Source organism: Cajanus cajan, chromosome 4, assembly GCF_000230855.2.
Source record: "Cajanus cajan strain Asha chromosome 4, NIPB_CcT2T_4, whole genome shotgun sequence".
NCBI classification, from domain to species: domain Eukaryota; kingdom Viridiplantae; phylum Streptophyta; class Magnoliopsida; order Fabales; family Fabaceae; genus Cajanus; species Cajanus cajan.
Window position 1 is genome coordinate 64,350,117 of NC_138520.1, and position 144,179 is coordinate 64,494,295.

The following is a 144,179-nucleotide window of genomic DNA, read 5'->3' on the forward strand; positions in this document are numbered from 1 at the left end:
GGGGTTTTACTGTGCTGAAATTATATTAAATTACTAATTCTATTAATTATTTTATTAATGTTCTTGTTATATTATATTATAAGAATTGATGATCGAGATATGAATTGCTTGAGGGATTTGTAAACCCTTATTTTGTTAGACTTATCTGTTGAGTATGTGATATGAAATTGTGTATGTTATATGGAATTGTGATATGAGATTAGATGTGGTATGGAAATGATTAAGAATATGATTGCGATGTGTTTCCTCACACTAATGACTAGGTATGGCACGGCCCCTGGGTAAGTGGTGCTACAGGGAGGGCGTGACCCTAGCATGGTGTGGGATGAGTAAGACAGTTAACACACACCACTTATGTCGATTATGGCAGCCCTGGCATAGGGTTAATTGCAAGAGACTGTATGGATTGTAATTTGATTGTGGTTCCTCACACTAAAGGATCAAGGATGATACGAACCCTGGTAGTTGATGTTTCAGGGACGAGCGTACTCCCGGATGATCAGGGATGATACGAACCCTGGGTAGGTGATGCTTCAGGGACGAGCGTACTCCTTAATGACTAGGGATGGCACGGCCCCTGGGTAAGTGATGCTACAGGGAGGGCGTGACCCTGGTTTGGTGTGGGAGGCAATTAACCTGTATCACTTGTGTCAGATGTGGCGAGGTCTTGGCATAGTGTTAATTGTAAGATTGACATGAATTATGAATATGGAAATGATGTTGTAAATTGTATAATTGGTGTGAATTATGATGGATTGAGATATGTATGTGAAATGAGATATGTTAAATGTGAATTGAGATATGAAGACGATGAATGATTGATATATATATATATATATATATATATATATATATATAGTTTATTAAATAATGAATTATGATGAGATTATATTGTGAGGTGCTTGTATGTACTTTGCATATAGATATTTTCTTTTCTCACCGTATAAACTGTGGATATTTTAGGTGAAGAAGATCCGGCTACGAGTGGCATCTAGAATGTCAACAGTTAAATTATGGGAATGCTCTGATAATGTGACATCGGGGCAGAGGATTTCTAGGACAGAATATTTATATGGATTTGGTATTGTAATAAATGTGTTTAAAATTGTAAACTCTTAAATTTTACCTTTAAAGTTTTATTTTTCAGTCATTTTCTTATATTGAAGAAAGAACAGTTTCGAAGTTTTATGTGAACCCTTTTACGAACCCTTTGAAAGTTTATTCTTCTTAATTGAATTATATTATATATGTGTTGGGGTAGTAAGGGTGTCACATCCCTAGCTAGGTCCCTCAAAAAGTTTTAATTATAACAAATAAATATTAAGTGTTTCATTAAAGTTATATAATTTTTCATGTAATGGAATGATCTTATCAAAGTTTCAAAGACTTCAGGATTCGCAAGGCAACACAAAAAGTCAATTGCCTACACTCTTAAAAAATGTGCTCAGACAAAAAAGTGAGAAACAAGTTTGTATTCCCTAATACAAAATCTAACATGCTTTTTGCAAGAAGATATTGAATACAAGAAAGGAGAATAAGCATAATGTTTTATCATATCAAAATGACTAATTGTTAAAAAAAATGTAGTATTAAATGCCCCAATGACCACTTAGTGTTCAACAAAGATAGATGAAGAAAACAAGTTTATCAAGTTTTAACGGCTGATTGACCAATTTAGGGTAGTTTTTAAAACTAATTACGTAAATGGGGTTGTTTTGAAACTATTTACACCTTTGGGGCAGTTTACTACAGTGTCGCTATAGCTCATAGCGACACTAATGCCACGTGTAATTTTTTTTTTGGTAACTTGTTGAGAATTCCGTTGAAGTACTTTTATTTATAATTATAGATTAGATTACTTCCCTCAACGGACTCAAACACGGCAAGTGTACCGGCCGTACAAGTAGTAAAAATATCGTATCCACAGGGATTAGAAGGTAAACTAAGCATTCATTGGCTACTTGTGACTTGAGAACAATCCCAATAAATATGAATATGAATTTAAGAACAAAACTACTGGAATTGTTAAAACACAAATAAATGAATTAGAAATGAAATGGGGTGAGAAATGGTAAAATGGACACTTGAAGTTGTGGGGGTTTGATTTCACCAAACAAACACTAGTGAATCCTATGTCTCTTGTTACATCCATTGTTCAGTCAACCATAAATTTACTCAGACCTAATTCCTTAGAGAAAGAGCCTAGGTGCAAAATATTGAATATCAATCCCTTGAGTACTCAATACCTCCACCCGCATTACCGGTTAGGGTTTTAAGACTACTAATGGGTCAAGCCCTATCCCTAGGTACAATTCCCACTAGGTATATGTTCATAACTAGTTTCAAGGATATTTTCCAATACTCAATGAAACCTTAAATCATGCAAAGGGTGATCAAGCCAAAGCAAGCATTAAGCATAGAATCATACACAACAAGGAATGAAACAAAACATATATAACATTAAACACAAAGGGATTACAATAGAGTTTGTTGGTTACATCAAAACCCCAATACAATGGATAGAACCTCTCAAAACAAAGAGGGGAAAACTAAAATAGAGATGGAAGAGGAAAGGAAGAACCGAAGGAATGATCCACCGTGGGAGGCTTCCGAAGCCTGAGAATCCCTCCTGCAGAGCTCCTGGAGGCGCCCCTGGGCGAATTAGGGAGAAAACCCTCGAAATTTTCCTTTTATGCAGCCCGAGGAGACAGATTAGGGTTATTGCGCCCGGCGCGTTACACTTCGCGCCCGGCGCGGGCTTCCCCTGATGCTCAATGTGCTCGCGGCCTTGAATTGCGCCCGGCGCAATTCTAAATTGCGCCCGGCGCGAGGTTTCCAAAGGCTGAGAGTACTCTATTTTATGCCCGCCCGGCGAGATTAATACGGCGCCTGGCGCGGTTGCCTGCTCTGCTCCTTAATTCTTTTGTTTTCCACTCCTTTAACCCTTTTTTTCCTCAATTCTCTACTTGAATACCTGCATATACAAAAGAAACCAAAATGAGAACAATTATATGCAATGATACAAAGAATGGAAGAATTTGATCATTAAATCTTGTATAAGTCTCATCCAAAAAGAGGTAAAATTGAGACTTAACAACTCCCCCAAACTTAGAACCTTGCTTGTCCTCAAGCAAAAGGTAATTAATCAAGCAGATAACAAGCAATGCATGTGTGTCAAATTCCTTATTCTTGGTTCACTTACAATTTCATTTCACAAGCATGAACCTTAAACGAATTTTCAGCCACAATTATTGCAATGGAACATGACAAGGTGCAAACAAAGGTTTCAAAAGAGATCAAAGAACTGTGAAAAGCTAATGACTATCTATGAATGCATCCTCACTAGGAAAGTGTTTCTCTCATATGCGCACTAGTGTATAGGGGTGAGTGTTTCTCTCATATCTACTACTCACGCCACAGGATTCAACTTTGCTCTTCGTTTCCAAATGAAACCAATGGTAATACATATGCAGGCACTTATCACAAGGGCTTTATTAGGGCAATTTAAGGTAATTAGGGTCAAGCATAGCGGTTTCATGGTTTTTCAAAGAATAAGGGTGCTATAGCTTAAGAGAGTACTTGAAATTTCTTCAATAATTTCTTTCTCCATACCCCAATGTATCATTTTAGCACAGGCCCTCAACCAATTCCAGCCATTAGCCTTTATATGATGCATCTGTACACTTTTGCATCTTATTTCATTTTTTTTTTTTTTTTTTATTTTTTTTTATTTTTTTTTTATTTTTTTTTTATTTTTTTTTTTATTATTATTTTTTTTTTTTTTTTTACTGACCACATACTTCTTCTTTCTCAAATTTCTTCATTCTTCAACTCCCCCAAACTTATTTGATGTCATCAATATACTCTCTTAACCAAAACAAGGATTTAAGGTTAATTTTTCAAAGTTGGGATAAGTGGAAGGTTGAGTGTTTAAGCTTAGGAAGATATGGGTCAAAAGAAAAATAAATATGGCTTTTTGGCTTAGATGGTTATCAAAATATAGAAATGCCTTGATCATGTAAATACACTACACTAGCAAACCACCCGGGAAACTCAAGCAAAGTCTATCATGCAACATAAGTGTAGTTTCTCTCATCAGTATTTAGGCTCAGACCTCACTCGGTTGGCATCCACAGATTATCACACTCAGCTCAGTCTATGATCAACATTGAAACCCGTATGCAACTAATCATGAACTAAAGCTCTAATATGACTTGAAAATGTCTAAAGTACACACACCATAAACATTAAGCAAACCTCAATCCAAAATTGATCACATACAAAACAAGTATTCAACAAGATTAAAAACCATGCTCTAGCAGGATATTCAAAAAGATGTACCAACCAGAGTAATCCAAAAACAATTAAAATACTGAAAATAACAACAGAAAAATAAATTGCAAACAGAGGTGAACTAAGGTGAGCTTCATCTATTTCCATCAAATTTGGTCATCTTCCTCAGTAAGTGCTCAACCGCATCTGCATCAACAGCTCCACTCCCCCACATTTAGAAGCCTGGTCCTCAGGCCAACCAGTATATGCCTGCAAGTCCTAGTAACCCGAAGTTGTGAAAGAGTATAATCATGAAGAACATGGTGAGCATAGTATACAATGATGACCATACAATTATATCAAAAATGAAGAACAACCTTAGACCAAAATTAACCACAAAGAAACATGCTTGAAAACAGAGAAATATAGGTTCAGGAGAGTGCTCGCGCCGAGCGCAGCACAAACTTGCGCCGGGCGCCATATCAGTAAAAGGCCAACGAGGTTCAAATTCTGATACCGCGCCGGGCGCAGCACAAACTCGCGCTGGGCGTGGTACTCTGAAATGGTTACATTTTGCCTAAATTTGCTTTGAAGGGAGCCTTGTAACCAACCAGAACCAGAATTACCTCATATCTCACACTCCAAACAAAGTATAGCCTATATTTACTCATTTCAAACATGATTCACACACTTAACAAATAACACAAACAATACATAACACAAACAACATATAACACAAAACATATTTACATATAAACAAACAAGTCACAAATAGCTATAAATACTCAATTTGCCATTCTAATCCCCGGCAACGGCGCCAAAAACTTGTTGAGAATTCCGTTGAAGTACTTTTATTTATAATTATAGATTAGATTACTTCCCTCAACGGACTCAAACACGGCAAGTGTACCGGCCGTACAAGTAGTAAAAATATCGTATCCACAGGGATTAGAAGGTAAACTAAGCATTCATTGGCTACTTGTGACTTGAGAACAATCCCAATAAATATGAATATGAATTTAAGAACAAAACTACTGGAATTGTTAAAACACAAATAAATGAATTAGAAATGAAATGGGGTGAGAAATGGTAAAATGGACACTTGAAGTTGTGGGGGTTTGATTTCACCAAACAAACACTAGTGAATCCTATGTCTCTTGTTACATCCATTGTTCAGTCAACCATAAATTTACTCAGACCTAATTCCTTAGAGAAAGAGCCTAGGTGCAAAATATTGAATATCAATCCCTTGAGTACTCAATACCTCCACCCGCATTACCGGTTAGGGTTTTAAGACTACTAATGGGTCAAGCCCTATCCCTAGGTACAATTCCCACTAGGTATATGTTCATAACTAGTTTCAAGGATATTTTCCAATACTCAATGAAACCTTAAATCATGCAAAGGGTGATCAAGCCAAAGCAAGCATTAAGCATAGAATCATACACAACAAGGAATGAAACAAAACATATATAACATTAAACACAAAGGGATTACAATAGAGTTTGTTGGTTACATCAAAACCCCAATACAATGGATAGAACCTCTCAAAACAAAGAGGGGAAAACTAAAATAGAGATGGAAGAGGAAAGGAAGAACCGAAGGAATGATCCACCGTGGGAGGCTTCCGAAGCCTGAGAATCCCTCCTGCAGAGCTCCTGGAGGCGCCCCTGGGCGAATTAGGGAGAAAACCCTCGAAATTTTCCTTTTATGCAGCCCGAGGAGACAGATTAGGGTTATTGCGCCCGGCGCGTTACACTTCGCGCCCGGCGCGGGCTTCCCCTGATGCTCAATGTGCTCGCGGCCTTGAATTGCGCCCGGCGCAATTCTAAATTGCGCCCGGCGCGAGGTTTCCAAAGGCTGAGAGTACTCTATTTTATGCCCGCCCGGCGAGATTAATACGGCGCCTGGCGCGGTTGCCTGCTCTGCTCCTTAATTCTTTTGTTTTCCACTCCTTTAACCCTTTTTTTCCTCAATTCTCTACTTGAATACCTGCATATACAAAAGAAACCAAAATGAGAACAATTATATGCAATGATACAAAGAATGGAAGAATTTGATCATTAAATCTTGTATAAGTCTCATCCAAAAAGAGGTAAAATTGAGACTTAACATAACTACAAACGGCTTAAATTTAGCTAGTAGAAGTCGCTACAGGCTGCAGCGATTTTACTGATGTCGCTATAGGCTCCTTCCACATTTTAAAAATACAATTTTCTTTTATATAATATAAATTTTGTTATTAAAAAATGTATTTTAAAAATGTTAAAAAAGCGTAGAAGAAATAAAAAATAATTAAAAAATAATTTTTTGTAAGAAATAATGGGTAAAATATATATATTGAGAAAAAAAATTAAAAAAAATAAGGTCGCTATGGCCCATAGCAACACAAAGTCGCTATGGCCCATAGCGACTCTAGTGAAGGATAAATATTAAAAAAAATCTAGAAAATATTAATAAAAAAAAAGATACATATTAAAAGGAAAAAAATAGTGAAGGAAAAAAATCTGAAAAAAAACGTAGAAAAAAGAAACGAGTATATGTTTTATCTTTGAAAGACCCAACTTTTTTTCTACCTTTTGTTTTTGTGACTAGAAGTCAGTTAGTGAAAATTTCATACATGAAACCTTATTTTACATTTGCAATTAGATGTTACCTTTTCCTACAAAAGGCTTTGTCTTGGTTCCATTTTAACGTTTTCCAATGCTAGATAGTATTTACTTTCGATTTTGAAAAGCACAATTCAAATTAAGCATTGTGAACTGGCGCGAAAAGACAAACGTAGCCAAAAATATCCCAGGCAGTGTCGCTATGGCCTAGATCTCCTTTTTTAAAAAAATTTTTCTTCATATTTATTTTACAATTTTTTCTTGGATAAATTAATCTTACAATTTGTTATTTTTTCTTCTGTGTCTTTTTAACATTTTTTTCCTTCAATTTATTTTATCATTTATTTTATATATATTTTGTTTTTCGTTTTAAGTATTTTAATAACGTTTTTTTTAAATTATTTACTTAATTTGTTTTTTCCGTATTTTAATTTATATTATCAATTTAATATAAATCTATATTTATATAAAAATATTTTCTGTTATTTATTTATTTTATATATATTTTGTTTTTCGTTTTAAGTATTTTAATATTTATGAAAGTGGCGCTATGGCCTATAGCGCCACTGTGTCGCTATAGGCCATAGTGCCACTAATTTTAACTCTTTTTTTTAAATTATTTACTTAATTTGTTTTTTTCACATTTTAATTTATATTAAGAATGTAATAAATTTATATTTTTTTTGTTATCTTCTTTCTAATTTCTTTATTATATATATATATTTATTATTATTTTTATGTATTTTTAATTTTTAAAATAGTGGCGCTATGGCCTATATAGCGACACGATGTCGCTATAGGCCATAGCGCCACTTTTACAAATTCATTTTTTTAAAAAAAATTATATTAAAAATGTAATGTTGTAGGCTATATCGACTTCATTGAAGCCGTTTTGTATCGCTATAGACTATAGCGACATTATAAATATTGCTTTCATGGCTTTCCTAGAATTCAAAAATTCCACGTGTCACAGGTGTCGCTATGGGCCATAGCGACACCGTTAAAAACTACCCCAAAGGTGTACATAGTTTAAAAACAACCCCATTTACGTAAATAACTTTGCAAAGTGCCTCAAATTGGTCAATCAGCCAGTTTTAACAATTACTTTTGAAGAAAGCCTATAAATAAGATAGAACTTTCAAAAAAAAAAATAGATACAATGCTAGCTAATATCAAGTTATTCAAAGCGAAAGGAACTTTATGTATAAAGTCAGTTCAAGTTTTCATCTTGTAAAGAAACATGTAAAAGAATGTTTGTTCTTAATCCTTTAACTTCATTGCAAAAAATACTTGGATGTTTGTTCAAAAAGATAAGTGAAATAATACTTGAATAGAGCTTGAAAAGACTTATTGAATTAATACTAATAGTAACTTTGATAATTTATTATAGAACTTATTAATGTATCAAAAACTAATGGCAATTTCTTGATTGACACAAATCAATATAAAATTACTTATAGTCAATTTCTTTATTACTCATCTTAATTGACTAAAATTGTATTTTAAGATTATAAATTATTTATAATTGTACTATCCGCGTGCAAGCACTGAGCTCGAACTCGGTGCTAAGCCCCGCATGATATCGGATGAGCACTACAAGACATCGGCCAAAACAAAGGCCCACAACCAACCTCAAGCCCAGATAAACCCTAATTCACACTAAGGTACGTGCACTACATATACGAGACCCATAAACCACAAAGACTAACTTTAGCATCGGAGTCTCTTTTGCAGGTATCACCCCACTTCGGAACAGCCGACGTATGCAGCAAAAAAGGCTCACCAATCTTGCCTAGCAGATCCTCCCCCTTGACTGATCTCTGGTAAGAACATTTGGCGCCCACCGTAGGGCCGATCAAGAAATCTCTTATCGGCCACGCTTATGGTTTTCACTCGAAGCCATAGTAGACGACCAACAGACGAACAAGATCACGCAGCAAGAATGGAAGGAGAAGCGACATTGAGACGGTTGATCGAGCAGGTCGATCAAATGCGACAACAACACACCGCCGACCTGGAGAACATGCGCGCCCGGCAAGAAGCTGACCTAGCGGCGCTACGAGCTAAGAATGAGCGCATCCATGCCCAGCTTCCTCAGTGCATCCCAGATCAGCACCCTCAACCAAGCAACCAAAATGAGGAAGAAGGGCACTCAGTTTCCTAGCCACCGACTGTGCCTAGGGCGGTGACCCATAGGTCTACCGTACATCGGTCACATGTACCGACATATAGATCAGACCATGAAGTCAGCAATGCACCAGCCCAAGCTTCAGGACATAGGGCGAACATTCGTCGTTACCCTTTTTTTGACGGCATCATGGAGAGGCCTCTCCCTTTTGGATGGAAGCCCCACAACATCGACCGCTATGATGGCACCACCGCCCAGATGAGCACGTCGATCTATACATCACTTAGGTGAACTTATACACTAATGACAATGCTATTCTGTGTAGGGTTTTCCAACCTCGCTCAAGGGATCGGCACTCGCCTGGTATACTCAATTGCCAGCAGGATCGGTTGATAGCTTCGACACTCTGGTGCGGCGATTCACGGTGTAGTACGCAACGAGTCGACCACATCACATCACGTCCACCGCCTTGGCCAGTCTCAAACAGGGCGACGACGAACCACTAAGGAAATTCATGGAGCACTTTGCCAGCATCTCTATCAAAATCCGTAACCTAAACCCTGAGGTCACCCTACATGCCATGCTCATGGCTCTCAAGCCAAGCCCTTTCGTTGACAACCTTTGTCGACGACCTTCCCTGGACATGGACAAACTCCATGCCCGAGCTGCCGGTACATTCAGATGGAAGAGCACACCACGTTCCGTGACCAAGTTCGTGGAAAACCACAGGGGAAGCAAGACCATGGCCACAAAGATAAGGTCAGAGTTACCAATGATAGCCAATTCAAGAAGGCTAGGCCGAACAAGGGCGGGAAGTACGACTTCTACACTCCCTTGATCGCACCCCACGTACACATACTGGAGGAGGCTAGTAATACCGACCTGATTACTCTGCCAACACCAGGGCACAACCCTAGTAGCGCGGACAAATCTAAGCATTATCGGTATCACAGAAACTACGATCACACAACCGAAGAATGTCGCACACTCAGGGACTGCATCGAGGAACTCATCCAAGGAGGGCACCTCGGACAATACGTCCAACGGCAACAATCTCACAAAGGGGAATACCATGGACGAGGACGAGGATGAGGCCGAGGCTCCGGCACTCGGGCAGATCAACCCTTCAGGTCTCAGCAAAACATCGGCGGAGCAGTGGAGGGCGAGAAAAGCATGATAAAGGAATGACTCCCTTGCGTGGAGTCATCAATACAATTGTAGGTGGCTTCACAGGGAGAGGCTTCAATAGCTCGGTGCGTAAAAGACACTTACGGAGCATCAACAACATCCACACTGATACCTCGACCCGACACCGCAACACGCCACCCATCACCTTCACGGATGATGACTACACTGGCATTTGCCCAAACCAAGACGACCCCATGGTCATCGCAGTGGAGGTAGCTAACTAGGAGGTCCACAAGACGTTGATTGACCAAGGAAGCTCAGCTGACGTCTTATACTGGCTGACATTCCTAAGGTTAGACATCCCCCATTCCCTCATTCAACCTCACACAGAACCCCTAGTCAGTTTTGCAGGAGAACGAGTCCACACTCGGGGATACATAGAGCTGCTAACAACCTTTGGGACACCTCCCAACTCAAAAAGAACCATGGTCAAATACCTCATCGTCGATGCCAATACATCATACAACATTATCATAGGAAGACCGACCTTAAACCAACTCAGAGCTATGGTGTCTACCCCACATCTAACGATGAAGTTCCCGGGGTGTAATAGCCAGATAATTTCGGTCAAGGCGAACCAAAGAACAGCTCGGCAATGCTATGCTGAAAGTTTAAAGGAATCATTCCCAGTAGAGGAGCAACGCCGAGATGACTCCCCTACTATCGCTCACATCGTCATTGACCTGGACTCGAGGTCGGAATCCCATGAAAACTGACCGAGTCTAATTGACGAGCTTGCTGATCTACAAATCGGAAAACTCCCTGGCCAATGCACCAAGATAAGCCAACATTTGAGCACGGAGTTGCGGCAACAACTTGTAGCTGAAATCTCCAAAAATGCCGACCTCTTTGAATGGTCCAGCACCGACATGCCAGGTATAGACCCTAATCTTATCTGTCACAGATTGGCAATCCGCAAAGAGGCAAAATCGGTGGCTCAGAGGAAACGAAAGGTCGGCGGTGAGAGACAAGAAGCCATCATAGCTGAAACACAAAAGCTAATAAAAGTAGGGTTCATCCGAGAAGTCCAATACACCACGTGGCTAGCCAATGTGGTGCTTGTTAAAAAAAACTCAGGGAAGTGGCGTATGTGCATTGACTACACTGACCTGAACAAGACTTGGCCTAAAGATGCCTACCCCCTACCAAGCATTGACAGGTTGGTTGATGGAGCATCCGGTCATGCCCTCCTTAGCTTTCTAGATGCTTACTCTAGATACAATTAGATCATGATGTACCCACCGGACGAAGTGCACACGTCGTTCATCACCGACCACACTAACTTCTGCTACCGTGTGATGCCTTTTGGCCTCAAAAATGCAGGAGCTACTTATCAAAGGCTGATGAACAAAGTCTTCCACCAGCAGATCGGACGGAACAAGGAAGTCTACGTAGACGACATGGTTGTGAAGACCACATTGGCCGACGCCCACATTGCTGACCTAGCCGAAGTATTTAACCAAATACAGAAGCACAACATGCACTTAAACCCTGAAAAGTGCATCTTCGGAGTCCAGGGAGGCAAGTTCCTCGGTTTCATAATCACCCATAGGGGTATTGAAGCCAACCCGGAAAAGTGCAAGGCCATCATACAAATGCATAGTCCCCACAATGTCAAGGATTTCTAACGCTTGGTAGGAAGGTTAGTCTCTCTTTCTCGTTTCATCCCTAGGTTGGCAGAGAAAGCAGGACCTATCTTCACCCTACTTCGCAAGCCAAAAAATTTTGAGTGGACTGACCAATGTGAAGAAGTCTTCAAAAGCTTCAAAACTTTCCTCGACACCCCACCAGTCCTATAGAGGCCGGATCATCACTCCGACCTCCTCTTGTACTTGGCAGTCGGTGAAAGTGCAATCAGCGCGATGATGGTGCAAGAGCGCAACAAGAACCAAACTCCTATATACTACATCAGCTGAGTTCTTCAAGACACAGAGAAAAGATACCAAACAATTGAGAAGTTGGCCTTAGCATTGGTCACCTCGGCCTAACGTCTCCGGCCCTATTTCCAAAGCCACCAAATTATCGTCAAAACGGACTACCCAATCAAGCAAATATTGAGAAATCCAGAACTCGCAGGGCAGATGATTACGTGGTCCGTAGAGCTATCCGAGTTCGACATCCGATATGAAAGTCGAGGCCCCTTGAAGGCCCAATACCTAGAAGATTTTGTGGCCAAACTCACCCCAACCTTGGCAGAAGAAAAGTAGGTATGGACTTTATATGTTGATGGATCTTCCAACACTAAAGGTGGTGGTGCAGGTATCATTTTGGAGGGACCCAAAAATGTCACCATATAACAGTCTCTTAAATTCGGATTCAGAGTCACTAATAACCAAGCAGAGTATGAAGCACTACTAGCAGGACTGAGGTTGGCTCACGACCTCGGAGCACAAAGGGTGAGTTGCAACAATGACTCAAAACTCATGGTAGAACAGCTCAGTGGGACATACCAGACCAAGGACACCCTACTGCAAAGGTACTTTCATGCAACATCCCAGCGGATCTCATCCTTTGATGAGTTCACCATACACCATGTGCCCCGAGAGTAGAATGTCAGAGTCGACCTCCTGTCCAAGCTCGCCAGCACAAAGCGTCCCGAGCAACATTAGACCATCATCCAAAAGTCCCTCAATTCTCCCAGTCTAGACGATAAAGTCGTCAATACCAACGATACTGAAGGCCAAGGATGGATGACAGGTATATGGAGCTACTTAAAGGAGGGAACTCTACCTGACGACAAAGACGAAGCCCGGAAGATAAGGGTAAGGTCATCCAAATTTGTCATCATCGGGGACGAACTATTCAAACGCAGCATCTCGACCCCTTGTTAAAATGCCTAACAAAGTCCCAAGCCACCTACGTCATCAAGGAGACCCATCGAGGAATATGCGGTATGCATTCTGGGGCACGCTCGATGGCAACCAGAGTGCTCCGAGCTGGATACTACTGGCACACGCTGAAGTTAGACTGCCAAGATTATGTACAAAGATGCAAAGAATGTCAGCAGTTCGATAACACACATTGGCAACCACCCGAAGTCCTCCACAAAATGATGTCCCCATGGCCCTTTGACTAGTGGGGAATGGACATCCTCGGACCGTTTCCCCCGCGAAAGGTCAACTCAAATTCCTCCTTGTGGCAGTCGACTACTTCACGAAGTGGATTGAGGCCTGACCACTTGCAAAAATCACCGCCGAGAACGTGCAAAAGTTCACCTGGAAGAACATCATTTGCAAGTTCGGTATCCCACACTCCTTCATCATCGATAACGGCAGGCAGTTCATCGCACAGAGCTTTGAGAGCTTCCTCCGAGAGCTCGGCATCAAGCACTTCCCCACCTCAGTGGAACATCCCCAAACCAACGGCCAACCCGAAGCTACAAACAAGGTCATTCTTCGGGAACTCAAAAAGCGACTAGGAAGTGCCAAAGGACAGTGGGTTGACGAGCTCCCCAGCATTCTCTGGGCATATCATTGCACCCCCCAATCCACGACACAAGAAACTTCTTACAGGCTAACCTACGGGGTCAACGCCATGATCCTAGTCGAGGTCAGCAAGACATCTCATCGGCGTCATACTTTCAACAATGAGCAAAACACTCAGAAAATGGCAGTCAACCTCGACCTAATAGACGAACTCTGAGAAGAAGCTCGAATCAAAGAAGAAGCCTGCAAACTCCGTGCCTCTAGATGCTACAATACTAAGGTCTGACCTCGCTCTTTTCGAGTCAAAGACCTGGTATGGAGACTACAATGAGAGGCAAGAAGAGACCCATCAGAAGGAAAACTTGTGTCTAACTGGGACGGTCCATTTCGAGTTGCTGATAGCTTGGATAATGGAACATACCGAATAGAAGAACTCAGTGGCAAAGCCATTCCAAGAACTTGGAATGCCACTCACCTCAAATTTTACTTCAGCTGAATTGTACAAATGGGGTGTTGCACTCTTTTCCCAACCCAATCTTTTGTCCCAAAAAATAGAAAAATGGGTTTTGGCTAAGAGGGTTTTTAACGAGGCACACCCACAGCATCAATTAAAATGACTCACTTTACTCATATTTCCTCAATTTTACTTTGTTGTACATTTACATTAAGCCAAGGTCGAATTCGAACCTTGGCACGATTTACATTAAGCCAAGGTCGAATTTGAACTTTGGTACGATTTATATTAAGCCAAGGTAGAATTCGAACCTTGGCACGATTTATATTAAGCCAAGGTCGAATTCGAACCTTGGCACAATTTATATTAAGCCAAGGTCAAATGCGAACCTTGGCACGAATTCTGTTAAGCCAAGGTCGAATTTGAACCTTCGCACAATTTATATTAAGCCAAGGTCAAATTTGAACCTTGGCACGAATTGTATCAAGCTAAGTTCGAATTCGAACCTTGGCACGAATCATGTCAAGCCAAGGTCGATTTCGAACCTTGGCACGATCTATGTCAAGCCAAGGTCGAATTTGAACCTTGGCATGAATCATGTCAAGCCAAGGTCGATTTCGAACCTTGGCACAATCTATGTCAAGCCAAGGTCGAATTCGAACCTTGGCACAATTCATTTTAAATCAAGGTCACATTGGACCTTTGCGCAAATTATGTTAAAGGTCAAGTCTGAACCTTAAGGTCGAGTTCGAACCTCAGAAAAAATAAAGGTCAAGTTCGAACCTTAAGGCCAACTTTGAGCCTTAAAAAACTTAAAGGCCAAGCCTTAACACCAAGTTCAAACCCCAAAAAAGCAAAAAAGGTCAGGTATGAACCATGACCAAAAATCCAAGGTCACCCCTAGTCGAATTCATTCGAGCGCAAAATCAAAAATAAAAACTCAAACGACAATGAGAAAAGCAACATATATACATAGCAAATTCATCCACGAAGGACATGAGTTCAGCACAAAAAGTAAGCAAAATAAACTAAGTTATTACATATGCTAGCTTAAGTGGCAGTATTCTCGCTCGAGCTCTCCGGAAGGTCATCTTCATTCACCAACTAACCACCTCGCACATCTTTGTCAACGTGCATCATGGAGAAGTCCACCCCGGGAGCAATTAATCGAGCTTGGCGAGCCGCCTTAGCAAATCCCCTCTTATGCTCCACCAAAATGGCCCACTCAGTCTAGACGAGCCTCTTCTCCAAGCTTGTCTTCTCCGCAGCTATCGTATCGAGGTCAGCTTTCAAGGAGCCAATCTCCTCCTCCCTGCCAACTAAGAGCACCTCGTCGCAAATACGCCTCTCGGTAGCCTCCTTCAAGTCGGCCCTCAATGCTGCGTTCTCCTCCACAAGGTTAGAACCCAGCCCCGCGAAGTCTCCGCCTCGGCCTTGCAAACCTTGGCAACCTCGCAAGTTGCCGACTTGGGCAGCGTACGCCTCATTGGCCTTCAAAGCGACTTCCAAAGACTTCTGAGTCTTGGCAAAGTCTCTCTTCAGGGCCTGAAGCTCGACCTCACCTTTCTTCGCTCTTTCAAGCTCGCCCTGCAACTTCGGCCACTTGCGCCTCCAATGGTCCACTATGGAAATGGACCTCTACATGAAGACCTCCGCCGAATCTAGGCCTTCAACCAACCCAACCTTCTCTATCATTGCCTTATCAACAACGAAGGTCGGATCCTCCTTAAAAAATGTCTCTGCCATCGTGCCCAAACTCTACAACAATGTCATGTGGCGACACACTTACGTGGTCTAACCTTGACATCGGACGACTAACATCGAAGCGTTGCATGATGCACTTCAACCTTGGAACACCTGGAGGCGGAGGAGGAGGAGGATGAGGGGGTGCAGAAGTGGAAGAAGCCGATGTAGGCACCTCGGAGCTCAGCACACAACGCAAAAAGGAAACATCATAAGGTAAAGACACAAACCTGTTTCTCAGGAGCGACCTCTTCCACGGGCACCCTCGACGACCCCTCGGGCGGAGGACTCCTGGCTAGATCGATTGGGTCGGCGTCGACGGCCCTCGAAGTCACCTCTTCAAGAAAGGGAGGGGTCGAGGTCTCGCCGACCCTCTTCTCCCCCTTTTTCCTTTTACGGCGAGTCTCTAACGGAGCAACCTCCTTCTCGCCGGGCTCGGGCACCTCGAGCTCCTCCGTGTTGGAACGTGCCTTTAACTCGCGCCATTTTCTCTTCCCCATCAGACCTGCAAACACAAAGAGCCCAACACATAAGAAGGTGAACAAAGATAGTGAATCTAATAACTAAAAATGACGAGGTACTCACTCTCCAAATCCTTCTCCTTATTCGCCAAGTTAGCAAGCGAGAGGATGAGCTTGTTGTCCAAGGGGCGAGGAATTGCGACCAAGTTGGTGATGGTAGCGTTATCAGAATCTGGCAGTTGAAGGCTACTCGACCCATTAAATTTGACCAGATTCTGCTGCTAGAAGAAGGGAAACCTCAGCTCCCCTCCGAAGTGGAAGACTTCGTTGACCCGCGGGTCAGCCTCAACAGGTCGAACTAGGAAGAACTCCTTCTTGAAGTTCTTGTACGACTGGGAATAAAGCTAGAACAATCCCCCAGCCTTACTTCCATTGAAGGACACCCATCCCAAGGGAGGCTCGCCCAGTTTAAGTTGGTAAAAGTGTAGGAAAACGGGCAACGACATGCTTATCCCCAGGACCGAGCATAGAACTTGAAAAGCCCTCAAAAAACCCTAACTATTGGGGTGCAGTTGGCAGGGAGCCACATTGACAAATTTAAGAAAGGCACACTCGAACTCGGTGAACAATAAACACTCACTGAGATCCCTAAAGAAACATTGATACATATAGAAGAAAGGGGTATTGGGAGTACCCCCCACGTACACACGCTCACCGGGTTGGCAAGGTTCAACCCAGATAAGCTTGGAAATGGCCAGTTTACAAATTCTCAGCGATTTCCACATCGCATTCACATCGAGAAAAGACCTGAACCCGCTCTCGAACTCTCCAACATCCCCTCTAACCCACTCGTACCCAGGGACAGAGATGACAGGATGCGAATCCTTAGGGTTATTACCCCCCTCTTCTTCTTAGGATCACCATCGGTGGCGACCGCCTTCACCTTGCCCTTCCCCTTGGCCTGCCCAGCGGTGGCCTTAGCAGGAATCGAACCTTGACCACCCTCACCAGCCATTACTCTCAGCGACACTAACCAAAGAGGAAGAGGGAAACGACGGCGACACTAACAGAAAGAGAACAGGGAAATGGTGAAGGAGAAGCACCTAGTACTCCTTGAACAATAACAAAATGGCGATGGCGATTACCAAGAATGGTGACAGAATAGGGAACAGAGAGGAAAAGGCGTAGAGGAAACACACAGTGTAGAGAAGAAGCCAAAGGAGGAAGGTGAAAGTGGGCGAAGGAGAGAGGGGAAAAGTGTTTTAAAAAATGAAAACGGAAGTGACAAGAGGGCAGAAAACGACAAAATGGACAATGCATTAAATGAGGCCCATAATGACGGGTACATCCCATCATTGTAAACCTTCACCCCCCATTACACGCCGCCCATGCGTTTCGGGAAACGAGACAACGCTTCGTAACACGTGGCGCTTTGCCCAAGGGGCGGAAATGAAAGGTCACAACCCCCCATATACTCGCCAATTAACTCTTCGACCCGAGGTCTTTAAAGCTCGGGGGGCTAGTGTACTATCCGCGCACAAGCACCGAGCACGAACTTGGCGCTAAGCCCCGCATGACATCAGATGACCGCTACAAGACATCGACCAAAACAAAGGCCCACTATCTGAACGGGCCACAACCGACCTCAGGCCCAGATAAATCCTAATTCACACTAAGGTACGTGCACTACATATACGAGACCCATACACCCACAAAGACTAAATTTAGCGTCAGAGTCGCTTTTGCAGGTACCACGCCCACTTTGGAACAGCTGACATACCCAGCAAAGAAGGCTCACCAATCTTGCCTAGCAGATCGTCCCCCTTGACCGATCTCCGATAAGAACAATAATATTTTTAAATATTTATAGATTTGACAATTGTTTGTTTTTCCAAACATTTTCAAACACCCTTTTGTGTAATTTATTAGTCAAACAAAAAATCTTTCAAAATGATTTGTGAAAATTCTATGAAACACAGATTAACCTCCCTTTTTCGTGTTTTCCTGTATTATAGGCATTTTTCATTGAAAATTGCATAACATTTATTTTATTATTTGAGCTTTTTGCGGAGAAAAGATGAGCATAAGAAAAGGATAGTAGTATATGGATACAAAAAAAGGGATTTACATTTGTAGAGAACAAAATTAAGCACCAAGAGCACTCAACATCAAGATAGAGTCAAATGGTCATAAAAGGGACATTAGGCTCAAATCAAAGTTATGTCTCACACCAAGAAGGAACCCATTTTCGAAGAAGGGTGTCTAGTGCTACACAACATTATGCCTGCCACTAATACCCGACGATGAAGGACTTGGTACTGGTTGTAGCACAAACTAACGTCTAAACCAAGGCATTAGTTGTGTCACGAAAAGTTGGCAATGGGCAACATATTGACCTATGCATTGTGTTCTAGTTTCCCTTATTTTGAAAATGAATGCGAGTACATTGTCTCAAGTCTGTCCAAACAATCCAAATTTATTTCAAGAATTTGCATTGTTGGGACATTTTTGGACTCATCCAAAATCAAAAAAGGGGAAGAACTTGAAGATTCATCAGATCTTAAAGAATTTAGGTTCAATTCTTAAATATCCAAGGCTTTTTCTCTATATTTGTGTTCTTTTTGTTCTATACTTAACAATTAATTGCATGAGTTTCTAAGTCCCTTTTGGGTTATATTAAGTAAACCTTGATTTTGAATTTATTGTAATTAATTTATATTATAAATCCTTTTCTTATTTTGTGAATTTAGTTATTGAATTTATACTTAATTTTTTTTAATGATTAACACTCATGAAGTATCCTTTTCTCATCGTTAGTGCGGTGTCTTGGATCTTCACAAGAGGGTGGAAGTATTGTTTACTCCTTTGCTCCTATGAATTTTCCAACATTTTATCTCTTCAAGGAAAGGAATCAGTTTGTAGATAAATTCATTAGTTTTGGTTTAGGATATAAGATTGATTTCATATGATGGGTTACCATGTGTTAAGTTAAAACAATTTCAGATCTCTTATGTTTTATAAGTTATAATGATAATAAAAACTATATTTTTTAGTAAGAAAATGGGCGGTAAAAGTCATTGATTCATACTAAGTAAGACAAAGTAAAGTTTATAAGATGAAGCTAATCAGATGAAGCATACAAACTGCCTTTAACGATCATTATTTATTGTGACTAATGAGTTTAAATGTTTAAATGAATGTTTTATGCCTTAATAGATCAAAATTTGTTGTCTTGGAACTCACATTCTATTAAAAGTGTATAAAAACATAAAGGTAGCAGAACAAAGAACAAAGATCCTGAATTTCACAAAAAAGACGTTGAAAAAGGACTACATTCTTGTCTGCATGCTGACTTTGCTTCCTATTGTTCCCTCTTTGCTACTCTACTTTGATAAGTAGCTTGATTTATCAAAGATAAGGAGTATGTTTAGGTGAAAGACATTAATTGAAGCATTTAATGCATTAACGGATACTTCCTCTCTCTAAAGATTAGAGGAATGAGTAAGACAAAGTAATTTTATGAATCAGATTCAAGAAGTTGTAACGATCTTTTTCAAATCTACTATATAGAAGCTCTAGAACGCAAGAAGAAGATGAAGTACATATAGAGAATAGAAGTGTAAATATAGAAAAATAATTTGTACTCATTTCTTAGAAAATCTTCTTCAAGAGCCTTCTTGTACTAAAACAATTTGTTATAATCACGTCTAAAAGAGACGACAACTACAACCTTGTAATACCTTTTATAATCTTATAAGATAAAGCCTAGAAATACTTGTCTGTAAAAAAATACTTGAGTTTGAGCTTGGAGAAGCTTGTCTATAAAAGAATACTTGGACTTGAGCCTAAAGAGGTTTGTCTTTAAAAAAATATTTGGGTAGTGATTTAAAGAGGTCGGCCAAAGAACACTTGTTTGAGCCAGAAATGACTTGATAAAAGAATACTTTTAACTTTGCTGAAAGTTAGTAAAACTTAATATAGTTAAATTAAAAAATGGACATAATCTCGATGGTTGAGGTGAACTATAGTATAAAAATACTGTTTATTGATTATTTTTACTAACCCTTCGTTTGTTGCATATATTACTTTAAGTACTTGAAAACATGCAAATTTTTATATACACTATTCAACTCTCCCTCCACCTTCTGATGTCTATCTTTTCTCCATACCATGCATGTCTCTTTTCATTAGGGAAGAGTTTTTTTCGTAATTGTCATGATTCACCTTCATTTTTCTTTTAGAGTTGGTAGATGGTTTTCAGAATAGTCCTCTCATGTTCTATTTATTTTCTTTCTTTTATATACATTTATGTATGACACAAATGATTAATAAGTTTTGAGATGTCAACATAGTTGGAATGACATGGTTCTATAATGATGTATTGCATGCCTAATATTTACTTAAAAAAATCAATAACACAATTCCTGAATCTAGAAATAGAATAGATTGTATACATTCGTGTGAATTTTCTAAGCATAATGCTTGTTGCTAATTTTGTCTACCTATAAGATTAGCTTTCATAATTATGAATAAAGAGTTTATTTCTAAAAAAATAAATTAGAGAAATTAAATATTAATCACATAATTAGGAGTTTAGAAGGGAAAGTGATTACCTTAAATAAAGAATAAAAAGGATTTTAATAGTTAGGCGCTTTAATTGATTGGATTTTCTTAAATATTTGACTGCGTTCTTCCTTTTAATTAAACCAAAAACCTAAAAATTCTTAATTTCCCTATTATTTTTTCATTTTTATGTATAAAAAAATGTAATTAATTGGTTACATAATTGTTAAACTACAATCCTAACAAATCATTAAGGTTAGCCTAGTGGTTGGGTGGGGAGGGGTTGGAGTAATTAGAAGTATATGAAGACTTAAGTTCAATTCTCATTACGACTATCTTATAATTTTTTTTATCTTTAAAAAAAAAAAAAAAAAAAAAAGACTACAATCCTAATAGCATGGTACATTTGACACGATCATGACAAGTTTTGGTATTATTTCCATAGAATGTGTTTCTAATGCGTCTAACAATAACCCTGATTAATTGATTATTTTCTACTCTTTTTGTTCAATCTTTTTACTCTATATATACCCCTACTTTTTGTAGCTTTGATTTATTTTATTTATTTATTGGTAATTAAATATAAAAAGAAAAAGAAAACAAGAACTAACTAGTAAAACCTAACTCCTTAAGAAAGGGAAGCCAATAGAATCAGCCATATAATGAGGGTACCAGTGTAACTACATCCCATAAGGAGGCAAAGTTGAAAGAATTGCTTTTGCGAGAGTCATCCGACCCGCCTTGTTTAATAAACAACTTTTCCAACTCGTAAGTTTGGCTTGCACCTGTTCAATCAACTGTGCAAAATCCACATGTGTAGATATCTCATTCTTAACGCGCTCGAAGACCCCTTTAGACACAAAGAAACGAGACTTAGCCAGGCTAACCTTCATGCCAGAGATTGCATAGAAATCCTTCAACACCCATGCAACCAAACGTGATTGATCAACATCATCCTTCAGGAATAGAAGCACTTCATCTGCAAATTTGATATTTGAGTACCCTTTGGCAAGAGACAAACAGGCTTTCATTTACCTTCCTGAATAGCATCCTGGATCATGAACCCCAATCGTTCCATGCAAAGGAGGAACAAATTCGAAGAGAGGGGGTCCCCCTAATGGAGACCTCGAGCAGGTTGAAAACTCTTCATTTTATTTCCATTCCATAATAAAAAACAATTTAGCTCCCATCACTCCATGCATAATCAAAGAGATAATCACCTTAGGGAATCCAAACAACCTGAGGGAAAGTGCTCGGAAATTCCATTCAATTTTGTCATAAGCCTTTTCTAATTCAAGTTTGAGAACTAGATCCCCATACTTACTCTGATTACGGCTCATAAAATGGATGTTGGTACCTCTCCCCAAAATGAAGCTACTTTGCGACGGACCGATAAGACAATCCAAGTAGGGTCTTAGATGATTCACAGGGAATTTGGATATCAATTTATTCAGTATATTACACAAAGGCTGAAAATCCTTAAACGTATGTTGGCTATCCCTCTTCAGTATGAGCACCAGCAATGTATCAGTCACTTGAGCATCAAACAACCTAGATTGAAAAGCATTAACAATTAAACTCCACACTCCACCCCTTACCTCATCCCTAAACATATTGAAAAAGATAGGTTGGAAACTGTCAGGATCCGACATCTTGTAAGACTTCATACTCATTAAAGCCCAAGCCACTTCCTCTTTCGAAATCGATTTACATAACTCCAATTGTTTTGAATGCGTCAAATTGATCATTGAGCCAAAAAAGTTTGAATATATGCCCCTTCCTTGGTACAAAAAAAGGATTTGAAATATTGAATTGCTTCCTCTTGAAAAACCTTTTCATCAGTACACCAAACACCAGAGGGAAGAACAAGCCCATGTATGTGGTTGCGCTTTCTCCTAATGATCGTTTGTGCATGAAAGAAATGAGTGTTTCGACTCCCCAAAGAATCCACTTCTCCCTAGATTTTTTAAACTAGAAAGTTTGATGAAAACCTTAAGGAGAAATTAGATTGATGTAGTTTCTCTTTCAAGCTTTTTCTTAGACCTTTGGTTTCTTGACATTTCTTAAGTTTCAATGTGTTCTCCAATGGAGTTGAAGAACTTGTGATTCATCTTCAATGGTGAAAAACTTTCTTCAAGTGATACCACTTCTTTAAGAGATAAATGACTTCAAAACTCTCCACACTCTATGAAAAAAGATAAGAGAATTAGAAGTAAATCAAAGAGAAATTTAAGCTTTTGAAAGAGAGGAAATGAGAGAATATAACTTGTCGATCTTCACAAATGATTCAAAAGTGAGGTTTACATATAAAGAAACAAATATATATATATATATATATATATATATATATATATATATGTATATATATATATATGTATATATATATATATATAGATATGTAAAATTTGACCTATGTCCACTAAAGGCTCATTTGCTAGTTTTACCTACACAACTACTATTTTCCCCCCATTACTAAAACCAAAAATATAAAAATCTATGACCTTTAATATAAGGTCAAATAAAGTAAAAGTCTCCAAGAAATATATCCTTACCCTAAAATCCTAAAGGCATGACCTATAAAGAAAAATAAAAGTGTCTTAGAAATACAAAGGTAAAAATAAGTCAATACATATATCTACTTTGTACAAGGGAAAGAAACTCAAACTATACAAGATATATACAATAGAAACTATGAGACTAAGTAGAAGAAACATACTCAATATTCATATAAAGCATAGGTCTAAGAAACACCTCCTCTCTAGAAACCTCCTTAAGCCTCCTAACCATGAACCTAATTAAAATTCCAATGGCCTTCAAGTGTAAGCTTCCTATTCAACAGAAGTTCACACTACAAGTTATATAAAAAAGCTAGGTCAACATTCTCCAAAACCTTTTGAATACCACAAAGGCAAGCTTCAAGCTCACATTTCCACCAAAAAATAATCCCAAAAACCTCCTTATTAAGAGCAGCAAAATCTTACAATAGATGTTGTAAAGCAAAAACCATATTCCCTTCGCCATGCGTGATGAACAACATTAGTATAGTCATCATGCATGCACCAAGCTACCTAAAACCTGAAAGGACGATCCTTGCAACCACAAAGAGTATGTTTACAATGTAGTAATAAAAGGTTGCAAGTCGAATGCTTGCAAACCAAATTCTCAACCATGGCCTCGAGAAAAGCTAACCGCCAGGCCTAATCACACACAACCTAATCAAGTCAACACGATATTAACAAGCCGCCTATACCCTCTTTTTGCCACGTAAACATGCTATCGAAAAATTTCAGATCAATTAAAAAACATTCATGAAGCATTTTAGCAAAAGCATACACCTTAAGTTGGGAGAACACTCCCCTTTATTCTAAAAAGGACGAAGATATCATTAAAGTCCCCAATCAAAGACTAGGGAAAATAAAATTGCCCACAATGCTCCTTCAAGTAGCTCCAAGGTTCGCCACACAACAAAATTCGGGCTTGCATAAATGGTTGAGCACAACCAAGAGCAATTACAACAAGAGATGTTAATAGTAATGCACTGAGGCATGGATTCAACACACCCAAAAAAGAAGCATGAGCCCTTCTCTGCAAGTACCCAGATTCCACCAAAGTGGCCATAAGTTTCCTCCACAACCACCAGTAGATATCCATGTTTATGTCAAAACATATACGCACTTTTTGAAGGAGTATGAGTCTCATAGAGGAAAATAAGGGTTGGATGGAGTTGCAACACAATGTCCCTCATATGACAATGGCTCCATTTATTTGCAAAGTCATGAACATTCCAAGAAAGAATTAAATAGTCTTCAAAATCAGTCATCCCAACCATATTAGAATACAACATTCTCGAGGCCACCAATCCTTACTCCTTTAAGCACGCTTAGTTTCCATTTCATCATCCTCATCGCTAGCATAATCGCACCAAGGGAACCCAACGTACTAGTGCCTTCTCCAAAAGGATCAAAATGTTCAGGATGGTTGGAGCATGCAAGTATGAAATCAGCAGAACTCAAGCCACCACAACCAATACCTCTTGTCACCGCCAACCGCTTAGTATAAGAGCATGTAAAAACTTGCATGGGAGCGTCCGCATCCGTATCAGGTGGGTCTACATGCCCTTTTTTTGTCCATAGGGACTAAAGAAGACCCTAAAGTCAAGTCTTCGCCATGTTTCAAGGCAAAACTAGAGGGAACAAAAGTATGCTCCCCTTCACGAGACTCTTAATGCGGGGGTTTAGGTTTTTTCACATGAACCACATTCAGTTTAACAGGTGTCCCCATGGGTGTATGTTTTGCATCCATTGATGATTTGTGAATCGCCTCCTCCCCACGATTTGCACTATGCAATACGTGAAAGTTATTGCTCCCCAACAATGTAGTAGAATTTACATGGACCCCTACCTTTCATACATGCTCATAATTTTTTATTTTTAGAAACAGGAATCCAATCATTATAAAGATGATTCTCTTCCACGATATCTATTATATTTGTCATAGACATTTCCTACAAATCTCTCAAGGAACTAGGATTAGGGTTAACATGTTGCCCCTCTTGTGCTGTTTCCAACGACCCAACCCCTAACAACAGCCTCCAAAAATCGCAATAGACATAAACAGACACTTGGCCACTATGTGTTCCTAAAGCTCACACTTCTTGCAAATTAGATGAAGACCCATATATTCAACCCTAAAGCAATGTTCATGAAACCATACCCGCCCCATCACTGGGTCATTCAAATTTATCGCCACATAAATGTGCAAACTAACCCTGAGAGGCGTCAACAATCCTAATACCAACCCAAATCAACTTTCCCACTATCGCAGCTAAAGCCATAAGGATATTCTCATCATAATACTTCAATCGTACCTACACCAGAGTGCTTTCAATCTTAACCTTAGAGGCAACAAAATCTAGCACCCACAGGTGAACTGTCAAATAGTAATCAAACACCATCCAAGGACCCCCAGATGACACCAACTCATTATCTTGAGGAAGGTCAAATTTTATCATGTAAAACTCAAAGCCAACATCTACCATGTCAAAGTCTTCCGTCAAACGCTAGAGCACCCTCAACATATCCCTTAACGTGAAAAAACTCAAGAATTTTTCCCACAACTTCACAATAATAGCATATTTCCAAGGAGCACGAAGATCTTGGAGCACTGAGTCATCCATGAGGCACTTAAGTTGCAACCTATCTCCATCTTCCAACTCACTAAAAACTTCTTGAGAGTAAGCAGATCAACCTTCACTCAATGTTGAATTGTCGATTTTCCTAAAACCTTATACCGAAAAGAAACCCTTCTCTTTTCCCTTCCATCTGGCAGTTCTGGAGGTGGAGGAAAAAGTGGAAGAGCACCAGAGGACAAATGACCATCAATATCCATTATCGAAAAAATTTGAATATTTTGTCCAATGTTCCTTCTTTTTTTATTAAAAGAACCTTTTTTTTAATTCCGAGATCAAGGAAGACCATGAGGATTAACCAAAAAGAAGGCAAACAGAATGGATTCTAACCAACGGCTGAACTAATATGAAAAGAAAGGATTAATCCTTAATTTATACTTCTACAAAATTAGTTTTTAACAGTTTTACTTACCATTAATCTCTCAAAAATTTAAATTATCACTATATTAATCTTCTAAAAATTCAATCACCGAATTTTTCCCTAAAAATTTGTATCAAATTATTCGTCAACAGTTTTACATTTTATGTTTTTCAGGTTCCTCGTACTATTTTCCCGCATTATATATTATATATAAAAGACAAATCTCTTTATGTATCTCATAAATTTAAATCTCAACGATTTCATTCAACCCCCAACAAAGCCAGGTCTAATCAAGTATCTAGAAATTGTTAGCATACAAAAGTGCAAAAGATTTTCTTGTGTTTTCAAAAGCTATTTTAAAAAATTATAAAATAAATAAATTAATTAACCCAACATAGAATGAGTATAATTTTCATAAATGCTTTGGGTTACGTATATTTGTAATCCCCGAACTTATTTTAGTGTATTCCACCCATCTATTTATTAAATTATGCAAATTTAAACTCTGTATTCTAACACTTAAACTCTCTCAATTCTTCACCAAAATCTTCACAAAAAAAATATGATAATTGAACGACAAAAGTCCTAACAAATTAAACTAATTAGATTTTTTTAAAATAACTTAAATCAAAACCCACTTATTCGAAACATCAAATTCCAACCCCAAGCGTGTGGTTCAGCAGTAGGGGTTGATCCACGCTTAAGCAAGGTCAGGGGTTCGAATCCTGCCTTGTGTATGCAGCCGCGTTAAATCTTAGGACCAGCTATCCCACCCTTTGAGGTGCCTCTAACATAGAGGGGAGATTAGTCACTGCTGTCGGCGGTAGATACTCCAGAGACGAACAAAAAAAAACATCAAATTCCACCCAAAATAAAAATATCATAAAATTTCCTCTTCAAACCCTAATTTTAATCACCTCGGGGAAATCCTTCAAATTTATTAAATTTTCTTCAAATATTTTACTACTAAACTAAAAAAATACTATACATCTTAAACTCGTCATAAACCACCTAATATTTCAATAAAAAAAATATAAATTTAAATAATTTAGATAGAAAAAATTGACAAGGTGGCCAAATTTGCTCGATTTAAAAGATAGGATTTATCTCGAAAATCTTGAAGACCAAAATTGAACATAAATCAAAGTAAAAATAAAAATAAAAATAATAATAATAATAATAATAACAGTAATAATAATAATAATAATAATAATAATGAAGACTAATAATAAATAAATAAATAAAATAAAAATAAAAATAAATAAACAAGTAAAAAGTGCAAGCCTAAACGCAATTAAACTTCATTTTATAATAGAATTTGCACTGGACAGGTTATTTTAATGAACAACAAATATGGCATGTTTAACCGGTGAGCGTCGAAAATTTGTCGGTTTAAGGCAATGTTAACACTGATCATCATAAGCATCAAATCGGAATGAACCAACTAACCCAGCAAATTAGACCACCAAAGCTAAGTATGAAAAAACTGATTTAATTACAAAGGAGAAATGATTTTCCTGTAATTAATATTCAAACTAAATATCCTAAATAGTAGGGCAAAACAAAAATAAAATGCCCTTCTCTATAACAGAATTTAGCCAAGGGAATTTACCTCAGCATATCTACAACCGCTATGGCAGAGATATTACACGAGCAAATTACATCAAAACCTTTTGCTTACAAAATGATAGATAATAAGCCGTCTTAAGAATTCAAATGGCCCATTCTCCAGTTGCAGTACTCAAGGTAAATCTTGTTTATCTAGCAACTTTTTCACTCCTTCAATCGTTTACTGGGAACAGAATTAGGCATTCTGAAATAACAACTAGGAAAACTGAGCATATACCTATTATATGAAATACTCACTCCTAAACCAAGCTATATAAAAAAGTATCAAGTTTAAATATAGATCCTAAAAATGTTATTTAAGAGCAGTGATAAAAATGCAGAAAATAACTAGGAACATTGAGAGGAAATGCGTAACATAAATAGGAGTTCAGGACGAAAACATCATATGCTTCCACACTAGATAAAATCCTATTTTAAGTTACCTCGGGGAGCTAATACGCTTTTCCATTTGCTGATTAATGGCATTACATGACCTAGTCTCAGCATCCAAAGCCTGAAAATCATAGTGAATTAATACAAATAGTTACAATTTCGTGACAAGTCAGGCAATTCACTATCACCTAGTAGATCAACATTTTCCCCTATACAGCAAACCACATAATAAAAATTCCTTTAAACAACCTAGTTTAAGTAAATATATCATGCAGTACCAATTATACGAGTCTGTACAAATTCCATGTATCTATCTTTAGACCGCTGTTAAGAAAATAATTAAACCCACAACATAAACATAGGAAAAAGTAATTGATTCCTTCTTGTATTGCCAACTGAACTGGAAAGAAAGCAGCAACAATATAATTTAGAAGCATGAAATAGCAATGTGGCTGAAATGATAACAAGGCAGTACTTGGATAATGGGCAGATACCACGGACTGACTACCAAGCCATTACCTTTTAAGCAGGAATTTAAGAAGCCTGTCTAAGACAGCAGTAGCAGACGTGAAGCCAGTTCACTCCCCATTCAGTGATTTAGCCTTCACAATGATGCTACACATTCCATAAACGATGTGATTTCTCTATACAACCACTTTCATCTGGAATTTCTAGTCCACATACCCCTTATCCAAGCATCACCTATTTCCTTAAACAAACAAGTCAAATCAACTACCAAAAACATAAAAAATCCTCACCTCAGAAGCATTTTCTCTAGGAGCTCCATCTTCTGCTTGCAGTTCACTGGATTCCGGATTGACCACATCCCACAAGAAACCATTGTCATGTCCAATAGAAAGCTTGTCAAATTCCCTATCAACAGCTCTACATTGAGGCTCCACATGTGCCACATACTTATCTGTAATTCCATACAACAAAAAATGCATTCGGTGTTTAATATAGTTCCAATAAAGGGCCAAAATTTTGGATTTATAACAATGTATTAACCTGAATAACCTTTGTTAACCAACGATATCATGCCATACACCAGTAACATGCAGAGAAGAAATTCCTCAATCCCAGACAAAAGTTTACAAAGAATATTTACCTCTTGAACCTAGTATGAGATAAGAACCTTGGGAGAACCACACCACAAAAGCTACATGTTGTAATTGGAGAGCCCAAGGCCTTATAAAAACCACACTCCTGATTGTTCAACATGCTTCAATATGTACAATTTTCATAAACCACCAAAATAAAGAATCTCAGAACCATTCTATATGCATGCATGGTAATGGAAGGGCATATTCAGACACTTGTAGTCAAGCAACAAGAAAATGCTATCCCTAACCAGAAAGAAGAAAAGAAAATTCTCCACATATCCCCTAAACATAACCAATAATGTCACACCAAAGGCAGAAACAATATCTTACCTATCAATCTGTGTATTATAAAAAAGGATATGTGTACCCCTATGTTCTTTCTTCATTACAAAAAAAGGAAGAAAAACTATAAAAACAATATCATCAGAACACATTTTTAGACTTGGTTTGAACAAATAGTGTTTACCAGCTAGGCTGCGTAGGGCATTCTCAGCAGCTTGTTGTTGAGCATCCTTCCTTGTCCTACCCATACCAACACCTATTTTCTCACCAGTGAATAGTACCTATATCCAGGCACAAGACAAATTTACAGCACAGGTTATGAATCAATTAAAATAGAGAAGACAAAAACCAAAACTAAACTTATTTCAGAAGCAAAAGTAACAAAAATACCAAACAACAAAAATTATACAGTTTAAAACCATAAGTCAATTAATGCATATAACACAACTCATTACATAAACAAAGAGTAATGAAGTTAAAAAAATGTTATAAACATGCATACAAAGGCATATATAATAATAAAATAAGACATCAAGAAACAGAACTGTCACTGACCTCCACTGAAAACTGCAAGTCTTTGCTGGTGCTTAGGATGGACTTAAATTCAACCTATAAAGGGAAAATGTGAAAAATGCACTTTCTAGAAAAACAGGCAAAAAAATGTGATCAGTTAGGTGCAGAAACCATGCCTACCTTAGAGTTACACCGCCTCCCAATTTCTTGCAGCACTTGAATAGATAGAGGGGGTAAGAAGTTCAATTTTCCAGCTTCATTTTGAAAATCTTTACTGTTAGAAGATGCATGATTCTGAGATATCCCATCCTCTGCAGAAAGTTTGGGCAATAACACAACACAGAAAACAGCAATTACTATACACAGCAAATATTTTATGTGTGGCAGTTTCTAAAAGGCAGCTTACTTCCATTTTAGAAAGTATACTGCATATCAGATGCACAATAACCACTTTTGCATGTTATGATCTACTACTCAATCAACCCACATGCCCATGTGTGTATAAAATATTTGAGGAATTCATGTCTGTACTGCACGCCATGCAAACAGGGATTGCTAACATTCATCCACTTATTTTTTAGAAGGAATATGAAGCCTAGATATAATTAGTACAACAAATGAAACGACACTAATATGGGGATACAACAATTTTTTTAAAATCTAGGATATGTTTTGGATACATTAATAAAATTTTATAGAAAAATTTATATAAATATACAATATTGGTAAAGAAAGAGACATTAATTCATAACTAAGATGATTACAATTTACAAAAGACATTTGTGATCATAACAACACAAATACTGTTTTTGCCCGTACCAAGTCAATTATATTAGTAAAAGCATCTTGGGTAGAACTTAAAACTAATATTGGTTCTATAGAATAGCCTATGACTCAAAAACATCATTACTAAATTATCGTCTAATGTTAATTGTATTACTCTCTTCTCTCTTGTTACCATCAGCTGGATAAAAACATTGTTTCAAAGTTTGGTTTATCAAGAAACAACTTTATCAATTCAGGAAGTCTAACACTATCATCAAGTGAATGATGTATATCTCTACCGATGTTCCACAACCTAGTCTCTCCTTTTTTATACCCTTCGCCTTTCATAGAAAAAAGTTGAAGGTTGAAATACTCAAACCAAATTTTCTACCCTTTTGGATCCATTTCGTTTTCCTTCAAATAATGTATAAAGGATTATGTACTTCAATTCCTTTAATAGGATGACAAAAAACATGATTGTACAAAAAGCTTAAGACATGCTTTTGAGATACTTTCAGATGTGTATCTAGAAGTATCCAAGAAAAAATGGTGAAAAACATAAATAAAAGAAATTGGATACATTTTGAATATGTATCAAGAAGTAACTGAGGAGTATTGATATCCAACACGAGTATGACACTGATACTTTCCATTCTTGGAGTATACAAGCTTCATCAATCAACACATTAACAAGTTATAACTTAAGTGCTCTTAAAATATGCCACCAAGGTGTAACTTCCTAACTTATTCCTTTTTTAAAAACAACTAAGTACCACAATTACCATTATTACATATAATATATATTCCAAGGTCCGAATTCTGGAATAAATTATGATACTACCTTTTCACACTTTTATTAATACAACTCCTTTATGGGAGAAAACCCCTTGTTGTCCTAAGATATTTGCCTAGAGATACAAAGGTTAAAGCAGAAACAAGGGAAATGGTGGACAGAGAAGATTCTTTGAGACGGCTCATAAAATTCAAAGAAAGCACAGGCACAAAAGAAGAAGAATGCAAATATGCATAGAAGGGATTTAACAGAACCTTACCCTCTGATATACATGTTTAATATCAGAAGAAACCAGAAATAAATTTTAGTCAAAAAAAAGTAGGCAAACAAGGAGAAGAGATGGCTCAATGACTCACTCAGAGGAAGGGCAAATCAGTGGGTGGTGCTACTTGGGAAGATGACTTTGCCTTGCAATGTCAAATTCATAATTTCAGTGTTGAAGACAGTCCTGATTTAAAGTGGAGGGTAGTGAAAGTGATAGAGATCCAGAACAAGGCAATGAAATGGTCACCCAGAAGGATAGGATCACATGTTGTATAAAGACCTGGTAATGCATGCAGTGGAGTAACGAAAGATATCTTTAGACAAGATGGTTAGACTAGGAATATGATATCTCTTTCTGTTTTTTGGCTCTTTAGGGGTATTTCACTGTTAATTTGTAACATCTTTATGCAATACACAGTTAAGCCAGCATTTATTAACAGTTGGTTTTCTATTTGAGTCCCATCAGAGAACCAGAGAATCAAAACAGAGCAGACTAATTAAGTTAACACAAAAACAGAGCACGAAGGATGTTGCTCCTGCATCATTAACTGAAGGCAGAGAGAAAAAATAGAATAGTGGGGACATCAAAAAGTGAAATAGTCTAGACTACTAAAAAAAATAATAAACTAATCAATCATTTTATGAAGTCACAGACTCACAGGTTTATCTTTTTGAACAGGTGCTAAACTATGCTATGCTGCTTCCCATTTAACACTTGATCTTTTAAACAATACATCAAAACTATATTAATATCAATATCATACCAATTATATAATCATGTAAAATAATTATAGCAGCCAAGTACAAACTGGCCATTATTGCATTTTCACACAGCTCATCATACTTAATAAGAGTATCAAATAAGATCCAAAGGCTTTAAATCAGAATATATTAAGAAAACACACTTTACCTGATAGCTGAGACTTAGATGGAGCATTCTGCCTCTGCAAATCAGAAACCGAAGTTGCCTGCATATAAGCAATATTTTCAAGACAGAAAACTTTATAGTATTCCTAAAAACACTTCAAACATTGTCAAAAATGGGAGGCAACAAAATGTTCATTGACAAACCTCTTCAGCCTTATGTTGTGATGCTTGAGGGAGTACAACATTGGGGAGTGAACCTATGACACTATGAGAAAATGGTTTCTGTTGAGCCTGATGCTTATCGGATTTTACTACATTAGATTCTTTAATAGATGCTAAGGGCAAATTATTTGTCTGAGTTCTGCTGGTTATGTCATCTTCTACTGAACCACCTCCAAATGGCTGCATTAATGATAGTGATGCTTGATTAGGTGGCCTCGATATCAGTGGAGGTTCAGCTGAAATTTGACCTCTTATATCTGGACCATGCCTCAGAAGTCCTTTTCTCATGTCATAATCACGATCAACAGAGCTGCCTTCCTGCTTGACCGGAGGTCCAAGCAAACCAGGTTCTGAGACAAGGTTGGATAAGATACCGTGAAAAGAAAGCATATATTTTCAAAAGTAGAACAGAGAAACCCTAATAGCATAAGCTGTTCCATACTCTGGGAAGGAATCAGTGGTCTTGAAGATCCAGGGACAGTGACATTAATACCAGGAGTTGGCTGAGAGGTTTCAAGTTTGACCTCAAAACTGTTTGCCAAGGGTCGGGTGACTAAATCAACAGAAAATTTATCATCCTGAAAAGAATAACACAAAATAAATAAAGGGACAACTAATCTACAACTGCTCCATGCATATATATAATACTACAGGCCCAAACACTCATCACACAAACAAGAAATCCCCTACCAAGATTTACTAGAGAAGTTTAAAAACACCTTGCTACAGCCTACAGCAGAGACCAGAAATAACACATTAAAAACCTAGGAAACTTACAGGTTGGCTTAACCTCTTTTCAACTTCTGCACTATTTATTCCTTCACTCATGGAGGCATTAGCATTACCATTTGGCACATCCTGTCAGCCAGTGAACAAGGTAACATCAGAGCAACAGATAAACAAGCATCTACAACCACAGAATGATAGCACATCATCACAGATGGCTAACTATAATCAACAAATTACAAAGCACATGTCCTTCAATGTAATACCTCGGACATCAAGTAGTTGCTCACATCTGGAGGGTGAGGTAAAGTTCCAATCTCGTCTTCAAAGAATATTTCAGCAATTCTTTGTAATAAACTCTCATCAAACTCCCTGGGTACATGGTTAAGTAATTATAGCCATAGTGGGAAGAATATCTGAGCCAATAAAAAAAACTTGATCACATAACTTACTTGAAAAAACAACCTCTGACATTGCATGCAACATTTCTTGCTACACATAAGACTGGCACAGCATTGGCTGTCTAATAACGAAAAAGAAAAAACTAAAGTCTCTGTCATGAATATTTAGAAGACAAAAATTGCAATAATATACATAAACCTGTACCTCTGCTTGAGGAGCATAATAAGGAGTAAAGGCAGGAACAACATGAACCCTAGGCTGGTCCTTGTCTTCCCATACTTTTGAACGGTCATCAATGACCATTGCCATTTTCGGATGGCACATACCATCCTGGAAAACATTTAGTAGAGATTTTCGGGAGCCTGAAAATTACTCCATAAGGAAATGAATATCAAAATCCAAGAAGAAATTAACCATAATAAAGAGAGAGGAAAAAAAAAAAAGGTTGTGCAACTTGCATTTGTTACATAACCAATAAGACCCCATAGAAGAAAAAAATTAAGAGATTGAAAAGATTTAAAAATTTGTTTCATTTCAAAATTGAATGAAAAATTGTATCATGTTAAAGGTAATTAAATGAAGATTCAAATAGTTAGGAAATAATAGGACATACCTGATTTGACACAAATCACACGATCAAGGATTTGCTTTGAACCTATAAGATGTGCCTCAGGATCAAGAAGCCTCCACATTTCCAAAGCATAATCCCTTTCAGCCATAGTACAAACATAGACTTCAAACCTCTTGCGTCCTTTTGCAGTTAAATAGCATCTTAAATCCTCCCAGGCAGGCCGTAATCTCACTAATACACTAGTGTCACGAATCTATGTGAAAAAAATATAATTAAAAAAAAAGGAGAGACCTCAAACCCCTATATATCAAAAGGCTTCCAAACACAACTACAGCAATTAGGTGCAACTCTAATTACATTACATGTCCACAAAATCTAAGAAAAAATTGACAAGTTTTAGTTTTACACTGTATTTTGTGTATTTTCTAGAGAGTGATGAGATAAAGATGGTTAAGAATGCTAGACAACAACAAGATTGACAAGTTTAACACTGTATTTTGTGCATTTTATAGAGAGTGATGAGATAAAAGTGGATAAAAATGCTAGACAACAACAAAACTAAACAAAATTGATCCAAGAAAACTCTACACTTCTAATCCAAATCTCTGAGAAGTGAATCACTATATACGAGTAAAAGCAAGAATGAAGTAAGCGAATATACAACCAGTTGAAAACCCATGCTTCTCCCTGCCAAAGGTGTTTATTTTTCCCATATATACCCATTCAACTTTACGCCCAGAGTTAGAGTCAAAGAGGGGTTTGCAAAGAATTATTCCGGAAAATTTATCATTCTTCCCAGCTCTACTTTCATTCTTTATTGTTACACATTCTTATTACCCAACCATTAAAAAGGTTTGAAATTGCAGTTGCATTGTGGTCACAGCTCCATTGCGCTTTGAAGCAGGCCAATGCTATCCGCAAGCAGGGCCTAATGCAGTTGCAACGCTGTAACAGCCACAACTCACTATTATCCATTTCACCATTCCAATCCCATCTAACAATTTTCATAAAATAGGCACATCACCGCATCACACATCCCATCATCAGACACCTCAAACTTCACCTCTCATAAAATTTCACCCATACCCAAAACCCCAAACTTAAAACCCTAAAACCCCCTTCGAGCAATCTCCATCCACCACTCACCCTCCAACGGAAACCCCCAAAACACAAACACCACAACCTAACAAACAACGCGAATCAAACACGTACAACGGTACAAGACAAATTTTCCACTTGAGAGACTACAGTCAACAGTTAAAAGTCACAATCAATAAATAATAATCAATAGTTAAAACAGACCTCAGGATTGATGCGAGTGAGAACTATGTTCCTATCTTGCAACCTGACAACCGGGCGAACCAGTTTCTCGTTTCCACCAGTCAACGTCGCCACCCCCTCCATCTGAACCTTATAAACCTTCCCATTTTCAGAAACGCAATCGTTCTCCGCATACTGCTTCAGCAACAACCGGTCCTCCAGGTAGCGCTTAAGCTCCGCGGACATACCCTGCACCCGCAGCGGATCGGTCTCGCGCGAGAGCCACCCTCGCAAGGCATCAATCCTATCCTCAAACGACTTCATCGTGTTGGCCACGATGAGAGTCTCGTCCAAATCGAACACAATCGCGAGACACCGCAGGTTCAGCATCCCCAAACACGAGTGGTAGAGCCCCAACGGCACCGCGAAGCACCAGAAGCACGGGAACTTCTTCCTCTTGCTCGGCATCGAGACGAGGTGAATCTCCTCGTCTCCGACCACCGCCACCGCCGTCTAAAACGCACCGTATCAGAAACACTAAAAATTGCGGAAAGTAAAAAGCTGTATTCACTATTCAGTTCGTTTATTCATTAATTCAATCGATAAATAATGTATTGACCTTCATTTCGTAGAAGCAACTGGCGTGGATGGCGGTTAGTTCCTTCTGCTCCGCGGCGACCGAGGATTCGAGCTTGCAGCGAACGCTGAATGCCGCAATGGTTTGGAGGATCGAGAGCGGAGGGCAACGCTCGCTCTTGGCGCTGAAGTGGTGGATGCGAATCTCGTTGTTCGGGAACCGGAAGTTGTGGAACGGCGACGCCGGAACCACGTCGAGTTCGCCGACGTGCTTGTCGCCGTCGTAGACCTCGTGCTTGAACCCTAAACGACTCATCTCACTTGCGCTCGCTCAATGCAACGCAGCGGAAACAAAACGACGACGGTTAGGACAAAACGACGACAGCGACAAGAGTGCTTGCAGTTGCAGATTCGTGAATGCCGTTTTCCTCTTTCGTTCTTTTGTTCTTCTCATCATCGCGCAGAGTCACACATAGTCACACTCATTCTCTCTCTCTCTTACACTATTCAGAGAGCATTCTCTCTCGCTCTCTCTCTCTTGTTTCTCTCTCTTGAACCTGCGATTTTCAAAACATTACAGCGCTTCGATATTTATAGGCCGAAAGCGAGGGGGGGGGGTTCGGTTGAACAGGGTACGTGGATGTCATATAAGATTACTTATATGCCCCGAGTGGCTTCAGGGAGATGTTAAGGTTACACGGTGGGTACGAATGGCGTGACCATTTCGGACACGTTGCAGTAGCATCCACCCTTCATCATGTTATCAATATTTATTAAATTAATTAATATTACACATTCTAAGATCTTAAATTTAAGTCTTAAATTTGTAAAAATAATTAACTTTTTAATATTTTTTTTATTATTTTAAAATTTTAAAATAAAATCATAAAAAATATATATATATTAAATTAAGTTATTACATTTATATATATTAGTAAGATTGAAATATTATGTGTTTTTATTAAAAATAAGATAAAATTTGAAATTAAGTAATAAAATTATGTTAATCTAATAAATATTATGATTGATCCTTTAATCTTAAAATTTTAAATTTAATTAAAATATTAATTTTTTAATAATAAAGGGATATAATAATTTATCAAATGTAAAGAGATTAAATCATTAGAGATTAGGATAAATATGTTATAGATAATTTTTAGTATCATACTTTTTTTTAGATTTTTAGTATATACTTATGACCTCATTTCACATTTTTTAAATTTTATTTTTCATTTTTTTTATCATATTTTTTATATTTTTTATTTTTATCTTTCAAAAAAGGTATACACTCTATTAGAATGTGAAAAATAAATGTTATTCTCGTCCTCGTATTTAATTTTGCATGCGTGTGTTAGTGGGTAATAAATCTTCAACACTTCAAAAGTATCTACTTTTGTCAATAATAATAAAACAATTGATTGTAAATATATTTATTTATAAATATAAATTTTTCTTTCAAAAAAATAAAAATGTCTAATTAAGAACATTAATTGTCATAGGAAAAAATAATGTAGGAGTTCCCCGTGAAAATGGTTAACTTAAACAGATTTGATATTTTGATTTTGAATTAAAGTAATATTTCGGTCCCTCAATTTGGTAGAATGTTGTTATAATCAAACATATAAAAAAAATCTAATCGGTGATCGAATCGATCAGTTGATAGTGTAAAGATTAAATTGGAGACACACTTATTAAATCGGTTAATTTAATCTGTGTTAAAAATATAATTAACATATTTAAAATATTCTATACATTAACATATTTAATATTCTTTACATCTCTAAACTTCAAATTTAAAATCACAAGTCATAATATCACAATTTTATTCTTTAAATTTAAAAATATTATCATTATAAAATAGTATTCAGTATTTAAAATTAAAATTCATAATAACAATATAAATTAGAATCTTTAACACAATTCTATTAATAAGTTCAAAAATTAAAATATAAATAATATCAACATTCACAATTTAAGTTTCATCATCAACACTTCAAAATGTAACTTTTATAAGCTCTGAACACTTTTTTTAATTATTTTTTTAATTTTTTTAGATTTTAAAAATTTGAAAATCAAGCATATTCATGGGTCCTTTACAAAAGTCCATCAATTTAATCTTACTTAACTTGATTCAACTACATAATCAATTTGATGAGTAAATTATTCCAACTTTAACATCATTAAATCAATCCGATTGGTCGATCCATCCGATCAATTTTTATAACACCATCCATAATAATTTTTTTTTTCAAGAATAGTTCTTAATACTTTAAAAAAGTAATTTATAAGTCTTTTACTTTTATTAGTATCCTTAATTTTATAACTTATTGTCATTTTAAAATTCAATGTATACAAAGTTACTGTCATTATAATTCTTAAATTTAATAATTTAATAATTTAATATCATATAAAGTACAACAAGGATCAGAATAACCAACAAAATGAAAGTGAGAATTTTATGTGTTATATTTTTAATATCAAAAATTAATATGATAGCATGTTACAGTGTGTGAGAGCTAAATTGGTAGTTTACTCTTTTAATTTTACAAAAGCCAATACTTATTCAGTTTTAAAACAATTTGTTCGGAAGCTATATCCATGACATGAGTCATTGTAAAACACTCTATAATATATTTTTATGGTCTTATTATATTTAATGTATTTATTTTTATAAAAAGAAAATTAGAAATTTAGTTCCTTTTTATAAGAATTCATTTTAAAAAATGCTGCATTAATTTTTTTTTTAAATACTCTTATTAGCCTATCATGAGTGATTTCTTCAAGTTCAAATTAAATAAAAAAGCGGGATACGTTAATATTAATGTCCTAAGTACTTTAACTTCGTTATGTATTGAGAGAATTTTGGAAACATTTCTTACAAAGATAAAAAAAAATTAAATACTAAACATATTATTAATGAAAGAGATCCAAAGAAATAAAGTTAATAAAAGTATTTTAAAAAGATAAGAGCATATGTAGTGGGAATTGCTTATAAGTAATCTTCTGTGTCACATTAATATTACGAGTAATTAAAAAAAAAAAACCGGTGGATGCCAGTAGAGTTTAGTATTTGAGATTGTAATTTCCTGTTTTGTCGTGTTTGTTATCTTAGTTAATAAAAAAAAGTAATTTTGAAAAATATTTTAATTAAAGAAAATTTAATGTTATTAGTTTAACTAATTTCTTTAATTAATAAAAATTAGTTAATTGAGTATTATGAAAAAGGAATATATAATTATAAGTTAGATTTGTTAAATAAAAAGTAAGATCTAGAATTTTTTATTTTTATAAGATTTTAATGAGTGTGAAAAAATTATAAGAAACAACTTAAAAACATGACATTTTTTCATCAATTAAAAAATGGAAAAAGAAATTATCGTAAAAGCATCCAATAAAATATCAAAGACTTTGTCTTATATTTTATATCAATAAGAGTGAGTATGGTCCAACATAACCTAATGACTCAAACCTACCCAAAGTTGATTTAGAAAAGCTTAAACTTTAAAATTAGACACAATATATTTATAGACATGAATAATATTTTGGGTCATTCCAATCTGATTTAATATATAACATTTTCTTTAAAAGTGTAATTTTTTTAATTCTTTTATTAATAACTAAAATTTACTTAGTTATTAATATTTTTTTATAAAATGATATTATATCTATAATAAAATTATTTATTTTAAAATATATTGTAAAATATACCTTATTTTAAAATTTGTATTCCTTTTATTTTTTAATTTTATTAATTATACATGATATTAAAATTAATATAGAACAACAAAGTCAGGTCATTCGACCTTATCCCATATATTTTCGAGCCGTGATTGAGTTGAGTTTAAGTTTGAATTTAAAAAAATGATGGAACCAAAAATTTGGGTTGGGTTTGTTCAAGAATAAACATAATCCAACCTTTATCGATTGACAATAAATATTGAAATGCTTTAATAATAAAACATAAAATATACAAGATTTTTTGAGGAAACACAAAATATACAAGAGTTTAAGATTTAACAATCTTTAACTTTCAACTAAGAAATATCTTAGTTTACTAAAACAACAATGAATATTAAACATTCAACAATCTAAAACGTTATGCTTATTTTTTTAATTCATTAGGGTGTTTTTTAATATATCATATGCTAACAATTAGTTGAGGGTTTCAATTTTTAATTGTTAATATCCAATTTATTTTTTAAACAAATATGGTGGTTAACTTGTATTAGCTGAAATTTAAATGAAGGGAATCATTTCACTTAATTAAATGATAAGAATCTGATTCTTATAAACCCATAAAGTTTTAATTGAAAAAAAAATATCACCTATTTTTTTTTAGTGAAATAGGAGGCATTAGAGTCCAAATATATTAACTAAAACCACAAGAGAAAGATACAACAGACTTGTCTGTAAATAAGAGGAAATGAGCCCAAATAAGAAGAGTATGAAAATGTTTAAAATCGGAGGAAATAGAAAAACCTTCCTTAATAAACTTATCCGCTACTTGATTTGCCTCTCAAAGAACATGATTGCACTCTAACTTATGAAAGTCATCTATCATCCTTAAAATAAGGTTCACTAGGGAGTAACATGGATGTATACAAGAGCATCCTTCATTCAGGAATTTCACTGCTACTATATAATCTGATTCAATAAGAATGTGAGCCTGTAGAAAGTGTTCTTTAATAAGGCAGAGACCATGATAGATTGCCCATAATTCAGCTTGCACTATTGAGCAAGAACCAATCATTCCAGCAAACCCCATAATAAAAGATCCATTACTATCACGTAGGACACCTCGGCAAGAAGCCAAATTAGTGTTTGAAACATCCCCATCATAGTTTAACTTAAAGGCCCCCGTAGAAGGTGGCACCCAGCCAAAATGAGAACTTTGGTAAGGCTGGTAAGGTGACGACAATCCTTTTACATAAAAAGTGGTGGCTAAAAGTTGCATTCGGCCAAAGATCTCCCCAACCACTTGAATGGAATAGATTGGAGCATGATTAAACACATGTGCATTCTGAGCCTTCCATAACGAGTCCAGAGTGATGGCAAAGAGTTGAGCCCACCACATTTTCATTCCAATCATATTCTTACTCGACCATTTAACAAAGAAGTCTTAGAAGAAGTTGTTGTCAAGTCCGCCCCTTGCCACGTGCTGCCAAACACATTTAGCATGGATGCAATCCCGTAAGTAATGCAACACATTTTTTGGTGCATCATGACAAATTGGACAACTGTCATCTTGCATTAAATTGCGATCAAATCTCCTATCGTTGGTGCATATACTCTCTTTGGCTACTCTCCATCGGAAACACCTCACTCTTTCAAGCCTAGGCTATAGCCAAATAGTTTTGAACAAAGGGTGTGCATTACTGATATGAACTAGTTTTAAGGACTTGTACGCATACTTCACAAAAAAGCTTCCATCATGAGAGTTGCCCTATACCAGCTGGTCTTCATCATTTTCCATATGCAGGGTTGCAACCCCCATGATCTCAAGCTGCACTGACCAAGGGATTAAATTATGGAATTCCTCAACCTTCCAATCACCTTTCGCCGAAACATAATCCTACACCCTTCTATCACTCACTTCTTTCAAAATACGAGCAAGAGCCACATCCTGTAGAATAATCCTAAAAGGCAGCCATCTATCTTTCTAGAATTTAGTTATCTTACCATCACCAATATTCCACGCTATGAAAGGTTTTATTGCATCCCACGCGTCACAAATACCTCTCCATAAGTTTGATGCCATGTTTCTCTTTGCAATAACCAGGATAACCTCTTCTCCACAAACATATTTAGCTCGAATGAATTGTACTCGTAGCTTGTCAGGTTGGACACATAAAGACCAACAGTTCTTCATCATAAAGTTCTTGTTAATCAACCTCACCTCACGCATGTTGAGTTCCCCTTCACTTTTCAGTAGACACAAAGTTGTTGGGTACCAAAGGGAAAATAAAACTACAACAGCGGAAGCACACACAACAAGAGAAACAAATTAAAGAAACAAATTCAAAAATTAACGTGGTTCGGCACTTCTTGCCTACATCCACAAACACACACAAAAATTTATTTCTCTCCGCTTGCAATTTTTACAAGGACAAAATTGCAAACCCTCTCACTCACAAGTTTTCTGGAAAAACATGGAAACCTTCATACACAAGTTTTCTGGCAAAACTTGGAAACCCTCTCATGACACACAACTACCCAAGTTCCCAATACACCCAAAGGAACCTATGTTGTTGTGGTGAGTAGACACTAACTATCACCTCTTATTTATAGTAGTAGTCTACCACTCCCTTCTTCAAACTTCATGATGTGGGACTTTGGAGGATACCCACACACTTTGGGCACAACATTCCTCCCTTCAAAACTACCCAATGTGGGACTTTGGAGGATACCCACACACTTTGGGCACAACAAAAGTTTCCCATGCAACTACATGGGATCTGCGATGGTTACTTGTATCACCCCATATGAATGATCTACATGCTCAATCTTCGTCACAAAGTGCCCTCGGGAAGAAAACTGTTTGCATCGCATAGGCAGGCAACGCTACCAACACCGAATTAGAGAGGGTGAGCCATCTTGCAAAAAAAAAGTTTCTTACCCTTCCATGAGCTCAACCGCTTATTAATGTGATCCATCACCGATTGGAGTTTCCTCCTGCTCACTCTCTCATGATGGAGTTGGATCCCAAGATACTTTCCAAGATCACCGGTGCATTGGAATCCAAGAACTGAGCTAATTTCAAACTTCACGTTCCATCCAACATTTTTAGAGAAGAACACTTGAGTCTTGTCTTGGCTCACCTTTATACCAGAGCTTTGATAGAATAGATCTAAGCAAGTTTTAATGGTCTCTACTTGATCTAAAGACGCTTTAGAAAAAAGAATGAGATCATCAGCAAAAGTTAAGTAAGAAAGAGAAAGACCTTTCTTGGAGAGCTTGATAGGTGTTCAACTTGTGTGTGATTGCAATCTCAATCAAGTGAAATAGTCTCTCTAGACAGAGAACAAAAATATATGGTGAAAGAGGGTCTCCTTGATGAATGCCTCATGAGGGAGAGAATTCCTTTAGTGCCTCCCCATTCCAAAGGACTTGTATATATGGAGTACATATGCATTGATGAATCAACTTTATCAAGCCTGGAGGAAGTCCAATGTCCTACAAGGTGTCCCTAATAAAGTTCAATGACACCATGTTTTTCACTTTCAAAATGAGAGTGATGAAGGTTTTATTTATTTTTGCCACTCTCTCTGGGTTCTCCTACATGTTCTAAATAAGGTTGTAGAGGGAGGGGCCGACTGTAGACCATTAGGATTGATAAAACAGAGCATGAAAATCATTGGGCCTAGGGGCCTTCAAACTTCCCATCCTTTTGAGAGTATTCCAAATATTCCTTAGTATTATACATACACACATACATATATATATATATATATATATATAAATAATATGTGGAGAGATTTGTTCACTCTAGGAGTAAGTCTACTTAGACTTACTCAGTTCAATAATATGTTTTACATCAAATTTAAATGATCCTATCGTTCAAATTAAAGTTCTTAATACATAGATTAAATCTGTAAATTTTTTAAAAATTTGAAAACTATTTGATATTTCATTTCATTAATTCATATCAATGTATAAAATGATTTTATGATTATGCGTCAATTTGAATTTATGAAATAAAGTATCAAATAATTTTTAAATTTTCTTTTCAAATTTTCTAAAAATTTGCAGACTTAATCTATATATTAAGAACTTTAAATTCAACGATGAATCATTGAAATTTGATGTAGAACATGAATTATTAAACAAAATAAGTTTAAGTAGACTGGAGTAAACAAATCCCTCGTATATATATATATATATATATATATATATATATATATATATATATATATATATATAATATTTAAATGGGTGAAGTAATATATGAAAGGAATATTTAAATGGGTGAAGTTTTAATTGCATCGGTTGTGGATTAAATGAATCAACCCACAATATATGAAAGGAATGTCACTTCAATACTCATGTAGGACCACTACTATATTATGAGAGTTGTATCAATTTATGCGTGAGCATAAATTCTTCATGAGTACATGGAGGGAGTTTTGTCTCCACTTGAGTAAGACGCGTATTATATTATTTGAGATGTGAATTAACTGATGGACTGAATGATTGTGAAAATTCATTTCAGTTTATTGCATCTGGATAGATAAGAGTGATAGACTAAATATAATACATAAATTATCTAAAATTGCCAAAAAATTTCAATTGTCCACTTTAGATAAAGTCCAAATTTTTAAATGCTAAAACTTAACAAATCACTTTAAACAATGTCAATTTATCATCTATATTATTTGTAAAAGCAATAGTCCATAAATTTTGGTTGTCTGCATGTGTAAGTTAAGATTTATTCATTTAATCACTTGCATAACAATATGCTATCCTTACATGTTACTAATCCACGTCATCACGAAAAGATTGATTTTTAATTAAAACTTATTAGTTTTATTACAAAAATACATGTAATTGTTTTTATGCATATCACATACTGGTCAATAAGAAGGACGGTTTGAAAATAAAGTTTTAAGCATAAACATAGCACATATTGAATAATATGTTGTGAATAACATAAATAATATAAATAATTTATTGTGTCTCATAGTATTATGTATCAAAGTATATAAAAATAATAAGTAAGTAAGAAAAAGAGATATTTAGAAGGATGTTAAATAATATCAATTTTTTTTTGCCACTTTAAAAACACACAATAGAAGATATTAATAGATGATATTAAATAGGTAGATAAACACAAAGAGATTAAAGTAGAGAAATTTATACATAAGTTTAATATTATTACATCTCCACGTTGAAATTACGTCCAATTTTTAATTAATAGAACAAGTTTTATTTTAATAGGTTTGTTTACAAACAAATATTCTTTTATCACGTAACAAATTAAGTGTTTACTAATTTTTTTAAAAATAAATTCATCTTTAATAATTCTTTAATTAATTAATGATTTTAAAATATACATAGGATTTTTTTTTTTTGAAAATAAGATAATTATCATATTATTAAGAACTATTTCTTAATTTGTTTCTATCCCTAAATTCCTATTAAAGGAAAACTTTATATTATTCAACAATGGAACAATTCAGAACAGTTAAGAAGTATTATTGGAAAAGGGTTAGTCAAGATTTAGAGAGGATTGTGAGTCAAACCTTGAACTTCAATTTGTTCAATATTTACTTTTAAGAGTAGTGTAATTAGTTTTGACTTTCTTATTTGTGAAAATTCAATGGTGGATTACCTTGGTGGCTCTAAGTTTTAGTGAGCACTCAGGTTTGCAAAGGAGGTTTACTTGCAGTACCTAGGGTAGGTGTCCTTAGTGAGTGGTTAGAATGAAGAGGTGAGAAGCTTCTCAGGTGAGGTTTTCAAATTTAGATGTCTTTGATGTAAAATTGTTACATTTTTTTAATTTTAATCGAATAGTTAAAATATTATTAAGTTTGGTATAAGCATTGGATGTAGTATTAGGTTGGACCGAACTAGCTAGGATAAATTACAATGTCATATCGAATCCATCTCTCCTTAATTAATTGTGGTACTTGTTTTTCTTAATTTGAATTGATCATTTGGAGACTTGCACAGTACGATCATTTAACTTGTTTATATATATATATATATATATATATATATATATATATATATATATATATATATATATATATATATATATATATTTAAAGTATTTTGAAAATTTATCTTCCTCTTTTCTACTACTATACATTTTACAATTAAAAGATTTTTGGAGGACAATTTTTTTTTATAAAAATTCTAACTGATCAATTCATCTCTTGAATTGTTAAGTTCACATGGTCAATACTTTTACAAAACAACTGAGACATATCACTCAAGAAAACATAATCGATATTCATTCATCATCACAGTAACCATTTTCAATGCAAAATTCACCAAAAATCACATAAATTATTAAGTTAATGTTGAAACCAATTACATTAAAGACAGATTGTTGGTTCACTTGGAAACCTCTAATCACAGCTATCATCCTACGTGATTGTACTTTTCAAGCTTTACATATATGCTCACGTACTATAGAAGAATTAAATCTTGAATATGGAACAATAATTATATTAACATATTTTCTTTTGCTTCTATAATAACACCATTAACAAGTTAATGTCGTGCTATTTTATAAAATAAATATTTCTTATCAAGTAAAAGAAACTATCAGCAATGGTATTTTTTTTTGTTATATACTTATCAATAATGGCATTGAAAAGACATTCTATAAAAAAAGCAAATTATCGTGTCCAACAAGATTTAGATTACAAAGAAAATAACAAGTCTAAGAAGGTTCGAATTTGATTTATTTTCATTAAAGGAGTAATTGCCAATCTTGGAATTTTGGCATTATGAGCTCCAAAAACTGGTCTATGGGTTAAATTTATAAATCACCTTCCATTATTAGGAGATGTGTAGGATGTCTACTATCGACATTTGGTGTTGACTTAAAACATTATTAGTTACAGTCAATATTGTTGAGGGTAATAAGAGGGATGGAGACCATATATTTTTGGATTGGTTTCCCCTACAAGTTTAGCCTAGGTTGTGGCTAACTATAATTACTCCTAATGAAAGTAAAGAAGTCATATGTCAATCTAGCACTTGAAATAAGGTTAAAAATTTAAAATTACGGACCATGCTATGAAGATTAATAAAATTGTTAAGATTGGTATAGTATAAAAACTTAGAGCAATATATATAGTATCTTAAATTTGAATCATGTTGTTGTTGTTGTTATTTTTATAAATAAAAAAATTACATGATAATGGTTATTATCAACTCCATTAATGGATAAAAACTATAATTAAATTTTTTATATTTCATAATGCAATTCCTCTTGGTAAGGGGGAAATTGGTAATTAAATTGATGCACCCCGTTTCATGGTCAAGTTCTCAAACAACTAACCATCTCAGCCCTACACACTTCTTTGTACAAAGTGTTAGGTACTTTAATTCTACAGCTATTATTTGTTGCATTTAAAGCCAACACCAACTCAACCCTCACCCCTACACTAGGTGTTCTCTAAACTTTGAACCTCGTACAGCATAAAATGCTAGTTCAATCAGACAACAAATGGAGAAAAACAGTAAGACTAATATCAAGATATCACACGTAGGATTAAAATTTTGGTGAATGAAATAGAAGTTTATTTATTTATAATTTACGATTGCAAAATGTTTATGATCAAAATGCGGGAGAGAAGGGAGAGGGGTTGGTCAGAGTAATACCCTAAAAGGGGAGGGGAATGCAGAGGCTACAATACTTGCCTTTAGGATGTAAAACGAGCAGCTACTAAGCAAAAAGTGACCAAGCCTTCTAAATATACTCAGCTTTGCAAAAAGAAAGACTACAGAATATATGAAAATCTTTTCCTGCCTCAGATAGGCTAGGCTTTTAAGATTAGTTTCTCTATCATTTTTTCATTATCTCTTAAGATTGATTATTATGTATTTTTTATCTTATCATAATTTGTTTCCAAAATTACTTAAGATTATCATTGGTATAAACATCAGTTAGTGCTCTAGATTTTATGCACATATCAAAATATATATATATATATATATATATATCTAAGTTAATACCAAATTAGTGTGTCATTTTTTTTTATCTCTTTTCCACTCACTCCATACTTAAAATTTCATAACTTTTGCAAAGAAAGTAGGAAAGTGATGGAATCAAAATAGGTGTGTCGCATGTTAGGAGACATATAACTTACCCCATATTAGTCCTAAGTTATTAAGCTAGGTCTATTTGTTAAATAAGTCAAGTTGAGACCTTTTTAAGAATATATTTAATTAAAAGGATCAAGTTTCAAATCATTCTAAATATCTTTTATGTAACAATCCGATAAATCTCACACTGTCTATAACGTCAGTGGATAGTGTATCGATAACAGAGTTTATACCATACAAATACATGCATAAAATAAAATATCACATCTAGACAATTATATACATGATAAGAATAAACAACTAAAGATCTCATATACATATATACCACTAAAAGTATGATATAATATCCTATACAAAACCACTAGGCAGTCGATCTCAAAAAGTACAACAAAAGAATCAACTCCTCGACTAAGTCTCAGCCAAAAGTTTCCCTGCCCTTCTTTGAAAAGCATCTACTCCTGATCTACTCGAATACCAAAGTATGGTCATCGCAACTCCAACCATAAGGAAAATAGTCAAGGTAAGCTCACAGAAACAATCATCATAAAACAACATCATCATATAATAAGCAACAATAGAGTATAACATTTTTAATTTCAACTTCATTTGTACACTACTACAAAAGCACTGTTCTACATCGGTTCTGGAAGGTAATCTACATCGGTTATAAAACCGATGTAGAATAGAGCGATGTAGATTTGCGTTTAAATCTACATCGGTTGTGAGAAAATCGATGTAGATTTGCGTTCAAATCTACATCGGTTGTCAGAAAAACCGATGTAGATTTGAACGTAAATCTACATCGGTTCTACCTTAAACCGATGTAGATTGCATATAAAAAAAAATTCAATTATTTTTTTAGATTCTTTCTGAGTTACCTGTTAAACACTAAAAATAATTAATATTTAATAATATTGACTAAGAGTCAATAAAACAGAGGTATAAATAACTATAAAATCAATGTCTAACAGCTCTAACAGGGAAGGAAAACAAAAATCTAAAAATTTAAAATAAATTTGTAAATTCAACTCATTCCCTCTCTCGACAGTTACTATGCCTAACACTAACATCATGGATTCAACAAATGAAGCCAAGTTAAAAAGTCACAGCAAAATAAACCCCACAGTTGGTTTAGATGAAAGAAATTATCCACTAACCCATACTTCCTCTGTTTTAATTCATGTTTATGTCTTGTATTTTTTATAATAGAAATGAAAAAAAACCAATATATATTGTGAGATTATGTGGAATTCCATGATTTTGTCAAATTGCAATTAATCATCCATGCAAAAACTAATAGAAAAAATGCAATTAACTAGAATCTTGCACAACCATAAGCTTTGCAATTGTTTGTAACGCCAAAAAAAAAAGTTGAACTCAAGTACTTACAGACATTAAATATAAATCAATAAATGTATATCATTAAAGAAACAAACCAAAAATAAGTATCAAAACACAAGTGGATCTTCTAACTAGTCAAATCCAAGAGTGCAACAAATATAAGTGGGGCCACTAAAACCTCAGCAAACAAATTTTTTTTTTCCGAATAAAGCTGTTTTTGTAAAGAAAATGAAAAAAATGAAACAAACTTCCCAACTCCACCCCCCACAACACGATTCACAAACCCCTAATCATAAACACGCACCACTATAAGCCAAATCCAAGCATAACAATCCACCGACAACACCATAACACAAAACCGTTAAACCACACAACTAAAGTCGTCTATTGTCTACACACTCCACTAGAAACAAAGCATGAAAATGCAAACACACATAATAATATAAAAGTTATGCATTTCGCTGACAGTGAGGAACTACTTTTATTGCACACAAAAAATGCTATAGATACCAGGAACAACAAAAGTATATAAAAAAAAGCATGTTTTATTGAAATTTAAATCAAGGACAAAACTCTCCTTTACGAGATTCAAGACAGCAGATGTGCTAAATAATTTCCAGTTTGATAGAACTCCAAGAGTCTTGTTACAATTTCAACTAAATTTCTAAAACAACGAGTTATAGATACAGGTTTTACAAATACCAAGATTAAATGAGCTATTTTCTGAGCTGTTTTCTCATATTTAAAGTGAAACATACCCCCTCCTCACGCTATTTTCTGAGCTGCTGCATGCTCTCAAATGATTTGTCCCTCTTCTGAGAAACAACTGCCAGTTCATCCTGTAGAGTCTGGATATCCTTGTCAATGGTTTTGAGTACATCATCAATCTGCTTGATTTTGGACCGAAGTGCTTGTCTCTCTTTCTTCACTCCATCCAAATCACCACCAATAAGCTGCAATGGAAATTAAATTCTTAGGAGCCTTTTGAATAATAAGACATTTTTTAATCAACTATCCCAGTCATACCTATATACAAATTATACCAAAGTTTAGAATTATGCTGTGAAACTTCTAACACAAATTAGTTCAAAAAGCCTATGAAGTATGAACACATGAAATTACACAGAGCTGCAACAAAAAGACAATTGTCATTGCTTCGTAGACATTTTGTTTTCAAATTAAGTCATGCAAATCAATATATCACCATTTGAAATTACCAGAAAACTTAATTGATAATGGCCAAGACAAACATTTAGGTACATGTTTTGATTAGATTATTTTGTGTTCAAAAAAACTTATCATTAAAATGCTTGCATCAATACCATGGTCATTAAAATTGTAATTAAGATTTCTATGGCAATCAATACATTTTGGTTTCACTATGCAAAGTAATAAACCAAGACAAATAAGAAGGAAGTATAGCTTGGGCCATGACTTTCCTTAAGAACACAAAATAAAGGTCATTACCTCCAATGGCTGCCTACGAATATCACCATCATCCTCCCTGAAACTTACGCCACGCTCTACGTGCCAATCATCAGTGTCAGGTTTTCCAGGCATTTTAGTAACACTTTTTCTTGGAACAACGCAAAGATACAACAAAATTCAAAATCACAGATTCACAAGAGCATGATCAAATTCCAAAATTTATTTGAAACAAAAAAGAAACGATACTCAGGATCAAATGAATCTGAATCTGTTAACTCCATTACAAAGCTAGAAAAGGGTAATGAAGTTCAGAGTAAATTACATGCAATAAAAATGAGTCTATAAGTAAAATGAAACGAATTTAAACACTTACCCTCCACTGAAATCCCAAAAAGACTTGAGCTTGATCAAGCTCTGTGCTCTTGAGCATGAAATTTGATTATTTTTAGCTACTTTGAAATGTACAAAAAAAAAAAAAATAGTGATGACAAGTGACTAGCCTTTTTCACTATCAAAAGTCAAAATTGTTTTTCTCAAGTGTAACATGATCACCCTTACTATGTGATGCCAATGGCTAAAGACTAAAGAGAATTGCATATAAATAATGACACATACAAATTCCAAATTAGAGTATGGAAGTTGACCTGTTAACATTTCCAGTACAGTGCATCCCAGACTCCACATATCAGCTGGAAGCCCATAAGCTTGGTTTTTTCCTTTTACAACCTACATATTCCAAATTAAGAATTAATAGACATGCTATCAAGAAATCAAAATATGAAACACCAAAAACCGAAGAATTCCAGAAAGTTTTAAGGTCACAAAAGCAAGGGGATGCTTCTTGCTATATATGAGAAGACAATGAATTCTAGAAATAAGAAAAGATTTAACATCAGAAGTAAAGATTGGAGGCAAACCTCAGGAGCCATCCTGTATGTTGTCCCCTTCATTGATTTAACATCATTTAATTTATTGGTTGCCTGAGAAAATTCATATAGTCATATCAGAAAATGGAAACGACAAGTAATTTAACATTATTGAGACATCTATAACTGATATCAAAACATTCAAGAAATAATAGAAACCCTGGATTGAGAAACAAACAAAAGAGAGTGGTCATCCCATCACCCACAGAGTCATTCGTCTTACTAGCAACCTTAAACCATACATAATTTCAAAAACACCATCAATACACAAAAAACCAGACAAAGCTGTACAAACACAAAACAAAACAACATTAACCTTCACACACCTCTCTAATAAAACACCTTCATCCATATTATTGTTATCTGAACTCAATGAACACTCACAAGAAATGGTTTCTGGCAAACTCACAAGAAATGGCTCTCGTAATGGACCGAGAAGAGGAGGTTAGGGTTACGTAGGGTGAGGTTCGCGCTGGGGCTTAACTTCTCGCCTCTCTTGAGGATCTTGACTTGGCCCATGACGAGGTTCGCGCCGGGGCCCTTCACCACCATGCCGGAGCGATCGCCGTCGTAGACCTTCCGCCGGCGAGCGTGAGAAGGATTGGGGCTAGGGTTAGGGTTTCTTTGTGATATAATGGAAGATGAATAGAGGGGCATTGCGTCGGGGCCTTGAAGACAATCGTGGGAGCGAAGAAGAGAGGTTCCCATTGCGTGGTGGTGAGGTCTCCGTCGTTGCTCGCGACGACTAGGTTTATGTTGCTCATGAGTGAATGGGTAGTGCCTTCGCAGGGTAATATTAGGGTGCCATTTCTACATCGGTCATAAGCAAAACCGATGTAGAATTTCGTATATTTACATCGTTTCTCCTCCCAACCGATGTAAATATGTTTATATTTTTTATTTATTTACAAGTTTGCTACCGCGTTTATAATTTACATCGGTTCTATGTAAATATGGCGATGTTAAATAGTATTTTTGTAGTAGTGGTAATGCAACAAATACATCAACAATAACAACATATGCAACATCAACTAATGCGTCGTCACACATATACAACTAGAAGATATCCAACAACTGAGGTTGAGTAGTCTAGGTGGCATAAACCCTACCGAATCCAACTTTAGACCTATCTCAACAGGTTAAGTATAGGACAACATTAGGAACTTCGAAGAGAACTAGGCATAGACAACAATAGTTGATTGCTTAAGTGTACCACTTAGACTTGAAGGTCCAGTACTATTGTTAGGGTAGAAGGGTTTAGGTATAAGCCTACCACGACCTTGACTTGCATCACCGATCCACATGTAGAGTTAGCTCATCCACTACCCTTTAAGTACCACGCGTCCTCTAGTACCTAGTCAAAGACTATTTCTCTAACTAGATACCTTACTCATTGGTCATTCAAACATAACATGGATTGACTACTTTCATGTTGCCCACACAATAATAAGGAATTCAACATTAAAATAACTTTCACTTATCATTTTAGTACTATGTATCATCAACTTAGGACATATATCTTTATCATATGTCCCCAACTTTACAACAATAGACATCTTATTCAACTTTATAGGAATAGGCATCATATTACAACTTCAATAAACAACTTTAAAACTATAGTCAACTTTCATGCAACTTAACAACTTTTAAACAACATAAATAACTTACAACTTTAAATCAACTTTCATAAGCAACTTTAACAACTTTAAAGCATAAACAATTTATATATCTCTACATCACCATCACATCATCAACCATAGACAATTTATAAACAACTTAAATCCACACATACACCACTTATCTCTATCAATAACTCGTGCTCCCAAGCCCGCACCTAGCACTAGGGAAACAGAGTATTCCCTAGTGCTAACGTGCCCGACATGCCCTAACCCGCGCCTGGTGTTGGCAAGTCAAAGACTCACCATCTAAAATGTGTCTAGGGAAATTGGCTTTTCGCTCAACGTGAATCAACCCAAGACTCTCTGTCTCATCTGCGCCCAACGTCGGAGTCCCCACGCTCAGTGCATAAAATGGTGTGACTCTTTGCTAGGGTTGCACTCAGTGAATTCCTCTTCGCGCTCGGTGTGACCTCAGCAAAGAACTTGTAACATTCTAAATTTCTAGTACAACATTATAATATTCTTAATTTTATTATTATCTTATTCTTAAAGTAATAGTCTAAATTTCTAGTTGTCATATTTTAGAATAAAAATAGAGATTAAATACAATATTTTTCTATAATTTTAATGGATTAAATTTTTTTATCACAATATTTCTAGTAAATTAAAATGGAAATATATAAGATGTAATGACATTATAAAATTTTATAATCCTATAGGTAGAAGAAAGATGTTTTTTTTTAAATAAAAAAAAATGCAAAAGATTTTATCTGTTGCATATTGTACGGGATCTTATCTTCAAATAATTATATTTATCTCTTAATAACTAGGAGTGCAAAGTATAATTCAATTTCAACTAAGTTAATTAAAAAAAAGTAATCATTTCAAATTTCCCTATAAATAGGAAGGGGGAGGGGACCATCATGAGGGAAAAATTTACGAAAGAGAGAGTAAGAAGAGAAGAGAGAAATTGAGAAAGAAGAGAAAGAAAGAGCAAGAATAAGGAAAGTAAAAAGAATAAATTATGCGGTCTTGGGCTCTAAACAATTCCACTTTTCTATTAAGGTAAGGAGAGGAAATTTTTTATCCCTTTTAAATTTTTGATATTATTATATTTATTTATTTTATATTATATTTATGTGTATTTATTTAGTGAAGTATCCTAACTTCATTCATCTGTTTAATCTATGATACTTTTAATATTAAATAGTCAATAAGGTGTTACTAATTTATGTTGTTTTATTATTTTATGATATTTACAACTGTCATATAATTAGTTTAATATTTTTAAACATATCTTATTTCTGTAAACTATGTTATACTAAATCCTATATAATTAAAAATGTTCTAAATCGTTTAGTTTAAACCTTTTTTTTAATTTCTAATTATAATATAGTTTGTTAATTTTCTTAAGCTCAACTTATTATTATATTATCATTCTTTATAAAGATAAATGTTAATCTATGGCTATAAGAATAAAAATTTGGATTAATTTATAATTTGAAGTTTGACCTTGGGGATTTAAATAAGTAAAGAACTTTAGGTGAAATATTATTTTGTTATTTAAGATTATGATAAAACTCATTTATCCTGACTAGTCACTATACATTACAATAAGAAAAATCCAAAATATATAATTAATATTGATTACAAATAATTTTGTACGTTCTATTTATTTATTTGTATTTATTGAATAATTGTTCTCACTCTTTGTGAGACCCCCGTTCCCTCCCTCTCCCTCATTTCCTCCTTCTCTCATTCTTTTCCCCTCACTCATTCCCTTTCTCTCAAATTCTCGGTGGTGAATCTTGGTGACCCTAGGTGCTAGTGGCAGGAGAACGGATTCCTTGTCCGAGATCTGAGTCCGCAAGCTTGTTCTTCCCCCTTTGTTCAAGCTCCTTTTCGTTCTTCTTCTCCATTCAAGTTTCCGGAGCTTGAAATTCTGGATTTAAGGTAAGGGAAGCTAGTTTTCTTTTGGTTTTGCTTGGCTGAAACGAGTTCTATGGACTCTTGTGGCTGATGATGATGGATTATGTTGGCTGAGTTGCTGGACATTTTGGGCTTTGGGGTTTTTTGGAGTCTTGAGTCAAAAATTTGGATTTTTACTTTGTTTTGTTGTTGCATGCACATAAAGCTGGTATCTTGGAACTCCTTGATGAAAATGTGACATCTTGAGTGTTTGAAAGATTTACATTTTTGGGGTTTTGGGGTCTGATGAAAATTTGGAGCTTTTGATTTTCTTGATGGGAAGTTGAACATTAATATTTTTTGAAATTGGGTGTTTGCATGTGGAATTTCGGGTGTTTTCTAAGTTATATGAACAAAATGAGTAGAGATTTCGTAGGTAGATCATGTTTTGGAGTAAATCATGATAGATTATAGCTGGAAAATGAAGAGGGAAGCCATGAAAGTGTAGAACCTCTGCACTTGGAGCTGAAGCGCTAAAGAGAGCCATAAACTGGAAGAGAAATGAAGGGGGACCGAGACCTGAAGCTGCAGCTCTGAGTTGGGCGCTGCAGCCTTGGAGAAATTAAATTTGGCAGAGAGTTTGAGCTGCAGCCCCGAATTGGGCGCTACAGCCCCAGAAAGCCCAGGAGAAAAGTGAACTGGCCGAAAGTTGCAGCTAAAGCGCTAGATTGAGCGCTGCAGCGCTGGGCCTAGATGACCGAATTTGGTCTCAAGGTCTTCATGGAAGTTGTAGCCTTGGATGTTAGCTTTCCAATAGCATTGGAATCACTCGAAAAGGAGTTTTAGAACTCCAGATATGGCCGTTTTAGTGAAGAGGGGTCAAGCTGTCAGCATTACTTGTAGCTGTTGCGGTTTTTTTTGGATTTTTAACAAGGTAGATGAAGGATTTGAGACTTGGTGTCTTCATGAGAGTTGTAGGAAATTTTATTATCTTTCATATGAGATAAGGATGAGCATGGTAGGAGTAGTATAACTCCCGATGCGCTGTTTGTTGTGATGATTGCCATTTCACATTTAGTGATTTGGTTAAGTGGAAAGTTGTTTTAGGTACTTAGGTGTACTCTTGTTGTTGGGTGAGTAATTTGACAAGATGGTTGGGTCAGATTAGGTGTTGTTATGTTGATTTAAGCTGATAAAATGATGAACATGTTTAGCTGTACTAGATGTATACTGTTGGGTTGAAATATATGCAATTAGTAAACCTGTTAAATGGTTGTGCAGTGTTGTATCATGTTGAGCTGTGTTATGCCATACTATACTATGCCAAATAGTGTGGTGCTGTAGCCGTTAAGTCGGTGTTGTTGTTTGCCACATACGTGGTGCTGTAATAACCGCTAGCTGGTGCTGATGTGTGCCTAAGTGAGAGGCCATTCTAACCACTTGAAGTGGTGTTGTTGTTGTGCTGTTGCTGCTACTAAGCAGTGTTGATGTAACCGCATCGCGGTGCTGATGTTGTCGAGCAGTATGAGTTGTACAGATGTGCTGATAATTATAGCGATGAATTTAATTACCTTATTATGCCTTTGCTGATATGTTTTGATTTTAAAGAATACTAGCTTACCCTTTGTTGTTTTCCATGTTGTTGGACTGCGATGATCATACTATGTATGGGAGCAGAACAGGATTAGGTGGGCGTCCTGGGATGAGTCTCCGGTGGACCTTGGAGCTGTTATGCTTGTGTGGATATTTTGATTGTAGCTACTTGGAATAGTAGCATTCGGTTGTAATTTTCTTTGGTGCACTTTAACCCTAGTCAGACCAGAACTTAGTATATTTATATATTCTAGATCATATATTTATATACTTGTTCTATCTGTCTGGAGTTTCTAGTGTGCGATGCCGTGTGTAGTGACTAGCCGGGTCGTTACACTCTTTATTTTTCTTTGTTTTAAAATTAAATTTATTATAATGCAAATAGATGGATCTTCTTGACATACCTGACCCTTTTACTTCAGTTATATCGATTGTATTCTCTAGAATGAATTAGAGCATCGATAGAGTTGCCAATTCAGTTACTTTTCATGGCATAAGACTATCAACTTTTATATTCTCTCTAAACAAGGAAATTCCCACTGTTGTATGACCCTATAGTAGTTACCTTTTATCTACTCCAGTCAATCATGTCAATCCAATAACAAATTTATTTCAACCTAATATGTAATCATTATTGTAGAAATGTAAAAATAAATAATTTGTAAATAAGTACGTTATTGTAAATATTTTAAAATAGTATATGATGTATATAAAATCCAACTATATGTATATTCATTCATGAAATTTTCTTTTGTCTTTATTATAAATATTATTAATTTTATAATTACGTTATAAGTTATATGAAAATATTATTTTATTATTAAATTTAGGATCATAAAATTATATGTTACAGAACTCACACCACCATTTGCTAATATTGGGCTCCGCGTGCCTCAATTCACACATGCTCTTCAACCAGAGGCTTAATTCAAGTTCCTGGCACGACTAACCTTACGCTCGACAGGAAGGAGAAATTTAATTAGAGCTGTCAAAATGAATCAACCTGGTCCATGTGGGTCGGTCCATGTGGGCCGGCTTACCTTGACTCACTTTAAAAATGAGCTAACCTAATATGGTTCACTTTTAATTTTTTCAAAAAAAATTTGGCCCAGCCCGGCCCACCACAGGTTGGTGGGTTATGGACCAGCTCACCAGCCCACCAAAAATTAAAAAAAAATTATTAACAAAATTCAAAATTTTAAATTAATTATAAATAAAAAAAATGGTGGGTTGGTGGGCTACCCGGCTCACCACGGGTTTAGCCCGGGTGGGCCGGGTCAAAGTAGGCCAGGTTGAGATATACCCACCTATTATGAAACTTTAATTTTTTTTAGCCCGGCCCAGCCCGTTTTCAAGGTGGGCCGGGTTGGTCCACGGGTCTCGGTCCACTTTTGACGGCTCTAAATTTAACTCTTTGTTGAAGGCCTGCTCGACGCATGTGCGTCTAACTAAAATTCAAAGATGTACACTTTAAGTTTGAAAAAATAAATGGAACAAAAATCTGCAATTTCTGAAAACCCCAACACATGCAACTAGTTCCAAGCATTCACAACAAAGTAAAGCATCTAAAACAACCTAAAACATCAACATGCAAACCAAAACGAGATCAAAACTAAGAAATTCCCCATTCGGCCTGAAAATCCTGAGACGAATGATTTCTCAACATAATTCATTCAATCCACCATTCGTGCTTCTATAAACCAGAAACCGATCCAAAATGCAAAAATAAATATTATAATTATTTTAAAATAAATAAATTTAAAGTTTAATCTTTTAAAATAATTATAATATTTATTTTTAAATTTAAAATTGATTTTTTCAATCCCTATAATATATATATATATATATATATATATAGAGGAGGGTTCAAACGACACCGGTGTAATTTTTACTAAGTGCTACACCGTTCAATAACTTTATATTAAATGTGAATTTTATAAATCCAACCGTTAGATTGAAAGTTCTGTACTCTTAGATCATATATACAAAATTTTATAGTAATCCAAGATGATTTGATACTTCATTCTTATAAAACAAGATTGACGTAATATATTTATTTTAAAATATACTAAAATATGAACACTTTGATTACCCTGTTGTTCAATTTTAATAAAATTTGACATACACATATAAATTGAACAACAGGGTAATCAAAGTGTTCATATTTTAGTATATTTTAAAATAAATATATTACGTCAATCTTGTTTTATAAGAATGAAGTATCAAATCATCTTGGATTACTATAAAATTTTGTATATATGATCTAAGAGTACAGAACTTTCAATCTAAGGTTGAATTTATAAAATTCACATTTAATATAAAGTTATTGAGTGATTTGACATACACATATAAATTAATATGAACTTTCAATCTAACGGTTGAATTTATATAATTCACATTTAATATAAAGTTATTGAGGGTAGTGTAACACTTAATAAAAGTTACACTGGTGTCGTTTAAACTCTCCTTATATATATATATATATATATATATATATATTAATATATAAAGGGGATACCTTTTTAGTAACCACCTTGGTCTCCACAATTTTTGGGCCATTATACCCTTCTATTTTAAAAAAATTAGAAAAAATATTTTTTTATATCAAATTTAAGAACTTAAAATTAATAGATTAATCATAATATCAATTAGATTAATATACTTTTATTATTTAATTTTTATTTTTATTTTTAAATATATGGACCATTTTATTATTTATTTATTTTTTAACTATACTAATATATAAAGGGGATACCCTTTTTAGTAACCACCTTGGTCTCCACAATTTTTGGGCCATTATACCCTTCTATTTTAAAAAAATAGAAAAAATATTTTTTTATATCAAATTTAAGAACTTAAAATTAATAGATTAACCATAATACCAATTAGATTAATATACTTTTATTATTTAATTTTTATTTTTATTTTTAAATATATGGACCATTTTATTATTTATTTATTTTTTAATAATTACTTTTTTTATGAATAACTTTTTTTTTTAATTTTTTTTAATACAATGCAGGCACGGAGTGCCTTTTTTGTGCTAGTATATATGATAACTCATGTAATTTTGTTTCATCGGATATTTTCTTATACTTATTTAAAAGACATTGTGATAAAGTAAATTTTTAAATCAACGTTAAAATCAAGCTACTTTTAGGTAAGCCTTAAAACTTGAGCCTTTGATTTTTTATTTTTTATTTTTTTTAAAAAGCTCAGACTGGGCACAACTTTAACTATTTTCACCTCTAATTCACGAAAAATAATTTTTTTTAACACGATAAATGATTATGTAGTCTATAACCACGTAGTATTTATGATCTGAATATTTTATATCTATATGACTATTTAAATATTTTAATTTATAATAAAATAAAAATAATGATCATATATGATTAATTTCTATAATATATATATATATATATATATATATATATATATATATAATATAAATAGTCATTTTACGCTAAAACGATAGAGTTTTTAAGAATTTTTTTTAACTTTATATTTAATTCTACTTTTATATATCATAATTATTTATAAATTAAATTTTAATATTATTAAATAAATTATAAAAAAAATAAATTTTATTTTATAATATAAAATATTTATCATACATCTTAAATATAATTTATATATTTAAAATATACGTTATTCACATTTTAAATATAACTAGATATTAGCCTGTGAAAAGGACGGATTGATAAATCAATAGATACAATATATTGAAAATTTTGATATTTTATTTTAATTTGTTGTATTTTTTTTATGAAAAAAGGGAAGTAGATTGAGTTTATAATTGTCGAATACATTGTAATATATATGTAAAATTTTATATAATAATTAATTTAATATGATAAGATAACAAAGATTTAAATATGTATTGAATTGGCAGTTATATTATGTTACTTTTAAAATATAATGACAACTTTAATTAACGTTTAAAATTTAAAAGAAAAAATTAAATGACACTAAATTTGCAAAATACTTATTTTGTATTATAAAATTATTTGACATATCAATAGGATAAACATATATAAGATGAATTTTACATTTATTGAAAATGATATTACAATGCATGATAAAAAAATCTAGTAATAATGTACTATAAAAATAAATATATTTCTAATGTTTCAAATGATAAAATTTCATAGTATTAAATTACATGATTTTGAAGAATTATTTAAATTGAAGTTTATTTATAGATTGTGTATTTCTTTTTATTAGATATAGATTATATATTAATATTTGGGTTAAATATGTTTTTAGTCCTTCAAAAATTGATTCTATTTGATTTTAGTCCTTCAAAAACAATTTCTTGACTTTAGTACTATTATGGAATTTTCTCAATTAAAAATATTAATTATTTTATGATTAAATTAAGATTTAGGACAAAAATTAATTTTATACTTAAAACTTTTTACTATTTATTCTCATACCAGATATAGAGGTTTCAGTAATTTTTTTTTTCTTTTACTTGAACAAAGAGGTGTTTCACCAAATTGTAATAAAATCTTCTCTCAATTCAAAGTAAAGTTTTTTTTTTCTCTCCACCGCCATCACCATGTCCATAAATGTTCTGTTCATACCTTTATTGACAACCCTCAAAACTCCAAATTTTCAATTTTTGGAGACATCATTTCTCCATAGACCTCAATACACTAAATAATGCTCATTCTTCAACCTCAATTTTTTGAGTTTAGAGGGTTGTCAATGAAGGTGTCAAATAGAACATTTATGGACATGGTGATAAAAGGGAAAAAAAAACTTTGCTTTGAATTGAGAGAAGATTTTATTGCAGTTTGGTGGGAGACCTCTTAACTCAAGTAAAAAAAGAAAGAATTATTGAAATCTTCATATCTATATTTGAGAGTGAATAGTAAAAAGTTTTAAATGTAAAATTAATTTTTATCCTAAAACTTAACTTAATCCTAAAATAATTAATATTTTAAACTAAAAAATTTCATGTCAATAAAACTTATGATGATTTGAACGTTGAAGTAACCTATTTTAACAACAAAAGTTAACCGTGTTTAAAAAAGATTAAAAATAGATATTATATGAATTTGGAGGACCAAAATGAAAATATTTCTTTTGAGAGACTAAAACCAAATAGAGTTAATTTTTTAACAACCAAAAACATATTTAACCCTTAATCCTTTAACTTTATGTATATTGTAAAATTCTAAATTTAAAATATAAACGTATCTCATTTTAAATTACATGTTTTCATTTCTCAACGCATCTCATTTCAAGTACAAACAATTTGCTTTATTTTTTATCCAAACACATGAATTGTATTAAATCAATAAAACATATACTAAATATTTATTTCTTTAGACAATTGCCATAATAAAATTTTAAAATCTATAGATAATTAGTAACTGATAGTTATAAAATACATTTAATTGTTATACTTGATATGGTTATAAATTATATTTAATTTATAATTAAATATTAATCATTGATTTTGTAATTAAAATTTTATTTTAATTGGTATTAAAAAATACGATAATATTCTTTCAACAATGATTTTTATTTATATGTTTTGACTATTCATCCCCGCTCCATTACTTCATTGTTGTATATCCATTAGTGATAAAATTCTTTTTATATAATAATTCCTGGAACACGAACAATCCTAAATAAAACAGAATTGATAGTTTAAAGTAGGACAAAAAATTCTCAATACAAATAAGAAAGAAATCTCGTAATGAATATAGTTTAAAGAATTTATCTAATTTAAAAATCTTAAGCAACATATAACGTCAATGCTAGATAATGATATCAAAAGAATTGATTAAACAATCTATATAAAAATATCATTATCGTATTAAGAATTAAGAATTAATACACATAACTTAATTTGGAAAAAATATCTATTTTATTCATTCTAGTTAGGTAAGTATCTTATTTTACATTTAAGTATACTTGATTTTGGAAAGAAATGGAGATTACCAATCTAACTTATTTGATGCTTGTTGCATGAAAACTAAATAAAATTTTCTTGTCCTTTTAACATATGCTTCTTCATGTGTCTCAAAATTGGATGGCCTCAATAGTTTTCATTTGATTCTCATTCTTTTACAAAATGACTTATCAAATCTCAAATCATGTATAAAGAAAAAAATTAAGAGCAAGAAAAAAAGATAAGAATACCACTTTAGATTCCCTATATGTCCCAAAATTTGATGGCTTCAATAGTTTTCATACGATTATTCTTCTTTTACAAAATGAATTATCATATATATGAGGAAAAAATTAAGAGTAAAAAAAAAAGAAGATAAGAATGAGTAACGCTTAAAATTTTTTATATGTCCCAAAATTTGGCCTAAGACAACTCTCATGATTCCCCTTCTCTTGCAAAGTGAAATATAAAATCTCAAATCATGTTTGAGAAATAAATTAAGAGTGAAAAAAGACATGATTATCCTTCTCTTGCAAAATGGATTATCAAATTTCAAATCATGTATGAGAAAAAAAATTAAGAGTGAAAAAAAAAGAAGATAAGAAAGAATATCACTTTAGATTTTCAACATGATCCAAAATTTGATGGTACCTCATGATTCTTCTTTTCTTGCAAAATGAAATATCAAATCTCAAATCATGCTTAAGAAATAAATTAAGAGTGAAAAAATAGAAAGAAAAAATATCATTTTAGATTTTTTACAAGGATTGAAGGATTGAATAGGTTAGTTTAGATTAAAATTGATAATAAAAGGTGGATTGAATAAAACAATTTATGAAGGAGAGATACAATAGAAAATTGCTTAAAAATTGACACATAAACAAATTTACTAAAGTGGGATAAGATAATACAACGATGTGACAGCATAACATTAAGTAACTCAACTTTTATATTATAAATAGATAGATTTACATATTCAAACATCACATTTATTTATATTCATAATGTATTTTAAATTTTAATTATATATAATAAACATTTAATCGTTCATTATAAAAAAAATACTAATATATTGTGTAAAGTAGAACATGTGATTTACGATCACCTCTTAATTCATCTTCAAACATTTTCCCCCGAATATTTTAATGTTAAACTCCGTGGTGTCTATTGATCATTATATGGTGTCTATTCAATCAAATGACTTGATATTGTTAGACATTATCAAAGTCCAACAGGATCGAGCAAATGCCATAGGAGTAATGTGGAAAGTAGAACAGAGGAGCACAAAACACAAGAGGAACCAATAAACAATGCGAGAATAAAAATTGAACATCGTATCCAAAAATATAAAAGATCATCATCATTCCTTTAACAGCAGAAAGAAATAATTAACAAAGTGAAAATATGTATATGCTCACACACATAGATGCTGATGAAGCATGGTCTTTCTTCCCATGATCTTATATTTCCCTTTGGAAACACATGGATCTTATTCCTAACAACTATAATGATAAATATGATCACATCCCACAAATATGTACCCAATGGCACGTGCACGAGTAGCCATCACCTTGGAAGCATCTCTGTCACAATATCTGTGCCACTAAAGAGAGTTGAAGTTGCTGCTTCATGTGGATTTTCAGTTTTTTTGTGCTTGACTGCTTGAGAAGATGATGTCTCATTCAAAGAACCACCTTTCTTTCCTGTGCTGTGCCATCTATATATTCCGGGCTCAGTCAATGCCTTCTCATTAAGATGAACTTCCTTGGAAAGCATTTCCAGTACTTGCTTCATGCTTGGTCTGTGCTGAGCAGCTGATTGGGTGCAAAATAGAGCCACTATAAGGAACCGATACACCTCGCTCTCATCATATTCACTTAGTTCTGAATCAACAAGGTCTAGAAGCCTGTTTTCTTCTTTCAGCTTCCAAGCCTGCATGCATGAATGATGAGTCAGGAGAAACAAACATATTGCTGTTATTTTTACTGTCAACAACAACAACAAAGAAAAGGATGCATCAAGTTTGGTTGTTTTTTTGGCTACACCGTGTTAGAAATCTTACATCAATTAGTAATAAACCAAAATACAATATATAAGTAAGAAACAATGATCGTTTTACAAGCTGATTTTGTAGAGTAAAGTTAGGTTTAAATTCACTTTCTTAAAATAATATTAAAGTCTATCCTAACAATTATTGTTGGACCTATTATGTCATCCGCTATTGGATTGCACAAACTTCATACTCAAGATATCCAATCCTTAGCATAGAGGGAAAGTGTTAAAAATCCCACATTGACTAGTGATATAGCCAAAATAGTGTAGATCAATCTTCAACTTACAAACCAGTTTTATAAGATTGAGTTAAATTGAAATCTAGTTTCTTTGTACACACAACAATGTTTAATAACACTATGTAGTATTTTCTTATCTTTTATTAATTTGACTGTCACCTACCTGCAAAACCATTTAATGAACTCCGTGCGATTTCAATTAATTATAGGGAGCATTGATCACCTGTAGATGCATTAAATCACATTTTAAAAGAGGTTATGTGATGCATGAGAAGCCCCAAATTTCAACTTCACAATGAGTATTCTATTGGGCTGGGAATTGGGAAAACAAAATGTCATAGTAAAGCTTCACCCAACTTCTGATAATTTATTGTTAGTTCAAGAATCCCTACTTGATCTATGCTTTGCAATGATTAAAGACATTTTGTCCTTAATGACTGTGATACCTATGATTATAGGGAGCATTGATCACCTGTAGATGCATTAAATCACATTTTAAAAGAGGTTATGTGATGCATGAGAAGCCTCAAATTTCAACTTCACAATGAGTATTCTATTGGGCTGGGAATTGGGAAAACAAAATGTCATAGTAAAGCTTCTTCAACTGTGATACCTATGCTTGATCTGTGAAAAAATTTCTTTATGAAGGATTATTGATACAAGAATACTGTTGGAAGAATTAATATGAAATTTAACAAGATGATCTACAATGCATTAATATCAACTTATGAAAGTGATTCGAAGGTTCCTAAAAAGGTTCGATTTATAAGTATTGGAAGGCGACATGTATAAATAAATTAGAGTTAATCACCTATACACTGTCAGTGTAAAGTTTTTTTATATTAGTAATCAATTATATCTTTTAATTGTGCCATGTTACTATTAAAAGTAAATGTGTTTATAGTGACATGACAATTAAAAAATATAATTGGTTGCCAGTGTAAAAAAACTTTACACTAGCAGTGTATAGGTGATTAACTCAATAAATTAATGATTTTGGAAAGCAATTCATAAATGAGCTGCTGAGGAAGCCTAAAATTAACAAATTCAGAATTACTCAACGAGTTGATGCTTGAAATAAATCTGAAGATCAGACAGCTAACAACAATGATAGTCATAAGAGGTCTGTTAGAAGAATTTCCTGATGCAAAATATCTCTATATAATGGTTCCAGATTCTTCTATAAATTTTTTATCCCAAAATTTGTGTTTCATAACAAGCCAAAGGACAAGGATTTGATTTCTGGACCAGCCTAAAAGCTACCGATCCTCAAATATCTTTAAATATGCAGTATTTTTTAGAAAAATAAATACAGAATAAAGAACACCCACAAGTGTGTGCTGCTCTGCCAATTCAAATTTGACTTGTGTTGTAAAGCCCTGTGACCGAGTCATAGTTATCAATCTCAGATGACAGAGCATAATGACCAACTCCAAAAATGCTACAATGGTCACTATTCTGAGTTGAAATATGGTTAAAATAATTTATACTATATACATATAAATTTTCAAAAAAAAAACCTCAAATTCATGACTTAATCATGATTAACAACAACAGGTCATAGGTTTTAAGCAAAACATACAAGTAAATAACAACAACAACAACAAAAAAGTCAAGGAAATAAACAAAAATCAAGAGGCATGTTCATATTTCAAATACATAAGATTCAATAAAAAGTGAAGGTGGGAGTTGCGTTGAGAAAAGAACCAAGGAGGTTGAGAGTTTAGAGTTCAGAGTAGGGAGAAGAATAGAAAGTAGGTGTTGCCGGAAATGCTGCTGGAGATGGTAGGTGTTAGTCAAACAGTATGCTGTATGGGTGTCACTATGCGACGGAAATTACAATTAAGAATTTTTTAAATTTTTGAAAGGGGGAGGGAAATCTCTACCTTGCCCCTACAAAGACACCTAAAAGACTAAAACAATGAGTAAATAGTCATTTTGATCCTAGAAAGTGATAAGCAAAGTTACATTAGTCTCATAAACAAAGAAAAGCTGAAAATGTCAAATAAGTTCCTAAGATGTCAAATAAATCCCTAAACTTAATTACTTATTGTCATTTTGATTCATGAATATATATATATATATATATATATATATATATATATATATATATATATATATATATATATATATATATATATATATATATATATATATATATATATTAGGAGGGTTCAAACGACACCGGTGTAACTTTTACTAAGTGTTACACCGCTCAATAACTTTATATTAAATGTGAATTTTGAAAATCCAACCGTTAGATTGAAAGTTCATTACTTTTAGATCATATATATTAAATTTTGTTAAAATTGAACAACTTGAAGGTAATCAAAGTGTTCATATTATATATATATATATATATATATATATATCAATATTATCACTTTAGTCATACAAACTTTTGAATTTTGGATTAATATGGTTTTCAATTTGTACTTTCAATAATTTATAAGATATTTCTTAGTTTCAGGGATTAAAATGACAACACCATCCAAATTCAAGGATCACCATTAACTCAACAATGTTGTTGTGACTTGTGAGGGAAAAAATGGGATTTCTTTAGCCTCACTCTAGTGCCACTACAGCCCTGCTATGACCACTATTCGAAAAACACAACTATCCAAACAACGCTATAGTGCGCTAGTGATAACAATGCTGTGAGGCTGAAGTTTCTATCTTGTGTTCTAGATTGTAGGTTAGTGAGTAACCAATGAGCTCCGAGTGTGTGAAAATGCTATATAGTAACTAAGTAACTAGCTAGAAGAGGCCAAAACTAAAAGAATACTTGCTGCTGAGTAGTGAGAATCTCACCTCTAAGCTCTTGTTGGGGACTGGATGTAAGTTCCACCCTGGGCCAAACCAGAATAAAACCATCTGAGCAAGCTTCTTCTCTTTCTATCCTCTTTATTTTAATTGATATGCTAAGCCTCTGATTTTCTGGGTTTATCAGTTACCTGTCTACTATAAGTTTTATCAGCAATCTATTCTATCTGACATTTTAGTTTTACGTTTGTGTTTAAAAAAAGGTTTTGAAGGGCACGATTAAACCCCCTTCTCAATCCATCTTACTTATATTTATGACATTATTATTTATCTTTGTGTTTCTAAACCTCTGGCAGCTAAAGTTGCTTAGAGAAGATTCTAGAATGTATCAAATCAATATTAATCATGCTCAAGATTCAAGAAATTTACCCATTCCACTAGAACCAAAAAATCCTCATCAAATGCAGCTATGCTGCTACTTTTCCCACTGATTATTTCAAGCATGAGAATCCCAAAACTGTATATGTCTGCCTTCTTCGTAAGTTGTCCCAAAAGTGCATATTCTGGTGCAAGATATCCCCTGCAACAGAAGAAGTAAATTGGCTTTATATATTATGGCCATTTCTCATACAAGAATTTTCAATGTACCTATAGGCTATACTGATTCAGTGAGCGAGAAAAGGATTTAATGTCTTTGGTCTCCACTCGCCACCGTTGACATTACAGAGATGCTAATTTAACCCATGAAAACATAGGAGATTACAAGATATTAATTCTAGTTCTAGTTTTCTTTTTGCACAGCACAGTTTAATTTTAGTTTAAAACTTCTTTCCCCTCTCCATTCTTTTGTTATCCTACTTCTGACTAAACATTACATCCCAGAACAGATTACTATTGTTATATAAATTATAAAATCACTTGACTTTTTCTGTAATGTTTCAAAATTTAAATGTATTAGTATAACAATTAAATATTTATTAATAAATAAAAAAATAGATACTAGCAATGCACGTCAAGATGATTAAACTACTGTACACTCAAGTAACTTAAAGCATATTATTATTTTAGGCAAGACTAATGTGATTTCATTATGTCACATGAACCGGAAACAGAAGTGTTTAATAGATCGGACACAGACCTGAATACAGATATCATACAATTTTTCAAGAACATTCTGTGTTCACAAACTACAGCTAATAATACACTAAATTTTCGCACAACACCCTGCTACACACATATTCAATAGTATTCTTGGAATTTAGTGTAGACCCCTAAAATTGTCCGGGTCGGAAATAAAGCTTGAAGACTCTCGAAGACTGAAGGAAGATCAGCCAGAAGGACTCCTGGAAGGCCCTAGGAGGGTTCTCTGTAGGTCTAGAGGTCTTAGAATGACTCAAAATAAGGAAGTGGAGGGAATGAAGCCCAATACGGCCGTACTGAACTTAATACGGCCGTATTGAAGCTTCAATACGGCCGCAGTGAACTCAATACGGCGTATTGAAGTTTCTGAAACTTCAATACGGCCGTACTGAAATCAATACGGCCGTATTGAAGCTTCAATACAGCCGTATTGAACTCAATACGGCCGTATTGAAATTTCTGAATTTCAATACGGCCGTATTGAACTCAATACGGCCGTATTGAAGTTCAAAAATTTCAATACGGCCGTATTGCTTCTGTAGGCCGTATTGCGCCTATTCCCTATAAATATGACGTCAATTGGACGTCATTCCACACTTTCACACTCAGTTTTGACTCCCTCCTTGAGTATTCTGGGGTTTTTGAGCAGTGTTCTGCCCTAGAAATCTCTCTGGGAGTCGATCCGACGAAGTTCTGGAATTCCGAGCACTTAGCTTGGAGATTCGAACCTAGTCGAAGGGAAATCCTCCGGATTTCCATAGTCAAAAAGTTTTTAGAAGGAGCGAGCGAGCTTGTAGAGCGAGGGAACGCCAAAAAGCTTCCCAGTTTTACTCAATATATAAAAGCACGCTTCAAGAGGTTTCTTCTTAAATCCTTCCTTTTACTGCTTTCTGTGTGCATATTTAAACTGTCATCATGTAGATAGTTAATTTATAATTGCTTAGAATAAATAGGGGTAATTTAGTAATTTTACACTGTTATTTTAGAAAATAATCTGTCATAGGGAACCCGAAAAGGGCGCTGTGGGGTGCTAACACCTTCCCCACGCGTAACCGACTCCCTTACCCAACTCTGGTTGTAATGGCCAAAGTTGATTTGTAAAATCAATTGCCTTATCCCTTTTTCCAATGTTTTGAGTAAAACATTGGTGGCGACTCCACGAACCCCTCCTTTTGCGAAAACCACTAATCCATGGAGGGTCCCGCTTGGGATTAATATGGATTGGTGAGACTTTTAATAAATAAATTGGATAAGATCGACAAGGTCTCAGTTTGAGAACAAGTCGTTCTAATAATCCAATACATTTTCAAAACCAAAATAAAAAGCGAGTTCGACCGTCTTCGCGACCGCCGAGGCCCGTTTGGGCCGGTGGCGACAGATGGCGACTTCACTGGGGAAGTCTCGAGAGTCAGTCCCATTTAGTGACAGATTATTTTTAACAAATAAATAGTTAAAATTACTTCGTTACCCCTTGCTTGTATGATAACATGTTTATCTATGTGGCTTTTAAATAACTGTTGTATGTTTAAATTCTGCAATTGTTTGAAATAAAAACTGCACACAAACCTTTGCACACAACAGTTCCCTCTATACCCGGGGGCATGAGTGATTAACCATAGGGAGTGGATGTTAGTACGGCCGGTTGTCGAATGGGTCTATAGGTGCCCGTAGACCGTTGTCGGAAAACATCACTCAAGGTGATAACCATGAACTTGAGTCCGACGGTGCGTTGGAGCTTTCCATCGACCTACGATGAGAGGAATTGGGTCCCTATAATGGGGGCACCTTGGGGGCCTTGGACTGGTGAGAACAGTTAGAACCTACCTTGAATATGCACCATTTCTGCAGGATACCCCTACCTCGTGATTCGCTCGTGACTGTTCGTGGATGAGTGAATTGTTTGTGTAAATGCTTATGTGCAATTGATTGTGCATTAATAAAAAACCTCGTGATAAGGTCTAAGAATAATCCCCATGCATGAAAATGTCATGACATGAGAGGAAAAACCAATGTGTGAAAATATAATAAAAGTAAGGAGCATAGGCATCATTATCAATAATACCTCATGCATCCTCATCATCATTTATAGGTTCACTAATACCCTCTCGATGTGAGTGAAAGAGACCCGTGACTATTGAGATTCTCCGTTGTGGAGAGATAATAGCCTAGGGAGGGTGATAAACTTTCATCTTAAAAAGGCAGCGCCTCAAAGATGAAAGATTATCAAGCTCACATCAAGAGTGTATTCATATCATAAATAAGCTAATTAGAATAAACATTCATTTTAGAAAGTGGCTGGTCATCTCTCTGTCCTCACACGCGCGAAGAAAATCAAGAAAATGGAAGCGCTAGAGGAACAAAACAAGAAGCTCACGACCGAGCTTTCACAACTCAAAGAGCAGATGGCGCAAATGTTGGAACTCATGCGTCACCATAACATTCATGGATCTCATCACAGTGACCATGGGTTCCATCATGAGGGAGAGGAGGAGGAGCATGAAGAAGATCCTCCACATGCCATACCTCTTGGGGCTGGAATTATGATCAAAGAGCCCGAGGTTTCAAAAGAACAATTCCACGCCCTAGAGGATCGGTTGAGGGCTATGGAGGGGCATGACTTCGATATTAAAGATGCCGCCGACATATGTTTAGTGAGGGACATTCAATTCCCTCCTAAATTTAAAGTGCCAGATTTCCCGAAATATGTGGGATCGACTTGCCCCAAGAGTCATCTCACCATGTACTGTCGCAAGATGGCTGCATATGCCACCAATGAAAAGCTCTTAATTCATTGCTTTCAAGAGAGCTTGGCTGAAACTGCACTCAACTGGTATATGCAGCTAGATGGAAATCTAGTACACACATGGAGGCAGTTGGCTGACGCCTTTCTCAAGCGCTACAAATACAACATCGACCTAACACCTGATAGGTCAGATCTTCAAGCCTTGAGTAAGAAAAATGATGAATCTTTCAAGGCGTACGCCCAACGATGGAGGGAGTTGGCGGCACAGATAGAGCCCCCGCTGTCAGATAAGGAGATGGTGTCCTTATTCATCAACTCGTTGACTGGTCCCTATTACGATAAAATGATAGGGAACACAACGACACTCTTCTCGGACATCATCACCATTGGGGAGAGAGTGGAACAAGGACTTAAAAGTGGGAAGCTGGCTAAGCCTTCCCAATCATATGAAGCTAAGAAGGTCTTCGGGAAGAAGAAAGAGGGAGAAGTCAATGCTATAACCATACCCTCGGCTACTTCCACTTCGAAGTCGGGAAGATCGCAATTCACCCCTGTGAAGAAGTTTGATAAACTTCCGACCACTTATAGCGATCTCCTGCCGAAGCTAGTAGAAGCCAAACTTCTAGCTCATGTTCCACCAAGGAAGATCGACCCACCTTACCCCGATTGGTACAAGCCACAAGACAAATGTTTATACCATTCGGGGGCACCAGGGCATTCAACAGAGAAATGCCTAGCTCTCAAATACAAGGTCCAAAACCTTATTGATGCCGGGTGGGTCACCTTCGATTCGACAGCGCCCGACGTGAGCAAGAATCCTCTGCCAAAGCAGGAGTAGAGAGAAGAACAAGCCACGATAGGGCCCCTCCATATTTTTCTTTTATTTTAGGGACTCGTGATCAGTACCCGAGATCATGAGAACCTTTTCATGTAAATAAGGGTTTTTGTACAGTTTTAATACATATCAATAAAGAGGCATTTTTCACATTATTCTCTTTTTTGTTCTTTTCTCTCTTTCCTCATTAACATTAATAATTCTAAACCTAAACAGAACCAATAAAATAATTATGTCTGTAATTGTTCGCTCTGACCGGGATCCAAAAGTTGAGGATGAATGGGTTGAGTTGGACAGTGATGAGGAAACCATTTCTCCGGATCTGCAAAGATTGCTAGATCAAGAAGCTTGTCAAGAGAAATTGGAGACTATAAATTTGGGGCATGGCCGAGAGATAAAAGAGGTCAATATTGGGACCCATATCAGTGATGAAATAAGGACACATGCTTCCGCTATGATTATAATGAAATCATTCTTCATTGCTTCTTTTCTTGCTTATAATAAAATTCTAAACCACATTATCTTTAACCCTGTTTGAATAAACATGAATGAGGTTAAAATCATCTTAATAATAATAAACCCACATCATTTTTATGTGGAAGTGTGTGTGACAACTTGGAGCACCTTCCCTTGGCCTTGACAAGTGCCATCATGGATAAAAATAAATCCTTCAAAATAAAAGAAGCTCGGCAGGAAACCCAAAAAGGGGTCTGCGCAAAAATAAGAGCAAAAGACCCGCTAGGAATCCCACAAAAGGGTGACCTAGGCAAAAGTTAGGGTTGCAAAAATGAACAAAAATAAAAGTCCGCTAAAACGCCACAAAAGGGTGTTTTAGGCAAAAATAAGGACAATCAAAAAAACAAAAGAAATCCATGATGGTACCATGAACCGAATTCAAAAAGAAAGGTTCAAGAGCAGCTATCCAAGTTGTCAAAATCACAACGTCAATAAACAAAGATTTTCTTAACTTCATAAGTGTTTAATCAAGCAAGCCTAAACACATAAGCCTACCTTGGCCATCCATTCTTACAAAAACCATTTTTGAAAAATAATCCCCTCTAAAACACAAACTTCAGAATAAAAAATACTTTTCCCTTCTTTTCTCTCTTGTCCCAAAAGATTTTAGAATAATCTAGTGGAAGCATGGAGAAATAAATCATCACTGATAATGGATCTAATCTGAACAACAAAATGGTGGAAGAACTGAGCCAAGAATTCAAGATCCAACACCACAACTCTTCCCCATATCGGCCAAAGATGAATGGGGCAGTCGAGGCAACCAAAAAGAACATCAAGAAAATAGAGCAAAGATGGTTGTCTCATTTAAAGACTGACACGAGATATTACCCTTTGCTCTTCATGGTTATAGGACTTCAGGAGGCAGTTCTACCCGTCGAAGTCGAAAAACCTTATATAAGGGTGATCATGGAAGCAAAACTTTCCGAGGCAGAAAGGGTTCAAAGCCGATACGACCAGTTGAACCTTATCCAAGAGAAACGGCTGAACGCCATATGCCATGGTCAAGCCTATCAAAGGAAGATCAAAAAGGCTCTTGACAAGAAAGTCCACCCTCGAGTCTACCATGAGGGAGAGTTGGTAATGAAGAAATTACTACCAACTCAAAAGGACAAAATCGGAAAGTGTGCCCCAAATCACGGAGGACCATAAGTGATAAAACGAGTCTTCTCAGCAGGAGCATTAATCCTCACAGACACGAATGGAGAAGAACTTCGATACCCAGTCAACACTGACGTGGTAAAGAAGTATTATGCTTGAAGACGTTGCTTGCATAAGCCCGCTAGGATGAAAACCCGAAAAGGGCGTCCTAGGCAAAAATTAGGGAGAAATAAAAGCCCGCCAGTACAAGGGTACTAGGCAAAACAAAGGCAAAATTATCCCCGCTAGGATACGTCCTAGGCAAAAGTTAGGGGCAAAAGAATAAGATGTAAAAGCAAAGCAAGCAACGATCTCTTGAATCGAAAACCGAAAGGCGGTTCAAGTGATTATCTTCTAGAAGCAAGCGTCTTGCAGCATCTACACTCCTGGCTCAGGCCGAAGCAATTAGGGGAACGTAAAGAGCAACAATTACAGATATAATTGTTAAGCCCAATGTATATAGCCTACCCTGGCCAGCCATTCTTCAGAAATTTCCTTCTGTATATCTTTCTGTAAAAACACTTGTGAATATCAATAAAAATATCCATTTGTTTCTTTTCTTTCTTGACCATGTGATTATGCCTCTGAATTGGTTTTTCATAAAAATTGTACGAAATTCCATTAATAATCGGTCAATAAAAGAAAATTGGAGGGGTTCCTATAAAATCCATAATCTCCTGCATAAAGGCTCACAAAAAATACTCCCTCGCGTCAATGACAGAAAGTCCTCCAAGAAGAAGAGGATAGGGAGAGCCACTCACTTTTCTAAATAAATGAACAAAAATAAAAAATTGTATTGCATTTGTGCATCACACACACATTAGTTGCACATTCAAAGACCTTATCATGAGGCAACTGCATAAAATAGAAGAAATAGAAAAAATTGCTTGTGTATGACAGCAGCAAACAAAATGCAAAGATTCAGAAAATCAACAACGTCATACAGAATAACTGAGCCTGGAGAGGCTTGCCGAAAGAATACTCTCAGAATAACTGAGCCTGGAGAGGCTTGCCGAAAGAATACTCTCAGAATAACTGAGCCTGGAGAGGCTTGCCGAAAGAATACTCTCAGAATAACTGAGCCTGGAGAGGCTTGCTGAAATAATACTCTCATCAGAATAACTGAGCCTGGAGAGGCTCGCCGAAATAATACTCTCAAAATAACTGAGCCTGGAGAGGCTCGCCGAAATAATACTCTCTCAGAATAACTGAGACATTTCTGTACAGAAAAAGCCGAAAAACAACAGAAAAGGCAAAAATACAGAAAAAGCCAAAAAATGACAAAAAAGGCAAAAATACAGAAAAAGCCAAAAAATGACAAAAAAGGCAAACATACAGAAAAGTCAAAAGTCGACAAAAAAAAAAAAAAAAAAAGGACAAAGATTTCACATCTTTCAGAAATAACTGAGCCTGGAGAGGCTTGCCGAAACAATACTCATTCAGAATAATTGAGCCTGGAGAGGCTCGCCAAAATAATACTCCACATCAAAGAATAATTGAGCCTGGAGAGGCTCGCAGAAATAATACTCCCCAGAGAAACCTTAACTCAAGCTCACGGAACGAATCCCCATCGAGAGCTATCAAAGCAAAATCGACGCAATCCCCAATGGAAGTGCGATCATCCAAACAGTATATACAAGTCAAGGGACTTAACACTTCCTCAGTGGAAGATAGCTCTCCGACTCAAAGCGCTGAGTGAGGCTAAGCCTGCAGAGGCTTCCTAAATAATACTCTGGGATACATAAGATCCCTCATTCCCCAATCGCCTACTCAGAGGCATCCCTGCAAAAGGAGAAAAATCAAAAAAAAAAAAAAAATATATATATATATATATATCAATAAATATTCCCCAAGTGGAATCCGGCACTCAGCCGAACACTGAACCCCAATTCCTCAGTCGCCTACATAAGAGGCACTCCTTCAAAAGGAAAAATCATAAAAAGATCAATAATCATTCCCCAAGTGGAATCCGGCTCTCAGCCTATCATTGAATATCAAGATGATCTGCCTAACAGAAGAGGCCAATCACAAACCAATGACAAAATCCCCTGGCGGATAACAGCCTACACAGAGGCAACAAAATCCAAAAATTAAAAAGAGTTACCCGAATAAGGATAACCGGGATACTCCACCAACGTCCAAAGGACGTCAGCCAATCATAAGGCACTGCTCATCTCAGAAAGAGCATCTTCGTGTCTACACCCCAAGGAAACAGAAATTCCTCAATGGGCGCCAACTACTCAATGGAAAGTTGGGACACAAGAACCTATGAGTAACTGCACATCCCCTAGACGGATCCCTGCGTTATCCAGCCCTCAGTGGCACAAAAATCAAAAACAATCGTCGAAACAGCATCGTGGACTGTGGAGACAAAATCAACATCCAGAATCCCCAGCGGATAACAGCCTACACAGAGGCAGCAAAAATCAGAAAATCAAAAAGAGATACCCGAATAAGGATGAACCGGGATACTCCACCAACGTCAAAGGACGTCAGCCAAACATAAGGCATCGCTCAACTCAGAGAGAAAGAGCATCTGTGTCTACACCCCAAGGAATCAGAAATTCCCCATGGGTACCAACAATGCAATGCAAGTTGGGGCACAGGAACCTGTGAATGACTGCACATCCCCTAGACGGATCCCTGCGTTATCCAGCCCTCAGTGGCACAAAATCAGAAAAAACCGTCGAAGCAGCATCGTGGACTGTGGAGACAAAATCATCTCAAAGCCTAAAAGGCAATACTCAGCTACCCAGTTGTTGAGAGCACCGAGGTATGCACAAGTCTGGAGAGACGGTACTCAAACAAAGTCTGGAGAGACGATACTCAAACAAAGTCTGGAGAGACGATACTCAAACAAAGTCTGGAGAGACGGTACTCAAACAAAGTCTGGAGAGACGGTACTCAAACAAAGTCTGGAGAGACGGTACTCAAACAAGGTCTGGAGAGACGGTACTCAAACAAGGTCTGGAGAGACGGTACTCAAACAAAGTCTGGAGAGACGGTACTCAAACAAGGTCTGGAGAGACGGTACTCAAACAAGGTCTGGAGAGACGGTACTCAAGGTCTGGAGAGACAGTACTCAAGGTCTGGAGAGACAGTACTCAAGGTCTGGAGAGACAATACTCAAGGTCTGGAGAGACAATACTCAGCCATCAGCGTCGTCAAAGGCACGTTGGTGTTAAACTTAGTTACCGAGGTTGTCAGAAGCGCCGAGGTATGCAACAACCTGGAGAGGCTACTCAACAATTTTCCACCGGAAGACGCTACAAGTCAGAAGGTTGGCACATCACCCGGACAATTGGGTCAACTCCTTTACTTGTCAGCCGGTACACCAAAAGACCGTTTGACTAAGTAAAGGGGGGGCAGCTGTAGACCCCTAAAATTGTCCGGGTCGGAAATAAAGCTTGAAGACTCTCGAAGACTGAAGGAAGATCAGCCAGAAGGACTCCTGGAAGGCCCTAGGAGGGTTCTCTGTAGGTCTAGAGGTCTTAGAATGGCTCAAAATAAGGAAGTGGAGGGAATGAAGCCCAATACGGCCGTACTGAACTTAATACGGCCGTATTGAAGCTTCAATACGGCCGCAGTGAACTCAATACGGCGTATTGAAGTTTCTGAAACTTCAATACGGCCGTACTGAAATCAATACGGCCGTATTGAAGCTTCAATACAGCCGTATTGAACTCAATACGGCCGTATTGAAATTTCTGAATTTCAATACGGCCGTATTGAACTCAATACGGCCGTATTGAAGTTCAAAAATTTCAATACGGCCGTATTGCTTCTGTAGGCCGTATTGCGCCTATTCCCTATAAATATGACGTCAATTGGACGTCATTCCACACTTTCACACTCAGTTTTGACTCCCTCCTTGAGTATTCTGGGGTTTTTGAGCAGTGTTCTGCCCTAGAAATCTCTCTGGGAGTCGATCCGACGAAGTTCTAGAATTCCGAGCACTTAGCTTGGAGATTCGAACCTAGTCGAAGGGAAATCCTCCGGATTTCCATAGTTAAAAAGTTTTTAGAAGGAGCGAGCGAGCTTGTAGAGCGAGGGAACGCCAAAAAGCTTCCCAGTTTTACTCAATATATAAAAGCACGCTTCAAGAGGTTTCTTCTTAAATCCTTCCTTTTACTGCTTTCTGTGTGCATATTTAAACTGTCATCATGTAGATAGTTAATTTATAATTGCTTAGAATAAATAGGGGTAATTTAGTAATTTTACACTGTTATTTTAGAAAATAATCTGTCATAGGGAACCCGAAAGGGGCGCTGTGGGGTGCTAACACCTTCCCCACGCGTAACCGACTCCCTTACCCAACTCTGGTTGTAATGGCCAAAGTTGATTTGTAAAATCAATTGCCTTATCCCTTTTTCCAATGTTTTGAGTAAAATATTGGTGGCGACTCCACGAACCCCTCCTTTTGCGAAAACCACTAATCCATGGAGGGTCCCGCTTGGGATTAATATGGATTGGTGAGACTTTTAATAAATAAATTGGATAAGATCGACAAGGTCTCAGTTTGAGAACAAGTCGTTCTAATAATCCAATACATTTTCAAAACCAAAATAATAAGCGAGCTCGACCGTCTTCGCGACCGCCGAGGCCCGTTTGGGCCGGTGGCGACATTTAGGTATAGATCTACTTCAACTCCAAAAGCTAACTTATGAGATAAGGGTTCTCCCTCACATACACTATTTTGATTTTTGGCCATATCTTTAACACACTCCTCTCATATCGAGAATTTAACATCTTAAGTTTAAAGTTTGCAAAACTGAATATTTGTCAATGATTTAATAACAGGCTTGTAAAGTTTGGGGTGCCTAAGTTTTATAGTCTTTAATGAGACATTATCTCTAGTGTGAGATCTCCAGCAAGCATAACTGCTCCTAACTATTCTACCGATAACTGCCAACATGACAGTTTTTGTCTTCATCATTGAAATTCATTTTTACAACAATTGACTGCTTCAAACTCGGTGCTCACCATTACCTCCTGCTGAAAAATCAGCCTTGTCCTCAAGCTGAAAGTAGGAAACTAATTCTTCCTGATTATCTTTATCTACTTCAATAGCAATTATTTCTTTTTCATCTTTTAGGGCTTCATTATAATTATATTATAACCCAAAATTACCGATCTGAACTGTTTCTACTTGTATTTTTTTGTAAAGAGTGGAATTTCCCTCCACACCTAAAACATAGGTCCTTGCTTTTCTTGTCCATCAACTCTTGGTATATCAAATGGTGAAAACCCTGATTTTTGTCACCAAAATTCCTTTGTTCACCCTCTAGTTTCCTCTCAGTTGCCACTCAAATTGGGACCGCTTTTATTAGATGCAGTTACAATTAGGCAATCCTATTCATACCACTACCATCCTTTGAACATCTTGTAGCAACCTCCCTGGCTCCAAGTTTTTGGACTACCATGAATTTTGTGATACCATGTTAGATTTCATCTTAAAACTAATTGACATCGTCTGATTTGATAGGCATATGTGGAGGACGGTGTTGAGAAGTCCTACATTGTCTACCTCAATTCTCTCGATGCGATTTGTATATTTGTTGGACAACTTCACTTGATGCTAATCGGTTTTAAGATGAAATCTAACATGGTATCAGAACCTAGAGCTCATCTTGTTGGGAAAGAAAGCAGAAACATGTTAATAAAACCAGCCATTTAGGCGGATCCAGCCATATAGGCGGCAACAAATAAATAAAACTAGCTAGATGATGATAGACAAAAAAAGAAAAGAAAGTAGACAACACAAGAATTTTACGTGGTTCACCCTTACACTAGGGCTACATCCACGGGACCAACTCCGAAAATATTTTATTACCACCTTCCACAAATTGTGGGAATACAGAACTCTTCACTCAACAAACACTCACTCTACAAGAGGAAACTTGTGTTTTTGAGTAATTTCTGAGTTGATTTACAAGTGAAATGGGGAGGCCTATTTATAGTTGAAGCTCCAAGGACAATCTCGTAAATATCCTAAAGCTTAGGGGCAAAATCGTAATTTTCCCTTTTGATTTTTTTTCACCAGCACCGAAAGTTGTTTGGCTGGTTTTGGTGGCTAGATTCTTCTACAAATCTCCCCCTCCAGCCACAGTCATCCCGACAAGCTCGATACATCGTCTGAGCTTTTCTCTGGTCACATTCTTTGTTAGCATATCAGCAGCATTTCTATCTGTATGAATCTTCTTTAACTGGAATAACTGCTTTTCAATGGCCAATCTGATCCAGTGATACCTTACATCAATATGTTTAGTCCGAGAGTGGTACATAGTATTCTTGCTCAAGTCTAAAGCACTTTGACTATCGCAATAAACTATGTATTCCTCTTGCTTCAACCCTAGTTCTTGAAGAAATTTCTTCATCCACAGCATCTCCTTTCCGGCTTCAGTAGCCGCAACATATTCTGCTTCAGTTGTGGATAATGAGATGCATTTTTGCAACTTAGATTGCCATGATATAGCTCCCCCTGAAAAAGTAAATATATATCCTGAAGTAGATTTTCTATCATCAAGGTCTCCAGCCATATCTGCATCTGTATATCCTTCAAGAATTGGTTTGGCTCCTCCAAATCTTAAACACAGTTTGGATGTTCCTCTCAAGTATCTCAAGATCCATTTTACTGCTTCCCAATGTGTCTTCCCGGGATTTGATAAATACCTACTCACGACGCCAACAGCATGAGCGATATCTGGTCTTGTACACACCATAGCATACATTAAGCTTCCGACTGCTGAAGAGTATGGAATTGTTGACATTTTCTCCCTTATTATTGGACATGATCTCTTGCTGAGTTTGAAATGCCCAGCAAGTGGTGTAATAACAGGCTTAGCATTTTTCATATTGAACCTCTCTAGAACCCGTTCAATATATCTTTCTTGTGATAACCACAATTTTCCTGCTTTCCTATCTCTGATGATGTCCATTCCTAAGATATGCTTTGCTACGCCCATGTCCTTCATGTCAAATGCCTTTGACAATTCTACTTTTAGATTTTTGATCATTTGAACATCTTGGCCTACAATTAGCATATCATCCACATATAGGAGAAGGATAAGGAATTTACCATTTGGATATCTGTTGATATACACACAAGGATCTGCATCTGTTCTTTTGAAACCTTGACTTTTTATGAACGAGTCAAACTTCTTATACCATTGTCGTGGAGCTTGTTTTAATCCGTACAAGCTCTTTTTCAACTTGCAAACCATATCTTCTTTTCCTTTGACCTCAAAACCTTCAGGTTGCTCCATATAGATCTCTTCATCTAAATCACCATGCAAAAAAGCTGTCTTTACATCAAGCTGCTCCAACTCCAGATCCATGCTTGCTACTAGTCCTAGTATGACTCTGATAGAACACATTTTAACAACTGGAGAAAAAATTTCTTCAAAGTCAATACCTTGCTTTTGGCTGAAACCCTTTACCACGAGTCTCGCTTTATGTCTGACTAGCTTATCACCATCTTTCTTTAGTTTGAATACCCATTTATTTTTGAGTACTCTTCTTCCTTTTGGCAGCTGTACTAATTCATATGTATTGTTCCTTTTTAAAGAATCCATCTCCTCTTGCATTGCCTTCACCCAGCAGCCTTTGTCTTTATGAGACTGCACTTCTTGGAAGCTTTCAGGCTCTCCCTCATCAGCAATGAGGATGTATTCAGAACTGGGGTACTTTGTAGATGGTTGGCGTTCTCTGGTAGATCTTCTTATTTGTGGTTCTACTTGCCCAGAGGTATAGGATGGCTCCCCCTGCTCATTAGCCTCTGTATCAGGTACAACAACTTCTTCATCTACGCTTTCTTCATCCCCAAAAACTGGCTCTTCTGTCTCATGTTCTGGTTCTTGGGTTTGTCTTCCATCAGTGGCACATTCTGATGGAACATGAGATGTTGGATTAACACCATCTTCCATAGGTTTTGCAGCTTCCCCACCTTTTAGATCTTCTATCGTCTCGTGCTCATGGAATATTACGTCTCTGCTTCTGACAATTCTCTTCCTTTCTGGATCCCATAGCTTGTAACCAAATTCCTCATTTCCGTATCCAACAAAAACACAAGGAATGGCTTTATCATCCAGCTTTGATCTTTGTTCCTTTGGCACGTGCATAAATGCTTTGCAGCCAAAGACTTTCAGATGAGAGTAACTTACTTCTTTTCCTGCCCAAACTCTCTCTGGAATATCAAAACCCAATGGTACTGATGGTAATCTGTTGATGAGATAGACAGCAGTCTGTACAGCTTCTCCCCAAAATGGCTTTGGTAGTTTAGCCATTCTGAGCATACATCGTACCTTCTCCACAATTGTACGATTCATCCGTTCTGCAATGCCATTGTGTTGAGGTGTGCCAGGAACAGTTTTCTCGTGACGAATACCATACTTGGAGCAATAATCTTTAAACTCCTTTGAGATGTATTCTCCACCATTATCTGTTCGGATACACTTCAACTGTTTTCCTGTTTCCCTTTCTACCATGGCATGAAACTGCTGAAAACATTGGAATACCTGACTTTTTGCTTGTAGCAGGTATACCCATGTCTTTCGTGAAGCATCATCAATAAATGTGACAAAGTATTTATTGCCACCAAGTGATTCTATCTCCATGGGACCACATACATCAGAATGTACTAGCTCCAACTTATTCTTTTTTCGATTGGAGCTCTTTTTGAATGATACTCTATGATGCTTACCGAATACGCAATAATCACAAGGGTTCAAAAAATCTCCTTTGGCTTGAGGAATAAGGGACTGCTTGGCCAAAAGTTGTAATCCTTTCTCACTTATGTGCGCCAGTCGTCTGTGCCATAAATTAGGTGAAGCATCATTTTCCACTGCATTTAGTTGTCCTTTACACACCTTTACATATGTCTTGTAAAGCGTGCAACATAACTTCCCTTTTGCTACCACCAAGCTTCCCTTGGTGAGTTTCCATCTGCCACCTTTCATTGAATGTTCATATCCTTCCTTGTCCAGCACATTCACAGAAATCAGGTTCAAACGTATATCTGGAATATGCCGCACATCTTTTAGTATTAATGTGCACCCAACACCAGTTTGTAAGTGGATGTCACCAATTCCCACTATTTGTGAAGTACTTTTGTTCCCCATGTTCACGTGGCCAAAATCTCCTTTTCTGTAGGTGGTAAAGTATTCCCTCTTGGGAACACAATGGTATGAGGCAGCCGAGTCGATAATCCATTCCTCATCTGGTTCTACAATATGACAACACTCTCCTTGATTACATAAGAGTGTTATTTCATCATCACTGGCTGATGTTGCTGCTGCAGTGTTTCTGTCATTTGCCTGATTCTTGTCCTGGATTTCCTTCTTCAGGAATCTACAATTTTTCTTGAGATGGCCTGGCTTGCCACAGTTGTAGCAACTGCGTCTCTCCCTGGACTTGGAATGATCTCTATGCCCTCTTGGTGTTCTGCTTTTACTTCGACTCCTGCGTTCTGTGACAAGAGCATGAGTCTCATTTTTGGCAGCATCTCTTCTTCGGATCTCCTCATTGAGTATGCTATTTCTTACCATATTCAATGATACTTTGCCTTCTGGTGCAGAATTACTTAAGGATACCACTAAAGTATCCCAACTGTCTGGTAATGACCCCAAGAGTAGCAATGCTTGCATCTCATCTTCAAGCGTTAAGCCTGCTGAAATTAGTTGCATGACTAGGCCTTCGAAGTCATTCAGGTGCTCCGCTACGGCTCGTCCTTCTTGTAGTTTCAAATTCATGAGCTTTCGCATCATGAATATTTTTGATTGAGCATTCTTTGTCTCGTACATACTCTCTAGCTTCTTCCAAAGAACTTGGGGATCTGTTTCTTTGGACACTTGATTATAGAGAGTAATATCCACCCATTGACGGATGGTACTTAAAGTCTTCTTCTTTAATTTCTTCCAATCACCATCGGACATCTTTTCGGGCTTCGATCCATCGCCTTCAATTGGATCGTAAAGGTCCAATAAATTAAGACGATCCTCCATCATTGACTTCCACAATGAATAATTTGTTGCCGTCAATTTCACCATGGTGCCTGTGTTGCTCTCCATGACTTATCTGCTTCTTCTCGGATCGCTTCTGCAAACTTCTACCAAATTGGTGATGAAGACCAATTTGCACTATTCACTATTCACGTAAATAGTATTTTTTTTTTTCACAAAATACTATTTACTTGAACAGTACTCTCGCCAGCTGTTTAGCAGAAACAACCGGCTCTGATACCAGTTGTTGGGAAAGAAAGCAGAAACATGTTAATAAAACCAGCCATTTAGGCGGATCCAGCCATATAGGCGGCAACAAATAAATAAAACTAGCTAGATGATGATAGACAAAAAAAGAAAAGAAAGTAGACAACACAAGAATTTTACGTGGTTCACCCTTACACTAGGGCTACATCCACGGGACCAACTCCGAAAATATTTTATTACCACCTTCCACAAATTGTGGGAATACAGAACTCTTCACTCAACAAACACTCACTCTACAAGAGGAAACTTGTGTTTTTGAGTAATTTCTGAGTTGATTTACAAGTGAAATGGGGAGGCCTATTTATAGTTGAAGCTCCAAGGACAATCTCGTAAATATCCTAAAGCTTAGGGGCAAAATCGTAATTTTCCCTTTTGATTTTTTTTCACCAGCACCGAAAGTTGTTTGGCTGGTTTTGGTGGCTGGATTCTTCTACACATCTTCTTGGTTTGCCTATTCTAGTAGGAATCGCTCGGTTTGGCAGGCATATGTGGAGGGGGGGATCGCCTACCTCGATTCTCCGAGTGAAGTTTATATATTTGTTATGTAATTTCACTTAACGTCAATTGATTTTAAGATGAAATCTAACAATGATCAAAAGGAAAATTTCTGACACCAATTAGACAAATGGTAATTATAATAGATAACTTGTGCTTACACAGTTCCTGCAACTCGAGTACTAACGTGGGTGACATTGTCAGGAAAAAGTTTTGCAAGGCCAAAATCCCCGATTTTCGGATAGAAATTCCCATCCAGCAATATGTTGCTGGCCTTGATATCTCTGTGAACAATGTTTGGCTGAGCTTCTTCATGAAGAAAACTTAGACCAGAAGCTGTGCCACGACAAATAGCAGCCCTCTTTGGCCAATCCAGAGCAACATATTTACCTTTTGAACCTGTAAAAATATTCTATCTGCATTAGCATAAACTAATTCAGAAATAAATTACCAAACAGAGAAGTCACACTAAAAATTTCAAAACACTTCCCTTTAGTGTACAGCATGCTCCAATATTTACCAAGGAAACTGGCAAAGTTTTATCCAAATAGGGGAGTTGTAAAGCACCAGAATTCCCAACAGATTGTACGAAGATAAATTGATTTCAAAAATGGAAACATTGAACAGCCATCTTAACCAAGATAAGACTCACATCCAAATACATACTTAAATTGCTTTGGTATTTACCGAGCAAAGAACTCGCAAGGCTATTGTTCTCCAAGAATTCATAAACCAATATTCGATGACTACCCTCAACACAACAGCCAATCAGTTCCACAAGATTCGGATGCCGTATATTTGATATCATATCAATTTCTGTCATAAATTCATGAGTTCCTTGTTTAGACTCTACAGAAAGAGACTTGATAGCAACTTGAGTACCATCCCTCAAAACTCCCTGCAAGGATTAATAACAACCAGCAAAGAAATGAAATGCACTGAAATGTCTAAGGGTGGTAAGCATTAGAACAACCTAAAGAACCAAGAAAAAAAAAATCTAATGGCTGATGGTCATGACTCATGACTCACCTTGTAGACAACTCCATAACCTCCTCCACCGATTTTGCTTGAAGGATGAAAATCTCCCGTTGCTGATCTCAATGAGTTATAGCTAAACTTTCTAGTTCCAATAACTGAAGGGTCACAAACATGTAAACTTGCATAAATGAATCACAGGATGCAAAATTTTTAAACAGACAATTCAAAAAAAGAGTCAAGAAAAATGCAATTTTAGGAAGATAATGTCCAAGTCAAGATGTATCACTAGATCCAGACAAGTTTCACCTGAAATAGAGATACATGCATGCATATTTTGCTTATATAATAATAATCTGCAAGAATTTCAACCGTATGGGAGGAATTCAATAAAATAGAAGCATTTATCATTACCAAAAAATAGTGCAACCACACGATCGCAAAGCATCCCTGTTGGTCATCTTCAATAGTGAAATTTCAATATTAGTATTAGCCATTTTAAAAAGGATATCAGTATTTAAATACATCCTATTAAGTTGAGAATTGGGAGTACTAAGGTGGTTCAAGAGAGATCAAATATAAATGATAATTCTGATGGTTGACCTCAGGTTTGACCTGCAATTAATTACTTTCAGCAACAGATAAATCCTGGCATTATAAACTTAAGATTTATTTAATAAGTGTCACCATGTTTGACATTTTGGCGGCATGAGAGTGAGAATTAAAAAGAAAAGAACTGTACCTATAATTAACTACCAAATGACTCCTTGACATATCTTAAAACTTAATTTTAATTGATCATATCACAACTAGCAAGCGCAACAATAAAATAATTTAAACCCTCAGTTAATCAGGACTAAGCCCTTTCTTTCCAGGGGAATTCAATCAAATTATCCAAGTTAGTACATCAAAATCAATTTTGATAGCCTGAAGTTAATTACCCGCAACATCTTATCCTCCATCCTAGCTACATTTCACTGAAGAACCCGTAACAATTTTATACAATTTTGTCTCTAGATTCCCAGATGTGGGATTAGATAGACAGAAAACACACACGCACAAATAAATAAATAAATAAATAAATAAATAAAAACACAAAAATGCAGTCTCTTCATCTAGCAATCATCCCCTCATAGCTACCAATAATTAGGCAATTTCAACCTTTATAACAACAGTTATCTAGCCTTTCAACAGGAAAAATACAGAAAGGTACAAGAGAGAGAAAAGGATGACTAACAGGCCTAAATCATGGATAACAAAGTCAATAGCCTCTTCAATTTGATACAAACAATTGATCCATGTGCAATTCAGAGTCATACTCATTTTCTAACTTTCTGTACCTTGTTCATCTTGCTGATCTGCAGGATCATCATCCCTTCCTCCACACCAATTCAAAGTACCAAACCAGTTGCAAAACATGGCTATGGCCCCAGCTCCAGTCTCCTAAGCCACCATTAAACCTTCTAACAACATTTGTCCCTCAAATTTATCACACACCAACCACCAACGAGGATGAGAACAAAACATTCAAGTGAACTACCTCGGAAAACAATGAAGCAAGTTGGAAACTTGAATATACTGCAGGGGTAAACGAATTCACAGCATGGTTCGAAAACTTTTAATCACCGTTATACCCAAATTCTACCCTGAATTTTCAAACTGATGGATGGGGGAGTAAAAACGTTGAAAATCTAGGATTTTTACTCTCACACAGAGAAGGGTCACCAAAGCCTCGATAGTTTACGAGAGCTAGCAGCGTTGCAGGGTTGAAAATAGAAGGAACGTATGAATCCATAAATGGTTAGGAAATAGAAAATGAAATAAAGGGTCAAGGAAGCTATCTGCGAAAATGAATGACAACAAAGATCGAACGAAGTGGGGGTTAAACTCTGAAAGTGACATGTTGCTGTCTTTTGTTTTGTTTTTTGCTTTTATTTTGTTTGTTTTCTTCATATCTTTGCTTAACAAAATGAATAATCATGATTATAATATCAGACAGGTGAGTCCTGTTGCGAATTGACGAAGTCTAAGGAGACAGGAAAACTATTGAGTCAGAATTCAGGAAAAAAAAACATGAAAGGCAAGAAAATTGGAGATTGCAGACAAAACATAAAGCAAATATTTCCTACTTACTTTAATATACTTTTTGATTTTTCGTTGCAGTCATCATAAAATAGAAAATACGAAGGTATTTGTTTATTTATTTATTTATTATTATTATTTTGTAACGGTGTTTCAAGGCTCCGTCTTAGATTAATTTTGAGCACAATAAATTAAATGAATTTTGAATTTTATTTCACCAGAAAATCAAACTTATCTTTAACATACTTGTGTATAATGATTAATGATTTATTTGGTGTGAGATATCACATTATTCAAGAAACTCTAGATGTTATTAAAATAAATGATCATTAATAAGAACGTTTTAGTGTATTGTAGATTTTTATTTAAAATTTTAATTATTTCAAAATATCATGTGAATCGTTCGAAACATATAAAGTGTATGGTTAGCCTAATAACAAAAGTTTCGTAAGAAAATTGAAGCAAACTATCATGAGATAAAAAATTTTCTTTCTAAAGAAATTTGATTCGAAACTATGATATGACCAAGGCCCAATATGAAAAGAATTTCAGAATTTTTCTTTGACTTTGTTTGTGTCAACAAACAATTTGAAATGTCTCGACTATTTTAGAATAGGTCCGACTAAGGTTGTTCAAATAGGTATAGATCAACTAAATGGTATTCCTGTAGCAATTGGAATCATGGATTTCCAGTTTATGGGGGGTAAATATAGGATCCATAGTAGGTGAGAAAACCACCCGTTTGATAGGATATGCTACCAATAAACTTTTACCTCTTATTCTAGTATGTGCGTTTGGAGAGGTGCGTATATAAGAAGAAAGTTTGCACTTGATGCAAATGGTTGAAATCTATTATACTTTATATAATTATCAAACAAATAAAAAGTTATTTTATGTATCGATGCTTACATCTCCTATTCTTGGTGAGGTGACAACTAGTTTTGACATGTTGGGAGATATCATTATTACGGAACCAAATGCTTATATTGCATTTATGGGTAAAAAAGTAATTAAACAAATATTGAATAGTACTCAATGATTCACAAGCAACTGAATATTTATTCCATAAGGACTTATTAGATTCAATTGTATCATGTTATCTTTTAAAAGGAGTTCTAAGTGAGTTATTTCAGTTCCATAATTTCTTTTCATTGATCCATACTAGATTTGACCAATTGTTCATTCTACCTCCTCTACATTTTTAACAACTCATCTTTGTCTTAGTAAAGTCTTCCACTAGCATGTTTTGTTCCTCTTTCCCATTACTTAGAAAAAGTGAGTCATCGATTCAAGTACAAGATACTATCATTATTGCTTGGACAATTAGACATCCAACCCATAATCGCAACGACCCAATTACAAGAGCAGAGCTCTACCAACTGGGTTATATATTCGTCCAGCCAAGTAGAGCATGCATGAAAGAGTCAAGTCAGTTTTGTATTCTTTTCCTTGGCAAAGTTGGGCCATCATGGACTTGAATCAGGGATCTCTTCTGCAAGGTAAATCATCACATGCATGTTTCATTTGCATTGCTATTTTTTTTCGAGCACATTTGACATGTTGCTAGAGCTTTGTTTAGAGATGTTTTTGTTGATATTGACCCACATTTAGATGCTTAAGTAGAATTTGGAACATTCCAAAACTTTGGAGATTCAACTACAAGAAAGTCCAATAGATCATTCTTTTGTTTCTTTTCTACTTTTTTTTATGATTTTGAATTTCAAATAAATAACTATAAAAATCTTAATTTAAATCATTGTATTTTTTTGGGAAATGGGCCCAACAATAAACATAAAATTAGTTCCATTTTTTAAAAGAATTCTTGCAGAAATCTTCTAAAACATAATTATAACAAATTAATTGAACATGCACAAAGTTAATATTTTTTAATTCTGGTGTTTAAAATATTTTAATATTAATATTTTAGTATGTCTAATATACATTATAAATTTGTTATCCTCAAAAAATTAAAATAAATAAATATTTTTATATATAAAAGTTATAAAATTAAATAACTTTTTTAGTCTCAGTAAAGTATGATGTTTTTGTTTTTAGTTTTTTTATTAAATTATTTTTTTAATTTGTTCACGTAAATTCTTTTTGTTTCATTTTCATTTTGATTATCAAATTATTCTTATCGTCAAATTAACAGTTAGATTTTAAAAAAAAACCAACAAAATTATAAAGATCAAAATAAAAAAGAATTAAAACAAAAAATAATTAAAATATAAGAAGACCAAAATATAAAAATTTAAAATAAAAAAGATTGAAAAAAACAACTAATTAAAATAATTATATTTAAAAGAGACTAAACTACATTTTAAAGGCTTCGACGTATAAAACATAGCAAGTGTAAACGACTGAGGACATCACATGAACAGGTCCCCAAAATAAAATAAAATTGTTCAAGCAGTTGAATTAAGTAGTAGTAGATGCGATAGAAGGTAGTCTATGAGATTTAAGCCCACAACAAAATGCACAAAAATGATAATATTAATTTTTTTTTAAATTAGAAGACTAAATTAAACATATTAAAAATAATACGATCAAATTGAATATTTTAAAAATAGTAAGATGAAATTGAATAAAATTTTATCTAATATTTTTTTTCTAGATAAATTTGAATTTTATTTTACTTATTTTAACAAAATTATGAATGACAACAAATTGAGTACTTGAAATTTAAAATATGATCACAAAATGAAAGAGTATCTAATAAAATAAATTATTAAATAGGTAAAAAAAAAGGCTAAATGCCTAATTTGTTTCCGTATAATATTAAAAAGTTTTAATGGTCCAACTTAAATTTTTGGTTTCAATTTAGTCCCAATTTATTTTAAAAGATTTTAACATGGGACTTCTGTCTAAATTTCAAAAATAGCGTTAAATGTTGACCACATGGATACCAACTAGATGCATACGTGGTTAGGTTTTTTTCTTCTTCTTCTTCTTTATTACTCCGATACCCATGAGATGTACGAGTTCACTTTGGGGCCATTGCAAGGGTTTGGGTTTTAGTGGGTTAGGGTTTCACAGAAGAGGATGTGAGAATATGTTATGAGGGGGAGAATGAATTTTAAAAGTCACGGGGTGTATATTTATAGGAGCAACCTACGATTTTAGGATTGTTGGGACGAATCACGATTGTGATTAAGAATCATGGACATGATTCTCGCACTCTATTTTACAAATTTTTTGAGTTGATTCACGCCGTGGAAATCACAGGCATGATTACGAATCACGGGTGTGATTCTGGCACTCCTACGTAGTAGATTATTGACGTGATTCACGCTATGGGAATCACGAGCGTGATTGAGAATCACGGGCGTGATTCTCACACTCGTACATAGCACATTTCTAAAGTGACTTTCGCTGTGGGAATCACAGGTGTGATTCTCGTGTTGGTAAATAGCAAATTATTGACGTGATTCAAACTGTGGGAATCATGAGCGTGATTGAGAATCACGGGCGTGATTGAGAATCACGAGCGTGATTGAGAATCACGAGCGTGATTGAGAATCATGAGCGTGATTCCCAGAAATGTTACTTAGTTGATTTTTTTTATGTGATTCACACTGAGAATCACAGGCGTAATTCTCATGATTCTTACTTAGTAGATTTATTTATGTGATTCACACCGTGAGAATCACGAGCGTGATTGAGAATCATGGGGTGATTCTCACGACTCTTACTTAGCATATTTTTTTTTATCACATTTACTTAATATTGTCACACGTAATGTCATACATAATAGTCTCATAAACTTAAATATTGTCATATAATTAATACTTAATATTGTCATACAAAACATTGTCTCAAAAGTCTACTACATCATAAATCATGAATAAACCCTAAACACAAAATACTATCTATTTCAAAATAAAACCAACACACAACAATCTTCAACTTTGTCATGGTTTCCATTGTGGTCGTGCTTTCCTAGGCTTCAACTTCTCCTTGAAATTTTTCTTTGACTAAGATGACTTTGTTGATTTCTTTTCCTTAGATGTTTGAGATGGTTGGATGGGTTGAGAGGGTTGGGTGGGATGAGAGGGTTGGGTGAGCTGAGAGGGTTGGGTTTGTTGAGATGGTTGGGTGGGCTGAGGTGCTTCATTTGGTATTGGAGTATCACTTGGGTTTTCCTTGCAAGTAGATATGTTATGGCCAAAACTTTTGCACCTGCTGCACTTTCTCCTATATCCATTTCTTTTCAATTGAGTTTCATCCTTTTTTAGTTCCCATGACTCCAAATTTCTTCTTTTCTTAGGGTGTCCTGGCATTTTCTTTGATGGTGGTGGAAGAACATCAGTGCACCATGTCTTTGTCCATATAGTTGTTGTCCATTTACTGGATATATCATTGATTGATATACAACCTCATATGTCGCCCTCTTGTAATAGTCTGGCACAAACTCCTTTGGATCCAAATTCATGTACCTCATACATGATATAGCATGGCAGCAAGATCCCTAAACACAACACTTACCTAATGTGAATAGATCCAAATGTGACTTCTTCTTCTTTACGAATGCGCTCTTAGGAGTCACTCACCATGAACGATTCTTCTTCTTCATGAATATCCCCTTCGGAGTTCACGAACATTGGTGACTGTAGGTGAACAATTCTTCTCTCATGTTTGGGAAAGGAAGCCACGTTAGAATTTCAATGAATAATGAAACATTTCTTTTGCATTCCACGTTAGACACTTTTAAACACTATTTGTGGAATTTGGACGGAAGTCCCACATTGAAGTCTTTTAAAATAAATTGGGACTAAATTGAAACACAAAATTAAAGTGGGACCAAATTGAAACTTTTTAATATTATAAGGGACCAAATTAGGCATTTAGCTTAAAAGAAATTCAAATTTATCTACACAAAAAATAGAAACTGTTTTGTTCAACTAAGTCTATCTATTTATGGAATATTCAATTTATTCCTACTATTTTTAAATAATTCAATTTGATCATTTAGTTTTCATAGGATATTCAATGTTTTCCTTCCGATCAATTTCATTAGCGACAATAATGTCAATTTGGATGAAAGGATAACATTGAACATTTTAAAAAAATCGAGGATCAAATTGAACCATTATAAACTAGTGAGACCAAATGAACTTTTAAAAATAAATAGAGGGACCAAAAGTATAATTTAGTCTTACAAAATTTAACTACTTTTTGAATAGTGTAAGATTTCGGATGGAAAAGGGAAGACTTATTATGTTTTGCCTCTTATTATTGGATTTAACGGTTAATCCAATTATAGGATGAAAATAAAACAAAACAAAATTACAAGGACAAAATTGAAAAACTAAACAAAAATTTTCTATTTTACAAAAATGAAAAAATTATTTTAACATTTCATTTTTAGTTAATATTTTATTATTATTTTTTCTTAGTTTTATAAGGAGGTGGGTATAACCACAAGTGGAAAAAGAGAATTTTGAGGTAAATATTATAGGGTTACTGTGTCAATTATCGAAGTAGAAAATTTAGTCTTTTGGTTTAAATATGTTTTTAGTCCTTCAAATTTAAGATAAATTTATTTTTTGTTCCTCAAATTTAAAACTGTTATTTCTAATCCTATAATTTTCAAAATTCTTGTTTTAATTTTTTAGGTCACCAATAACATATTTAAAAATAACTAATTAAGATAATTATACAATATTAACTGAATTTAATGTAATATTTTCACTAATAAGAAGATAAATTTTATACAATAATGTTTGATAAATTTTTTAACAAAATTTAAATATAAAAATTAAAATAATTTTTTTAAAATTATAAAGACTAAAAATAAGACTTTTAAATTTGAGAGACCAATAATATACTTATCCCTTATCCTAAATTTGAAGGAAAAAAAATGTACTTAAGTATAGTCTTTTTTATGTTGGTTAAAACTTAAAAAGAATGAAAAAAAAAAATTTAATGTGTGTACGATTCTCCTCTACCACCCATTGTTGCCTTGCTTCTTCCTCTGCATCGCTTTGCTTCCTCCCTTGGCATCGTTGCTATGCCTCCTCTTACCCTGCTTTGCACGAGCCTCCCTTTCTCCTTGAACCTTTCTTCACCGAACTCGTTGTGCCTTTTCCTCTCTCGCAAAGCACAATCACCATCGATCAAATCTACCAACTTTTTGAACTATTCATGATAGATTTGGAAAAAAATATACAAAACAACACAAACAAATATGTAAGTTAGAAACAAACAACACAAATAGATATGAAGAATGTGGTAAAGTAGGTGTGGGAAAAAGTGATAGGTTGTGAAAGTGGCGGAGCAGCTAGCGTCGAAATCCTTCAAGAAGATGAGGAGGAACGCTAGCTATGTCACCTGCGATGGTATATATAGATATAGTGTTGAAAACAAAAGACACCCGAATGTTAGTCTTATTGTTTCTCATGTTAGTTTTTCTTTTGAATTGTTTCAATTTAATTTATCCTTAATTTTAGGAGTCGGTTACTTTATGTAGAACATGGATTTGTTATGGATTCGTGGGCTAATGTTTACTAATAAAAGTCTATAAAAAGGCTTTATATTTAATGAATAAAGACGTGAAAGTTATAGCCTTTTCTACCTTTTTGAGCTCTCCTCTTGCATATCTTTCCGTTCTTTAGTGGTACCAGAGCTGGTTCATCCTGTGAGTGAGACACATGAGGTTTAAAAACCGCATATTGCACCAATAAATATCTTTTCCATAACCATGCCACAGATTCCAACTTTGTGCAAGCAGCCATCCCACAGTTTAATGGTCACTATGACCATTGGAGCATGCTAATGGAGAACTTTTTTCGATTAAAGGAGTGTTGTCCATCATTGAATATGGAATTCAAGAGCCAGCAAATGACACAACTTTAACAGAACCTTAAAAAGCTGACTTGGAGGCTAGAAGGTTGAAGGATCTAAAGGCAAAAAATTATCTCTAGGCTATCCATTTTGGAAACCATTCTTTGCAAAGAAACTTCCAAAATATTTGGGATTCTATGAAGAAAAAGTATCAATTAATGTTCTGCTAGAGTGAAGCGTGCACAACTTCAAGCCTAAAGAAGAGATTTTGAAACATTAGCAATGAAGGATGGTGAATTTGTCTCTAGCTATTTTGCAAGAACAATGGAGATAAACAACAGGATGTAATTCCATAGCGAGAGGATGGAAGATGTCACTTTTGTAGAAAAGATTTTGCGTTCCCTGACACCAAAATTTGATTATGTTGTCTGTGTAATTGAAGAATCCAAAGATATAGATGCACTCTCCTTTGATGCATTGCAAAGTTCTTTATTAGTACATGAGTAGAAGATGAATCCAAGTTAAAATTTGACAGTAGAAGAGCAAGCTTTGAAAGCTTCTACCAACACATTCCCCGAGTAGAGGAAGGGGAAGAGGTAAAGGCCGTGGAAGGGGTCAAGGTCGAGGAAGAGGCAACTATAGAGGAAATCAACAGCAACAATAGGAAAAAGAAAAAGAAAGATGGAGCCATCAGACAATTAAGTACAACACAACTTTTAATGCAAAGGAAGTTCAACTAATAACAAACATAAATCCCTTCAGCTTTTAAAAAATGAAATAAATCTGATAAAATTTTATACATTACCTGAATCAAATCAAGCTTGTTAGTTATGTAAGACTCAAGCGTCTTTCTAGCTAACAAAATTGTTGGGGACACATTTATGTCTCCTTACTAAGTTCCCTATTACATTTAATAAAATATTTCCTTCCCAACCCATAGGATTTCCCAAAGCATCAACTTCAACAAGTATAGCATTTGCCTTCAAAATATTGATCAGGAAACTTTGTCAGCAAAACTGAACTGTCTTTCAATGCTTGAATATTGCCCTTTTCGCTTCCCAATAGGAATTTCTTACTTTCTTCTACTAGCTCTAAGAGCATCTACAATGGGAGTTGCTTATAAGCAACTCTCAATCACTTTAAATGGGTCCTACTGTGCCACGTCACTCATAAGCATCTCATACTATATTTTTATAATTTTTGCTCCAATGGAAATTGCTTATAAGCACTCCTACTTTTTACAACTTATACTACACTTTTTGACACCTCACACTACATTTTATAAAATTTGGTACAATTAATAAGAGCTAAGCAACGTTGCTTGCTGAAGCTCCGTTACTAAAAAATAAGCAACTTTCTATGCCAGCTAGGACTACTCCAATGGGAAGTGCTTCTAAGCACTGGAGCTTATTTTTAAGGGACAGCATAAGCACCTCCCGTTGGAGGTGCTCTAAACGAGCTTTATCATTTATCCTTGGATCTAATTCAACCAAGTTTAATTTTTTACCCACCAACGAATAAGGTTGGTCAGTTTGTGTGGGTGGGTTGTTGGCCTCCAGTTAGCTAATTAAAGGTGTCATCTTTAGAATAGTGACATAGCATTTCCATGCTGTTTTGTGATCGACATGAATTGTCGTGACCTTTCTTGTTGAAGAAAAAAATTCTATAGCCAGATGTGATGTTGAAACAACAACTCTGAATTCATTAAGAGAAGGCCATCTAAGAAGGATGTTGTAAGATGTATTAGCATTGCCCAATATATAATATATAATGTATATTGATTTTCCTTCTCCTTTTCTCGCAATCATCAAAGGTACGTAGTTAACAAATCAACATACTTTTAAGTATCAACTTGCTCTCGTGAGAAGCCGACAAGCTGATCATTGTAGGGTTTAATGTTCGACTTGGGAATTTAGAGTTGCCAGATAGTAGACATATATAAAATATCGACGAGTTAATTAAAAACTTTTAATTTAACGGTTGAATTATTAAAATTCAACATACATCATGAGTAAGTGAAGTAATTTTACCAAGAGTTACTCTTGAGAAAATTTGATTTCTCTTTATATATATATGTTCTTACCGGAAATCTGCTGTAGAGCTGATCCGCCAGGTAAGATCGGTGAGCCTCCTTCACTGGTACGCTGGTGCTCCAAGATGGGGGTGGTACCTGCAAAAGAGACTCTGATGCTAAAGTTAGTGTTTGTGGGAGTATGAGTCTCGTATAAGTAATGCACGCACCTTTGTGTGAATTAGGGTTGCTTTGGGCCTTGGGTATGAGATAAGATATGATAAGATTAGATAACAGATCTCGTCTGGGGCGAGATCCTCGGGAATCAGTTATGATCTGATTAGATCTAGGCCGAGATCTCCGAGATCAGTTATGATATGATTAGATAGCGGACCTCGTCTTGGCCGAGGTCTCCCAGCGCGTGTTCGAGGTCGTCCTGCGTTGTGATGCCGAGCTCGAGTTTGGCATAGCGGTGCAGATAGTACATTAGCCCCCCGAGCTCCAAAGACCATAGGTCGAGGAGTTAAGACCGAGCTCGTCAAGGAGGACGACGTGGAGGATAGCTCCAGCGAGAATGCCTCTGCGTAGGCCAATTTTGTAATGACCTAGTTTAATTTTCCCTTTGCTTTGATTTTCTGTTTTGAGTTCAAGCGTTGAACTCTGGGAACTTTGTTTATATATGCATATTTTTCTTCTGTTTTTATGTGTTTGCGTTTGGTTTTTGCTTCGCACACGTTTTGAGACACACGTTCGATGTCTGTTGTACACTCTCATTTTTGGTGATAGCTCACGCTGAGATCCGAATTCGGCCTTAGTTTTAAGTAGTTTCTCGTTAAGGTTCGAACTCGATTTCAATCGAACCGGGATTCGAATTCGACCTTAGATCTAAGTAATTTTTGTGAAGGTTCAAACTTGACCGTAATAAGCTGAGGTTCAAACCTGACCTTAGATTTTCGTGAAGGATCAAGCTTGACCTTAAGTAGTAGCGCCGAGGTTCAGATTTGACCTCGATCATTCCGAGGTTCGTATTCAACCTTGAACAAATACGTTAAGGTTCGTATTCGACCTCGAATAAACGGGTTAAGGTTCGTATTCGACCTCTAAGGTTCGTATTCGACCTTAAATGAATGTGTTAAGGTTCGTATTCGACCTCAAATTTTGAGTAAAATGATTTAATTAAGGTTCGAACTCGACCTTAGGCGAGGGCATCGAGGTTCGTATTCAACCTCGGATTTGGTTCGTACTCGACCTCAAATTTTGAGTAAAATGATTTAATTAAGGTTCGAACTCGACCTTAGGCGAGGGCATCGAAGTTCGTATTCGACCTCGGATTTGGTTCGTACTCGACCTCAAATTTTGAGTAAAATGATTTAATTAAGGTTCGAACTCGACCTTAGGCAAGGGCATCGAGGTTCGTATTCGACCTCGGATTTGGTTCGTACTCGACCTCAAATTTTGAGTAATATTAGGGTTTTTACTGTCTACCGGCACATTGGCATTTTAGCCATTGTAATTGCAATCATTGCATTGTTACAATGCTGAGATAACAATTATTGCGATGTGAAATTATTATATGTTTTTACTAATATAAACAAATAATTAGATCTTTTTTTCTTTATTTTTTTTAATCAAAACCTCTTTCTCCCTTTCTTAAAATATATCATTCACATCTCAACCATCATTAATTATCTTTCTTCCTCTTTTAACATCCTATGTGACCAAATTTATTATATTAGAAGATTAAAATTGTGTTTTGACACAAAAAAATAAAATAAAATGATGTTACAAATCTATTGTGGTTTTGTTGCGGCTATGTTGTTGTTGAATTGCAAAATTTAGTGATTTAAAATCACACTACAATTGCATGTTTATACAGTTATGGTGAGCACCGCAATAACAATAGTCATTTAGGGTTTATAAAGTTACAATAGGCTATTCTTTTGAACACCATGAGACAACATTTGAACTCATTAAAAACACATAATCAGATATACTCTTCCTATTTTTCATGTCTCTAACATAATTACTATCTGTGAATGCTAATAGCTCACCATCTCCTCCTTTATTATAATGAATTCCATAACTCATAGTTCCTTTCAAGTAATGGAATGCTCTACTTATGAGACTGATGACAAACATCATGTCAGGTCTTGTGGTAGTTAGGTACATTAAACTACTCAACAACTGCTTATAATATGTTCCATCCATAAAGTTTCTATTTCCTTTTCTACATATTTTGAAACTTGGAACTATTAGACTGCTCATCGAATTACTTTCCATCATACCAAACCTTATCAAAACCTCTAATGCATATTTCTTTTGGCATATAATACCATCAGACTTCTGCAACACCTTGATTCCAAGAAAAAATCTTATTTTCCCCAAATCTGACATACCAAATTCTCTTAACATATAGTTTTTAAATTTAGACATCATAATTTCACAATTACTGGCGAAAATGAAATCATCAACACAAACACTTACAATGATGATTTTTCCTTCTTTGCTTCTCTTGGTGATTAATGTTTGCTCACTATGGAATCTTTGAAATCCTTCACCAATGAAATATGCTTCAATTCGACTAAACTAAGCTCGTGGAGCTTGTTTTAATCCATACAATGTTTTATTAATAGCTTGGGTTTGAATGTATAGAGACATATATTTTAATGTGATAGTCAAAGTGCTTTGTGCTTGGCAAAAAGTCCAGTCTATCATGAATGATCAAAGCATATTGATATCGGACTGAATTTCATACGAGATGTAATTGAAGACAAATTGTTCTCCATAAAAAAAGATAGCCTCTGCAGACAATCCAACAAATATGTTGACTAAGCTTTTATCTTTTGAAAAGTTTAAGCATAGCTTGGACTTGGTGAATGTTCGGATCGCTTGAGACCCTTCAGGGAGAATAGACATAAGAGTTGTTCTTGGTTAATGGTGACTTGGAAAAATTCAAGTTAACTTCAACAACTTAAGCAACTCTGAGAAACTTTTATCACTCCACCCATATTTTGCCTTCAAGTTCATTAATTTAACACTGCTGATAATCGTGTGAAGGTTGTACAATTAGGAAACAAAGGTGTCTCTGAGTCACTTTTTAAAGTATCATACACATGTGATTGTGCTTCTTGGAAAAACTTTTGTCCCACATCACAAATCATGTCTTCTATTTGATCTTCCATTTCTACATCACCTTGCTCAACTTGGGCCACAATTTGAGTTTCTTTATTTTCACCATGCCATATCCATGTTGTATAGCTCGTTAAAAACCCATCACAAATAAGGTGGTCCCGTATTTCATCAATTAAATGTCGTCTCCCATTTAAATAATTAACGCAAGGACAATATAATTTTCCATTCAAATATGCTCGATTTCATTGAGCAAATTCCAAAAACTGTTCAACCCCATTTTGATACTCATTAGTGATTCTTCTTGCATTCATCCAACTACGATCCATTTTTCTTCTTCTGTGAGACAAATTTATTTACACAATTGAGTATTTATGGTCCCTCTATATAGTAGAAGAGCAAACCATATGCTAATTCAATGTTATTTGAACCTATTATTTCACTTATCTAAGTAGGTAGAACATCCAAATATAAGTCATCTTATTTCATCAACTACATACATATAATTCATCTCATTTCTTCAACTAGATAAATAAACTAGATAAATATAATTGAGTTTAAGGTATCTTACTAAGAAGATATGACAAACTAGATATGTGTTGACTAATGGATGTCAACAAGAGAAGTATCACCCTCTGCACACTTTCTGCCAAATTAAAATCAAGTTTAAGATTTATGTGACTTGAATCTAGCCTTTCTAAGCATCTCATATTTCTATCAGCATTAAGGATTCTTACTAAATGGCAGAAACTTAGATCAAGTCTATACATATATGGGAAAGTAGATGCGGAAGTAATCATATTATATATATTTTACTTTTTCTGATAAATTTTAATATTTTAATTATATATATATATATATTTTTTATATTATATAGATTAAATATTTTTTTTAATGTTCTTCCAACAATACAGTTCTGAGTAATCATCTCATCACTCCGTGTTCAGGCAACACTATTTATAGAAAGAAATAATTTTTAATTTATCAACAATCATTATTTCTATAAGAATAGAATATTCATAAGAAAATATGTATGTGTATGGCTCAAGATGTAAACCAGAATATCTAAACCAGAAGAACCTTATTAAGGAAATGCTGATGCAGATTGCCTTTCACATTAGCTCAAATATTAGCCAAAACCAATAAGCCAATAAATGATTATTGATTTACCTAAAAGGTAAAAAGTAAGATATATTTGCCATCAGGCACATGAAGCCAATTATTCAGTTAAAATATCACTGATCATCAATTATCTATCTTAAATATATCCATTTCTTAAAAGAGAGGTTTTACAATATTTAATTATTTATATCTAGCACTGCCTTTGCATCACTAGAAATAGCCATTCTTCGTAATAGTAAAGCAATAATTTGTGTAGAATCCCAGTGTGTATAATTATTATACACTTTCTTTATACTTTAAAAAATGTCAATTAACCAAGTTTTCTCTTTCAGTGGTTCTATGATGCAAATTTGGTGAGCTGCCTATACCTACATAACATACTAAATTAACCTAAAGCAGAAGAGCAAAAAGAAAATGCTTCTTGAATTGCAATCGTAGACATTTTTTAAAACCTTGCTGTAGGGCAATTTATCATAATATTGACAACATAAGACAATAAACTTCACAAAGGATCATTCAAAAATGAACTTGGTGCTAAATAATAGTTTTGTTTACTAACGGAAGCCTTCTCATCTGTTGTGCAAATAATCTAGACCCCAACTTGCTTTACTCATTTTTTCCATTTTACTCATTTTAACAAACAAAAAATAATCCTTGAGAAATCTAAAATAAGCATTTAAACAAGAGGAATAGCCCAAGGAGTTCTATTATCCCATCCAGTTTATGATCTACATAAGCATTTAAACAAGAGGAATAGTCCAAGGGGTTCTATTATCCCATCCAGTTTATGATCTACATAAGCATTTAAACAAGAGGAATAGAAATAGAATCACTGCACGTTGCATTTACCAAATAAGAAAAGAGAAATTGCACAATGTATTTACCAGAAAATATAAAGAAATATTGCATAATGTATTTGCCAGAAAATATAAAGAAATACTGCACAATGCATGCAGATCCTGTACCTGAATATAACTTGCTTTTAGTAAGGCCCCATTCCCAAGTTGAAACTGTGTTCTATAGTCATTTCCCTAAAAAATATAATATAATAAAATTAAGAAACAAGGAAAATACTTAAAGAGAGTTCATATGCATGTAGACACCCAATTTCGTCCGGGGGGCACACAAACAAAGAAATGGACCTCCGTTATGAAGGAAAAGAGCTTCCGAAGCAGGCAAATAACAAAACAAGACATCAGAAGGCCTAAAGGCCAAATAGGGTGTTTTTAGTAGCCCGGAACGGGCTGTTCCAAGATCGGAACGGCCCGTTCCAAAGTCAGAACGGGCCGTTCCAAAATTGGAACGGACCGTTCCGAACCCCGGAACGGGCCGTTCCAATATCAGAACGGGCCGTTCCAATATCAGAACGAGCCGTTCCAATATTACTAAAAACACCTAAAGAGGATGGTGTGGAACGGGCCGTTCCAATACCAGAACGGGTCGTTCCAAAACAAGGCAAATTTGGAACGGGCCGTTCTGGAAAGGCGAAATTGGTGTTATTTTCTACTCTGGAACGGGCCGTTCCATTTTCAGAACCGGCCGTTCCAGGGCACGAAATTTACACATAATAATTGGGCCAGAACGGGCCGTTCCGAAACTGGAACAGGCCGTTCTGGCCCACTGCTGATCCCTATAAATTGAAGCCTTGGGCACAGTTCTCTGGGCGGCCAGAGAAATTTCGGATAAGACTCCTTTGAGCACGAAAATTCTCTATTTCTCTCCCTTCTATTATATTTCTTGAGATTTGTGTCGCATCTCTATATTCTCTCTCCCCCTTATTGTATTTCTTGAGATCTGTGAGACATATTGTAGTGTGAAAGGTCGCCACAAAGCGCCTTTTTCATATTTGAAGATTCAATAAAGCTCGTTCAAGAGGTATTTCAATCAATCTTCCTCTTTATATTTTATTTTGTTATCTTTAATAAATATTGTTATATTAAAAGCAATCATGTAGACATTTTTGAGTTAATTGTATATTTAAATTTCAAGCATGTAAATAAGTATATTAATAAAGGGGATTAAATATTTAAATTATTAATTCTTATCACGTTAACTTCATCATAGGGTACCGATTGAGGGCGCTGTAGGGGTGCTTAATACCTTCCCTACACGTAATCGACCCCCGAACCCAATTCTGGTTATCAAGGCCATTATTGGATTTTTAAAAATCTTTTCTTTTTCCAATGTTTTGAGTAAAATATTGGTGGCGACTCCATGAACTCATTTTTCAAAACCATTAATTAAGGATTAGTCTAGTGTCCGGGCATTCCTTAATTAATGAGATCTTTAAAAGGATGTCTAAACCATAGGTCGCAAGATCGGAAATCTTCGGGTTGCGACAGATGGCGACTCCACTAGGGAAGTTTAAAGAGGGTCAAGCCCATTTAATTGATGAAGTTAATAAAATAAAAAATAATAATTTAAATATTTTTCCCCTTTACCTTGTTTGTTTTCTTTGTTTGGCTTTGATATCTGTTTGCTTATTTAAATTCCGCACCTATTTGAAATAAAATTGTACATAAATCTTTGCACACAACAGTTTCCCCTACACCCGGGGGCATGAGGGTATTAACCATAGGGAGTGGTTGACGTACGACCGGCCCAAGTTTGGCCTTAGAGCCTGCGAGCCTTGTCAGAAATCACACTCAAGGTGATAACCGGTTACTCTAGCCTGAAATACTGCGATAGACCTTAGAGTTTGTCAGGTGACGGCGACAGAGATACTGGGTCCCTATAATGGGGGCACCTTGGGGGCCTTAAAGACCAGTGGGATTAGAACTGTCCTATACAATGCATTTTTCTATACAGGGACCACAAACCAAGGATTTGATCATGATCGTTCGTGGGTGTACATTTGTTTGAGCATATGTGTGTTGCATTTGTTGTGTTCTCTTTTCTTTCATTTCAAATAGAAAGATATTATAGACAAACAAACAGATATCAATAAAAAAAAACTAAAACTAACGCTCTTTTGTATACCCTAACTCTAAAGCATCATATAGGGTAGTTTATTTTATAAAAAAAAGTATAGCAAAAATCATGCATCATTCCCCTTTAGTAACAAAAAAAAAATGATAAAATTTAGGCAAAAACAAATATCATGCATCTTTTAGTTTAGCATATGCATTCATTAAAAATGGAAGGCACATATAATAGTATGCAAAGATGTTCTCTAAACAAAAATCAATGAGAATGATATTCATTGAATTTCTCAAGTGACTTTGTATCCTATTCTAGGTTTCATATAGATAACATGGCTTCCTTGTAAATATTAAATAAGAATAAAAAAGGAAACTTAATCTGTGTGTGTTAACCGTATAATGTAAATTACTGTAATCAAGTGCGAACCCGACATATCAAATTGGGGAACATTTATCAGTAATTGGGGGCATCATATGTCCAAATTGACAATTCAAACACCGAGACTTTTCTGTGCGGAAACGACAATTGACGGGATAAGAGGAATGATCAACAATGGACGAATCCTTGCTTTTTAGGGAATTACAAGACAAAACCCAATTGAAGAATAAAGGCATTGCATACAAAAACCCGCTAGGACGAAAACCCGTAAAGGGCGTCCTAGGCAAAAATTAGGGTAAAGAAAAAAGAATCAAAATCCCGATAGGATACGTCCTATGCAAAAGTTAGGGGATACATAAAAAAAAAAAGTAATGCCTGCTTGAGTTGAAAACCGAAAGGCGGCTTGAATATTCCCTTTAGAAAGCAAGAATTCATAAAGGTTTCACTCCGAAGTTGAAACACCCACATTCAAGCAAGTAGGAATGCATTCCTAACGTAGTTCAACCAATCGTCAACCATGCCTCTCTAGGGGGCAGCCTCGGTTAATCTCTCTGTGTACGAATCACGAACTCGGGGCATGCCCGGGCCTTCGAGCTTTGCTAAAGGGGCACGTGTAAATTGGAAGTACTGTTTTAAATGCCATAACATTCTTTCATTTCTCTTCTCCCTTTAAATATCCACTCTAACAACCCTTCTGAAATAATGCAAACATCCCTCCTGTCTTTTCTCTTGACCCTTATGGCATTAAAATGGTACAAAAAATATACACGAAGAATGCACAGTGAATACTCACAGAGGAAAGATCGAGATGTCCCCGAACAGAGTTGAGAGACACTTGACTACATATCGACTAGATAATCAAGGAGCCACTGAAACCTTGAGTTCAAAAGAACATATCCCGACGATAATCACAAAAGACATGGATAAAAAGGAATCGTCAACATCAACCTTAACACGTACAGGTTAATTTCCTGACAAAAAAATTGAATTGCATATTTAGGAACAAACACATGAGCATAAACTACATCGCATGCATGAGGTATGGGCATATGAAAGGGCGTTACACAAAAATGGAATAAATAAAAGAATCATTCATGTCTTGCATTTTCATTGCATCCATGCATCCATGCATCCATGCATTATACTTGCCATGGTCAAAGGAAGTCGTCAAGACAAAGCATTTGTAAAAGCTCAACAATCAAACAAGCAAACCTATAAGCATGAAGAGGCCATCGTGCCCTACTCTTCACCAAATGCAGGATAATCCAAGAGAATGCCAAGATCAGGCATGCTCTCCTCACCAAAGCCAGGAGTGGCTTCCAAAATAGTACTCACCAATAAACACTCAGCAAATAACATCATAGGAATAGATTCCTCCATCAATGATGACAATAGAAGAAAAAAAGCAACATGAGAAAAAGGCAAGCTTCGAAAATGTCAAAAAAACCGAAGCATTCAAAAAATGATAGCAAAAAAGGCAAGCTTCAAACATGAAAGAGCCGAAGCTAAATAAAAATGAAATTCAGAAAAAACCCTACCACAAGCAGGCGCCTGGAGAGGCATCACAATACTCACGTGGCAGGGACGACACTGGAATCCCTACTAGCCATCCACTTCTCTGCCCACCAGCACAGGGGCACATCAAACATCTCCCGCCCATCCACCTAGGGGCAGTCTTTCATCCCACAACATCAACAAGAAAAACCAAGAAAGGGAAACACAAATTCCAATCGACAGCATCTGAACAAAAGACAAAAGCAGCCCAAATTAGGGGCATCACGACACACCTCCTGCCCAACATCCTTGGGGCAATATCTACCAAAATTCAAGCAAACCAATGAGGGCACCGACAGTTTCCTCAAAATACAACAAAGGTCTGGAGAGACTGTACTCGCCTCCCAATCTGGTATACGACAAAGTCGTGAGGGAAAGGTCTGGAGAGACTGTACTCACCTCCTAAATTGGTATACGACAAAGCCGTGAAGGAAAGGTCTGGAGAGACTGTACTCACATCCCAATCCGGTATACGACAAAGCCGTGAGGGAAAGGTCTGGAGAGACTGTACTCACCTCCCAATCCAGTATACGACAAAGCCGTGAGGGAAAGGTCTGGAGAGACTGTACTCGCATCCCAATCCGGTATACGACAAAGCCGTGAGGGAAAGGTCTGGAGAGACTGTACTCGCATCCCAATCCGGTATACGACAAAGCCGTGAGGGAAAGGTCTGGAGAGACTGTACTCGCATCCCAATCCAGTATACGACAAAGTCGTAAGGGAAAGGTCTGGAGAGACTGTACTTGCATCCCAATCCGGTATACGACAAAGCCGTAAGGGAAAGGTCTGGAGAGACTGTATTCATCTCCCAATCCGGTATACGACAAAGCCGTAAGGGAAGTTGAGCTACAAAAATACTCCCTCTTCAACAAGCTACAAATAAAAGAACGCACTATCACAAGAGAAACAATGGAGCATCTACTTGAAGATCAAAGATCAGGTGTATAGTTTGTCAGCCTTGTTACCCAATAGAGTATGCAACCAACACTCAACTACTCTAAAGGGCGAGGACACGAGCAAATATACCTATCCAAGAGAAGGAACGTAGAAGCGCCAATACCAAAGAGACGAGGAGGAGACCTGAACGAAATGTCTACGTCTTTACTTGCCTTTGGAAAAGCAACACATAGCTACTCCAAAGGACAAGTAAAGAGGGGCAGCTGTAGACACCCAATTTCGTCCGGGGGGCACACAAACAAAGAAATGGACCTCCGTTATGAAGGAAAAGAGCTTTCGAAGCAGGCAAATAACAAAACAAGACATCAGAAGGCCTAAAGGCCAAATAAGGTGTTTTTAGTAGCCCGGAACGGGCTGTTCTAAGATCGGAACGGCCCGTTCCAAAGTCAGAACGGGCCGTTCCAAAATTGGAACGGGCCGTTTCGAACCCCGGAACGGGCCGTTCCAATATCAGAACGGGCCGTTCCAATATTACTAAAACACCTAAAGAGGCTGGTGTGGAACGGGCAGTTCCAATACTAGAACGGGCCGTTCCAAAACAAGGCAAATTTGGAACGGGCCGTTCTGGAAAGGCGAAATTGGTGTTATTTTCTACTATGGAACGGGCCGTTCCATTTTCAGAACATGCCGTTCCAGGGCACGAAATTTACACATAATAATTGGGCCAGAACGGGCCGTTCCAAAACTGGAACAGGCCGTTCTGGCCCACTGCTGATCCCTATAAATTGAAGCCTTGGGCACAGTTCTCTGGGCGGCCAGAGAAATTTCGGATAAGACTCCTTTAAGCACGAAAATTCTCTATTTCTCTCCCTTCTATTATATTTCTTGAGATTTGTGTCGCATCTCTATATTCTCTCTCCCCCTTATTGTATTTCTTGAGATCTGTGAGACATATTATAGTGTGAAAGGTCGCCACAAAGCACCTTTTTCATATTTGAAGATTCAATAAAGCTCGTTCAAGAGGTATTTCAATCAATCTTCCTCTTTCTATTTTATTTTGTTATCTTTAATAAATATTGTTATATTAAAAGCAATCATGTAGACATTTTTGAGTTAATTGTATAATTTAAATTTCAAGCATGTAAATAAGTATATTAATAAAGGGGATTAAATATTTAAATTATTAATTCTTATCACGTTAACTTCATCATAGGGTACCGATTGAGGGCGCTGTAGGGGTGTGTTGAGATTTCCGTTGAAGTACTTTTGTTATAATTGTAAATCAGTTTAATTCCATCAACGGTCTCAAACACAGCAAGTATACCGGCCGTTCAAGTAGTAAAAATATCGTATCCACAGGGATTAGAAGGTAAAATAAGCATTTATTGACTATTCGTGACTAAAGAATAATTCCATTTATAGTTTGTCATGTAAATGTGAGATGAAGAGCATGACTATTGGAATGTTAAAACTATAAAAAGATTAGTTTTAGAATGGGAAAGAGTAGAAATGGGATAATGGTATTGTGAGGCTGTGGGGGTCAGATTTCACCGAACGTAACACTAATGTATCCTTAATCTCTTGTTAAATTCATTGCTTAGTCAACCCATAAGTTTACTCAAACCTAATCCCTTAGAGAAAGAGCCTAGGTGCGGATATTGAATATCAATCCCTTGAGTACCCAATACCTACACTCGCATTACGGGCTAGGGTTTAAGACTACTAATGGGTCAAACTCTATCCCTAGATACAATCTCCACTAGGCATATGTTCCAGAACTAATTTCAAAGGTATTTCTCAATACTCAATGGAACCTTAAATCATGCAAAGGGTGATCAATCCAAAGCAAGCATTAAGCAAAGAAACAAACACAACAATAAATGAAACAACAAATATATATATCATTGAAAACGTAAGGATTACAATAGAGTATGTTGGTTATATCTAACCCCACAAAATGGGTGAAACCACTCAACAAAGAGGGCAAATACAAAATAGAGATGAAAGGAGGATGAAGAACCGAAGGAAAGATCCGCACATGGACGATCCCAAGCCCTGGGAATCCCTTCCGCAGCTCCTGGAGGCACCCAATGTGAGAATGGAGGTTTCTCCCCCGAAAATGGCTTCAAATACGAGCCTGGGAGATCAGATTAGGGTTCCGCGCCCGGCGCACAATTCTTCGCGCCTGGCACAAGTTCTTCCAGAGAAGTCAAGCACTCTCTGTCTCAACACAAGCCCGGCGCAATTCCTTTTGCACCCGGCTTAATTCCTTTTGCGCCCGGCTCAATTCCTTTTGTGCCCGGCGCAATATAACTGGCAGAGATGAAATACTCTGTTTTTGTCACGCCCAGCGCGGGTTATATTGAGCCCGGCGCAGAACCTCTTCTCTGCTCCTTAGCTTCTTAGGTTTCCAATCCTAAGAGTCTTCAATCCTCAAGTCCCTAGCTCAATACCTGCACAAAAAATGAGGTGTATTAAGGTATTGTTAGCTAAATTTGGGTTAGTTATATCTGCACACAAAAAGAACCAAAAAGAGAACAATTATATTGCAATGGTTCAGAGGATGAGTGGAATTCGTTCAATAAGTCTCATCCAAAAAGAGGTAAAATTGAGACTTAACAGGGTGCTTAATACCTTCCCTACACGTAATCGACCCCCGAACCCAATTCTGGTTATCAAGGCCATTATTGGATTTTTAAAAATCTTTTCTTTTTCCAATGTTTTGAGTAAAATATTGGTGGCGACTCCATGAACTCATTTTTCAAAACAATTAATTAAGGATTAGTCTGGTGTCCGGGCATTCCTTAATTAATGAGATCTTTAAAAGGATGTCTAAACCATAGGTCGCAAGATCGAAAATCTTCGGGTTGCGACAATGCATAGTATAAATGTCCTAGAAAAAACAAATTTTAATTAATGGAAAGCACATCAGATAATTTAGTTGAGAAATGACAAACTAGTTGACTTTGCAATGAAAGTTGATCAAATTTTATTGTCACTTATGCATATTAATATACCAGGTTCTAATAGTGAATCATAACGAATGGAGGAAAATTAATTATTCATTTGTGTGAGTATACTAGCTAGTATACTCGTCCTAGGTGGCATTCTTGCTGGAGTAGGATAACCCAAACACTAGCCTCAGTCCAGAAGGAAATTTCAGTACATGAAAAGACTTGGCATGCACAACCAAAAGGATTAAGCAAAATGTGTCACAAGAAAAATCATATATAGAGATTAATCAAAGTTAAAGTGGTGAAAGAGAGGCATACAAAGACCAATATTGAGAATATTACCTTTTAAAAGTGCTACAGCAAGGACCTCAAGCAACAGTGAAACCAAAGCAAAACTTCGTGATATATCTGTCTTAAATATTGCATCTGGGATGAACTTCGTGAACAGATTACTTCAGTATCAACTTCAATAAAAGCTTCCTATACAAACCTTCAAAAATAGAAAATAAGGTACCATTTTTGTAACTAATAATAATAATAATAATAATAAATGTTCTCAAATTAAAGAAGCCCCATGAATGCAGTATGCTGCCCAATCTTTGCATATATAGAGCTATTCCCTTGAAACAACTACAAATATTCTAAATATTTGTCAAAACTTCTAGAAACAATAAAAAAACTACTATTATATTTTTATCAAACAACTAATTTAAACTCTACTTTTTAATTACATTTTATTTTACCAAACACAATCTTAAAGTGGCGTTAAATAAGTCAAGAAAAGTTCACTAAACAATAAAAAAGTGGAGAAAAAAAATGGTGACACAGATTTTAATATTCTGTTCTTGATGTTTTCTTCCTAACAGTTTTCAAACACCCACAAACAATATAATACCACCAGAGGCATAACCAACACCACTAGCACCACCACCTCCAACTCCTTTAGTACTAACATTACTAACATCACTAACACTCGTTCCTAACACCATTTCCACCAACCCTATTATCATTCCCTCCTCCTCCAACACCACCCAGTTCACCTTGTCTCACCAAACCCTCATTCCCCACACTCCCAACAACTCCACCAATTGGTTCCTACCACTCTACTCCTTATTTTCACTCAATTTCCCAGGTTGATGCCCCAATTCAACCCTAATCCCATCCTTGGCACCCACCTCGTTCCCTCTAAATCCTTGATTCTGAAACCCATCAACTCTCCCTGAAACCCTAGATTCCATAACCTCGCTTCCAACAGAATAAATAAAAATGCCACAACAAATTGGAACAAAATTGAAACAGTCATTTCAATATTACATTTGCAGCTTCCAAACACAAAACAAATGATAAGGGTGATACGATACAAAACCAATAAAATATAGAACATACCTTGGCAGCCACTTCCAATGAACAAGCAAAACTCCAAAGCAAACAAAGAGATTCAACTTTTGTGTAGAGAACAAAGAGGATTCGGGGCTGGGTTGCGCGCGTAGAAGAAGATGATGCTTCAACAACTTCGTGGAGAAAGGGTTTCGCGAGCTAGCATAAGCTTCTCAACACTACATCGGTTACTAGGTGAACGGATGTAGATGTTTTTATAATTATTCACAAAATTGCCACCGCGCTTCAATACTACATCGGTCCCATGAAAAACAATGTAGAATGCACAATATTTACATAGGTCCCACCCATAACCGATGTAAATATGCACCACATTTGATTTTTTACATCGTTTTACCTAAACCAATGTCGAATTGACAATGTTGAACATTAACTTTCTAGTAGTGATCATAATTATTACTGTCACTTTCACTACTATCACAATCACCTATAGCGGCACAATGATGGTGGAAGTGACAATGGCAACAATGGCGACGACAATGGTGACAACAAAGACAGTGGTGATATGACGACGATGTGGTGGTGGCAGTGACAACAATGTGATGAAGGTGGAGGTGGAGGTGGTGGTGGTGGCAATAACTGGGATGATAATAACAATGATAGGGAGAACTATGATGATAACGTAGGTGATAACATCTTTTAATCTAAAAATTGTTATTAGTTGTTCTCATGTTCCCACATTAGCAAGTATTCTCACTTAAGTTATCCCATATATATATGTGTGTATCTATATGTGTATATATATAAGGAAGGATCTACTTACTCTAAGAATAAGTCTAATTAGACTTATTTCACTTAATAATTAACTTATATTCTATATCTAATTTCAACGATTCAACAGTTAAATTAAAACTAAGCTCGGCAGGAAACCCAAAAAGGGGGCTGCGCAAAAATAAGAGCAAAAGACCCGCTAGGAATCCCACGAAAGGGTGACCTAGGCAAAAGTTAGGGTTGCAAAAATGAACAAAAACAAAAGTCCTCTAAAACGCCACAAAAGGGTGTTTTAGGCAAAAATAAGGACAATCAAAAAACAAAAGAAATCCATGATGGTACCATGAGCCGAATTCAAAAAAGGTTCAAGGGAAGCTATCTAAGTTGTCAAAACACAACGTCAATAAACAAAGATTTTCTTAACTTCATAAGTGTTTAATCAAACAAGCCTAAACACATAAGCCTACCTTGGCCAACCATTCTTACAAAAACCATTTTTGAAAAATAAATCCCCTCTAAAACACAAACTTCAGAACAAAAATATCTTTCCTTTCTCTCTTGTCCCAAACGATTTTAGAATAATCTAGTGGAAGCATGGAGAAATAAATCATCACTGAAAATGGATCTAATCTGAATAATAAAATGGTGGAAAAACTGTGCCAAGAATTCAAGATCCAACACCACAACTCTTCCCCATATCGGCCGAAGATGAATGGGGCAATCGAGGCAACCAATAAGAACATCAAGAAAATAGTGCAAAAGATGGTTGTCTCATTTAAAGACTGGCACGAGATGTTACCCTTCGCTCTTCATGGTTATAGGACTTCAGTACGCACATCTACAGGAGCTACTCCATTCTCCCTCGTCTATGGGATGGAGGCAGTTCTACCCGTCAAAGTCGAAATACCTTCTCTAAGGGTAATCATGGAAGCAAAACTTTCCGAGGCAGAATGGGTTCAAAGCCGATACGACCAGTTGAACCTTATCGAAGAGAAACGGCTGAACGCCATATGCCATGGTCAAGCCTATCAGAGGAAGATCAAAAAGTCTTTTGACAAGAAAGTCCATCCTCGAGTCTACCATGAGGGAGAGTTGGTAATGAAGAAGTTGCTACCCGCCCAAAAGGACAAAATCGGAAAGTGGGCCCCAAATTACGAAGGACCATACGTGGTAAAACGAGCCTTCTCAGGAGGAGCATTAATCCTCACAGACATGGATGGAGAAGAACTTCGATACCCAGTCAACGCTGACGTGATAAAGAAGTACTATGCTTGAAGACGTTGCTTGCATAGGCCCGCTAGGATGAAAACCCGAAAAGGGCGTCCTAGGCAAAAGTTAGGGCAACATAAAAAGCCCGCCAGTACAAGGGTACTAAGCAAAACAAAGGCGAATTTATCCCCGCTAGGATACGTCCTAGGCAAAAATTAGGGGCAAAAGAATAAGATGCAAAAACAAAGCAAGCAACGATCACTTGAATCGAAAACCGAAAGGCGGTTCAAGTGATTATCTTCTAGAAGCAAGCGTCTTGCAGCATCTACACTCCTGGCTCAGGCATCTCACCCGAAGCAACTAGGGGAACGTAAAGAGCAACAATTACAGATATAATTGTTAAGCCCAATGTATATAGCCTACCCTGGCTAGCCATTCTTCAGAAATTTCCTTCTGTATATCTTTCTGTAAAAACACTTGTGAATATCAATAAAATGTCTATTCATTTCTCTTCTCTCTTGACCATGTGATTATGCCTCTAAATTGGTATTTCATAAAAATTGTACAAAATTCTCGGTCAATAAAGAAAATTGGAAGGGTTCCTATAAAATCCGTAATCTCCTGCATAAAAGGTTCACAAAAATATTCCCTCGCGTCGACGACAGAAATTCCTCCAAGAAGTGGAGGATAGGGAGAGCCATTTCTTTTTTCTAAAAAACATTAATAAAATAATTAAACTTGCATTTGTGCATCACACACACATTAGTTGCACATTCAAAGACCTTATCATGAGGCAATCGCATAAAATAGAAAAATAGAAAAATTGCTTGTGTATGACAGCAGTCAACAGAAAAAGCCAAAAAATGACAAAAAAGGCAAAAATACAGAAAAAGTCAAAATTCGACAAAAAAAGGCAAAAGATTTAGAAAATCAATCGCATCGTACAGAATAACTGAGCCTGGAGAGGCTTGCCGAAATAATACTCGTACAGAATAACTGAGCCTGGAGAGGCTTGCCGAAATAATACTCGTACAGAATAACTGAGCCTGGAGAGGCTTGCCGAAATAATACTCGTACAGAATAATTGAGCCTGGAGAAGCTTTCCGAAATAATACTCCCTCATCACACAGAATAATTGAGCCTGGAGAGGCTTGTCGAAATAATACTCCCCAGAGACTTCTCAGCTCACTCTCGTGGATCAAATCCCCAGTAAGAGTTATCAAACCAAGATCAGTAAAATTCTCCAATGGAAGCATGATCACCCAAACACGAAATATCCGAGTCAAAGGACTCAGACTTCCTCAGTGGAAGGTAGCTTTCCAACTCAAGCGATGAGTGAAGCTAAGCCTGCAGAGGCTTCCTAAATAATACTCTGGGATACGTCAAATCCTCAATCCACATTTGCCTACTCAGAGGCACTCCTTCAAAAGGAGGAAAAATCAAAAAGATCAATAATCATTCCCCAAGCGGAATTCGGCATCGAGCCAATCATTGAACGTCAAGATGATCCGCCTAACAGAAGAGGCTAATCAAAATCAACGACAAAATCCCCCAGTGGATAACAGCCTACGCAGAGGCAACAAAATCGGAAAATCAAAAGAGTCACCCGAATAAGGATAACCGGGATACTTCACCAACGTCGAAAGGACGTCAGCCAATCATAAGGTACCGCTCACCTCAAAAAGAGCATCTTCGTGTCTGCATCCCCAAGGAATCAGAAATTCCCCAGTGGGTACCAACTACGCAATGGAAAGTTGGGACACAAGAACTTATGAAATAACTGCACATCCCCTAGACGGATCCCTGCGTTATCCAGCCCTCAGTGGCATCAAAATCAAAAACAACCGTCAAAGCAGCATCGTGGACTGTGGAGACAAAATCATCACAAATCCCTGGAGAGGGCAAACTCACACTGCCACCGTCGTCACAAACACGGAGGTATGCAGCTTCTGGCTCGGGTGTCAAGCGAAGCTAACCCTGGAGAGGGAAAACTCACACTGCCACCGTCGTCACAAACACGGAGGTATGCAGCTTCTGGCTCGGGCGTCGAGCGAAGCTAACCCTGGAGAGGGCAAACTCACACTGCCACCGTCGTCACAAATACGGAGGTATGCAGCTTCTGGCTCGGGCGTCGAGCGAAGCTAAGCCTGGAGAGGCGAAACTCACACTGCCACCGTTGTCACAAACACGGAGGTATGCAGCTTCCGGCTCGGGTGTCGAGCGAAGCTAAGCCTGGAGAGGCGGTACTCACGCTACCCCGTCGTCACAAACACGGAGGTATGCAGCTTCCGGCTCGGGTGTCGAGCGAAGCTAAGCCTGGAGAGGCAGTACTCACGCTACCCCCGTCGTCACAAACACGGAGGTATGCATGAGCCTGGAGAGGCGACGACTAATACTCAACCTGGAGAGGCTACTCAACAATTTTCCACCGGAAGACACTACAAGTCAGAAGGATGGCCTACTCCCCGGACAATTGGGTCAACTCCTTTACTTGTCAACCGGTACACCAAAAAGCCATTTGACTAAGTAAAGGGGGGGCAGCTGTAGACCCCTAAAATTGTCCGGGTCGGAAATAAGACTCGAAGACTCTCGAAGACCAAAGGAAAGTCAGCCAGAAGGACTCCTGGAAGACCCTGGAAGACCCTAGGATGATTAGTCGTAGGTTTAGAAGTCTTAGATTAGCTTAAAATAAAGATGTGGAAGGATTGAAGCCCAATACGGCCTCCCAGAAGTTCAGTACGGCCGTACTGGACAATTTGAACTACAATTCGGCCGTACTGAAGCCAATACGGCCATACTGAAGTTTTTGAACTTCAGTACGGCCGTACTGAGACCAATACGGCCGTACTAAAGTTTTTGAACTTCAGTACGGCCGTACTGAATTCAATACGGCCGTACTGTAGTTCAAAACTTCAGTACGGGCCGTATTGATGTCAGAGGCCGTACTGCGCCTCACCCCTATATATAGGACGTCATTTGGACGTCATTCCACACTTTACCACACTTCTTGGACTCTCTTCTTGAGTATTCTGGGGTTTTTGAGCAGTGTTCTGCCCTAGAATTCTCTCCGAGAGCCGATCCGACGCAGTTCTTGAGTTCTGAGCATTTAGCTTGAGAATTCGAACTAGTCGAAGGGAAATCTTTTTGATTTCCATAGTAAAGATTAATTTTTAGGGAAGGAGCGAGCGAGCGTGTAGTGGGAGGGAGCGCCAAAAAGCCTCCTAACATTTGAATATATAAAAGCACGCTTCAAAGGTTTCTTCTTCAAAATCCTTCCTTTTACTGCTTTCTGATTGTTGCATCGCATGTTTAATTTATTCATCATGTAGATATCTTATTCATAGCCGTTTATAATAAATAGGGGTAATTTAGTAATTTTACACTGTTATTTATGAAATAATCCGTCATAGGGAACCCGAAAGGGGCGTTGTGGGGTGCTAACACCTTCCCCGCACGTAACTGACTCCCTTACCCGACTCTGGTTGTAATGGCCAAAGTTGATTTATGAAATCAATTGCCTTATATCTTTTTCCAATGTTTTGAGTAAAACATTGGTGGCGACTCCAAGAACCCTTCTTTTTGCGAAAACCACTAATCCATGGAGGGTCCCGCTTGGGATTAACATGGATTGGTGAATCATTTAATAAAATTGTTAGTTCGATGAGGTCTCAGTTTGAGAATAAGTCGTTCTAACAATCCACCACTTTTCAAAATTTAAAAAGAGTCCGACCATCGTCGCGAATGCCAACGTCCGTTTCGGCGGGTGGCGACAATGAATAAGCTCCAAAGGCTCCAACAAAAAGATATGACTGTTGAACAATATAGGCAACAAATGGAGCTATACATGATGAGGGCATGTATTAGAGAAGAGGAAGCCACTACAGTAGCCAGATTCATGAGTGGTCTTAACTTAGAGATTAGAGACCAAGTAGAGCTACTACCCTACAGGGACCTAAATGACTTGGTCCAACTTTGTGTAAGGGTAGAACAACAAATGTTGAGAAAATATTCTAAAAGAGAAAGCTCTCACTCTAGATCTCTTAAGAAAGACTACTTAGAGGAGGAAAAAAATTTTGAAAAGAAAATTATTTCAGAACCCTCCAAAGAATTGGCTAAGAAGAAGGAGAAAAACAAAGATAAGGATAAAGATCTCATCACTCCACACACTAGCACAAAGACTAGTGATATTAAATGTTTCAAGTGTCTAGGGAGAGGCCATATTGCTTCTCAATGCCCTATAAAGAAAGTCATGATCTTAAGGGGGCATTACACTTATAGTAGTCAAGAAGAGACTACTACCTCCTCTTCTAGTGAGAGTGAGGTTGAAACAAAGCTTCAAAGGTCCAAAATGGAGCCAATTTATCCTTATGAAGGAGAGCTCCTAATGCGTAGGAGAATCCTTCATAATCAACCTAGTGGTACCCTATCACAAAGAGAGAACATCTTTCATACAAGATGTAATGTTTTAAATAATGCTTGTTCTCTCATTGTTGATAGTGGTTCATGGTGCAACTGTTGTAGCACTAGGTTGGTTAAAAAGTTGAGTCTAATTACTATGCCACATCCTCAACCTTATCATTTGCAATGGCTTAATAAGGATGGTGACATAGTAGTTGACCAACAAGTGAAGGTCAAGTTTTCCATTGGGAAGTATGAGGACCAAGCTTTATGTGATATAGTACCAATAGAAGCTTGTCATATTTTGTTAGGAAGACCATGGCAATTTAAAAAGAAAACTGTACATGATGGTCTTACTAATGAAATTACCTTCACTCACAAGGAAAAGAAATTTGTACTTTATCCTCTCTCACCTCAACAAGTGGCTGAGGATCAAACACAAATGAAAAACAAAACAAAAAGAGAAAAGGTAGGGAAGAGTAAAGAGGAAGAAATATCCTCTAAGGGAATTATGTCTAAAGAGAATTGCTTTATCACTAAAGAACCTATGAAAACTATTCTCTTTATTCATAAAGACCTTAACCACGCTGCCACTAGTCTTGAAGAAAAGATTCACAAATCCATTATTTTTAAAGAAAAAGAATCTCAACTTCAAGATTTTGTGAAGGAGAAGTGGACTTCATGTAGTTCTACTTCTCATGCTACTTCCTTGGTGGTGCCCAAGGTAGATTGTCTTCCTACCTTAGTTGTGTCAATAATGCACCCAATTTATGGAATATATTATTTGTTGGATATAACATCTGAACCTTCAAGGTTCCTTGTGACAAATTCTTTTCATAACTATCCAACAAATAATATAATCCAAAATTGTTTAGGAAATTTCTTGGTAGTATTTTCATTATTTTCTAGGAAATGCCTAGCTTACCATATAGGGTACTTTAGGCAAGATATTTTAGTTTTTAGGATTAAGTCTTTACTGTGCTATAGTTTTAGCTTTAGCACATTTTTAGGATTTAGAAATATACCTAGTCTATGTTTAGGAGAGGATCCTATTCATTATATTAGTAGGTCTAGTGTCATAGATTTCTTTAGGTTCCATGAAAGGATTCCTTCTAGGATCTTCCTTTCACATTTATTTGTTGAAAATATCACCTTTGATGAATTTTATTATATATTTGTACGTATGCCAATAATCATGAGGACCCTCGAGATTTGAGGTCAAATCCTTTTCAAGAGGGAGGGGATGATAGACTATGGCCAAAGCCAAGGAATCCAAGAGGTGGTATACTAAAAGAACCAAGAAGAATAGGATGATCTTAAAGACCTTTTTCTTATGTTTGTACATATAGTAGTTCTTTTGTATAGGTTATTGTAGACCCCTAAAATTGTCCGGGTCGGAAATAAAACTCAAAGACTCTCAAAGACCGAAGGAAAGTCAGCCAGAAGGACTCCTAGAAGACCCTAGGATGATTCTTTGTAGGTCTAGAGGTCTTAGAGTAGTTTAGAATAAGGGTGTGTGAGGATTGGAGCTCAATACGCCCTCCCAGAGGTTCAGTACGGCCGTATTGAGTTTTTTGAACTACAATACGGCCACACTGAAACCAATACGGCCGTATTGAAGTTTTTGAACTTCAATACGGCCGTATTGAATTCAATACGGCCGTATTGTAGTTCAAAACTTCAATACGGGCCGTATTGACCTCCCAGGCCGTATTGCGCCTCAATCCTATAAATAGGACGTCATTGGCACGTCATTCCACACTTTTTCCATACTTCCGGACCCTCGTGCTGAGTATTCTTGGGTTTTTGAGCTATTCTCTGCCCTAGAAGTCTCTCCGAGAGCCGATCCGACGAAGTTCTTGAGTCATGAGCCATTAGCTTGAGACTCGAACAAGTCGAAGGGAAATCTCTTTGATTTCCGTAGTAAAAATTATCTTTAGGGAAAGGAGCGAGCGGACGTGTAGAGGGAAGGAGCGCCAAAAAGCCTCCTAACACTGTTCTGATATATATAAAAGTCCGCTTCGAAGGTTTCTTTCAAATCCTTTCTTTTACTGCCTTTATTGCTTGCTGCATTGCATGTTTAGAGTTCTCATCATGTAAATATTTTGCTTATAATCGTTTCTAATAAATAGGGGTAATTTAGTAATTTTACACTATTATTTATGAAATAATCCGTCATAGAGAACCCGAAAGGGGCGTTGTGGGGTGCTAACACCTTCCTCGCACGTAACCGACTCCCTTACCCGACTCTGGTTGTAACGGCCAAAGTCGATTTGCGAAAATCGATTGCCTTTTATCTTTTTCCAATGTTTTGAGTAAAACATTGGTGGCGACTCCAAGAACCCTTCTTTTTGCGAAAACCACTGATCCATGGAGGGTCCCGCTTGGGATTAACATGGATTGGTGAATCATTTAATAAAATTGTTAGTTCGATGAGGTCTCAGTTTGAGAATAAGTCGTTCTAACAATCCATCATTTTTCAAAACTTTAAAAAGAGTCCAACCATCGTCGCGAATGCCAACGTCCGTTTCGGCGGGTGGTGACAGATGGCGACTCCACTGGGGAAGCCTCGAGAGTCAGTCCCATTTAGTGATGGATTGTTTCTAAAATAATAGTTTAAAATTACTTCATTACCCCTCACTTTTATGATAACATGTTTTATCTAGTTGGCTTTAATAACTGTTGGATGTTTAAATTTTCGCAATTGTTTGAAATATAAACTGCACACAAACCTTTGCACACAACAGTTCCCTCTATACCCGGGGGCATGAGTGGAAAGCCATAGGGAGTGGATGTTAGTACGGCCGGTTGTCGAATGGGTCTATAGGTGCCCGTAGACCGTTGTCGGAAAGCATCACTCAAGGTGATAACCATGAACTCGAGTCCGACAGTGCGTTGGAGCTTTCCATCGACTTACGACGAGAGGAATTGGGTCCCTATAATGGGGGCACCTTGGGGGCCTTGGACCGGTGAGAACAGTTAGAACCTCCTTGAATATGCACTTTTCTGCAGGATACCCCTACCTCGTGATTCGCTCGTGACTGTTCGTGGATGAGTGAATTGTTTGTGCATTGTTTATGTGACATTGTTTGAGCATACATTGCATTATTTAAACATACAACATTCTCCTTTTAAAATAAGTATAAATAGGAATAAGAATCTTCCATTACATGGTGTTAACATCTACCTTCATCACATTCATATAGGTAGTTTCCCTTTTCACCCAAAAAATACAAAAAACAGAATACCCAAAGAAAAAATAAAGAACAAAAAAAATTATTATTTATCCAAACCAAGCAATATCATGCATCATCTTAGGAACATCCCGAAAACATGATAATGCTTAGTTGAATAAACACAATGCATGCATATTCAACGCCATCATCTCATATCATGCATTTTTATCGTAGATCATGGAGGGATCTAGGAAAATGCAAGGGCAGTTGAAGAAAGTGGACTTCTTGTTGTACCGTGCCGAGAGGTTGGACCACCTCTGTTCTTTGATGCCACGTGAGGCTCGTGTTGAGTTCGAGAAATCTTATGGACGAGTCCTCGATTTGATGAAGATATGTGTGGATCCAGCTTTTCTGAGAGCATTGGTTCATTTTTGGAGTCTCGATCTGCATTGCTTCGAGTTCCCCCAGTTTGACTTAGTTCCTACTCTCGAGGAGTACGAGCTCATGCTACGATGGCCCAAATCAGCAGGGGTCTATGTCTTTCATGGTAATTATGTGGCCGTAGAGAGGGTCGCTACTCAAGTCAAACTGCCATCACGATCATCTGCCTTAGTGGGGAACGACAGTATCAAAGGTTGGAAGCTCGCTATGATTGAGGATCACCTTTCTTCCTTAGCTGGTGAGGGAGATTGGTTAGCTTTCAACAAGACTCTAGCGTTAGCCGTGTTTGGGACGATCCTATTCCCCTTTCACGCTAACACAGTGGACCATGCTGCTATGGACGCTTTCTTCGCATGGGACGTACACATGAAGAGTCTCGTGCCTGCCATTCTTGCCGACACCTTGCTTTTTGTCCACCTATCTCAGCAGAAGCAAGGGAAGATTATCCGATGCTGCACCTCCTTGTTATATGTGTGGGGCGTCACACACTTCTACGCCTCTAGTCACATGGGGACTTTGCCCGATCCGTTGAGGAGCTTCTCGAAGATCCCCGTATGCCGCCGTTATGCTTCCGAATGGAAGGAAGAAATGGAACAGTGGAGCATTGAGCACTTCACATGGGTTTGTCCTTGGTTCCGTCCGAGCAATATATTGATGAGATGCGGCAGTTACCCAAGCATACCTTTGATGGGCCTCAGAGATTGCATAGCCTACTCACCTAGATTGGCTATGAGGCAACTTATGAGGACTCAGATTGTTCCTACTAAAGAGGAGCTTGGAGGATTGTGTTTCTCCTTTGATTCCGAGCATCAGAGGGACATACACGCTGTCATTAGAGCGTGGGAGAGACCAATCTATGAGGGAGATCGAGAGCTTGGAAAGCCTCGGGTATCCGTCTCCACCGACTACGAGATTTGGAGGAGCGAGAGGGGGGTGCCCCAACCATCCACCTCTTGCGCAACCACAGTCACAAGGAAGGTGTTGCAAGAACAAGTCGATGCCTTGACCAAGAAGCTGGAAATCATGGGAGCTCAGATGAGAGTTCTTGAAGAGAAAAACGAAGAATCCAGTTTCGCCATTGACGGTCTACAAAGGCAATGCAAGAAAAAAGACCATGAGATAGAGCGGCTCAAGGATGAGTGTGCTAACCTCAATGAAAAGGCTATTCGGGCATCCAAAATGCCAAAGGTCGAACCGAATAGTCAACTCTGAGATGTCGACGCAAAGATAGCACATCTTGAAGCCAAATACGCAAGGCAGGCACAGTTGATCAAGAACATGCAGGATGATCTACTCTTGACTCGATCCGATGCGCAGCAATGGCGGGAAGTTGCTCAACAACAAACCGCAAGCCTTTCCGATTTCCGCAAGAAGGAAAGGGAAGGATTAGCACAGATGGCTAAGCTCCGAGAGGAGAAGGATCGAGCCGAAGACGAGCTTAATGAACTGCAAGCCATGATCAACTACCACATTCAAAAGGTGAAGGACGCTCAAAAGACTAGCGATGATATGAGCCAAGCAGTCCATACGCAAGTCGAAGCAATGGCCCGCCATGTAGAGGAAGCCGAAGATGAAGGGAGAAGAAACATGAACCCGCCTGTGGGTTTCTATCGGCTTTTCTCATTTTGTAAAAAATTGCTTCGAAGCATTGTATAATGAGTTGTACACTTTCTTTGATTAATAAATCGAATTTTTGAGATCTATGAAATCTTTCAATTGCCTTTGCATTTCATAGTCATTCATTTGCATATATCTCTCCTAATAATTCATTAATAAACATTAATAAAAAGAAAGAATTAATCGATGCGTATGTTCAGAATGGATCGCACGCCGTTCGTTATTAAATGTAAGCCAACAACAGCGCCAAGCGAACGCACATCAACTCCGTTGTTGGTAATCAAGACGAATAAAGGGGAAGGTCCGACACCGTTAAGGATCACTGCTCCAAGACCTTTTCCCTACGAATCAAATAAGGCTGTGCCATGGATATACGACATCCATTCTTCTGCCGACAGCGATATCTCTAACATCGCTGGACTTGGGGGCATGACTAGGAGTGGCAGGATCTACACTCCCGAAAATCTTCATGATAAAGCTCCCAAGAATAAAGGAAAAGAAAAAGAAAAAGAGAAAACCGAGGAAAATAAGGAATCCGAGGAGGAGACTGATGAGCTGCTAAAATATATCCGACAAAGCGAGTACTCCATCGTGGATCAACTTCATAGGACGCCAGCAAAGATTACTCTGTTGTCGTTGATCCTAAGCTCAGAACCGCATCGGCAAGCTCTGTTGAAAGTCTTGAACGAGGCATACGTGTCGCACACTATCTCCCAAGACAAGTTTGAGGGGATTGTTAGTCACATCACGGCTAATGATCACCTCACTTTCACTGATGAAGAGATCCCCGTTGAGGGACCGAATCACAACAAGCCCTTGCACATCTCTGTAAAGTGCAAGGAATATCACATCGCTAAAGTCTTGGTGGATAATGGATCTTCCTTGAATGTGATGCCAAAAAGAACGTTCGATCAAATGGCAATCAAGGGAATCCAAATGCGCCCGAGCAACATGATCGTCCGAGCTTTCGACGGTTCTAAAAGAGAAGTGGTGGGAGAAATCAATCTTCCAATCCAAATTGGACCCACCATCTTTAATGTCGAATTTCAAGTGATGGACATTACTCCTGCATACAGCTGTCTCCTCGGCCGACCTTGGATTCATGATGCGAAAGCTGTTCCCTCTACGCTCCACCAGAAAGTCAAATTCATAGTGGGTGACAAGCTGGTGACTGTACAAGCTGAAGATGACATACTCATCAGCAAGCCATCCGCCATACCTTACGTGGATGCAGCAGAGGAAGCTCTAGAAACCGCCTTCCAAGCATTGGAGATTGCCAATGTTGAAACGTTTCCCCGAGAGATGAAGAAGGTAGCCTACATGCTTACCAAGAACGGATACTTGCCTGGACAAGGACTTGGCAAGGATTCTCAAGGGATTCCCGAGCTACCCATTATTAAGGACAATCCGGGGAAACAAGGGTTAGGATACAACCCTAATAAAGATCAAAGGACGAAGAGGAATCAAGATCCTTCTCGACGTTCTTTAAGCCAGATCTTTAGGAAGGCCGGTTCACAAGCATCAAGGCCAGTCGTCGTCATCAAGTGCTCCTCTCCTTCCGATAGGGATGTATAGACCTGATGACTATTAGAGATCACTCCTCGGGGACAGCCCGACCCCCGAGCCTTGATAGGGCACATGTTTCCACTATATTATAATAAAATCGTTCTTTATTCTTTCTTATTGCTTCTTTTCTTGCTTACAATAAATTTCTAGACCACATTATTTTAACCCTGTTTAAATAAGCATGAATGAGGTTAAAATTGTCTTAATAACAATAAACCCGCATCATTTTTATGTGGAAGTGTGTGTGAAAACTTGGAGCACCATTCCTTGGCCTCGACAAGTGCCATCATGGATAAAAAAAGAAATCCTTTAAGAACAAAAATCATAAAAACAAAAAAAGCTCGGTAGGAAACCCAACAAGGGGGCTGCGCAAAAATAAGAGCAAAGAGCCCACTAGGAATCCCACGAAAGGGTGACCTAGGCAAAAATTAGGGTTGCAAAAACAAAGGTCCGCTAAGATGCCACAAAAGGGTGTTTTAGGCAAAAATAAGGACAGTCAAAAAGCAAAATAAATCCATGATGATACCATGAGCTGAAAAAGAAAAGTTCAAGGGAAACTATCTAAGTTGTCAAATCACAACGTCAATAACAAGACTTTCTTAACTTCATAAATGTTTAATCAAACAAGCCTAAACACATAAGCCTACCTTGGCCAGCCATTCTTACAAAAACCATTTTCAAAAAAATAATCCCCTCTAAAACACAAACTTTTGGACAAAAAATATCTTTCCCTTCTTTTCTCTTGTCCCAAACGATTTTAGAATAATCTAGTGGAAACATGGAGAAATAGTGGTCAATAGGAGGGTTGATACGTCTTCTAAAGGAAGGGAAGGATCACTGAGTTGATGACACCAATCTCAATATAACACGCATCATTCCTCGGTTACAGAAATCGGCAGCGCACAGCTCGTCTAGAGGAATGGCAAAATCCAAACAAAGAAACGCATCGGTTAATTCTTTTGAAAAAATGAATCCAATAGAATTAGGTGCATCATACCGCATACATGCATACAGATGATAGGTGTGATGGAAGATCACTTATTCTCTGTTTATTTCGAAAAAAAAAAAAAAAAAACTCACTACGCCCGTACCAGATTCAATACACCCGTATTGAAACTAGGGTTATGGGCAACTCTTTAGTTCAATACGGGCGTACTGAATTGAATACGCCCGTATTGACCGTAACGGTCACACCAATACGGGCGTATTGAATCCAATACGGCCCGTATTGGCCTCCTATTTTGTACACTAACGGAAAAGTCAGTACGGCCGTATTGAATTCAATACGGGCCGTACTGACCTAATTTTTTTTCTATAAATACGCCCCTTCCCCCTCTCATTCTGCACAACATTCTCATCCCTCTGCATACCTTGTCTGTGAGTGAGTCTGAGATCCCCCTAATTCTGAGAAATGGCCGAGTCATCAAGAAAGAGGCAGAGGGTCCCCGCGCAACTCGAAATGACCGCGCGGCATCAAGAGAGGCTGGAGTTCCTTGAGTCGTTCATCTTCTAGTCGTCGAGGGTGCTCGACTTCACCATCCTCCGGGCAATGGAATGGGAGGATGAGGTCCTAGGCTACATCAACGCCATAGGATGGGGGTTCCTCCTTGATCCCCACCCTAAGATCTATCCGACTGCGATGAAGGAGTTTCTAGCTACCGTCGGCTTCACAGAGTCGACGAACAGTTTCGGCGCGACGGTCTACTCGGTGGACTTCTGGATGAAGGGAGGATACCGCTCCCTGACACTGGGCAAATTCAACGTCCAGGCTGGCTTCTTTCAGCGAGCTGATCAGCTGGAGTATCGGGACGCCATCTGCGAGTGCCCCGATAATCTGATCCCGAACGAGATGTGGAGAGAGCTCACGGGTCAGATGGATTACCACGCTGGAGTGAAGGGTACTCGGCTCCCGACTGCACTTTGGATCTGCCACAAGCTGATCACCGGCTCCATCCATGCCAGGCCGAAGAGCCCAGAGTCAGTGACACGGCAGGATCTACTGGCTCTTTACTGCATGGCCACCGGACTGAGGGCCAACCCCGGATTCTTTTTCCTCGAGCATATAAAGAATCTGGGGGCAAGAGAGGGTAGCGACGCTCGGCGAGGGTACATTATGGTCTCCACACTCCTTTCACGACTCGCCGAGACTTGGGGGTGCCCCGATGGCGTAGATGCGGGTGAGTTGGCGCCCAAGCCCATCAATGCTGCCACCCTGCTCAACATGAAGATTATTGCCAGGGCAGGGAGGCAATATGTACGAGCGACCGCCCACGACACCTTCAGCGAGCTCTTCGAGAACATCGAGCTCCCGGGTGATGTGGACCCGCAGCCAGAGGCCGACACCTCGCAGCAGGACAGGGCCTATTTCGATGCTTGTTTCGACGCGTTGCAGCAGAGCATCGACGCTCGATTCGACACTGCTCAGCACAGTATCGACGCCCTCAGGCAGGAGTTTGACAGCCTGTCAGTCTGGCTGCATCGTCGCTTCCCAGACCCTCCACAGGATCCGCCGGCAGAGGAGTGAAGACCAACTATTTTTCTTGCTTTTTGTTTATTTGATTGATCGGGCTGTGCCCCACTTTTCATTATCATTGTACAAATTTAATTTCATTAATGAAATTTTCCACTTTTGAATCCAAATTCTTTAGCACTTTAATTTCTGTACAGAAAAAGCCAAAATCGACAAAAAAGGCAAAAATACAGAAAAAGCCAAAAATCGACAGAAAAGGCAAAATTCTGAAAATCCCACAAATATACAGAATAATTAAGCCTGGAGAGGCTTGCCGAAATAATACTCCCCAGAGACATCTCAGCTTGCACTCTTGGGCCGAATTCCCAGTGAAAGCTATCAGAGCAAGATCAGCAAGATTCCACAATGGAAGCATGATCATCCAAACGAAATATCCAAGTCAAAGGACTTAGACTTCCTCAGTGGAAGATAGATTTCCAACTCAAGCAACGAGTGAAGCTAAGCCTGAAGAGGCTTTCTAAATAATACTCTGGGATACACAAGATCCTTAGTTCCCATTTGCCTACTCAGAGGCACTCCTTCAAAAAAGAGAAAATCCAAAAAGATCAATACCCATTCCCCAAGCGAAATTCTGTATTCAACCAAAAAAACCGAACGTCAAGATAATCAGCCTAACAGAAGAGGCCAATCAAGATCAATACGACAGAATCCCCCAGCGGATAACAGCCTACGCAGAGGCAACAAAACCAAAAATCAAAAAGTCACCCGAATAAGGATAACCGGGATACTCCACCAACGTCGAAAGGACGTCAGCCAACCATAAGGCACCGCTCACCTCAGAAAGAGCATACTTGTGTCTACATCCCCAAGGAATCGGAATTTCCCTAGTGGGCACCAACTATGCAACGGAAAGTTGGGACACAAGGACCTATGAGTAACTGCACATCCCCTAGACGGATCCCTGCGTTATCCAGCCCTCGGCGGCACCAAAATCAAAAACAACCGCCGAAGTAGCATCGTGGACTGTGGAGACAAAATCATCACAAATCCCTGGAGAGGGCAAACTCACGCTACCAAAGTGACCAGAAGCACGGAGGTATGCAACCCTGGGGAGGGCAAACCGCAGACCCTGGAGAGGGCAAACTCAAGCTGCCAAGGTGATCAGAAACACTGAGGTACGCATGAGCCTGGAGAGGCGACGACTAATACTCAGCTACCCCGTCGTCAGAAACACGGAGGTATGCAGCTACCGAGGTTGTCAGAAACACTGAGGTATGCAATGAGCCTGGAGAGGTGACGACTAATACTCAGCTACCCCGTCGTCAGAAACACGGAGGTATGCAGCTACCGAGGTTGTCAGAAACACCAAGGTATGCATGAGCCTGGAGAGGCGACGACTAATACTCAGCTACCCCATCGTCAGAAACACGGAGGTATGCAGCTGTCAACATCGTCAGAAACATGGAGGCATGCAGACCCTGGAGAGGGCAAACTCACGCTACCGAGGTTGTCAGAAACACCGAGGTATGCACGAGCCTGGAGAGGCGACGACTAATACTCAGCTACCCCGTCGTCAGAAACACGGAGGTATGCAGCTGCCAACATCGTCAGAAACATGGAGGCATGCAGACCCTGGAGAGGGCATACTCACGCTGCCAAGGTTGTCAGAAACACCGAGGTACGCAACGAGCCTGGAGAGGCGACGACTAATACTCAACCTGGAGAGGCTACTCAACAGTTTTCCCACCTAAAGACACTACAAGTCGGAAGGATGGCTTACTCCCCGGACAATTGGGTCAACTCCTTTACTTGTCAAGCGGTACACCAAAAAGCCGTTCGACTAAGTAAAGGGGGGGGGCAGCTGTAGACCCCTAAAATTGTCCGGGTTGGAAATAAAGCTCAAAGACTCTCAAAGACCGAAGGAAAGTTAGCCAGAAGGACTCCTAGAAGACCCTAGGATGATTCTTTGTAGGTCTAGAGGTCTTAGAGTAGTTTAGAATAAGGGTGTGTGAGGATTGGAGATCAATACGCCCTCCCAGAGGTTCAGTACGGCCGTATTGAGTTTTTTGAACTACAATACGGCCACACTGAAACCAATACGGCCGTATTGAAGTTTTTGAACTTCAATACGGCCGTATTGAATTCAATACGGCCGTATTGTAGTTCAAAACTTCAATACGGGCCGTATTGAATTCAATACGGCCGTATTGTAGTTCAAAACTTCAATACGGGCCGTATTGACCTCCCAGGCCGTATTGCGCCTCAATCCTATAAATAGGACGTCATTGACACGTCATTCCACACTTTTTCCATACTTCCGGACCCTCGTGCTGAGTATTCTTGGGTTTTTGAGCTATTCTCTGCCCTAGAAGTCTCTCCGAGAGTCGATCCGACGAAGTTCTTGAGTCATGAGCCATTAGCTTGAGACTCGAACAAGTCGAAGGGAAATCTCTTTGATTTCCGTAGTAAAAATTATCTTTAGGGAAAGGAGCGAGCGGACGTGTAGAGGGAAGGAGCGCCAAAAAGCCTCCTAACACTGTTCTGATATATATAAAAGCCCGCTTCGAAGGTTTCTTTCAAATCCTTTCTTTTACTGCCTTTATTGCTTGCTGCATTGCATGTTTAGAGTTCTCATCATGTAAATATTTTGCTTATAATCGTTTCTAATAAATAGGGGTAATTTAGTAATTTTACACTATTATTTATGAAATAATCCGTCATAGCGAACCCGAAAGGGGCGTTGTGGGGTGCTAACACCTTCCTCGCACGTAACCGACTCCCTTACCCGACTCTGGTTGTAACGGCCAAAGTCGATTTGCGAAAATCGATTGCCTTTTATCTTTTTCCAATGTTTTGAGTAAAACATTGGTGGCGACTCCAAGAACCCTTCTTTTTGCGAAAACCACTGATCCATGGAGGGTCCCGCTTGGGATTAACATGGATTGGTGAATCATTTAATAAAATTGTTAGTTCGATGAGGTCTCAGTTTGAGAATAAGTCGTTCTAACAATCCATCATTTTTCAAAACTTTAAAAAGAGTCCAACCATCGTCGCGAATGCCAACGTCCGTTTCGGCGGGTGGCGACAGTTATTTTTGCCTTTGTATTTGTGTGGCACTTTACTTGCTTTTTCTAGTATTTGTATATTGATTTCAAGGTAGGTTACTTGGAGAGTTTAACTCTATTTAACCTCCCGAGTTGATACATTCATTTTGTATTTTTTTAGTATGGAAAAAGGGGTGGTATTTAGCAATGCTTGAGGGTGTGTTTAGAAATTGGGCCTCAGTTGGGCCTAGGCAAAATTTTGCATATTGGACTCATTTTTCTCCTAATTTTTCATAGATTTGATTTAGCTAGGTCTCATCAACATTTGATGAACCTAACTAAACCAAATCAATAATTTTTGAAACAATTCAAAGGAGAAAATGAAGCCATGGCCGCCTAGCTCCTTTACTCCTCCTTGGCCGAAATTTCCATGCTACACTCTTGGGTTTTGAAGCTTCTCCTCAAAGTTTCTAAACCTTGGTAGGGTTGGATGACCTTACCATTGTTCTTAAGTGAACCATGGTCAAGGATAGCTTCTCCTACAAGTTTTAGAAACCATGAATGGTTAGCTACACCTTACCATGGTTCCTAGTGAACCATGGTTAAGGTTAGCTTCTCCTAGAAGCTACCTCTCCCTATATATTTATAAATCCTTTACTTGTATTCACTTTTGAACATTTATGAGAATTAGAAATCAGATTTCTCTCTTATTTTCAAGAGTCAAATTCGTGAGCAAACCTTCTCCTAGGTTTTCTCTCTTGGTTCCTTCTCCTAAAAGCTTGGTTCCTCAAGCTTCTTCACCTCTCTAAGAAGTGACCGAACCTCCTCAAGGTGCCTCTCCTCCATTGGAGTCTACTTCATGGAGCTTCAAGTGTTGATTTGAAGGTTTACCTCAAGAGTATTCATGGTCTTTGCATGGAGTACTTGAGATTCATCAATCTTCTCCAAGTAGTTCTATCAGACATGGGACCGTTTTTTGCAGGCAGGGGATGCTGCCGAGACTCAGGTTCCCCCGAGGCCGGAGGTGCCCAACGTGGACCCTCCCATTGCCGAGTAGGGGGCGTCTGTTTCTGCCTCTGTCAAGGCTCGCGGCAAGGGGCTGAACTTCGAGGTCCCCACAGCTACGCCTGCAGTTTCGGCGCCGCCGTCTGGTTCATTGCAGGGGGCTTCCCAGAGCCAATATTTAGCTCACCGCTTCGGGAAGGGCCGCTCGCAGGTGAGATTGGACCATGTGAGTGCTTCAGTCGACATCGACTCGCTGTGGAGCGTGGGGGTGACCGCCGAGAAGTTTTTCCCCCAAGGTTCGCTGAGCTCGGCCGACCAGGGGCTGATAGACGAGGTCGGGCCTGTGGAAGGCTTTGACGCTGCCCAGGTCTTGTTGTAGAGGACTATGGCGATTGTGGACCACTGGAAGCATAAGTGGTCCAAGCAACAGGAGGACCGGTTAGGTTGAGGGGCCGAGTTCAACCTTTGAGGGAGGAGAACAAGGTCCTGAAGGAGGAGAACATGGTTCTGAGCACCGCCCTCGGCGAAGCAAAAATGCAAGGTGCCGAGCTTCAAGCTGCGAGGGGAGACCTTGCGAGGGTCCAGAAGTCATTGGAGATTGCCTTGCGCTCCAACGAGAGTTACGCCTCCCAGGTGAATGGGCTGCAGGGGCTTGCCTCCTCATCCCGAGGTCGGGTGCGCTTCTTGGAAGACGAGGTGACGTCTTCCCATGGTCGGGTTCGCTCCTTGGAGGATGAAGTGACATTCCTGAAGAGCGAGCTAGTGGCGGTGGCTGAGAAGCGCCTCTACGATGAGGTCGTCCATGGCGGCAAAGAGGAGCATGTCGCGGCTTTAAGAGTTGACGGAAGTACTTGGAGAGGATTGATATTCTTCCAAGCTTTCCATGCAAGGACCGAAATGCTCCATGAGGTTGTACTCCTTGAAGGTGGCGGAATCACCTTGGAGGATTCTCCAATGGTGGAGAAGAACCTAAGAAAGGTTCGGTTACCTCTTGAAGAAGTGGAGAAGCTTGAGGAACCAAGCTTCTAGGAGAAGAAACTTTGAGAGAAAACTAGAAACTAGTTCTCACGAAATAGACTATTGAAAAAATGAGAGAGAATTCTGAATTCTTATTCTCATAAATGTCCAAACGTGAGTACAAGTGTAGAGAAAGCAAATATATAGGGAGAGGTAGCTTCTAGGGGAAGCTAACCTTAACCATGGTTCACTAGGAACCATGGTAAGGTATAGCTAACCATCCATGGTTTCTAAAAATTGTAGGAGAAGCTAACCTTGACCATGGTTCACTTAAGAACCATGGTAAGGTCAACCTAACCTACCAAGGTTTAGAAACTTGGAGGAGAAGCTTCAAAACTAGAAGGAAGACTAAGTGAATTTCGGCCATGAACAAGGAAGAAAGGCTAGGCGGCCTTGGCTCAAAATTACTCCATGAATTAATTCAAAAATATTTAATTTGGTTTAGTTAGGTTCATCATATGATGATGAGACCTAGCTAAATCAAATCTATGAAAAATTAGGAGCAAAATGAGTCCAATATGCAAAATTTTGCCTAGGCCCAGTTCTAGCCCAATTACTAGTCACACCCTTGAATATTGCTAAATGTCACCCCCTTTTCTCTACTGAAAAAATACAACATGAATGTATCAACTAGGGAGGTTAAATGGAGTTAAACTTTGCAAGTAGCCTACCTTAAAATCAATATACAAACACTAGAAAAAGCAAGTAAAGTGCCTCACAAATACAAAGACAAAAATAGCCTATACAAAAGAACTACTATATGTACAAACATAAGAAAAAGGTCTTTAAGATCATCCCATTCCTCTTGGTTCTTTTAGTATATCACCTCTTGACTTCCTTGGCCTTGGCCATAGTCTATCATCCCTTCCCTCTTGAAAAGAATTTGACCTCAAATCTCGAGGGTCCTCATGATTAATGGCCATACCTACAAATATATAATAAAATTTATCAGAGGTGATATTTTCAACAAATAAATGTGAAAGGAATATCCTAGAAGGAATCCTTTCATGGAACCTAAAGAAATCTATGACACTAGACCTACTAATATAATGAATAGGATCCTCTCCTAAACATAGACTAGGTATATTTCTAAATATTAAAAATGTGCTAAAACTAAAACTATAGCACACTAAAGACTTAATCCTAAAAACTAAAACATCTTGCCTAAAGTACCCTATGTGGTAACCTAGGCATTTCCTAGAAAATAAGGAAAATACTACTAAGAAATTTCCTAAACAATTTTGGATTATATTATTTGTTGGATAGTTATGAAAAGAATTTGTCACAAGGAACCTTGAAGGTTCAGATGTTATATCCAACAAATAATATATTCCATAAATTGGGTGCATTATTGACACAACTAAGGTAGGAAAAGTCCTACACAAAGGAAGGCTATTTACCTTGGACACCACTAAGGAAGTAGCATGAGAAGTAGAACTAAGTGAAGTCCACTTCTCCTTCACCAAATCTTGAAGTTGAGACTCTTTTTCTTTAAAAATAATGGATTTATGAATCTCCTCTTCAAGACTAGTGGCAGAATGAGGGCAATAGTTAAGATCTTTATGAATAAAGAGAATTTTTTTCATAGGAGTTTTAGTACTAAAACAATTCTCTTTAGTCACAAATCCTTTAGAGGATATTTCTTCCTCTTTACTCTTCCCTGCACAAAGTTCTTTATATTTTTCTATTTCTTCTTTTCTTTTTATTTTCATTTTTCTTCTTCTTTTGTGTTTTCTCATGTCTTCTTTTAATTTTTCTTCTTCTTGTTTAAGAATTCTCAACTTCTCATCTAGGATAACAAGTTTGGCCTCTCTTTCAATTTTCTCCTTCTCTTTTTGAAAGGCCTCTTGCTTCTTCCATAGTTTAAGTGATTTTAGCTCTTTTGTTAAGTAAGAAATGTTTTTAGGAGAGCTATCACTTCCACTATAGTTGGATTGTTGAGACATTTTAAACAACAAGATTTTTCTTTTCACACAAAAATAGATTTTAAGAAAATAATATTTTTGGAAGTGCTAGACTTGGCACTTGGAGGTCTAAGAGTACAAATTGAACTTTGGAAGGAGGTGAGCTACTATCGAGCCACTTAATAACCAAGCTCTTCAAGTAAAAATCTCTAAACCCCTTTGTACTTTGCCTTGCACAAAATATTTTTACAAAGTTCTTTTCAAAAGAAAAATAACAAGTAAGTGCCTAATGTGTACAATTAAGCAATGCAATCAAAACATGAAAACATAAATTGCTTAAAACATAAATTGCATGAAAACTTAAAGACAAGAAAACATAAACTAGGCGTGGAAAGCAATTAGACCTATGTGAGAGCTTGAAAGGCACCAAAGACCTTCAAGGACTCTCTCACAAGTACTACACGGTTTTACTATTTAGAACACTTAAGGAGAGATGGAGTTACACCAAAGGCACTCCAAGACACTCCTTAATAAAGGCCTTGTACAAAAATGACAAATAAAAAATTATAAGAAAAATGAAACTCAAATTTTCTTCAAATGAAATGCAAATTCACACTCCAAATGAAATGTAAATTCACATTCAAATGAAATTAGTGGCTGCACTTAATTTCAAGGAAAACAAATTAGCCACTAATTGGAGACAAATTTTAGAGACGAATTTTATAAGGAAAAATAGGTTTTAGAAACCGAAATTTCCGTTACTAAAATTAGTCTCTAAATTTTCACAAAAAAAATTTCAAAAAATCTTGCTCCTTCTTTCTCCAATTCAGCCACCAAATCTGCACCCTCACAATGTGTTTCTCTCCTCTTTAGAAGCAACCTTGATAATGGTTACTCCTAGGTGTTTGAATTTTCAAGAATCCAATCCAATGAGAAACAAGCTCCTAGGTCACCACCAAAGTCCTTCAATTTGGCTAACCTTGAGCTTGGCCTTCAACAACTTCCAAGAGGCACTTAACACACCTTAAGATGATGGAATATTAGTTCAAAAACTGAAAAGGAACAATTTGAAATGGCTACACCAAATGGTAGAATAAAATGTGACAAACTAGAAGGAGTTTCACAAAAAATGACAAGCAACAATTAAGGCTAATTTGGAAAGCTAGCACACAAAAGATATCCTATCAAAGGCACTAGAATGGATTAAAAAACAAAAGCTAAGATTATAAACAAAAATAAGACACAAATTATGTGGCTGGACCGAAAATATTAGTCAAAATTTTTTACCAAAACCGAGAGCTACATATACCAATTTTTTTTCACTCCTGTTTGGCTTTTCTTTTGCTATTTCTTTCTTTTCCTTTTGGCAAAATATTTTTCACTTCTTTTTATTTTAATATTCAGGAGTTAAAATGCCTTTTAACACATAAGTCTCGGATTTAGGCTATTAAAACTGCAGCAAAAATTTCACACAAAACAAGAGGTGTTCACATGCATTTTATAACTAGTGCTTCACAATTTTGTAGTGTTTTTAGGTCAATTTTTTAAGCACTCATTCTTTTGTTTTTCTCATGCATTTAGAACACTGACACCTCTGTTTTATCTCTGTTTTAATGTTTATAAAATTGTAATAGGTTTCAGCCACAAAAAGACTCAAGGAAAAACCTAATAGGAGTTAGTGTTTATGAATTTTTTTTGACAAAACTTTTAACAAGACATAATAGAAACCTAACTCTAGGAAATTTTCTAGAACTAATAGCAAATTAAGAACTCAAACATGTAAAGCAAAAGCACATATAGTAAGTTACAGATTCAATAAGCAAAAGACAAAAATTTCGGACACAACAACACAAAGCAAAAATTAGGTCAAACAAGTTAGTCTAGGAAGTTTCAACATGTAAAAAGACTACACATGACTTTCTAAGACAAAACAAAAGATTCAAAAACAAAATCTACTCTCAATGAATGTTGTCCAATAACGGACACATGTTATAGAATGGAGAGACTCAAACAAACATAAAAAACGCACAAGAAAAAGATAACCTAGGCGCACAAAAATAATTGATTCAAGAAGAATTAGAAACAAGCAAACATGAATCAATTAAACCAAATGAGACATATAGGATCCATCAAAATATTTTAGAAGACATAGATCCATGCAGCAAACACAAGTTTAGACAAAAATAAGGAAGGAACAACACGGATTCAATGAAGAAAAAATTAGAACACATAACCTCAAGAGCACTAGGCTCTAGATACCAAAACTGATGGAAGTACTTGGAGAGGATTGATATTCTTCCAAGCTTTCCATGCAAGGACCGAAATGCTCCATGAGGTTGTACTCCTTGAAGGTGTCAGAATCACCTTGGAGGATTCTCCAATGGTGGAGAAGCACCTAAGAGAGGTTTGGTTACCTCTTGAAGAAGTGGAGAAGCTTGAGGAACCAAGCTTCTAGGAGAAGAAACTTTGAGAGAAAACTAGAAACTAGTTCTGATGAAATTGACTCTTGAAAAAATGAGAGAGAATTATTAATTCTTATTCTCATAAATGTCCAAAAGTGAGTACAAGTGTAGAGAAAGCAAATATATAGGGAGAGGTAGCTTCTAGGAGAAGCTAACCTTAACCATGGTTCACTAGGAACCATGGTAAGGTGTAGCTAACCATCCATGGTTTCTAAAACTTGTAGGAGAAGCTAACCTTGACCATGGTTCACTTAAGAACCATGGTAAGGTCAACCTAACCTACCAAGGTTTAGAAACTTGGAGAAGAAGCTTCAAAACTAGAAGGAAGACTAAGTGAATTTCGGCCATGAACAAGGAAGAAAGGCTAGGCGCCTTGGCTCAAAATTACTCCATGAATTAATTCAAAAATATTTGATTTGGTTTAGTTAGGTTCATCATATGATGATGAGACCTAGCTAAATCAAATCTATGAAAAATTAGGAGCAAAATGAGTCCAATATGCAAAATTTTGCCTAGGCCTAGTTCTGGCCCAATTACTAGTCACACCCTCAAGTATTGCTAAATGTCACCCCCTTTTCTCTACTGAAAAAATACAACATGAATGTACCAACTAGGGAGGTTAAATGGAGTTAAACTCTCCAAGTAGCCTACCTTAAAATCAATATACAAACACTAGAAAAAGCAAGTAAAGTGTCTCACAAACACAAAGGCAAAAATAACCTATACAAAAGAACTACTATATGTACAAACATAAGAAAAAGGTCTTTAAGATCATCCCATTCCTGTTGGTTCTTTTAGTATATCACCTCTTGGCTTCCTTGGCCTTGGCCATAGTCTATCAAGAGTGGAGCTGGCAAAGTTGGAGGCGGAGAGGGCGGTGCTAGAGAAAAAGCTGGAGAAAATTGAGCGGTCTATCGTGGTCGAGCATAAGCGAGGTTTCCTCAATGCAGCTCGCCAGGCGAGGCTTCTTGCCCCGGGGTTCGACTTCTTTGCCATGCACGTGGAGAAAGTAGTTTGCTTTGGGAAGCTGGTAAAGGAGGACGACCTCGAGGACAGCTCTAGTGAGAATGCCTCCGCCTAGGCCATTTTTGTAATAGTTTAGTTTAATTTTCTCTGCTCTGCTTTGGTTTCCTTTTTGAATTCAAGTGTTGAACTCCGTAAACATGGTTGTGTATATATATATATATATATTTTTTGGTTGTTCACCTCTACGCTTTTGGGACTTGTTTGGATTTCTAATTTCCGTGTTCGCGCTTTAGGTTTGATTTTCTGTTTGTGTGTTTTGAGAGACATGTTCAGTATCTGTTATGTCTTTTTGTGTTCAAACTTAGCTTTAGAGCAAGGTGATTTGTTCTAAGTTTGAATTCGGTTTTGGGCGAAGGCGAGGTGTTTCACCGCGAGGTTCAAATTTGACCTTCGGTGGGTTCGACAAGGTTCAAACTCGACCTTGAGTAGGTTACGCTAATGGTTCGGACTCGACCTTGGGTATGTTTCGCCGAGGTTCTAACTCGACCTCTAGTGAGTTATGCCAAGGTTCGAACTCGACCTTGGGTATGTTTCGCCGAGGTTCGAACTCGACCTTTAGCGAGTTATGCCAAGGTTCGAACTCGACCTTGGGTATGTTTCGCCGAGGTGCGAACTCGACCTTTAGTGAGTTATGCCAAGGTTCGAACTCGACCTTAGGTATGTTTCGCCGAGGTTCGAACTCGACCTTTAGTGAGTTATGCCAAGGTTCGAACTCGACCTTGGGTATGTTTCGCCGAGGTTCGAACTCGACCTTGGGTATGTTTCGCCGAGGTTCGAACTCGACCTTTAGTGAGTTATGCCAAGGTTCGAACTCGACCTTGGGTAGATTAAATCGCGGTTCGAACTCGACCGTAAATACGAGTGAGATAAGTTGGTCTGAGGATCGAATTCAACCTCGTTGTGTTGCGAAATGAGTTATGTCAAGGTTCGAACTCGACCTACACTTAGAGCACGATAAGTCGGATTGAGGTTCGGATCCGACCTCGTCGTGAAATAAGATGTGTCAAGATTCAAATTCGACCTTGGTATAATCATAGGTTTAAAGTTGGGAAAATATGAATGAAAAGAATGAGTTATTTTATTGATTTTGTAAATGTGCCTCATTAAAAACCCTCTTAGCTAAAACCCATTTTTCTGTTTTTCGGGATAAAAGACTGAGGCGGGAAAAGAGTGCACAGCTCATTCGTTCAAAATTAGCTGAAATAAAACTTGAGATGCGTAGCATTCCAAGTTCGCGGTATAGGTTTTCTGCTGAGTTTTTCTAGTCGGTACGCTCCATTTTCCAAGTCTTCTGTAACTCGGAATGGGCCACCCCAAGTGGGTGCAAGCTTTCCATCTGATGTGTCTTTCCGTGCTTCGCCTAGCAATCACCATACTAAGTTGCCAACTCGAAAAGAGCGAGGTCGCACTCGCGTGTTGTATCTTCGGGAAGCTCGGAGTTTGCAGGCTTCTTCGTGGATTTGATCTTTGTCTCTGAGCTCATCAACCAAGTCGAGGTCGGCTGCTAACTCTCGAGCATTTTTCTTGCTGTTGAAAACTTGGCGTCAGTGGGATGTCTCTCCAACTTCCACTAGGATCATTGCGTCAGCTCCGTAGGTCAGCCTATAAGGTGTCTCTTGCGTGGTTGACTGGGGGGGTGCAATGGTACGCCCAGAGAATGCTGGGGAGCTCGTCAGTCCACTGTCCTTTGGCGTTCCCAAGCCGCTTCTTAAGTTCCTGGAGGATGACCTTGTTGGCTGTCTCGGCCTGGCCATTGGTTTGGTGTGGTGTTCCACCGAGGTTGGGAGATGCTTGATACCGAGCTCGCGGAGGAAGTCCTCGAATCCATGTGCGATGAATTGCCGGTCGTTGTCAGTAACGAGGGTGTGAGGGATTCTAAATCTACAAACAATACTCCTCTAGGTGAACCTTTGCACATTTTCGGTGGTGATTTTTGCGAGTGGGCATGCCTCGATCCACTTGGTGAAGTAGTCAATCGCTACTAGGAGGAACTTGAGCTGGCCTTTTGCAGGGGGGAATGGCCCGAGGATGTCCATTCCCCACTAGGAGAAAGGCCATGCCGAAATCATATGGTGAAGAGCTTCGGGAGGTTACCTGTGTGTGTTGCCAAACTGCTGGCATTCTTTGCATTTTTGTACGTAGTCCTGGCAATCCGATTTTAGAGTGGGCCAGTAGTATCCAGCTCGGAGTACTCTGGTTGCCATTGAGCGTGCTCTAGAATGCATGCCACATATGTCCCGGTGAATTTCCTCGATGACATAGGCTGCCTGGGGTGCGGTCGAGCACTTAAGCAGTGGGGTGGAAATGCCACGCTTGAATAGCTCATCGCTGATAATTACGAACTTGGCCGATCTCATCCTCATCTTCCAAGCTTCGTCCTTATCTTCGGGCAAGATTCCTTCTTTCAAGTAACTCCAGATGCCTGTCGTCCACCCCGGGTCTTCGCTGTCGCTAGCGTTGATGACTTTTTTGTCCAGGCTGGGTGAGTGCAAGGTTTCCTGGATGATAGTCCGGTGTTGTCCAGGTCTTTTAGTGCTGGTGAGCTTTGATAGGAGGTCAGCTCGGGCATTTTGTTCTCGTGGAACATGTTGTATGGTGAACTCGTCGAAGGACGAGATCTGGTGGGATGCGATGTGGAAGTACCGCTGTAGAAGAGTGTCCTTTGCCTGGTACGTCCCACTGAGCTGCTCCACCATGAGCTTCGAGTCGTTGTTGCAACTCACTCTTCGGGCCCCGAGGTCACGAGCTAGCCTCAGTCCTGCGAGAAGTGTCTCATACTCTGCCTGGTTGTTGGTCACCTTGAAGCTGAATTTGAAGGATTGCTCCAAAGTGACTTGGTTTGGTCCTTCCAATATGATACCTGCACCACCACCCTTAGAGTTGGAGGACCCGTCAACATGTAAAGTCCATACCTAGGGTTCCTCAGCAATAGTAGGCGTGAGCTCGGCTATGAAGTCGGCCAGGCATTGAGCTTTTAGGGCGCTACGACTTTCGTGTTTGATGCCGAACTCGGACAACTCGACTGACCATCCTGGTGGCTCTGGAAATAAGGTCGGAGACGCCGTGCTGCGGTGACGAGTGCCAGCGCCAACTTTTCGATCATTTGGTACCGTTTCTTTGTATCTTGGAGGACTCGGCTGATGATATAAATCGGCATCTGCACTTTCTGATGTTCTTGCACTATCACTGCGCTGATGGCGTTTTCTACTACGGCCAAGTAGAGGAGGAAGTCAGTTTTGTGATCCGGCCTCTGTAGGATTGGAGGAGTCGCGAGAAAGGTTTTGAAACTTTGGAAAGCTTCTTCGCCCTGATCCGTCCACGGGAAGTCTTTTGGCTTATGTAGTAGAGTGAAGATTGGCCCTGCCTTCTCCGCGAGTCTGGGGATGAAATGGGACAGTGAGACTAACTGTCTGGCTAGGCGTTGGACTTCTTTCACCGTTTGCGGACTCTGCATCTAGATGATGGCTTTGCACTTCTCAGGATTGGCCTCGATTCCTCTGCTAGTGATCATGAAACTGAGGAACTTGCCTCCCTGGATGCCGAAGACGCACTTCTCCTGGTTGAGATGCATTTTGTGTCTCTTGATCTTGGCGAACACCTCAGCGAGGTCGGTAGCATGGTCGGTGGCCGAGGTGGTCTTGACCACCATGTCGTCGACGTAGACTTCCATGTTCTGCCCGATCTGCTGGTGGAAAACCTTGTCCATTAGTCGCTGGTAAGTGGCCCCTGCGTTTTTGAGACCGAAGGGCATCACCCGGTAGCAGTAATTGGCGTGGTTGGTGATGAAGGATGTATGCACCTCATCATGTGGGTACATCATTATCTGGTTGTACCCGGAGTAGGCGTCTAGGAAACTGAGGAGGGCGTGCCCGGACGCCCCGTCGACCAGCCTGTCAATGCTCGGCAAGGGGTATGAGTCCTTGGGGCATGCTCTGTTCAAGTTGGTGTAGTCGACACACATGCGCCACTTCCCCGAGCTCTTCTTCACCAGAACCACATTCTCCAGCCATGTGGTGTATTTGACCTCACGGATGAAGCCAGCGTTCAGTAACTTCTGTGTCTCGGTGACGATGGCCTCCCACCTCTCGCCACCGACCTTCCTCTTCCTCTGGGTCACAGGCCTTGCCTCCTTGTGGACTGCCAACCTGTGACAGATAAAGTCGGCATTTATACCAGGCATGTCGGCACTGGACCATGCAAAGAGATCGGCATTCCTGAGGATCTCGGCTTCGAGTTGTTGCTGCAATTCTGGGTTCAACTGCCTGCTAAATTTTGTGCACTATCCGGGGAGTTTCCCGATCTGGAGGTCGTCGAGCTCGTCGATGGGACTTGGTCGTTCTTCACGGGAGTCAGACCTCGGATCTAGGTCGATGATATCCACGTGACTGATGTGAGCCACTGTGGGAGGATCGCTGCGGCGGTGCTCGTCGGGCGAGGAGACTTTCAGGCTTTCGGCGTAGCATTGCCGGGCTGTCTTTTGATTTACTTTGACGGAGATGATTTTACCGTCACTTCCTGGGAACTTCATGGTGAGGTGCGGGGTGGACACCACTACTCTGAGTTGATTTAACGTCGGCCTCCCAATGATGATATTATAGGAGGTTTTGGCCTCCACAAGGAGGTATCGAACCATAATTCTCCTTGTATCCGGAGAGGTCCCAAAGGTGGTCAGCAGGTCCACGTATCCCCGAGTGTGTACTCGTTCTCCTGCAAAACCGACCAGGGGCTCTGTGTGAGGTTGGATGAGAGAGTGAGGGATATCTAACCTTAGGAAGGTCGGCCAATACACGACGTCTGCCGAGCTCCCTTGGTCTATCAGTGTCTTGTGAACCTCCCAATTAGCTACCTCCACGGCTATGACCATGGGATCATCTTGGTTGGGACTGATGCCAGCATAGTCATCATTGGTGAAGGTGATCGGCGGTGAGCTTTGGTGCGAAGCCGAGGTAGCAGAATGAACGCTGTTGATATTGCGCAGGTGTCTCTTCCGGGCTGAGCTGCTGGCGCCTCCCCCTGTGAAACCACCTGTAATTGTATTGATTACTCCCCGTAAGGGAGCTGACCCTATTTCCTGGCTTACCTCGGCTTGCACTGTTCCGCCGGCATTTTGTTGAGAGCTAGAGGGTTGGTCCGTGCGAGCTCTTGAACCACGACCTCTACCTGCTCGTCCTCGTCCACCATAGCCTCCTCGATGACCCTGCTGTCGCTAGACATATTGGCCGAGGTGGCCTGCCTGGATGAGTTCTTCGATGCGGTCTCGGAGTGTGCGACACTCCTTTGTGGTGTGGCCGTGATTCCTGTGGTACCGACAGTGCTTGGATTTGTCGGCACTATTGGGGGTGTGACCTGGTGGTGGTAGGGTGAGCAGGTTGTTGTTACTGGCCTCTTCCATGATATGTACTCGGGGCGTGTTCAGGGAAGTATAGAAGTCATATCTCCCCCCTTTGTTTGCCCTAGCCGACTTCTTGAACTGGCTGTCATTATTTACCTTGATCTTGTCCTTGTGACCCTGTTCTGGCTTCAATGGTCCCTTGCCGCGAACCTGGTTACAGAAAGCGGAGTGTTCCTCCATCTAGATATAGCCCGTAGCGCGGGTGCGGAGCTCGTCCATGTCGCGGTGAGCCTCACGACATAGGTTGTCGACGAATGGTCCAGGCTTGAGTGCCATGAGCATGGCGTGCAGGGCGACCTCGGGATTCAGATTTCTGATCTTAACCGAGGTGGCGACAAATAGTTCCATGAACGCCTGGAGTGGCTCGTCGTCGTTCTGTCTGAGACTGGCCAGGGTGGCTGACGTGATGTGATGAGGATGGCTCGTTGCATATTGCGCCGTGAATCGCCTTACTAGAGTGTTAAAACTGTCGATTAACTCAGCGGGGAGTTGGGTGTACCAATTGAGTGCAGCCCCCTTGAGCAAGGTCGGAAAAACCCTGCATAGTATAGCATCCTCATTAGTATAGAGGTTTACCTGTGTGGTGTATAGGTCGATGTGCTCGTCTGGGTCTGTTGTGTCGTCGTAGCGGTCAAGGTGGAGAGGTTTCCACCCAAAAGGGAGGGGTGTCTCCATGATACCGTCCACGAAAATATGACGGCGAAAGGTCGTCTAATTTCCCGTGCCGTGAGCGGGGGCGTTGCTGACGTCGTGCACCGACCAGTTCATCGGTGCGTGGGACCGATGTGTGGCAGGCTTGGGAGTCGGTGCCCTAACCGCTGTTGGTGGTTGAGAAACCGAGTGCCCTTCATCCTCATTCAGGTTACTCTGTAGAGGGGGTTGATCCGAGTGACACCGAGAGAGTTGAGCGCAAATACGCTCGTTCTCAGCGCGTAGTGCCGCTAGGTCGGCTTCATTAGCAGTACGCATTGCCGCTAGGTCAGTTTCGTGCTTGGCACGCATACTTTGTAGGCCGGCAGCGTGTTGCTGTCGCATCTGCTCGACCTGCTCAATCAGTCTTCTTAATGCTGCTTTGCTATTCATGGTAGTTGTGCGATCTGCGTCGTCTAT

At 37.5% G+C, this 144,179-nt stretch overlaps 3 protein-coding genes across 20 annotated transcripts; all 3 read right to left on the reverse strand.

The window, feature by feature from the left end:
- Positions 1-27,864: 27,864 nt before the first annotated feature.
- CPL2 (carboxyl-terminal domain (ctd) phosphatase-like 2) lies at positions 27,865-37,316 on the reverse strand. Of its 5 annotated transcripts, XR_002238732.3 has the most exons (17): positions 36,781-37,315; positions 36,204-36,674; positions 34,944-35,154; positions 34,535-34,692; positions 34,381-34,451; positions 34,195-34,300; positions 33,980-34,060; positions 33,645-33,780; positions 33,185-33,552; positions 33,024-33,081; positions 30,472-30,602; positions 30,334-30,387; positions 29,963-30,059; positions 29,152-29,312; positions 28,913-29,008; positions 28,444-28,514; positions 27,865-28,205 (listed from the first exon to the last, which is right to left on the reverse strand). XR_002238732.3 is itself a non-coding variant. In XM_020347134.3 (16 exons), exons 1-16 carry the CDS (start codon positions 37,051-37,053, stop codon positions 28,166-28,168), a joined length of 2,487 nt encoding a protein of 828 aa, XP_020202723.1. In that variant the 5' UTR covers positions 37,054-37,315; the 3' UTR covers positions 27,865-28,165. The 5 variants fall into 5 exon arrangements, 2 of the variants coding, with proteins under 2 accessions (XP_020202723.1, XP_029125078.1); XR_002238731.3 differs by having other exon boundaries at positions 28,913-29,312; XM_020347134.3 differs by lacking the exon at positions 28,913-29,008.
- A 13,065-nt stretch (positions 37,317-50,381) lies between these two features.
- On the reverse strand, positions 50,382-53,076 carry LOC109788419 (proton pump-interactor BIP103). 11 transcript variants are annotated; one of them, XM_083072796.1, is made up of 6 exons: positions 52,537-53,076; positions 52,389-52,440; positions 52,202-52,264; positions 51,929-52,010; positions 51,324-51,379; positions 50,382-50,809 (listed from the first exon to the last, which is right to left on the reverse strand). In XM_083072796.1, the coding sequence occupies exons 3-6, from the start codon at positions 52,232-52,234 to the stop codon at positions 50,627-50,629; spliced, it is 354 nt and encodes a 117-aa protein (XP_082928922.1). In that variant the 5' UTR covers positions 52,235-52,264; positions 52,389-52,440; positions 52,537-53,076; the 3' UTR covers positions 50,382-50,626. The 11 variants fall into 11 exon arrangements, with proteins under 11 accessions (XP_082928922.1, XP_082928921.1, XP_082928924.1 ...); XM_083072795.1 differs by having other exon boundaries at positions 52,370-52,440; XM_083072798.1 differs by having other exon boundaries at positions 51,324-51,432; positions 52,537-53,066.
- Positions 53,077-64,535: 11,459 nt separating this feature from the next.
- LOC109788412 (Protein kinase superfamily protein) lies at positions 64,536-88,347 on the reverse strand. 4 transcript variants are annotated; one of them, XM_020347133.3, is made up of 7 exons: positions 87,742-88,347; positions 86,816-86,862; positions 86,456-86,559; positions 86,093-86,324; positions 85,588-85,825; positions 68,722-68,872; positions 64,536-65,170 (listed from the first exon to the last, which is right to left on the reverse strand). In XM_020347133.3, exons 2-7 carry the CDS (start codon positions 86,847-86,849, stop codon positions 64,805-64,807), a joined length of 1,125 nt encoding a protein of 374 aa, XP_020202722.1. In that variant the 5' UTR covers positions 86,850-86,862; positions 87,742-88,347; the 3' UTR covers positions 64,536-64,804. The 4 variants fall into 4 exon arrangements, with proteins under 4 accessions (XP_020202722.1, XP_082928926.1, XP_020202720.1 ...); XM_083072800.1 differs by lacking the exon at positions 86,816-86,862 and having other exon boundaries at positions 87,742-87,864; positions 87,942-88,344; XM_020347131.3 differs by lacking the exon at positions 86,816-86,862 and having other exon boundaries at positions 87,742-88,343.
- Positions 88,348-144,179: the final 55,832 nt, after the last annotated feature.

Excerpts from the sequence above, each read along its gene's own strand:
- LOC109788412 (XM_083072800.1), bottom strand. The coding sequence starts at position 87,820 with ATGTTTTGCAACTGGTTTGGTACTTTGAATTGGTGTGGAGGAAGGGAT. Across the intron at positions 85,826-86,092 it reads TAAATACCAAAGCAATTTAA|GTTCAAAAGGTAAATATGTT; the intron begins GTATGTATTTGG and ends ATATTTTTACAG. Across the intron at positions 65,171-68,721 it reads TTTTGGTTCTAGTGGAATGG|GCTTGGAAGCTGAAAGAAGA; the intron begins GTAAATTTCTTG and ends TCATGCATGCAG.
- LOC109788419 (XM_020347142.3), bottom strand. The coding sequence starts at position 52,234 with ATGAAGGGGACAACATACAGGATGGCTCCTGAG. Across the intron at positions 52,011-52,201 it reads CATACAGGATGGCTCCTGAG|GTTGTAAAAGGAAAAAACCA; the intron begins GTTTGCCTCCAA and ends TGGAATATGTAG. Across the intron at positions 51,380-51,928 it reads TGTACTGGAAATGTTAACAG|AGCGTGGCGTAAGTTTCAGG; the intron begins GTCAACTTCCAT and ends ATTGGCACGTAG.
- CPL2 (XM_020347134.3), bottom strand. The coding sequence starts at position 37,053 with ATGAGTCGTTTAGGGTTCAAGCACGAGGTCTACGACGGCGACAAGCAC. Across the intron at positions 36,675-36,780 it reads GTTGCTTCTACGAAATGAAG|ACGGCGGTGGCGGTGGTCGG; the intron begins GTCAATACATTA and ends GGTGCGTTTTAG. Across the intron at positions 34,301-34,380 it reads GTCAGAGGTTGTTTTTTCAA|GGAGTTTGATGAGAGTTTAT; the intron begins GTAAGTTATGTG and ends CCATGTACCCAG.